At 43.7% G+C, this 132,500-nt stretch overlaps 4 protein-coding genes and 2 long non-coding RNA genes across 15 annotated transcripts; 2 read left to right on the top strand and 4 right to left on the bottom strand.

Moving 5' to 3' along the window:
• Positions 1-48,722: 48,722 nt before the first annotated feature.
• Positions 48,723-49,642, bottom strand: LOC145431216 (uncharacterized). Its single transcript, XR_013911595.1, has 2 exons — positions 49,322-49,642; positions 48,723-49,189 (listed from the first exon to the last, which is right to left on the bottom strand). It is a non-coding gene; the product is annotated as an uncharacterized LOC145431216 (long non-coding RNA).
• Positions 49,643-53,923: 4,281 nt separating this feature from the next.
• zbtb14 (zinc finger and BTB domain containing 14) lies at positions 53,924-68,394 on the bottom strand. Of its 2 annotated transcripts, none has more exons than XM_080306921.1 (10): positions 68,201-68,394; positions 61,626-61,814; positions 56,763-56,933; positions 56,519-56,614; positions 56,307-56,444; positions 55,995-56,239; positions 55,834-55,919; positions 55,614-55,753; positions 55,434-55,529; positions 53,924-54,371 (listed from the first exon to the last, which is right to left on the bottom strand). In XM_080306921.1, the coding sequence occupies exons 2-10, from the start codon at positions 61,812-61,814 to the stop codon at positions 54,231-54,233; spliced, it is 1,302 nt and encodes a 433-aa protein (XP_080163047.1). In that variant the 5' UTR covers positions 68,201-68,394; the 3' UTR covers positions 53,924-54,230. The 2 variants fall into 2 exon arrangements, with proteins under 2 accessions (XP_080163047.1, XP_080163048.1); XM_080306922.1 differs by lacking the exon at positions 68,201-68,394 and adding an exon at positions 67,339-68,006.
• Positions 68,395-68,464: 70 nt separating this feature from the next.
• LOC145431215 (uncharacterized) lies at positions 68,465-73,230 on the top strand. The gene is made up of 2 exons (XR_013911594.1): positions 68,465-70,466; positions 70,667-73,230. It is a non-coding gene; the product is annotated as an uncharacterized LOC145431215 (long non-coding RNA).
• Positions 73,231-74,831: 1,601 nt separating this feature from the next.
• On the bottom strand, positions 74,832-91,539 carry gnal (guanine nucleotide binding protein (G protein), alpha activating activity polypeptide, olfactory type). Of its 2 annotated transcripts, XM_080306923.1 has the most exons (13): positions 90,889-91,539; positions 89,464-89,604; positions 88,959-89,031; positions 85,961-86,015; positions 85,689-85,808; positions 83,842-83,939; positions 83,374-83,428; positions 83,225-83,298; positions 76,629-76,687; positions 76,430-76,550; positions 75,955-76,085; positions 75,392-75,459; positions 74,832-75,315 (listed from the first exon to the last, which is right to left on the bottom strand). In XM_080306923.1, exons 2-13 carry the CDS (start codon positions 89,597-89,599, stop codon positions 75,169-75,171), a joined length of 1,137 nt encoding a protein of 378 aa, XP_080163049.1. In that variant the 5' UTR covers positions 89,600-89,604; positions 90,889-91,539; the 3' UTR covers positions 74,832-75,168. The 2 variants fall into 2 exon arrangements, with proteins under 2 accessions (XP_080163049.1, XP_026036326.1); XM_026180541.2 differs by lacking the exon at positions 90,889-91,539 and having other exon boundaries at positions 89,464-90,076.
• Positions 91,540-92,265: 726 nt separating this feature from the next.
• On the bottom strand, positions 92,266-116,303 carry sycp2l (synaptonemal complex protein 2-like). 7 transcript variants are annotated; one of them, XM_080306916.1, is made up of 25 exons: positions 116,063-116,303; positions 115,511-115,630; positions 114,420-114,533; positions 114,234-114,338; positions 111,943-111,967; positions 111,587-111,666; positions 111,224-111,312; positions 111,088-111,122; positions 110,599-110,741; positions 108,735-108,787; positions 108,604-108,649; positions 108,416-108,508; positions 107,319-107,391; positions 107,072-107,199; positions 103,774-103,894; positions 103,609-103,658; positions 103,477-103,543; positions 97,232-97,365; positions 97,108-97,141; positions 96,217-96,309; positions 95,981-96,153; positions 95,812-95,861; positions 93,242-93,341; positions 92,582-92,628; positions 92,266-92,448 (listed from the first exon to the last, which is right to left on the bottom strand). In XM_080306916.1, exons 1-25 carry the CDS (start codon positions 116,063-116,065, stop codon positions 92,394-92,396), a joined length of 2,031 nt encoding a protein of 676 aa, XP_080163042.1. In that variant the 5' UTR covers positions 116,066-116,303; the 3' UTR covers positions 92,266-92,393. The 7 variants fall into 7 exon arrangements, with proteins under 7 accessions (XP_080163042.1, XP_080163043.1, XP_026036290.1 ...); XM_080306917.1 differs by having other exon boundaries at positions 95,812-95,906; positions 95,981-96,105; positions 116,063-116,296; XM_026180505.2 differs by having other exon boundaries at positions 95,812-95,906; positions 116,063-116,293.
• A 339-nt stretch (positions 116,304-116,642) lies between these two features.
• Positions 116,643-127,454, top strand: gcm2 (glial cells missing transcription factor 2). Of its 2 annotated transcripts, none has more exons than XM_026180523.2 (8): positions 116,643-116,951; positions 121,285-121,348; positions 123,081-123,269; positions 123,359-123,471; positions 124,514-124,639; positions 124,727-124,983; positions 125,097-125,337; positions 125,564-127,454. In XM_026180523.2, the coding sequence occupies exons 1-8, from the start codon at positions 116,859-116,861 to the stop codon at positions 125,876-125,878; spliced, it is 1,398 nt and encodes a 465-aa protein (XP_026036308.1). In that variant the 5' UTR covers positions 116,643-116,858; the 3' UTR covers positions 125,879-127,454. The 2 variants fall into 2 exon arrangements, with proteins under 2 accessions (XP_026036308.1, XP_080163046.1); XM_080306920.1 differs by having other exon boundaries at positions 116,645-119,048.
• Positions 127,455-132,500: the final 5,046 nt, after the last annotated feature.

Genomic DNA, 132,500 nt, shown 5'->3' with positions numbered 1-132,500 from the left:
AGTAAAGACTCAGAGAAGAGAAACACACAGAACTTCTTGCTAGCAAGGGCAGCCTCCACTCTAAGAGACTCCAGTGAGAGAACTGCCCCGGTCTTTATTTTATACTCCATTGAGCGTGTGTGTGTGTGTGTGTGTGTGTGTGTGTGTGTGTGTGTGTGTGTGTGTGTGTGTGTCTCTTTTACACAAAAAATACATGTGAGTGCACTTGCAACAACTTTTAATATGCAATGTACAGGACTTGCTTGCTAGGCGCCATCCTGTGGACCAAACATGCAATTGAAAGATGTTATTTTCGCCGGTATAACACCTTCTGACACTTTGTACCGCATTGAGCCAGCAGAGGGAGCACCTCTTGTTCAATCCCAGTGGCACAGCAGCTGCTCTGCTTCTGTGTGTGTGTGTGTGTGTGTGTGTGTGTGTGTGTGTGTGTGTGTGACAGAGAGACAGACAGAGAGAGAGAGAGAGAGACACTTGCTGTGTATTTAAAAAACAAGCGCTCAAACAAACCAAAGAGAACGACAGAGGCAGAAAGACACTGTTTTTTTTGTGGTAACCCATGAGGTCTTGCTATCGAATTGTACAGTGCATCCTGAAGCAAGGCCGAGCAGATGACATAGTGCTCCACAGGCCTGCTTCTGGTGCCTGCTCCTGTACCAACCTGCTGCACAGGCTTCTGTGAAGGGAAACTGCTACATGTTATGTCACCAATCCCTGCCATGCTGCGTGTCTAACGACCCGGCAGGGCCTGCTGAGTACAGTGGTGGTGGACCCAGGCCCTCTGCACCTTCCTTTCTCCGACTGGGACCCTTTTGTCCCATCCTTTTTGGTCCGATTCGCCATATCTCCAGAACCGAAGAAGCCATCGGCGTGGCTTCTTCGCCACAGCGTCCGGCACCCACCAAAACCCCCACCTAGACACCAACATCAGCCCTCTACACCTCTTACTTTTTCAGTTATTCCACTTTTGTCCCATCCTCTCCTGGCTTTTTCCCCATAACCTATCCTATCATTTAAGCCTCATCATACCTGCCGTGGGCCACTGGAGGGAGACAAATCACCATGCACTAAAATTCAAATTTTGCACTGCAAACCTCACAGTGTCTGTGTCTGTGTGTGTGTGTGTGTGCGTGTGTGTGTGTGCGTGTGTGTGTGTGCGTGTGTGTGTGTGTGTGTGTGACAGAGAGACAGACAGAGAGAGAGAGAGAGAGACACTTGCTGTGTATTTAAGAAACAAACGCTCAAAGAAACCAAACAGAATGACACAGGCAGAAAGACACTGTTTTATTTTGGTAACCAATGATGCATTTCTTCTTCCCTTGTACAGTGCACCCTGAAGCCGTGTGTGGACCAGGAGATCAGTAGAACAGGAACCACAGAGCGTCAGCGGCAGACATCCAAGCTGCACAGGGCACACGCAGCACCAGGCAGAATTAATGACGTCCCTGATCCACAGCTCAAGCCCAGCCACCCGCTGCCTCCTCGCCGCCTCCTCCCGGGACCTTCAAGGACCACCCACCAGCCACTGGTACACATTCCAATCTTACACAATGGCCCCAGCATCACAGGGCATCTCCTGACATTAAAATCTATCCTGATTTCTGTTGTTTTTCCCTCATCTCTGAGCCGCTGAGTGTGAGTGTGAGTGTGTGTGTGTGTGTGTGTGTGTGTGTGTCTCTCTCTCTTTTACACAAAAAACACATGTCAGTTGTTAAGGAAAATGTTATAAAACACTTCTTCAGTAAAGACTCAGAGAAGAGAAACACACAGAACTTCTTGCTAGCAAGGGCAGCCTCCACTCTAAGAGACTCCAGTGAGAGAACTGCCCCGGTCTTTATTTTATACTCCATTGAGCGTGTGTGTGTGTGTGTGTGTGTGTGTGTGTGTGTGTGTGTGTGTGTGTGTGTGTGTGTGTGTGTGTGTGTGTCTCTTTTACACAAAAAATACATGTGAGTGCACTTGCAACAACTTTTAATATGCAATGTACAGGACTTGCTTGCTAGGCGCCATCCTGTGGACCAAACATGCAATTGAAAGATGTTATTTTCGCCGGTATAACACCTTCTGACACTTTGTACCGCATTGAGCCAGCAGAGGGAGCACCTCTTGTTCAATCCCAGTGGCACAGCAGCTGCTCTGCTTCTGTGTGTGTGTGTGTGTGTGTGTGTGTGTGTGTGTGTGTGTGTGACAGAGAGACAGACAGAGAGAGAGAGAGAGAGACACTTGCTGTGTATTTAAAAAACAAGCGCTCAAACAAACCAAAGAGAACGACAGAGGCAGAAAGACACTGTTTTTTTTGTGGTAACCCATGAGGTCTTGCTATCGAATTGTACAGTGCATCCTGAAGCAAGGCCGAGCAGATGACATAGTGCTCCACAGGCCTGCTTCTGGTGCCTGCTCCTGTACCAACCTGCTGCAGAGGCTTCTGTGAAGGGAAACTGCTACATGTTATGTCACCAATCCCTGCCATGCTGCGTGTCTAACGACCCGGCAGGGCCTGCTGAGTACAGTGGTGGTGGACCCAGGCCCTCTGCACCTTCCTTTCTCCGACTGGGACCCTTTTGTCCCATCCTTTTTGGTCCGATTCGCCATATCTCCAGAACCGAAGAAGCCATCGGCGTGGCTTCTTCGCCACAGCGTCCGGCACCCACCAAAACCCCCACCTAGACACCAACATCAGCCCTCTACACCTCTTACTTTTTCAGTTATTCCACTTTTGTCCCATCCTCTCCTGGCTTTTTCCCCATAACCTATCATTTAAGCCTCATCATACCTGCCGTGGGCCACTGGAGGGAGACAAATCACCATGCACTAAAATTCAAATTTTGCACTGCAAACCTCACAGTGTCTGTGTCTGTGTGTGTGTGTGTGTGTGCGTGTGTGTGTGTGCGTGTGTGTGTGTGCGTGTGTGTGTGTGTGTGACAGAGAGACAGACAGAGAGAGAGAGAGAGAGACACTTGCTGTGTATTTAAGAAACAAACGCTCAAAGAAACCAAACAGAATGACACAGGCAGAAAGACACTGTTTTATTTTGGTAACCAATGATGCATTTCTTCTTCCCTTGTACAGTGCACCCTGAAGCCGTGTGTGGACCAGGAGATCAGCAGAACAGGAACCACAGAGCGTCAGCGGCAGACATCCAAGCTGCACAGGGCACACGCAGCACCAGGCAGAATTAATGACGTCCCTGATCCACAGCTCAAGCCCAGCCACCCGCTGCCTCCTCGCCGCCTCCTCCCGGGACCTTCAAGGACCACCCACCAGCCACTGGTACACATTCCAATCTTACACAATGGCCCCAGCATCACAGGGCATCTCCTGACATTAAAATCTATCCTGATTTCTGTTGTTTTTCCCTCATCTCTGAGCCGCTGAGTGTGAGTGTGTGTGTGTGTGTGTGTGTGTGTGTGTGTGTGTGTGTGTGTCTCTCTCTTTTACACAAAAAACACATGTCAGTTGTTAAGGAAAATGTTATAAAACACTTCTTCAGTAAAGACTCAGAGAAGAGAAACACACAGAACTTCTTGCTAGCAAGGGCAGCCTCCACTCTAAGAGACTCCAGTGAGAGAACTGCCCCGGTCTTTATTTTATACTCCATTGAGCGTGTGTGTGTGCGTGTGTGTGTGTGTGTGTGTGTGTGTTGACAGAGAGAGAGAGACAGAGAGAGAGAGAGAGAGAGAGGGAGAGATACAAAGGAATGTAATTCAAATTTTGCACTTCAGACCTTACTGTGTGTGTGTGTGTGTGTGTGTGTGTGTGTGTGTGTGTGTGTCTGTCTTTTACACAAAAAATGCACTTGCAACAACTTTAATATGGAATGTACTGGACTTCCCAGCTAGGCGTCCTCCTGTGGACGACAGGTGCAATCCCAGTTGCACAGCACTTGACCAGCTTCTGTGTGTGTGTGTGTGACAGACAGACAGACAGACAGACAGACAGAGAGGGAGATTCAAAGCATCAGGACCAGGAGATGACACAGTGCTCCAAAGGCCTGGTTCTGCTGCCTCCTCCTCCACCCACCTGCTGCAGACGCTTCTGTGAAGGGAAACTGCTACATGTTATGTCACCGATCCCTGCCATGCTGCGTGTCTAACGACCCGGCAGGGCCTGCTGAGTACAGTGGTGGTGGAATCGGCCCGATCGGACACTCCTATCTGCCACTTTGACCTTTTTATTCCGTCAAATTTGGACCCATTTACACCAAGTCCAGAACCGTTGGTGCTATCGACATGGGGTCTTCACCAGCGCGTGCGGAGCGGCAGAAAATCCCCACGTAGACACCACTTTCATCCCTCTACGACACTTACTTTCCCAGTTATTCCATTTTATTCCGTCAAGCTCTGGCTAAATCCCCTTAACCTAACCAACCCTAATCATACCTGCATTTGTCCACTGGAGGGAGACAAAAACACCAAGCTCTGAGATTCAAATTTTGAACTGCAGACCTCACAGTGTCTGTGTGTGTGTGTGTGTGTGTGCGCTTTGGTGTGTTTGCTTTGGTGTGTGTGTGTGTGTGTGTGTGTGTGTGTGTGTGTGACAGAGAGAGAGAGTGACACTTGCTGTGTATTTAAGAAACAAACGCTCAAAGAAACCAAACAGAATGACACAGGCAGAAAGACACTGTTTTATTTTGGTAACCAATGATGCATTTCTTCTTCCCTTGTACAGTGCACCCTGAAGCCGTGTGTGGACCAGGAGATCAGCAGAACAGGAACCACAGAGCGTCAGCGGCAGACATCCAAGCTGCACAGGGCACACGCAGCACCAGGCAGAATTAATGACGTCCCTGATCCACAGCTCAAGCCCAGCCACCCGCTGCCTCCTCGCCGCCTCCTCCCGGGACCTTCAAGGACCACCCACCAGCCACTGGTACACATTCCAATCTTACACAATGGCCCCAGCATCACAGGGCATCTCCTGACATTAAAATCTATCCTGATTTCTGTTGTTTTTCCCTCATCGCTGAGCCGCTGAGTGTGAGTGTGAGTGTGTGTGTGTGTGTCTCTCTCTCTTTTACACAAAAAACACATGTCAGTTGTTAAGGAAAATGTTATAAAACACTTCTTCAGTAAAGACTCAGAGAAGAGAAACACACAGAACTTCTTGCTAGCAAGGGCAGCCTCCACTCTAAGAGACTCCAGTGAGAGAACTGCCCCGGTCTTTATTTTATACTCCATTGAGCGTGTGTGTGTGTGTGTGTGTGTGTGTGTGTGTGTGTGTGTGTGTCTCTTTTACACAAAAAATACATGTGAGTGCACTTGCAACAACTTTTAATATGCAATGTACAGGACTTGCTTGCTAGGCGCCATCCTGTGGACCAAACATGCAATTGAAAGATGTTATTTTCGCCGGTATAACACCTTCTGACACTTTGTACCGCATTGAGCCAGCAGAGGGAGCACCTCTTGTTCAATCCCAGTGGCACAGCAGCTGCTCTGCTTCTGTGTGTGTGTGTGTGTGTGTGTGTGTGTGTGTGTGTGTGTGTGTGTGACAGAGAGACAGACAGAGAGAGAGAGAGAGAGACACTTGCTGTGTATTTAAAAAACAAGCGCTCAAACAAACCAAAGAGAACGACAGAGGCAGAAAGACACTGTTTTTTTTGTGGTAACCCATGAGGTCTTGCTATCGAATTGTACAGTGCATCCTGAAGCAAGGCCGAGCAGATGACATAGTGCTCCACAGGCCTGCTTCTGGTGCCTGCTCCTGTACCAACCTGCTGCAGAGGCTTCTGTGAAGGGAAACTGCTACATGTTATGTCACCAATCCCTGCCATGCTGCGTGTCTAACGACCCGGCAGGGCCTGCTGAGTACAGTGGTGGTGGACCCAGGCCCTCTGCACCTTCCTTTCTCCGACTGGGACCCTTTTGTCCCATCCTTTTTGGTCCGATTCGCCATATCTCCAGAACCGAAGAAGCCATCGGCGTGGCTTCTTCGCCACAGCGTCCGGCACCCACCAAAACCCCCACCTAGACACCAACATCAGCCCTCTACACCTCTTACTTTTTCAGTTATTCCACTTTTGTCCCATCCTCTCCTGGCTTTTTCCCCATAACCTAACCCTAACCCTAACCCTAACCCTAACCCTAACCCTAACCCTAACCCTAACCCTAACCCTAACCCCCTAACCCTAACCCTAACCCCCCTAACCCTAACCCCCTAACCCTAACCCTAACCCCCTAACCCTAACCCTAACCCTAACCCTAACCCTAACCCCCTAACCCTTTCCCCACACCCTAACCAGCCTGTGCCTCCTGGGATTGGTGGTGCCCCTGCCCATTGCCTCTCTCCCTCATTGTGGGGAGCCCCCCACCCACTACCCTGTCCTTACCCTAACCCCATTGCCCCCCTCCCCCCTCCCCTTCTAGCCCTAACCCTAAGGGACACTTAAAAGCCTAAATAAAGAGAACAAAAGACAAGAAAGTCAGAAAAAACAGTACACAAGGAAAGGATTTACAGGAAGGGGGTGCCATAACAGAAAAATACAGAACACAGGACGGGATGTCTAAAAGGAAGGGGGTGCCATTTAAAGAAGTAAGAATAAAGAAAAGAACATCAGAAAAATAAAGAGAAAGAATAAAGAGCAAGAAAAAGAATAAAGAACAAGAGAAAAACTAAAGAACAACAGAAATACAAAGAGAAAGATAAAGAAAAACAGAAAGAATAAAGAACAAAAGAAAGAATAAAGCACAAACAGAAATACAAAGAGAAAGATAAAGAAAAACAGAAAGAATAAAGAACAAAAGAAAGAATAAAGCACAAACAGAAATACAAAGAGAAAGATAAAGAAAAACAGAAAGAACAAAGAACAGAAAAAGTTTGAAAAAGGGAGAGCTAAAGCAGAAAAAACTGAGAGTAAAGAAAAAACTAAGAAACAGAAAAAGTTAAGAAAAACAGAAAGGAAAAAGAAAAGTATAAAAGGCCAAGAGTGGCGAAACAGAACACAAAAGCGGGTGGGCCAGCCTGAGGAAGGCTCAAGAGAAGCCGAAACGTCGCGAATGGCCCACCACAGTGCACTACACCCGCTTAGGGTAATTTTTTGATCAGGGGGCACCAATACCAGTCCCATGGATGGACCGTGCACCTAGGTTCCGGCATAGCCGGGCCTATTCTTTCCCCACACCCTAACCAGCCTGTGCCTCCTGGGATTGGTGGTGCCCCTGCCCATTGCCTCTCTCCCTCATTGTGGGGAGCCCCCCACCCACTACCCTGTCCTTACCCTAACCCCATTGCCCCCCTCCCCCCTCCCCTTCTAGCCCTAACCCTAAGGGACACTTAAAAGCCTAAATAAAGAGAACAAAAGACAAGAAAGTCAGAAAAAACAGTACACAAGGAAAGGATTTACAGGAAGGGGGTGCCATAACAGAAAAATACAGAACACAGGACGGGATGTCTAAAAGGAAGGGGGTGCCATTTAAAGAAGTAAGAATAAAGAAAAGAACATCAGAAAAATAAAGAGAAAGAATAAAGAGCAAGAAAAAGAATAAAGAACAAGAGAAAAACTAAAGAACAACAGAAATACAAAGAGAAAGATAAAGAAAAACAGAAAGAATAAAGAACAAAAGAAAGAATAAAGCACAAACAGAAATACAAAGAGAAAGATAAAGAAAAACAGAAAGAATAAAGAACAAAAGAAAGAATAAAGCACAAACAGAAATACAAAGAGAAAGATAAAGAAAAACAGAAAGAACAAAGAACAGAAAAAGTTTGAAAAAGGGAGAGCTAAAGCAGAAAAAACTGAGAGTAAAGAAAAAACTAAGAAACAGAAAAAGTTAAGAAAAACAGAAAGGAAAAAGAAAAGTATAAAAGGCCAAGAGTGGCGAAACAGAACACAAAAGCGGGTGGGCCAGCCTGAGGAAGGCTCAAGAGAAGCCGAAACGTCGCGAATGGCCCACCACAGTGCACTACACCCGCTTAGGGTAATTTTTTGATCAGGGGGCACCAATACCAGTCCCATGGATGGACCGTGCACCTAGGTTCCGGCATAGCCGGGCCTATTCTTTCCCCACACCCTAACCAGCCTGTGCCTCCTGGGATTGGTGGTGCCCCTGCCCATTGCCTCTCTCCCTCATTGTGGGGAGCCCCCCACCCACTACCCTGTCCTTACCCTAACCCCATTGCCCCCCTCCCCCCTCCCCTTCTAGCCCTAACCCTAAGGGACACTTAAAAGCCTAAATAAAGAGAACAAAAGACAAGAAAGTCAGAAAAAACAGTACACAAGGAAAGGATTTACAGGAAGGGGGTGCCATAACAGAAAAATACAGAACACAGGACGGGATGTCTAAAAGGAAGGGGGTGCCATTTAAAGAAGTAAGAATAAAGAAAAGAACATCAGAAAAATAAAGAGAAAGAATAAAGAGCAAGAAAAAGAATAAAGAACAAGAGAAAAACTAAAGAACAACAGAAATACAAAGAGAAAGATAAAGAAAAACAGAAAGAATAAAGAACAAAAGAAAGAATAAAGCACAAACAGAAATACAAAGAGAAAGATAAAGAAAAACAGAAAGAATAAAGAACAAAAGAAAGAATAAAGCACAAACAGAAATACAAAGAGAAAGATAAAGAAAAACAGAAAGAACAAAGAACAGAAAAAGTTTGAAAAAGGGAGAGCTAAAGCAGAAAAAACTGAGAGTAAAGAAAAAACTAAGAAACAGAAAAAGTTAAGAAAAACAGAAAGGAAAAAGAAAAGTATAAAAGGCCAAGAGTGGCGAAACAGAACACAAAAGCGGGTGGGCCAGCCTGAGGAAGGCTCAAGAGAAGCCGAAACGTCGCGAATGGCCCACCACAGTGCACTACACCCGCTTAGGGTAATTTTTTGATCAGGGGGCACCAATACCAGTCCCATGGATGGACCGTGCACCTAGGTTCCGGCATAGCCGGGCCTATTCTTTCCCCACACCCTAACCAGCCTGTGCCTCCTGGGATTGGTGGTGCCCCTGCCCATTGCCTCTCTCCCTCATTGTGGGGAGCCCCCCACCCACTACCCTGTCCTTACCCTAACCCCATTGCCCCCCTCCCCCCTCCCCTTCTAGCCCTAACCCTAAGGGACACTTAAAAGCCTAAATAAAGAGAACAAAAGACAAGAAAGTCAGAAAAAACAGTACACAAGGAAAGGATTTACAGGAAGGGGGTGCCATAACAGAAAAATACAGAACACAGGACGGGATGTCTAAAAGGAAGGGGGTGCCATTTAAAGAAGTAAGAATAAAGAAAAGAACATCAGAAAAATAAAGAGAAAGAATAAAGAGCAAGAAAAAGAATAAAGAACAAGAGAAAAACTAAAGAACAACAGAAATACAAAGAGAAAGATAAAGAAAAACAGAAAGAATAAAGAACAAAAGAAAGAATAAAGCACAAACAGAAATACAAAGAGAAAGATAAAGAAAAACAGAAAGAATAAAGAACAAAAGAAAGAATAAAGCACAAACAGAAATACAAAGAGAAAGATAAAGAAAAACAGAAAGAACAAAGAACAGAAAAAGTTTGAAAAAGGGAGAGCTAAAGCAGAAAAAACTGAGAGTAAAGAAAAAACTAAGAAACAGAAAAAGTTAAGAAAAACAGAAAGGAAAAAGAAAAGTATAAAAGGCCAAGAGTGGCGAAACAGAACACAAAAGCGGGTGGGCCAGCCTGAGGAAGGCTCAAGAGAAGCCGAAACGTCGCGAATGGCCCACCACAGTGCACTACACCCGCTTAGGGTAATTTTTTGATCAGGGGGCACCAATACCAGTCCCATGGATGGACCGTGCACCTAGGTTCCGGCATAGCCGGGCCTATTCTTTCCCCACACCCTAACCAGCCTGTGCCTCCTGGGATTGGTGGTGCCCCTGCCCATTGCCTCTCTCCCTCATTGTGGGGAGCCCCCCACCCACTACCCTGTCCTTACCCTAACCCCATTGCCCCCCTCCCCCCTCCCCTTCTAGCCCTAACCCTAAGGGACACTTAAAAGCCTAAATAAAGAGAACAAAAGACAAGAAAGTCAGAAAAAACAGTACACAAGGAAAGGATTTACAGGAAGGGGGTGCCATAACAGAAAAATACAGAACACAGGACGGGATGTCTAAAAGGAAGGGGGTGCCATTTAAAGAAGTAAGAATAAAGAAAAGAACATCAGAAAAATAAAGAGAAAGAATAAAGAGCAAGAAAAAGAATAAAGAACAAGAGAAAAACTAAAGAACAACAGAAATACAAAGAGAAAGATAAAGAAAAACAGAAAGAATAAAGAACAAAAGAAAGAATAAAGCACAAACAGAAATACAAAGAGAAAGATAAAGAAAAACAGAAAGAATAAAGAACAAAAGAAAGAATAAAGCACAAACAGAAATACAAAGAGAAAGATAAAGAAAAACAGAAAGAACAAAGAACAGAAAAAGTTTGAAAAAGGGAGAGCTAAAGCAGAAAAAACTGAGAGTAAAGAAAAAACTAAGAAACAGAAAAAGTTAAGAAAAACAGAAAGGAAAAAGAAAAGTATAAAAGGCCAAGAGTGGCGAAACAGAACACAAAAGCGGGTGGGCCAGCCTGAGGAAGGCTCAAGAGAAGCCGAAACGTCGCGAATGGCCCACCACAGTGCACTACACCCGCTTAGGGTAATTTTTTGATCAGGGGGCACCAATACCAGTCCCATGGATGGACCGTGCACCTAGGTTCCGGCATAGCCGGGCCTATTCTTTCCCCACACCCTAACCAGCCTGTGCCTCCTGGGATTGGTGGTGCCCCTGCCCATTGCCTCTCTCCCTCATTGTGGGGAGCCCCCCACCCACTACCCTGTCCTTACCCTAACCCCATTGCCCCCCTCCCCCCTCCCCTTCTAGCCCTAACCCTAAGGGACACTTAAAAGCCTAAATAAAGAGAACAAAAGACAAGAAAGTCAGAAAAAACAGTACACAAGGAAAGGATTTACAGGAAGGGGGTGCCATAACAGAAAAATACAGAACACAGGACGGGATGTCTAAAAGGAAGGGGGTGCCATTTAAAGAAGTAAGAATAAAGAAAAGAACATCAGAAAAATAAAGAGAAAGAATAAAGAGCAAGAAAAAGAATAAAGAACAAGAGAAAAACTAAAGAACAACAGAAATACAAAGAGAAAGATAAAGAAAAACAGAAAGAATAAAGAACAAAAGAAAGAATAAAGCACAAACAGAAATACAAAGAGAAAGATAAAGAAAAACAGAAAGAATAAAGAACAAAAGAAAGAATAAAGCACAAACAGAAATACAAAGAGAAAGATAAAGAAAAACAGAAAGAACAAAGAACAGAAAAAGTTTGAAAAAGGGAGAGCTAAAGCAGAAAAAACTGAGAGTAAAGAAAAAACTAAGAAACAGAAAAAGTTAAGAAAAACAGAAAGGAAAAAGAAAAGTATAAAAGGCCAAGAGTGGCGAAACAGAACACAAAAGCGGGTGGGCCAGCCTGAGGAAGGCTCAAGAGAAGCCGAAACGTCGCGAATGGCCCACCACAGTGCACTACACCCGCTTAGGGTAATTTTTTGATCAGGGGGCACCAATACCAGTCCCATGGATGGACCGTGCACCTAGGTTCCGGCATAGCCGGGCCTATTCTTTCCCCACACCCTAACCAGCCTGTGCCTCCTGGGATTGGTGGTGCCCCTGCCCATTGCCTCTCTCCCTCATTGTGGGGAGCCCCCCACCCACTACCCTGTCCTTACCCTAACCCCATTGCCCCCCTCCCCCCTCCCCTTCTAGCCCTAACCCTAAGGGACACTTAAAAGCCTAAATAAAGAGAACAAAAGACAAGAAAGTCAGAAAAAACAGTACACAAGGAAAGGATTTACAGGAAGGGGGTGCCATAACAGAAAAATACAGAACACAGGACGGGATGTCTAAAAGGAAGGGGGTGCCATTTAAAGAAGTAAGAATAAAGAAAAGAACATCAGAAAAATAAAGAGAAAGAATAAAGAGCAAGAAAAAGAATAAAGAACAAGAGAAAAACTAAAGAACAACAGAAATACAAAGAGAAAGATAAAGAAAAACAGAAAGAATAAAGAACAAAAGAAAGAATAAAGCACAAACAGAAATACAAAGAGAAAGATAAAGAAAAACAGAAAGAATAAAGAACAAAAGAAAGAATAAAGCACAAACAGAAATACAAAGAGAAAGATAAAGAAAAACAGAAAGAACAAAGAACAGAAAAAGTTTGAAAAAGGGAGAGCTAAAGCAGAAAAAACTGAGAGTAAAGAAAAAACTAAGAAACAGAAAAAGTTAAGAAAAACAGAAAGGAAAAAGAAAAGTATAAAAGGCCAAGAGTGGCGAAACAGAACACAAAAGCGGGTGGGCCAGCCTGAGGAAGGCTCAAGAGAAGCCGAAACGTCGCGAATGGCCCACCACAGTGCACTACACCCGCTTAGGGTAATTTTTTGATCAGGGGGCACCAATACCAGTCCCATGGATGGACCGTGCACCTAGGTTCCGGCATAGCCGGGCCTATTCTTTCCCCACACCCTAACCAGCCTGTGCCTCCTGGGATTGGTGGTGCCCCTGCCCATTGCCTCTCTCCCTCATTGTGGGGAGCCCCCCACCCACTACCCTGTCCTTACCCTAACCCCATTGCCCCCCTCCCCCCTCCCCTTCTAGCCCTAACCCTAAGGGACACTTAAAAGCCTAAATAAAGAGAACAAAAGACAAGAAAGTCAGAAAAAACAGTACACAAGGAAAGGATTTACAGGAAGGGGGTGCCATAACAGAAAAATACAGAACACAGGACGGGATGTCTAAAAGGAAGGGGGTGCCATTTAAAGAAGTAAGAATAAAGAAAAGAACATCAGAAAAATAAAGAGAAAGAATAAAGAGCAAGAAAAAGAATAAAGAACAAGAGAAAAACTAAAGAACAACAGAAATACAAAGAGAAAGATAAAGAAAAACAGAAAGAATAAAGAACAAAAGAAAGAATAAAGCACAAACAGAAATACAAAGAGAAAGATAAAGAAAAACAGAAAGAATAAAGAACAAAAGAAAGAATAAAGCACAAACAGAAATACAAAGAGAAAGATAAAGAAAAACAGAAAGAACAAAGAACAGAAAAAGTTTGAAAAAGGGAGAGCTAAAGCAGAAAAAACTGAGAGTAAAGAAAAAACTAAGAAACAGAAAAAGTTAAGAAAAACAGAAAGGAAAAAGAAAAGTATAAAAGGCCAAGAGTGGCGAAACAGAACACAAAAGCGGGTGGGCCAGCCTGAGGAAGGCTCAAGAGAAGCCGAAACGTCGCGAATGGCCCACCACAGTGCACTACACCCGCTTAGGGTAATTTTTTGATCAGGGGGCACCAATACCAGTCCCATGGATGGACCGTGCACCTAGGTTCCGGCATAGCCGGGCCTATTCTTTCCCCACACCCTAACCAGCCTGTGCCTCCTGGGATTGGTGGTGCCCCTGCCCATTGCCTCTCTCCCTCATTGTGGGGAGCCCCCCACCCACTACCCTGTCCTTACCCTAACCCCATTGCCCCCCTCCCCCCTCCCCTTCTAGCCCTAACCCTAAGGGACACTTAAAAGCCTAAATAAAGAGAACAAAAGACAAGAAAGTCAGAAAAAACAGTACACAAGGAAAGGATTTACAGGAAGGGGGTGCCATAACAGAAAAATACAGAACACAGGACGGGATGTCTAAAAGGAAGGGGGTGCCATTTAAAGAAGTAAGAATAAAGAAAAGAACATCAGAAAAATAAAGAGAAAGAATAAAGAGCAAGAAAAAGAATAAAGAACAAGAGAAAAACTAAAGAACAACAGAAATACAAAGAGAAAGATAAAGAAAAACAGAAAGAATAAAGAACAAAAGAAAGAATAAAGCACAAACAGAAATACAAAGAGAAAGATAAAGAAAAACAGAAAGAATAAAGAACAAAAGAAAGAATAAAGCACAAACAGAAATACAAAGAGAAAGATAAAGAAAAACAGAAAGAACAAAGAACAGAAAAAGTTTGAAAAAGGGAGAGCTAAAGCAGAAAAAACTGAGAGTAAAGAAAAAACTAAGAAACAGAAAAAGTTAAGAAAAACAGAAAGGAAAAAGAAAAGTATAAAAGGCCAAGAGTGGCGAAACAGAACACAAAAGCGGGTGGGCCAGCCTGAGGAAGGCTCAAGAGAAGCCGAAACGTCGCGAATGGCCCACCACAGTGCACTACACCCGCTTAGGGTAATTTTTTGATCAGGGGGCACCAATACCAGTCCCATGGATGGACCGTGCACCTAGGTTCCGGCATAGCCGGGCCTATTCTTTCCCCACACCCTAACCAGCCTGTGCCTCCTGGGATTGGTGGTGCCCCTGCCCATTGCCTCTCTCCCTCATTGTGGGGAGCCCCCCACCCACTACCCTGTCCTTACCCTAACCCCATTGCCCCCCTCCCCCCTCCCCTTCTAGCCCTAACCCTAAGGGACACTTAAAAGCCTAAATAAAGAGAACAAAAGACAAGAAAGTCAGAAAAAACAGTACACAAGGAAAGGATTTACAGGAAGGGGGTGCCATAACAGAAAAATACAGAACACAGGACGGGATGTCTAAAAGGAAGGGGGTGCCATTTAAAGAAGTAAGAATAAAGAAAAGAACATCAGAAAAATAAAGAGAAAGAATAAAGAGCAAGAAAAAGAATAAAGAACAAGAGAAAAACTAAAGAACAACAGAAATACAAAGAGAAAGATAAAGAAAAACAGAAAGAATAAAGAACAAAAGAAAGAATAAAGCACAAACAGAAATACAAAGAGAAAGATAAAGAAAAACAGAAAGAATAAAGAACAAAAGAAAGAATAAAGCACAAACAGAAATACAAAGAGAAAGATAAAGAAAAACAGAAAGAACAAAGAACAGAAAAAGTTTGAAAAAGGGAGAGCTAAAGCAGAAAAAACTGAGAGTAAAGAAAAAACTAAGAAACAGAAAAAGTTAAGAAAAACAGAAAGGAAAAAGAAAAGTATAAAAGGCCAAGAGTGGCGAAACAGAACACAAAAGCGGGTGGGCCAGCCTGAGGAAGGCTCAAGAGAAGCCGAAACGTCGCGAATGGCCCACCACAGTGCACTACACCCGCTTAGGGTAATTTTTTGATCAGGGGGCACCAATACCAGTCCCATGGATGGACCGTGCACCTAGGTTCCGGCATAGCCGGGCCTATTCTTTCCCCACACCCTAACCAGCCTGTGCCTCCTGGGATTGGTGGTGCCCCTGCCCATTGCCTCTCTCCCTCATTGTGGGGAGCCCCCCACCCACTACCCTGTCCTTACCCTAACCCCATTGCCCCCCTCCCCCCTCCCCTTCTAGCCCTAACCCTAAGGGACACTTAAAAGCCTAAATAAAGAGAACAAAAGACAAGAAAGTCAGAAAAAACAGTACACAAGGAAAGGATTTACAGGAAGGGGGTGCCATAACAGAAAAATACAGAACACAGGACGGGATGTCTAAAAGGAAGGGGGTGCCATTTAAAGAAGTAAGAATAAAGAAAAGAACATCAGAAAAATAAAGAGAAAGAATAAAGAGCAAGAAAAAGAATAAAGAACAAGAGAAAAACTAAAGAACAACAGAAATACAAAGAGAAAGATAAAGAAAAACAGAAAGAATAAAGAACAAAAGAAAGAATAAAGCACAAACAGAAATACAAAGAGAAAGATAAAGAAAAACAGAAAGAATAAAGAACAAAAGAAAGAATAAAGCACAAACAGAAATACAAAGAGAAAGATAAAGAAAAACAGAAAGAACAAAGAACAGAAAAAGTTTGAAAAAGGGAGAGCTAAAGCAGAAAAAACTGAGAGTAAAGAAAAAACTAAGAAACAGAAAAAGTTAAGAAAAACAGAAAGGAAAAAGAAAAGTATAAAAGGCCAAGAGTGGCGAAACAGAACACAAAAGCGGGTGGGCCAGCCTGAGGAAGGCTCAAGAGAAGCCGAAACGTCGCGAATGGCCCACCACAGTGCACTACACCCGCTTAGGGTAATTTTTTGATCAGGGGGCACCAATACCAGTCCCATGGATGGACCGTGCACCTAGGTTCCGGCATAGCCGGGCCTATTCTTTCCCCACACCCTAACCAGCCTGTGCCTCCTGGGATTGGTGGTGCCCCTGCCCATTGCCTCTCTCCCTCATTGTGGGGAGCCCCCCACCCACTACCCTGTCCTTACCCTAACCCCATTGCCCCCCTCCCCCCTCCCCTTCTAGCCCTAACCCTAAGGGACACTTAAAAGCCTAAATAAAGAGAACAAAAGACAAGAAAGTCAGAAAAAACAGTACACAAGGAAAGGATTTACAGGAAGGGGGTGCCATAACAGAAAAATACAGAACACAGGACGGGATGTCTAAAAGGAAGGGGGTGCCATTTAAAGAAGTAAGAATAAAGAAAAGAACATCAGAAAAATAAAGAGAAAGAATAAAGAGCAAGAAAAAGAATAAAGAACAAGAGAAAAACTAAAGAACAACAGAAATACAAAGAGAAAGATAAAGAAAAACAGAAAGAATAAAGAACAAAAGAAAGAATAAAGCACAAACAGAAATACAAAGAGAAAGATAAAGAAAAACAGAAAGAATAAAGAACAAAAGAAAGAATAAAGCACAAACAGAAATACAAAGAGAAAGATAAAGAAAAACAGAAAGAACAAAGAACAGAAAAAGTTTGAAAAAGGGAGAGCTAAAGCAGAAAAAACTGAGAGTAAAGAAAAAACTAAGAAACAGAAAAAGTTAAGAAAAACAGAAAGGAAAAAGAAAAGTATAAAAGGCCAAGAGTGGCGAAACAGAACACAAAAGCGGGTGGGCCAGCCTGAGGAAGGCTCAAGAGAAGCCGAAACGTCGCGAATGGCCCACCACAGTGCACTACACCCGCTTAGGGTAATTTTTTGATCAGGGGGCACCAATACCAGTCCCATGGATGGACCGTGCACCTAGGTTCCGGCATAGCCGGGCCTATTCTTTCCCCACACCCTAACCAGCCTGTGCCTCCTGGGATTGGTGGTGCCCCTGCCCATTGCCTCTCTCCCTCATTGTGGGGAGCCCCCCACCCACTACCCTGTCCTTACCCTAACCCCATTGCCCCCCTCCCCCCTCCCCTTCTAGCCCTAACCCTAAGGGACACTTAAAAGCCTAAATAAAGAGAACAAAAGACAAGAAAGTCAGAAAAAACAGTACACAAGGAAAGGATTTACAGGAAGGGGGTGCCATAACAGAAAAATACAGAACACAGGACGGGATGTCTAAAAGGAAGGGGGTGCCATTTAAAGAAGTAAGAATAAAGAAAAGAACATCAGAAAAATAAAGAGAAAGAATAAAGAGCAAGAAAAAGAATAAAGAACAAGAGAAAAACTAAAGAACAACAGAAATACAAAGAGAAAGATAAAGAAAAACAGAAAGAATAAAGAACAAAAGAAAGAATAAAGCACAAACAGAAATACAAAGAGAAAGATAAAGAAAAACAGAAAGAATAAAGAACAAAAGAAAGAATAAAGCACAAACAGAAATACAAAGAGAAAGATAAAGAAAAACAGAAAGAACAAAGAACAGAAAAAGTTTGAAAAAGGGAGAGCTAAAGCAGAAAAAACTGAGAGTAAAGAAAAAACTAAGAAACAGAAAAAGTTAAGAAAAACAGAAAGGAAAAAGAAAAGTATAAAAGGCCAAGAGTGGCGAAACAGAACACAAAAGCGGGTGGGCCAGCCTGAGGAAGGCTCAAGAGAAGCCGAAACGTCGCGAATGGCCCACCACAGTGCACTACACCCGCTTAGGGTAATTTTTTGATCAGGGGGCACCAATACCAGTCCCATGGATGGACCGTGCACCTAGGTTCCGGCATAGCCGGGCCTATTCTTTCCCCACACCCTAACCAGCCTGTGCCTCCTGGGATTGGTGGTGCCCCTGCCCATTGCCTCTCTCCCTCATTGTGGGGAGCCCCCCACCCACTACCCTGTCCTTACCCTAACCCCATTGCCCCCCTCCCCCCTCCCCTTCTAGCCCTAACCCTAAGGGACACTTAAAAGCCTAAATAAAGAGAACAAAAGACAAGAAAGTCAGAAAAAACAGTACACAAGGAAAGGATTTACAGGAAGGGGGTGCCATAACAGAAAAATACAGAACACAGGACGGGATGTCTAAAAGGAAGGGGGTGCCATTTAAAGAAGTAAGAATAAAGAAAAGAACATCAGAAAAATAAAGAGAAAGAATAAAGAGCAAGAAAAAGAATAAAGAACAAGAGAAAAACTAAAGAACAACAGAAATACAAAGAGAAAGATAAAGAAAAACAGAAAGAATAAAGAACAAAAGAAAGAATAAAGCACAAACAGAAATACAAAGAGAAAGATAAAGAAAAACAGAAAGAATAAAGAACAAAAGAAAGAATAAAGCACAAACAGAAATACAAAGAGAAAGATAAAGAAAAACAGAAAGAACAAAGAACAGAAAAAGTTTGAAAAAGGGAGAGCTAAAGCAGAAAAAACTGAGAGTAAAGAAAAAACTAAGAAACAGAAAAAGTTAAGAAAAACAGAAAGGAAAAAGAAAAGTATAAAAGGCCAAGAGTGGCGAAACAGAACACAAAAGCGGGTGGGCCAGCCTGAGGAAGGCTCAAGAGAAGCCGAAACGTCGCGAATGGCCCACCACAGTGCACTACACCCGCTTAGGGTAATTTTTTGATCAGGGGGCACCAATACCAGTCCCATGGATGGACCGTGCACCTAGGTTCCGGCATAGCCGGGCCTATTCTTTCCCCACACCCTAACCAGCCTGTGCCTCCTGGGATTGGTGGTGCCCCTGCCCATTGCCTCTCTCCCTCATTGTGGGGAGCCCCCCACCCACTACCCTGTCCTTACCCTAACCCCATTGCCCCCCTCCCCCCTCCCCTTCTAGCCCTAACCCTAAGGGACACTTAAAAGCCTAAATAAAGAGAACAAAAGACAAGAAAGTCAGAAAAAACAGTACACAAGGAAAGGATTTACAGGAAGGGGGTGCCATAACAGAAAAATACAGAACACAGGACGGGATGTCTAAAAGGAAGGGGGTGCCATTTAAAGAAGTAAGAATAAAGAAAAGAACATCAGAAAAATAAAGAGAAAGAATAAAGAGCAAGAAAAAGAATAAAGAACAAGAGAAAAACTAAAGAACAACAGAAATACAAAGAGAAAGATAAAGAAAAACAGAAAGAATAAAGAACAAAAGAAAGAATAAAGCACAAACAGAAATACAAAGAGAAAGATAAAGAAAAACAGAAAGAATAAAGAACAAAAGAAAGAATAAAGCACAAACAGAAATACAAAGAGAAAGATAAAGAAAAACAGAAAGAACAAAGAACAGAAAAAGTTTGAAAAAGGGAGAGCTAAAGCAGAAAAAACTGAGAGTAAAGAAAAAACTAAGAAACAGAAAAAGTTAAGAAAAACAGAAAGGAAAAAGAAAAGTATAAAAGGCCAAGAGTGGCGAAACAGAACACAAAAGCGGGTGGGCCAGCCTGAGGAAGGCTCAAGAGAAGCCGAAACGTCGCGAATGGCCCACCACAGTGCACTACACCCGCTTAGGGTAATTTTTTGATCAGGGGGCACCAATACCAGTCCCATGGATGGACCGTGCACCTAGGTTCCGGCATAGCCGGGCCTATTCTTTCCCCACACCCTAACCAGCCTGTGCCTCCTGGGATTGGTGGTGCCCCTGCCCATTGCCTCTCTCCCTCATTGTGGGGAGCCCCCCACCCACTACCCTGTCCTTACCCTAACCCCATTGCCCCCCTCCCCCCTCCCCTTCTAGCCCTAACCCTAAGGGACACTTAAAAGCCTAAATAAAGAGAACAAAAGACAAGAAAGTCAGAAAAAACAGTACACAAGGAAAGGATTTACAGGAAGGGGGTGCCATAACAGAAAAATACAGAACACAGGACGGGATGTCTAAAAGGAAGGGGGTGCCATTTAAAGAAGTAAGAATAAAGAAAAGAACATCAGAAAAATAAAGAGAAAGAATAAAGAGCAAGAAAAAGAATAAAGAACAAGAGAAAAACTAAAGAACAACAGAAATACAAAGAGAAAGATAAAGAAAAACAGAAAGAATAAAGAACAAAAGAAAGAATAAAGCACAAACAGAAATACAAAGAGAAAGATAAAGAAAAACAGAAAGAATAAAGAACAAAAGAAAGAATAAAGCACAAACAGAAATACAAAGAGAAAGATAAAGAAAAACAGAAAGAACAAAGAACAGAAAAAGTTTGAAAAAGGGAGAGCTAAAGCAGAAAAAACTGAGAGTAAAGAAAAAACTAAGAAACAGAAAAAGTTAAGAAAAACAGAAAGGAAAAAGAAAAGTATAAAAGGCCAAGAGTGGCGAAACAGAACACAAAAGCGGGTGGGCCAGCCTGAGGAAGGCTCAAGAGAAGCCGAAACGTCGCGAATGGCCCACCACAGTGCACTACACCCGCTTAGGGTAATTTTTTGATCAGGGGGCACCAATACCAGTCCCATGGATGGACCGTGCACCTAGGTTCCGGCATAGCCGGGCCTATTCTTTCCCCACACCCTAACCAGCCTGTGCCTCCTGGGATTGGTGGTGCCCCTGCCCATTGCCTCTCTCCCTCATTGTGGGGAGCCCCCCACCCACTACCCTGTCCTTACCCTAACCCCATTGCCCCCCTCCCCCCTCCCCTTCTAGCCCTAACCCTAAGGGACACTTAAAAGCCTAAATAAAGAGAACAAAAGACAAGAAAGTCAGAAAAAACAGTACACAAGGAAAGGATTTACAGGAAGGGGGTGCCATAACAGAAAAATACAGAACACAGGACGGGATGTCTAAAAGGAAGGGGGTGCCATTTAAAGAAGTAAGAATAAAGAAAAGAACATCAGAAAAATAAAGAGAAAGAATAAAGAGCAAGAAAAAGAATAAAGAACAAGAGAAAAACTAAAGAACAACAGAAATACAAAGAGAAAGATAAAGAAAAACAGAAAGAATAAAGAACAAAAGAAAGAATAAAGCACAAACAGAAATACAAAGAGAAAGATAAAGAAAAACAGAAAGAATAAAGAACAAAAGAAAGAATAAAGCACAAACAGAAATACAAAGAGAAAGATAAAGAAAAACAGAAAGAACAAAGAACAGAAAAAGTTTGAAAAAGGGAGAGCTAAAGCAGAAAAAACTGAGAGTAAAGAAAAAACTAAGAAACAGAAAAAGTTAAGAAAAACAGAAAGGAAAAAGAAAAGTATAAAAGGCCAAGAGTGGCGAAACAGAACACAAAAGCGGGTGGGCCAGCCTGAGGAAGGCTCAAGAGAAGCCGAAACGTCGCGAATGGCCCACCACAGTGCACTACACCCGCTTAGGGTAATTTTTTGATCAGGGGGCACCAATACCAGTCCCATGGATGGACCGTGCACCTAGGTTCCGGCATAGCCGGGCCTATTCTTTCCCCACACCCTAACCAGCCTGTGCCTCCTGGGATTGGTGGTGCCCCTGCCCATTGCCTCTCTCCCTCATTGTGGGGAGCCCCCCACCCACTACCCTGTCCTTACCCTAACCCCATTGCCCCCCTCCCCCCTCCCCTTCTAGCCCTAACCCTAAGGGACACTTAAAAGCCTAAATAAAGAGAACAAAAGACAAGAAAGTCAGAAAAAACAGTACACAAGGAAAGGATTTACAGGAAGGGGGTGCCATAACAGAAAAATACAGAACACAGGACGGGATGTCTAAAAGGAAGGGGGTGCCATTTAAAGAAGTAAGAATAAAGAAAAGAACATCAGAAAAATAAAGAGAAAGAATAAAGAGCAAGAAAAAGAATAAAGAACAAGAGAAAAACTAAAGAACAACAGAAATACAAAGAGAAAGATAAAGAAAAACAGAAAGAATAAAGAACAAAAGAAAGAATAAAGCACAAACAGAAATACAAAGAGAAAGATAAAGAAAAACAGAAAGAATAAAGAACAAAAGAAAGAATAAAGCACAAACAGAAATACAAAGAGAAAGATAAAGAAAAACAGAAAGAACAAAGAACAGAAAAAGTTTGAAAAAGGGAGAGCTAAAGCAGAAAAAACTGAGAGTAAAGAAAAAACTAAGAAACAGAAAAAGTTAAGAAAAACAGAAAGGAAAAAGAAAAGTATAAAAGGCCAAGAGTGGCGAAACAGAACACAAAAGCGGGTGGGCCAGCCTGAGGAAGGCTCAAGAGAAGCCGAAACGTCGCGAATGGCCCACCACAGTGCACTACACCCGCTTAGGGTAATTTTTTGATCAGGGGGCACCAATACCAGTCCCATGGATGGACCGTGCACCTAGGTTCCGGCATAGCCGGGCCTATTCTTTCCCCACACCCTAACCAGCCTGTGCCTCCTGGGATTGGTGGTGCCCCTGCCCATTGCCTCTCTCCCTCATTGTGGGGAGCCCCCCACCCACTACCCTGTCCTTACCCTAACCCCATTGCCCCCCTCCCCCCTCCCCTTCTAGCCCTAACCCTAAGGGACACTTAAAAGCCTAAATAAAGAGAACAAAAGACAAGAAAGTCAGAAAAAACAGTACACAAGGAAAGGATTTACAGGAAGGGGGTGCCATAACAGAAAAATACAGAACACAGGACGGGATGTCTAAAAGGAAGGGGGTGCCATTTAAAGAAGTAAGAATAAAGAAAAGAACATCAGAAAAATAAAGAGAAAGAATAAAGAGCAAGAAAAAGAATAAAGAACAAGAGAAAAACTAAAGAACAACAGAAATACAAAGAGAAAGATAAAGAAAAACAGAAAGAATAAAGAACAAAAGAAAGAATAAAGCACAAACAGAAATACAAAGAGAAAGATAAAGAAAAACAGAAAGAATAAAGAACAAAAGAAAGAATAAAGCACAAACAGAAATACAAAGAGAAAGATAAAGAAAAACAGAAAGAACAAAGAACAGAAAAAGTTTGAAAAAGGGAGAGCTAAAGCAGAAAAAACTGAGAGTAAAGAAAAAACTAAGAAACAGAAAAAGTTAAGAAAAACAGAAAGGAAAAAGAAAAGTATAAAAGGCCAAGAGTGGCGAAACAGAACACAAAAGCGGGTGGGCCAGCCTGAGGAAGGCTCAAGAGAAGCCGAAACGTCGCGAATGGCCCACCACAGTGCACTACACCCGCTTAGGGTAATTTTTTGATCAGGGGGCACCAATACCAGTCCCATGGATGGACCGTGCACCTAGGTTCCGGCATAGCCGGGCCTATTCTTTCCCCACACCCTAACCCCCCTAACCCTAACCCCCTAACCCTAACCCCCTAACCCTAACCCTAACCCCCTGATCTAATCTGGCCCTAAAATCTTTACAATTTTGAATAATCCCATTTCTACTTCATTTTTGGAAATTGAATCTTAAACCTCACCCCAGTACTGGATCTGAAGCCCAAGTAATCCTAATCCCAGCTGAAACCTAAAGCCTAACCCAAAGTCACATCGCCTTTCTAAATTTACTCCCCAAGTCGGGTTGAGTCCTCCCCAAGCAGGGTTGAGAGTTTGTAGTAAAAGCCAAGTCGGCATTAGTAGGAACCCAAAATTCGGAAGAGAAAGAGGACAGATGTAGGCCAAAAGGAAGGGTAAAGGGCAGAGGTCAAGAAAAGGGAAGAAAAGGATGATGAAAAAGGAAAAGTCAAAGGGGAAAGAGGAGAAGACTGGAAAAGAAGAAAGAAAGAAAAAGGGAAAAATGAGAGCCAAAAAGTCTGGCAGAATTGGAAAAAAGCAATGAGCTGAAAAACATACTATAAGAAAGCCACAGAAAGCCAAGGAGGCGGGATCAGAGGGGGAGTATAAATAGGAGGCTCAAACACAGAGCTCTTCAGTATGCCCTCGCCTGAGGAAGAAGCAACACCTTCGAAACGTCGCGACAAGGGCATACTCATTTAATTTTTTCTATTTTACGTTAGTTTGTTGTTTTAGTTTGTTATTTTGGGGGATTTTATTTCATGTTTTAATTTATGTTTTATTGGTTTTCCTTAAAAGCTCAAATCAGAGACACGTTAAAACTAAATTAAAAGACCACACAGAAAACAAATTGGGATTAAAAATTCTTTATTAACACCAAACCAAGTAACGGACACGGTGAATCAGGACCTGCAAAAAAAGAAAATACTTACCTTGAACCTGTAAAAAAGAAAATACTTACCTTTCAAATTTAAAAACAATTATGGAGGTAGAGGGATGTGAGGCTGCGGACCATCGGGGTTGATGGCCCGTGCACGCCCTGTTCCTCCTTCGGGAGGGACAGGTTCTTTTCTTCAATCCTAACCAGCCAGTGCCTCGCTCCGGTTGGTCTTTGGGTCTCACTCCTAGTTAACGCTCAATCCAGCATCTATGCCCTACCCCAGTCATTTATCCTAACCCTAACCAATTTGTTTATCTTAAATTACCCACCCTAAATTTGGATTTTGGCCCTATTTTATATACCCCCTGATCTAATCTGGCCCTAAAATCTTTACAATTTTGAATAATCCCATTTCTACTTCATTTTTGGAAATTGAATCTTAAACCTCACCCCAGTACTGGATCTGAAGCCCAAGTAATCCTAATCCCAGCTGAAACCTAAAGCCTAACCCAAAGTCACATCGCCTTTCTAAATTTACTCCCCAAGTCGGGTTGAGTCCTCCCCAAGCAGGGTTGAGAGTTTGTAGTAAAAGCCAAGTCGGCATTAGTAGGAACCCAAAATTCGGAAGAGAAAGAGGACAGATGTAGGCCAAAAGGAAGGGTAAAGGGCAGAGGTCAAGAAAAGGGAAGAAAAGGATGATGAAAAAGGAAAAGTCAAAGGGGAAAGAGGAGAAGACTGGAAAAGAAGAAAGAAAGAAAAAGGGAAAAATGAGAGCCAAAAAGTCTGGCAGAATTGGAAAAAAGCAATGAGCTGAAAAACATACTATAAGAAAGCCACAGAAAGCCAAGGAGGCGGGATCAGAGGGGGAGTATAAATAGGAGGCTCAAACACAGAGCTCTTCAGTATGCCCTCGCCTGAGGAAGAAGCAACACCTTCGAAACGTCGCGACAAGGGCATACTCATTTAATTTTTTCTATTTTACGTTAGTTTGTTGTTTTAGTTTGTTATTTTGGGGGATTTTATTTCATGTTTTAATTTATGTTTTATTGGTTTTCCTTAAAAGCTCAAATCAGAGACACGTTAAAACTAAATTAAAAGACCACACAGAAAACAAATTGGGATTAAAAATTCTTTATTAACACCAAACCAAGTAACGGACACGGTGAATCAGGACCTGCAAAAAAAGAAAATACTTACCTTGAACCTGTAAAAAAGAAAATACTTACCTTTCAAATTTAAAAACAATTATGGAGGTAGAGGGATGTGAGGCTGCGGACCATCGGGGTTGATGGCCCGTGCACGCCCTGTTCCTCCTTCGGGAGGGACAGGTTCTTTTCTTCAATCCTAACCAGCCAGTGCCTCGCTCCGGTTGGTCTTTGGGTCTCACTCCTAGTTAACGCTCAATCCAGCATCTATGCCCTACCCCAGTCATTTATCCTAACCCTAACCAATTTGTTTATCTTAAATTACCCACCCTAAATTTGGATTTTGGCCCTATTTTATATACCCCCTGATCTAATCTGGCCCTAAAATCTTTACAATTTTGAATAATCCCATTTCTACTTCATTTTTGGAAATTGAATCTTAAACCTCACCCCAGTACTGGATCTGAAGCCCAAGTAATCCTAATCCCAGCTGAAACCTAAAGCCTAACCCAAAGTCACATCGCCTTTCTAAATTTACTCCCCAAGTCGGGTTGAGTCCTCCCCAAGCAGGGTTGAGAGTTTGTAGTAAAAGCCAAGTCGGCATTAGTAGGAACCCAAAATTCGGAAGAGAAAGAGGACAGATGTAGGCCAAAAGGAAGGGTAAAGGGCAGAGGTCAAGAAAAGGGAAGAAAAGGATGATGAAAAAGGAAAAGTCAAAGGGGAAAGAGGAGAAGACTGGAAAAGAAGAAAGAAAGAAAAAGGGAAAAATGAGAGCCAAAAAGTCTGGCAGAATTGGAAAAAAGCAATGAGCTGAAAAACATACTATAAGAAAGCCACAGAAAGCCAAGGAGGCGGGATCAGAGGGGGAGTATAAATAGGAGGCTCAAACACAGAGCTCTTCAGTATGCCCTCGCCTGAGGAAGAAGCAACACCTTCGAAACGTCGCGACAAGGGCATACTCATTTAATTTTTTCTATTTTACGTTAGTTTGTTGTTTTAGTTTGTTATTTTGGGGGATTTTATTTCATGTTTTAATTTATGTTTTATTGGTTTTCCTTAAAAGCTCAAATCAGAGACACGTTAAAACTAAATTAAAAGACCACACAGAAAACAAATTGGGATTAAAAATTCTTTATTAACACCAAACCAAGTAACGGACACGGTGAATCAGGACCTGCAAAAAAAGAAAATACTTACCTTGAACCTGTAAAAAAGAAAATACTTACCTTTCAAATTTAAAAACAATTATGGAGGTAGAGGGATGTGAGGCTGCGGACCATCGGGGTTGATGGCCCGTGCACGCCCTGTTCCTCCTTCGGGAGGGACAGGTTCTTTTCTTCAATCCTAACCAGCCAGTGCCTCGCTCCGGTTGGTCTTTGGGTCTCACTCCTAGTTAACGCTCAATCCAGCATCTATGCCCTACCCCAGTCATTTATCCTAACCCTAACCAATTTGTTTATCTTAAATTACCCACCCTAAATTTGGATTTTGGCCCTATTTTATATACCCCCTGATCTAATCTGGCCCTAAAATCTTTACAATTTTGAATAATCCCATTTCTACTTCATTTTTGGAAATTGAATCTTAAACCTCACCCCAGTACTGGATCTGAAGCCCAAGTAATCCTAATCCCAGCTGAAACCTAAAGCCTAACCCAAAGTCACATCGCCTTTCTAAATTTACTCCCCAAGTCGGGTTGAGTCCTCCCCAAGCAGGGTTGAGAGTTTGTAGTAAAAGCCAAGTCGGCATTAGTAGGAACCCAAAATTCGGAAGAGAAAGAGGACAGATGTAGGCCAAAAGGAAGGGTAAAGGGCAGAGGTCAAGAAAAGGGAAGAAAAGGATGATGAAAAAGGAAAAGTCAAAGGGGAAAGAGGAGAAGACTGGAAAAGAAGAAAGAAAGAAAAAGGGAAAAATGAGAGCCAAAAAGTCTGGCAGAATTGGAAAAAAGCAATGAGCTGAAAAACATACTATAAGAAAGCCACAGAAAGCCAAGGAGGCGGGATCAGAGGGGGAGTATAAATAGGAGGCTCAAACACAGAGCTCTTCAGTATGCCCTCGCCTGAGGAAGAAGCAACACCTTCGAAACGTCGCGACAAGGGCATACTCATTTAATTTTTTCTATTTTACGTTAGTTTGTTGTTTTAGTTTGTTATTTTGGGGGATTTTATTTCATGTTTTAATTTATGTTTTATTGGTTTTCCTTAAAAGCTCAAATCAGAGACACGTTAAAACTAAATTAAAAGACCACACAGAAAACAAATTGGGATTAAAAATTCTTTATTAACACCAAACCAAGTAACGGACACGGTGAATCAGGACCTGCAAAAAAAGAAAATACTTACCTTGAACCTGTAAAAAAGAAAATACTTACCTTTCAAATTTAAAAACAATTATGGAGGTAGAGGGATGTGAGGCTGCGGACCATCGGGGTTGATGGCCCGTGCACGCCCTGTTCCTCCTTCGGGAGGGACAGGTTCTTTTCTTCAATCCTAACCAGCCAGTGCCTCGCTCCGGTTGGTCTTTGGGTCTCACTCCTAGTTAACGCTCAATCCAGCATCTATGCCCTACCCCAGTCATTTATCCTAACCCTAACCAATTTGTTTATCTTAAATTACCCACCCTAAATTTGGATTTTGGCCCTATTTTATATACCCCCTGATCTAATCTGGCCCTAAAATCTTTACAATTTTGAATAATCCCATTTCTACTTCATTTTTGGGAATTGAATCTTAAACCTCACCCCAGTACTGGATCTGAAGCCCAAGTAATCCTAATCCCAGCTGAAACCTAAAGCCTAACCCAAAGTCACATCGCCTTTCTAAATTTACTCCCCAAGTCGGGTTGAGTCCTCCCCAAGCAGGGTTGAGAGTTTGTAGTAAAAGCCAAGTCGGCATTAGTAGGAACCCAAAATTCGGAAGAGAAAGAGGACAGATGTAGGCCAAAAGGAAGGGTAAAGGGCAGAGGTCAAGAAAAGGGAAGAAAAGGATGATGAAAAAGGAAAAGTCAAAGGGGAAAGAGGAGAAGACTGGAAAAGAAGAAAGAAAGAAAAAGGGAAAAATGAGAGCCAAAAAGTCTGGCAGAATTGGAAAAAAGCAATGAGCTGAAAAACATACTATAAGAAAGCCACAGAAAGCCAAGGAGGCGGGATCAGAGGGGGAGTATAAATAGGAGGCTCAAACACAGAGCTCTTCAGTATGCCCTCGCCTGAGGAAGAAGCAACACCTTCGAAACGTCGCGACAAGGGCATACTCATTTAATTTTTTCTATTTTACGTTAGTTTGTTGTTTTAGTTTGTTATTTTGGGGGATTTTATTTCATGTTTTAATTTATGTTTTATTGGTTTTCCTTAAAAGCTCAAATCAGAGACACGTTAAAACTAAATTAAAAGACCACACAGAAAACAAATTGGGATTAAAAATTCTTTATTAACACCAAACCAAGTAACGGACACGGTGAATCAGGACCTGCAAAAAAAGAAAATACTTACCTTGAACCTGTAAAAAAGAAAATACTTACCTTTCAAATTTAAAAACAATTATGGAGGTAGAGGGATGTGAGGCTGCGGACCATCGGGGTTGATGGCCCGTGCACGCCCTGTTCCTCCTTCGGGAGGGACAGGTTCTTTTCTTCAATCCTAACCCTAACCCCCTAACCCTAACCCTAACCCTTTGAACAAAAAACCTAAAAAGAGGAAAGAAAAAAACCTAAAAAAAGAAGGGAGAAGAAATAATAAAGTAAAAAAATACTTACCTGTCGCAGAACCTAAAAAGAGAAGAAAAAGTAAAGTTAAAATATACTTACCTGAAAAAACCTAAATAAAAGGAAGAGAAAGAACCTAAATAAAAAGAGTCATTATTACCGGGCCAGTCTGAAGAAGGCACAACTCAGCCGAAACGTCGCGACGGCCCCAAGACAGTTAACCCAAGATATGGGCAATTTTTGGAACACCCGGGCAGGGTCTCCACCTCCCGGCAAGAACCCTCGGCCCCCACGATGGTCAGTGCCTGCCAGGCCCTTGGTGGCCTGTTTTCACCTAACCCCTAACTTTGCCCGTGCCTCGTGGGGGTGGGAGATGCCCCTGCCTGTCCCAAACCCTTACCCTAACCAGGGGGGGGTTTGAAATTCAACTTTGAACAAAAAACCTAAAAAGAGGAAAGAAAAAAACCTAAAAAAAGAAGGGAGAAGAAATAATAAAGTAAAAAAATACTTACCTGTCGCAGAACCTAAAAAGAGAAGAAAAAGTAAAGTTAAAATATACTTACCTGAAAAAACCTAAATAAAAGGAAGAGAAAGAACCTAAATAAAAAGAGTCATTATTACCGGGCCAGTCTGAAGAAGGCACAACTCAGCCGAAACGTCGCGACGGCCCCAAGACAGTTAACCCAAGATATGGGCAATTTTTGGAACACCCGGGCAGGGTCTCCACCTCCCGGCAAGAACCCTCGGCCCCCACGATGGTCAGTGCCTGCCAGGCCCTTGGTGGCCTGTTTTCACCTAACCCCTAACTTTGCCCGTGCCTCGTGGGGGTGGGAGATGCCCCTGCCTGTCCCAAACCCTTACCCTAACCAGGGGGGGGTTTGAAATTCAACTTTGAACAAAAAACCTAAAAAGAGGAAAGAAAAAAACCTAAAAAAAGAAGGGAGAAGAAATAATAAAGTAAAAAAATACTTACCTGTCGCAGAACCTAAAAAGAGAAGAAAAAGTAAAGTTAAAATATACTTACCTGAAAAAACCTAAATAAAAGGAAGAGAAAGAACCTAAATAAAAAGAGTCATTATTACCGGGCCAGTCTGAAGAAGGCACAACTCAGCCGAAACGTCGCGACGGCCCCAAGACAGTTAACCCAAGATATGGGCAATTTTTGGAACACCCGGGCAGGGTCTCCACCTCCCGGCAAGAACCCTCGGCCCCCACGATGGTCAGTGCCTGCCAGGCCCTTGGTGGCCTGTTTTCACCTAACCCCTAACTTTGCCCGTGCCTCGTGGGGGTGGGAGATGCCCCTGCCTGTCCCAAACCCTTACCCTAACCAGGGGGGGGTTTGAAATTCAACTTTGAACAAAAAACCTAAAAAGAGGAAAGAAAAAAACCTAAAAAAAGAAGGGAGAAGAAATAATAAAGTAAAAAAATACTTACCTGTCGCAGAACCTAAAAAGAGAAGAAAAAGTAAAGTTAAAATATACTTACCTGAAAAAACCTAAATAAAAGGAAGAGAAAGAACCTAAATAAAAAGAGTCATTATTACCGGGCCAGTCTGAAGAAGGCACAACTCAGCCGAAACGTCGCGACGGCCCCAAGACAGTTAACCCAAGATATGGGCAATTTTTGGAACACCCGGGCAGGGTCTCCACCTCCCGGCAAGAACCCTCGGCCCCCACGATGGTCAGTGCCTGCCAGGCCCTTGGTGGCCTGTTTTCACCTAACCCCTAACTTTGCCCGTGCCTCGTGGGGGTGGGAGATGCCCCTGCCTGTCCCAAACCCTTACCCTAACCAGGGGGGGGTTTGAAATTCAACTTTGAACAAAAAACCTAAAAAGAGGAAAGAAAAAAACCTAAAAAAAGAAGGGAGAAGAAATAATAAAGTAAAAAAATACTTACCTGTCGCAGAACCTAAAAAGAGAAGAAAAAGTAAAGTTAAAATATACTTACCTGAAAAAACCTAAATAAAAGGAAGAGAAAGAACCTAAATAAAAAGAGTCATTATTACCGGGCCAGTCTGAAGAAGGCACAACTCAGCCGAAACGTCGCGACGGCCCCAAGACAGTTAACCCAAGATATGGGCAATTTTTGGAACACCCGGGCAGGGTCTCCACCTCCCGGCAAGAACCCTCGGCCCCCACGATGGTCAGTGCCTGCCAGGCCCTTGGTGGCCTGTTTTCACCTAACCCCTAACTTTGCCCGTGCCTCGTGGGGGTGGGAGATGCCCCTGCCTGTCCCAAACCCTTACCCTAACCAGGGGGGGGTTTGAAATTCAACTTTGAACAAAAAACCTAAAAAGAGGAAAGAAAAAAACCTAAAAAAAGAAGGGAGAAGAAATAATAAAGTAAAAAAATACTTACCTGTCGCAGAACCTAAAAAGAGAAGAAAAAGTAAAGTTAAAATATACTTACCTGAAAAAACCTAAATAAAAGGAAGAGAAAGAACCTAAATAAAAAGAGTCATTATTACCGGGCCAGTCTGAAGAAGGCACAACTCAGCCGAAACGTCGCGACGGCCCCAAGACAGTTAACCCAAGATATGGGCAATTTTTGGAACACCCGGGCAGGGTCTCCACCTCCCGGCAAGAACCCTCGGCCCCCACGATGGTCAGTGCCTGCCAGGCCCTTGGTGGCCTGTTTTCACCTAACCCCTAACTTTGCCCGTGCCTCGTGGGGGTGGGAGATGCCCCTGCCTGTCCCAAACCCTTACCCTAACCAGGGGGGGGTTTGAAATTCAACTTTGAACAAAAAACCTAAAAAGAGGAAAGAAAAAAACCTAAAAAAAGAAGGGAGAAGAAATAATAAAGTAAAAAAATACTTACCTGTCGCAGAACCTAAAAAGAGAAGAAAAAGTAAAGTTAAAATATACTTACCTGAAAAAACCTAAATAAAAGGAAGAGAAAGAACCTAAATAAAAAGAGTCATTATTACCGGGCCAGTCTGAAGAAGGCACAACTCAGCCGAAACGTCGCGACGGCCCCAAGACAGTTAACCCAAGATATGGGCAATTTTTGGAACACCCGGGCAGGGTCTCCACCTCCCGGCAAGAACCCTCGGCCCCCACGATGGTCAGTGCCTGCCAGGCCCTTGGTGGCCTGTTTTCACCTAACCCCTAACTTTGCCCGTGCCTCGTGGGGGTGGGAGATGCCCCTGCCTGTCCCAAACCCTTACCCTAACCAGGGGGGGGTTTGAAATTCAACTTTGAACAAAAAACCTAAAAAGAGGAAAGAAAAAAACCTAAAAAAAGAAGGGAGAAGAAATAATAAAGTAAAAAAATACTTACCTGTCGCAGAACCTAAAAAGAGAAGAAAAAGTAAAGTTAAAATATACTTACCTGAAAAAACCTAAATAAAAGGAAGAGAAAGAACCTAAATAAAAAGAGTCATTATTACCGGGCCAGTCTGAAGAAGGCACAACTCAGCCGAAACGTCGCGACGGCCCCAAGACAGTTAACCCAAGATATGGGCAATTTTTGGAACACCCGGGCAGGGTCTCCACCTCCCGGCAAGAACCCTCGGCCCCCACGATGGTCAGTGCCTGCCAGGCCCTTGGTGGCCTGTTTTCACCTAACCCCTAACTTTGCCCGTGCCTCGTGGGGGTGGGAGATGCCCCTGCCTGTCCCAAACCCTTACCCTAACCAGGGGGGGGTTTGAAATTCAACTTTGAACAAAAAACCTAAAAAGAGGAAAGAAAAAAACCTAAAAAAAGAAGGGAGAAGAAATAATAAAGTAAAAAAATACTTACCTGTCGCAGAACCTAAAAAGAGAAGAAAAAGTAAAGTTAAAATATACTTACCTGAAAAAACCTAAATAAAAGGAAGAGAAAGAACCTAAATAAAAAGAGTCATTATTACCGGGCCAGTCTGAAGAAGGCACAACTCAGCCGAAACGTCGCGACGGCCCCAAGACAGTTAACCCAAGATATGGGCAATTTTTGGAACACCCGGGCAGGGTCTCCACCTCCCGGCAAGAACCCTCGGCCCCCACGATGGTCAGTGCCTGCCAGGCCCTTGGTGGCCTGTTTTCACCTAACCCCTAACTTTGCCCGTGCCTCGTGGGGGTGGGAGATGCCCCTGCCTGTCCCAAACCCTTACCCTAACCAGGGGGGGGTTTGAAATTCAACTTTGAACAAAAAACCTAAAAAGAGGAAAGAAAAAAACCTAAAAAAAGAAGGGAGAAGAAATAATAAAGTAAAAAAATACTTACCTGTCGCAGAACCTAAAAAGAGAAGAAAAAGTAAAGTTAAAATATACTTACCTGAAAAAACCTAAATAAAAGGAAGAGAAAGAACCTAAATAAAAAGAGTCATTATTACCGGGCCAGTCTGAAGAAGGCACAACTCAGCCGAAACGTCGCGACGGCCCCAAGACAGTTAACCCAAGATATGGGCAATTTTTGGAACACCCGGGCAGGGTCTCCACCTCCCGGCAAGAACCCTCGGCCCCCACGATGGTCAGTGCCTGCCAGGCCCTTGGTGGCCTGTTTTCACCTAACCCCTAACTTTGCCCGTGCCTCGTGGGGGTGGGAGATGCCCCTGCCTGTCCCAAACCCTTACCCTAACCAGGGGGGGGTTTGAAATTCAACTTTGAACAAAAAACCTAAAAAGAGGAAAGAAAAAAACCTAAAAAAAGAAGGGAGAAGAAATAATAAAGTAAAAAAATACTTACCTGTCGCAGAACCTAAAAAGAGAAGAAAAAGTAAAGTTAAAATATACTTACCTGAAAAAACCTAAATAAAAGGAAGAGAAAGAACCTAAATAAAAAGAGTCATTATTACCGGGCCAGTCTGAAGAAGGCACAACTCAGCCGAAACGTCGCGACGGCCCCAAGACAGTTAACCCAAGATATGGGCAATTTTTGGAACACCCGGGCAGGGTCTCCACCTCCCGGCAAGAACCCTCGGCCCCCACGATGGTCAGTGCCTGCCAGGCCCTTGGTGGCCTGTTTTCACCTAACCCCTAACTTTGCCCGTGCCTCGTGGGGGTGGGAGATGCCCCTGCCTGTCCCAAACCCTTACCCTAACCAGGGGGGGGTTTGAAATTCAACTTTGAACAAAAAACCTAAAAAGAGGAAAGAAAAAAACCTAAAAAAAGAAGGGAGAAGAAATAATAAAGTAAAAAAATACTTACCTGTCGCAGAACCTAAAAAGAGAAGAAAAAGTAAAGTTAAAATATACTTACCTGAAAAAACCTAAATAAAAGGAAGAGAAAGAACCTAAATAAAAAGAGTCATTATTACCGGGCCAGTCTGAAGAAGGCACAACTCAGCCGAAACGTCGCGACGGCCCCAAGACAGTTAACCCAAGATATGGGCAATTTTTGGAACACCCGGGCAGGGTCTCCACCTCCCGGCAAGAACCCTCGGCCCCCACGATGGTCAGTGCCTGCCAGGCCCTTGGTGGCCTGTTTTCACCTAACCCCTAACTTTGCCCGTGCCTCGTGGGGGTGGGAGATGCCCCTGCCTGTCCCAAACCCTTACCCTAACCAGGGGGGGGTTTGAAATTCAACTTTGAACAAAAAACCTAAAAAGAGGAAAGAAAAAAACCTAAAAAAAGAAGGGAGAAGAAATAATAAAGTAAAAAAATACTTACCTGTCGCAGAACCTAAAAAGAGAAGAAAAAGTAAAGTTAAAATATACTTACCTGAAAAAACCTAAATAAAAGGAAGAGAAAGAACCTAAATAAAAAGAGTCATTATTACCGGGCCAGTCTGAAGAAGGCACAACTCAGCCGAAACGTCGCGACGGCCCCAAGACAGTTAACCCAAGATATGGGCAATTTTTGGAACACCCGGGCAGGGTCTCCACCTCCCGGCAAGAACCCTCGGCCCCCACGATGGTCAGTGCCTGCCAGGCCCTTGGTGGCCTGTTTTCACCTAACCCCTAACTTTGCCCGTGCCTCGTGGGGGTGGGAGATGCCCCTGCCTGTCCCAAACCCTTACCCTAACCAGGGGGGGGTTTGAAATTCAACTTTGAACAAAAAACCTAAAAAGAGGAAAGAAAAAAACCTAAAAAAAGAAGGGAGAAGAAATAATAAAGTAAAAAAATACTTACCTGTCGCAGAACCTAAAAAGAGAAGAAAAAGTAAAGTTAAAATATACTTACCTGAAAAAACCTAAATAAAAGGAAGAGAAAGAACCTAAATAAAAAGAGTCATTATTACCGGGCCAGTCTGAAGAAGGCACAACTCAGCCGAAACGTCGCGACGGCCCCAAGACAGTTAACCCAAGATATGGGCAATTTTTGGAACACCCGGGCAGGGTCTCCACCTCCCGGCAAGAACCCTCGGCCCCCACGATGGTCAGTGCCTGCCAGGCCCTTGGTGGCCTGTTTTCACCTAACCCCTAACTTTGCCCGTGCCTCGTGGGGGTGGGAGATGCCCCTGCCTGTCCCAAACCCTTACCCTAACCAGGGGGGGGTTTGAAATTCAACTTTGAACAAAAAACCTAAAAAGAGGAAAGAAAAAAACCTAAAAAAAGAAGGGAGAAGAAATAATAAAGTAAAAAAATACTTACCTGTCGCAGAACCTAAAAAGAGAAGAAAAAGTAAAGTTAAAATATACTTACCTGAAAAAACCTAAATAAAAGGAAGAGAAAGAACCTAAATAAAAAGAGTCATTATTACCGGGCCAGTCTGAAGAAGGCACAACTCAGCCGAAACGTCGCGACGGCCCCAAGACAGTTAACCCAAGATATGGGCAATTTTTGGAACACCCGGGCAGGGTCTCCACCTCCCGGCAAGAACCCTCGGCCCCCACGATGGTCAGTGCCTGCCAGGCCCTTGGTGGCCTGTTTTCACCTAACCCCTAACTTTGCCCGTGCCTCGTGGGGGTGGGAGATGCCCCTGCCTGTCCCAAACCCTTACCCTAACCAGGGGGGGGTTTGAAATTCAACTTTGAACAAAAAACCTAAAAAGAGGAAAGAAAAAAACCTAAAAAAAGAAGGGAGAAGAAATAATAAAGTAAAAAAATACTTACCTGTCGCAGAACCTAAAAAGAGAAGAAAAAGTAAAGTTAAAATATACTTACCTGAAAAAACCTAAATAAAAGGAAGAGAAAGAACCTAAATAAAAAGAGTCATTATTACCGGGCCAGTCTGAAGAAGGCACAACTCAGCCGAAACGTCGCGACGGCCCCAAGACAGTTAACCCAAGATATGGGCAATTTTTGGAACACCCGGGCAGGGTCTCCACCTCCCGGCAAGAACCCTCGGCCCCCACGATGGTCAGTGCCTGCCAGGCCCTTGGTGGCCTGTTTTCACCTAACCCCTAACTTTGCCCGTGCCTCGTGGGGGTGGGAGATGCCCCTGCCTGTCCCAAACCCTTACCCTAACCAGGGGGGGGTTTGAAATTCAACTTTGAACAAAAAACCTAAAAAGAGGAAAGAAAAAAACCTAAAAAAAGAAGGGAGAAGAAATAATAAAGTAAAAAAATACTTACCTGTCGCAGAACCTAAAAAGAGAAGAAAAAGTAAAGTTAAAATATACTTACCTGAAAAAACCTAAATAAAAGGAAGAGAAAGAACCTAAATAAAAAGAGTCATTATTACCGGGCCAGTCTGAAGAAGGCACAACTCAGCCGAAACGTCGCGACGGCCCCAAGACAGTTAACCCAAGATATGGGCAATTTTTGGAACACCCGGGCAGGGTCTCCACCTCCCGGCAAGAACCCTCGGCCCCCACGATGGTCAGTGCCTGCCAGGCCCTTGGTGGCCTGTTTTCACCTAACCCCTAACTTTGCCCGTGCCTCGTGGGGGTGGGAGATGCCCCTGCCTGTCCCAAACCCTTACCCTAACCAGGGGGGGGTTTGAAATTCAACTTTGAACAAAAAACCTAAAAAGAGGAAAGAAAAAAACCTAAAAAAAGAAGGGAGAAGAAATAATAAAGTAAAAAAATACTTACCTGTCGCAGAACCTAAAAAGAGAAGAAAAAGTAAAGTTAAAATATACTTACCTGAAAAAACCTAAATAAAAGGAAGAGAAAGAACCTAAATAAAAAGAGTCATTATTACCGGGCCAGTCTGAAGAAGGCACAACTCAGCCGAAACGTCGCGACGGCCCCAAGACAGTTAACCCAAGATATGGGCAATTTTTGGAACACCCGGGCAGGGTCTCCACCTCCCGGCAAGAACCCTCGGCCCCCACGATGGTCAGTGCCTGCCAGGCCCTTGGTGGCCTGTTTTCACCTAACCCCTAACTTTGCCCGTGCCTCGTGGGGGTGGGAGATGCCCCTGCCTGTCCCAAACCCTTACCCTAACCAGGGGGGGGTTTGAAATTCAACTTTGAACAAAAAACCTAAAAAGAGGAAAGAAAAAAACCTAAAAAAAGAAGGGAGAAGAAATAATAAAGTAAAAAAATACTTACCTGTCGCAGAACCTAAAAAGAGAAGAAAAAGTAAAGTTAAAATATACTTACCTGAAAAAACCTAAATAAAAGGAAGAGAAAGAACCTAAATAAAAAGAGTCATTATTACCGGGCCAGTCTGAAGAAGGCACAACTCAGCCGAAACGTCGCGACGGCCCCAAGACAGTTAACCCAAGATATGGGCAATTTTTGGAACACCCGGGCAGGGTCTCCACCTCCCGGCAAGAACCCTCGGCCCCCACGATGGTCAGTGCCTGCCAGGCCCTTGGTGGCCTGTTTTCACCTAACCCCTAACTTTGCCCGTGCCTCGTGGGGGTGGGAGATGCCCCTGCCTGTCCCAAACCCTTACCCTAACCAGGGGGGGGTTTGAAATTCAACTTTGAACAAAAAACCTAAAAAGAGGAAAGAAAAAAACCTAAAAAAAGAAGGGAGAAGAAATAATAAAGTAAAAAAATACTTACCTGTCGCAGAACCTAAAAAGAGAAGAAAAAGTAAAGTTAAAATATACTTACCTGAAAAAACCTAAATAAAAGGAAGAGAAAGAACCTAAATAAAAAGAGTCATTATTACCGGGCCAGTCTGAAGAAGGCACAACTCAGCCGAAACGTCGCGACGGCCCCAAGACAGTTAACCCAAGATATGGGCAATTTTTGGAACACCCGGGCAGGGTCTCCACCTCCCGGCAAGAACCCTCGGCCCCCACGATGGTCAGTGCCTGCCAGGCCCTTGGTGGCCTGTTTTCACCTAACCCCTAACTTTGCCCGTGCCTCGTGGGGGTGGGAGATGCCCCTGCCTGTCCCAAACCCTTACCCTAACCAGGGGGGGGTTTGAAATTCAACTTTGAACAAAAAACCTAAAAAGAGGAAAGAAAAAAACCTAAAAAAAGAAGGGAGAAGAAATAATAAAGTAAAAAAATACTTACCTGTCGCAGAACCTAAAAAGAGAAGAAAAAGTAAAGTTAAAATATACTTACCTGAAAAAACCTAAATAAAAGGAAGAGAAAGAACCTAAATAAAAAGAGTCATTATTACCGGGCCAGTCTGAAGAAGGCACAACTCAGCCGAAACGTCGCGACGGCCCCAAGACAGTTAACCCAAGATATGGGCAATTTTTGGAACACCCGGGCAGGGTCTCCACCTCCCGGCAAGAACCCTCGGCCCCCACGATGGTCAGTGCCTGCCAGGCCCTTGGTGGCCTGTTTTCACCTAACCCCTAACTTTGCCCGTGCCTCGTGGGGGTGGGAGATGCCCCTGCCTGTCCCAAACCCTTACCCTAACCAGGGGGGGGTTTGAAATTCAACTTTGAACAAAAAACCTAAAAAGAGGAAAGAAAAAAACCTAAAAAAAGAAGGGAGAAGAAATAATAAAGTAAAAAAATACTTACCTGTCGCAGAACCTAAAAAGAGAAGAAAAAGTAAAGTTAAAATATACTTACCTGAAAAAACCTAAATAAAAGGAAGAGAAAGAACCTAAATAAAAAGAGTCATTATTACCGGGCCAGTCTGAAGAAGGCACAACTCAGCCGAAACGTCGCGACGGCCCCAAGACAGTTAACCCAAGATATGGGCAATTTTTGGAACACCCGGGCAGGGTCTCCACCTCCCGGCAAGAACCCTCGGCCCCCACGATGGTCAGTGCCTGCCAGGCCCTTGGTGGCCTGTTTTCACCTAACCCCTAACTTTGCCCGTGCCTCGTGGGGGTGGGAGATGCCCCTGCCTGTCCCAAACCCTTACCCTAACCAGGGGGGGGTTTGAAATTCAACTTTGAACAAAAAACCTAAAAAGAGGAAAGAAAAAAACCTAAAAAAAGAAGGGAGAAGAAATAATAAAGTAAAAAAATACTTACCTGTCGCAGAACCTAAAAAGAGAAGAAAAAGTAAAGTTAAAATATACTTACCTGAAAAAACCTAAATAAAAGGAAGAGAAAGAACCTAAATAAAAAGAGTCATTATTACCGGGCCAGTCTGAAGAAGGCACAACTCAGCCGAAACGTCGCGACGGCCCCAAGACAGTTAACCCAAGATATGGGCAATTTTTGGAACACCCGGGCAGGGTCTCCACCTCCCGGCAAGAACCCTCGGCCCCCACGATGGTCAGTGCCTGCCAGGCCCTTGGTGGCCTGTTTTCACCTAACCCCTAACTTTGCCCGTGCCTCGTGGGGGTGGGAGATGCCCCTGCCTGTCCCAAACCCTTACCCTAACCAGGGGGGGGTTTGAAATTCAACTTTGAACAAAAAACCTAAAAAGAGGAAAGAAAAAAACCTAAAAAAAGAAGGGAGAAGAAATAATAAAGTAAAAAAATACTTACCTGTCGCAGAACCTAAAAAGAGAAGAAAAAGTAAAGTTAAAATATACTTACCTGAAAAAACCTAAATAAAAGGAAGAGAAAGAACCTAAATAAAAAGAGTCATTATTACCGGGCCAGTCTGAAGAAGGCACAACTCAGCCGAAACGTCGCGACGGCCCCAAGACAGTTAACCCAAGATATGGGCAATTTTTGGAACACCCGGGCAGGGTCTCCACCTCCCGGCAAGAACCCTCGGCCCCCACGATGGTCAGTGCCTGCCAGGCCCTTGGTGGCCTGTTTTCACCTAACCCCTAACTTTGCCCGTGCCTCGTGGGGGTGGGAGATGCCCCTGCCTGTCCCAAACCCTTACCCTAACCAGGGGGGGGTTTGAAATTCAACTTTGAACAAAAAACCTAAAAAGAGGAAAGAAAAAAACCTAAAAAAAGAAGGGAGAAGAAATAATAAAGTAAAAAAATACTTACCTGTCGCAGAACCTAAAAAGAGAAGAAAAAGTAAAGTTAAAATATACTTACCTGAAAAAACCTAAATAAAAGGAAGAGAAAGAACCTAAATAAAAAGAGTCATTATTACCGGGCCAGTCTGAAGAAGGCACAACTCAGCCGAAACGTCGCGACGGCCCCAAGACAGTTAACCCAAGATATGGGCAATTTTTGGAACACCCGGGCAGGGTCTCCACCTCCCGGCAAGAACCCTCGGCCCCCACGATGGTCAGTGCCTGCCAGGCCCTTGGTGGCCTGTTTTCACCTAACCCCTAACTTTGCCCGTGCCTCGTGGGGGTGGGAGATGCCCCTGCCTGTCCCAAACCCTTACCCTAACCAGGGGGGGGTTTGAAATTCAACTTTGAACAAAAAACCTAAAAAGAGGAAAGAAAAAAACCTAAAAAAAGAAGGGAGAAGAAATAATAAAGTAAAAAAATACTTACCTGTCGCAGAACCTAAAAAGAGAAGAAAAAGTAAAGTTAAAATATACTTACCTGAAAAAACCTAAATAAAAGGAAGAGAAAGAACCTAAATAAAAAGAGTCATTATTACCGGGCCAGTCTGAAGAAGGCACAACTCAGCCGAAACGTCGCGACGGCCCCAAGACAGTTAACCCAAGATATGGGCAATTTTTGGAACACCCGGGCAGGGTCTCCACCTCCCGGCAAGAACCCTCGGCCCCCACGATGGTCAGTGCCTGCCAGGCCCTTGGTGGCCTGTTTTCACCTAACCCCTAACTTTGCCCGTGCCTCGTGGGGGTGGGAGATGCCCCTGCCTGTCCCAAACCCTTACCCTAACCAGGGGGGGGTTTGAAATTCAACTTTGAACAAAAAACCTAAAAAGAGGAAAGAAAAAAACCTAAAAAAAGAAGGGAGAAGAAATAATAAAGTAAAAAAATACTTACCTGTCGCAGAACCTAAAAAGAGAAGAAAAAGTAAAGTTAAAATATACTTACCTGAAAAAACCTAAATAAAAGGAAGAGAAAGAACCTAAATAAAAAGAGTCATTATTACCGGGCCAGTCTGAAGAAGGCACAACTCAGCCGAAACGTCGCGACGGCCCCAAGACAGTTAACCCAAGATATGGGCAATTTTTGGAACACCCGGGCAGGGTCTCCACCTCCCGGCAAGAACCCTCGGCCCCCACGATGGTCAGTGCCTGCCAGGCCCTTGGTGGCCTGTTTTCACCTAACCCCTAACTTTGCCCGTGCCTCGTGGGGGTGGGAGATGCCCCTGCCTGTCCCAAACCCTTACCCTAACCAGGGGGGGGTTTGAAATTCAACTTTGAACAAAAAACCTAAAAAGAGGAAAGAAAAAAACCTAAAAAAAGAAGGGAGAAGAAATAATAAAGTAAAAAAATACTTACCTGTCGCAGAACCTAAAAAGAGAAGAAAAAGTAAAGTTAAAATATACTTACCTGAAAAAACCTAAATAAAAGGAAGAGAAAGAACCTAAATAAAAAGAGTCATTATTACCGGGCCAGTCTGAAGAAGGCACAACTCAGCCGAAACGTCGCGACGGCCCCAAGACAGTTAACCCAAGATATGGGCAATTTTTGGAACACCCGGGCAGGGTCTCCACCTCCCGGCAAGAACCCTCGGCCCCCACGATGGTCAGTGCCTGCCAGGCCCTTGGTGGCCTGTTTTCACCTAACCCCTAACTTTGCCCGTGCCTCGTGGGGGTGGGAGATGCCCCTGCCTGTCCCAAACCCTTACCCTAACCAGGGGGGGGTTTGAAATTCAACTTTGAACAAAAAACCTAAAAAGAGGAAAGAAAAAAACCTAAAAAAAGAAGGGAGAAGAAATAATAAAGTAAAAAAATACTTACCTGTCGCAGAACCTAAAAAGAGAAGAAAAAGTAAAGTTAAAATATACTTACCTGAAAAAACCTAAATAAAAGGAAGAGAAAGAACCTAAATAAAAAGAGTCATTATTACCGGGCCAGTCTGAAGAAGGCACAACTCAGCCGAAACGTCGCGACGGCCCCAAGACAGTTAACCCAAGATATGGGCAATTTTTGGAACACCCGGGCAGGGTCTCCACCTCCCGGCAAGAACCCTCGGCCCCCACGATGGTCAGTGCCTGCCAGGCCCTTGGTGGCCTGTTTTCACCTAACCCCTAACTTTGCCCGTGCCTCGTGGGGGTGGGAGATGCCCCTGCCTGTCCCAAACCCTTACCCTAACCAGGGGGGGGTTTGAAATTCAACTTTGAACAAAAAACCTAAAAAGAGGAAAGAAAAAAACCTAAAAAAAGAAGGGAGAAGAAATAATAAAGTAAAAAAATACTTACCTGTCGCAGAACCTAAAAAGAGAAGAAAAAGTAAAGTTAAAATATACTTACCTGAAAAAACCTAAATAAAAGGAAGAGAAAGAACCTAAATAAAAAGAGTCATTATTACCGGGCCAGTCTGAAGAAGGCACAACTCAGCCGAAACGTCGCGACGGCCCCAAGACAGTTAACCCAAGATATGGGCAATTTTTGGAACACCCGGGCAGGGTCTCCACCTCCCGGCAAGAACCCTCGGCCCCCACGATGGTCAGTGCCTGCCAGGCCCTTGGTGGCCTGTTTTCACCTAACCCCTAACTTTGCCCGTGCCTCGTGGGGGTGGGAGATGCCCCTGCCTGTCCCAAACCCTTACCCTAACCAGGGGGGGGTTTGAAATTCAACTTTGAACAAAAAACCTAAAAAGAGGAAAGAAAAAAACCTAAAAAAAGAAGGGAGAAGAAATAATAAAGTAAAAAAATACTTACCTGTCGCAGAACCTAAAAAGAGAAGAAAAAGTAAAGTTAAAATATACTTACCTGAAAAAACCTAAATAAAAGGAAGAGAAAGAACCTAAATAAAAAGAGTCATTATTACCGGGCCAGTCTGAAGAAGGCACAACTCAGCCGAAACGTCGCGACGGCCCCAAGACAGTTAACCCAAGATATGGGCAATTTTTGGAACACCCGGGCAGGGTCTCCACCTCCCGGCAAGAACCCTCGGCCCCCACGATGGTCAGTGCCTGCCAGGCCCTTGGTGGCCTGTTTTCACCTAACCCCTAACTTTGCCCGTGCCTCGTGGGGGTGGGAGATGCCCCTGCCTGTCCCAAACCCTTACCCTAACCAGGGGGGGGTTTGAAATTCAACTTTGAACAAAAAACCTAAAAAGAGGAAAGAAAAAAACCTAAAAAAAAGAAGGGAGAAGAAATAATAAAGTAAAAAAATACTTACCTGTCGCAGAACCTAAAAAGAGAAGAAAAAGTAAAGTTAAAATATACTTACCTGAAAAAACCTAAATAAAAGGAAGAGAAAGAACCTAAATAAAAAGAGTCATTATTACCGGGCCAGTCTGAAGAAGGCACAACTCAGCCGAAACGTCGCGACGGCCCCAAGACAGTTAACCCAAGATATGGGCAATTTTTGGAACACCCGGGCAGGGTCTCCACCTCCCGGCAAGAACCCTCGGCCCCCACGATGGTCAGTGCCTGCCAGGCCCTTGGTGGCCTGTTTTCACCTAACCCCTAACTTTGCCCGTGCCTCGTGGGGGTGGGAGATGCCCCTGCCTGTCCCAAACCCTTACCCTAACCAGGGGGGGGTTTGAAATTCAACTTTGAACAAAAAACCTAAAAAGAGGAAAGAAAAAAACCTAAAAAAAGAAGGGAGAAGAAATAATAAAGTAAAAAAATACTTACCTGTCGCAGAACCTAAAAAGAGAAGAAAAAGTAAAGTTAAAATATACTTACCTGAAAAAACCTAAATAAAAGGAAGAGAAAGAACCTAAATAAAAAGAGTCATTATTACCGGGCCAGTCTGAAGAAGGCACAACTCAGCCGAAACGTCGCGACGGCCCCAAGACAGTTAACCCAAGATATGGGCAATTTTTGGAACACCCGGGCAGGGTCTCCACCTCCCGGCAAGAACCCTCGGCCCCCACGATGGTCAGTGCCTGCCAGGCCCTTGGTGGCCTGTTTTCACCTAACCCCTAACCCTCTCTGTGCATTCCCAGCTTATTCATTGTGCCCCAGCCTGAGGAAGACCTATCTTGGGTCGAAACGTCGCGGCAGTGGGCACGTTAATTCATTGGTTTTCACTTATTAAAAATTAAACAATTTTATTGATTTCATCTATTTTTGTTTAAAAACAAATTTCATTTACTTTTTTTTACTTTTTCTTTTTTTCTCGCCTTGTTTGTGATTGTAAATTCATATACACATAATTTACATATCTAACTGGAATAAATAGCACATTAAAACAATTATTAAATAAAGATAACAAAGGCGACATCAAGAGATACAAAAAACATCCATGGGGTCCCGGATGGACTCAGAAGGCTGGACGGTGGTGCGTCACGGGAGAGGGCGGCTGCCTTCCCGTAGACGTGTCCAGCGGGGGACAGGTGGCAGGGGTGGAGGGATGGACCGAGCACCGTCTGGACCCTTTCGGGACCAGACTCAATTCCACATCCCTAACCCCCCTTCGGGGACCGTGCTCCCAACTTTGATTTCCCCCAACCCGATTCACAAGCCCTAACCCTAACCATGGGGGTCTTTACTGTTCATTTCCCAACCCCCACTCACATGGGGAACCCTCATGTTTGTTATGTTACTAACATTATTAAGACCACACGCAAAACTATTTAAAAACACAAAGGAATACACAAAAACACATCACATATCTTTAAAAACATCAAAAATCTTGATTTCAATTTTTTCACATTAGTTAAAATTTCTTTTCAATGTTTCATACGGTTGTAAATAGTTAAAAATAATTTTTCCTGTTTGAAGCATTGTTTATCTTCAAAACGTGCAAACTTCATATCTACAAATGTAAATAAAAGCACCAAAAATGAATAAGCAACAAAAAAATTAAAAAACCATTAAAAAACAACAAAAAAATGTTTAAAATCATTTCATAAAATACTAAAAACAATTTAAAACACAGTTTTATCTACAACATTTAGTGTGGTTAAAAAGGATTAATAAATACGTTAAAAACAATTTTGTCATGTTTACAAATGTAAATAAAAGCACCAAAAATGAATAAGCAACAAAAAAATTAAAAAACCATTAAAAAACACCAAAAATATATTTAAAATCATTTCATAAAATACTAAAAACGATTTAAAACACTATTTTATCTACAACATTTAGTGTGGTTAAAAAGGATTAAAAAATACGTTAAAACCAATTTTGTATTATTTGACTATGTACGTATTTTCCATTTTCTGTGTTTTTTCATTATTATAGGCAAGGCTGCATAACTTTAAAACATCAGTGCATTGAAAACTGCATTTTTAGTTTAGTTCGTCAGAGGCTATATAAGGAGAGGAGTGCTGAACACCCTCATTCTAGCCCTGACAGCCAAAGGAGCAACATCTCCAGATTATTCACAGCAGCCACTTTTTCTGTTTGTACCGCGTGTGCCCTGGCCTGAAGAAGACCCTGTGGGGTCGAAACGTTGCACCGGGCACACTACCATTTGGCCTATTTTGAATTTATTAAAAATTAATCAGTTTTTCTTTATTTTTATTTTTTTAAAAACAAACGCTTTTTTTTCTCTCATTATTATTTTTTTGCACTATAAATTAGATACATTATCATTCATACCTACATTCATAAATAACAAACAAACAAAATTTATTAAATTATAATACCAAAGGCTGCATCATCCACACAAAACTTTATTATTAGATAACAAAGGCTTCATCACAGACAAGACAATAATGGTCTACCTGGATGAGGACCAGGATTGGATCCCTGTACGGTACCGGGGACGGCGTCTTGTGCCTGGTGGCCGTAACAGGCAGTGGAGTAGCGGGAGGGCCCAAGGGAAGGACCGTGCACCTCCGCGTCCCTTCGGGGGCCGGAACACTTTTCCTCTCCCTAACCCCTAACCCCCCCCAAATACGGTTAAAAGCATTAAATATTTAAAACAAGGGATTCCATAATATTCAAATTCATATATACACTCGAATCTTAAAAATGGTTTATATACACAGGATAATATGGGCTTCAATACAACACAATTGGAAAGATTTGGTTAAAAAACTAAAAAAACACACACAGAGGGGAGGGTATAAAGGGAGGTGGAGTCAGCTTGGAGCTCATTTCGACTCTGGACTCTGAGGAGTGAAAATCAATAGCCACAGCCTTGTGCATTGCAGCCTCATTTCTGTAGCTTTTTGTGTGCCAAGCGCCTGAGGAAGACCCTTACAGGGTCGAAACGTTGCGCGTACGGCACACTGTTTTTTGTAATTAATTAAATAGAACTTTTGTTTTAATTTTTCTTTTTTTTCTTTTTTTCTTTTTATTTTGACATTTGTATCTCGCCACATAAAAGCTCAAATAAGAGTTATAATTATTTAGATAACAAAGGCGAACCCACATTACAAGGACTACAATAATACACAAAATAGAAAACACAACAACACAAACACAACACTTTGCCAAAGACTGAGGACCGGATGGCCTCAGCAGGTTGGACCACCGTCCGATACGGGAAAAGGCGGAGGCTTTCCCGTAATCGTGACAACCAGCAGGGTGGGTTTCCTTCGGGAGGGATGGCCCGTGCATTTCCTGCCTCACAGAGGTGGCAGGCTCAGTCCCCTTCCCCTAACCCTAATTTAACCCCTATGCCAATTCGGCCCTAATTAAACTATCCCCACCCCAGGATCCTATCCTAACCCTAACCAGCCACAATCCTGGCCCTAATCCTAGCCCCATCCATGGTGAAGCCCTAACCTCAACCCCAGTGAAAGGAACCCCAAGTTAACGGCCAAAGACACAAAGAAATAAACAAAAATGAAGGCCAGGTGTATAATTAGGAAAGGAGGGTATGTAAGCCAAAGGAAAGGAAGCAGGAATTAGGAGCAAAAGGAAACAGAAGGCAAAGCAAGGGTAGGAAAGGAGAAAGGAAAGGAAAAGGATAGGGTTAAGCCAAAGAAAGTAGAGTAAAAAAACTAAAAAGAAAACCCAAAAAGGAAAAACACAAAGCACCGTAGGGAGGAGTCAAAAAAGCCTATAAAAGGAGGGGCAGAGAGGAGTCTCCTTTATTTGAATTTGGCCACCGATGCATGAGCATAGCCTGAAGAAGGCACAATATCGCCGAAAGCTAGCGCAAGCCATGCATCACTAAAAATGTTTTGTTTGTTGTTTTAGTTTGTTATTTTTGGGGGAGGTTTATTTAAATTTTATTCATTTTCATGTTTCTTAACGGCCTAAAAACTAATTTAAAACCTAAGATTGGGAATTCATAAAAACAACACGGAGACAAAAATCATTGGGAAAATACAAAATTTATTACAAACACCGTAAAAACAATTAAAAACAATTGACAACCTAAAAGAAAAAGGAAAAATTAGAACAATTTGGTTAATAAAACAATTAAAATGTGGTACTTACCTGAGAAGCCTAATTAAGGAAGGTACTTACCTGAATTTGGACCTGGAGAGTGACGGACACGGAAGACGGGGTGGCGATAACGTGGTGGGCCGCGGGAAGGGTCACGGTATGGCCCGTGCACCACTCCTGCCCTCCTCGTGCAGGGAGGAGTTTCATTCCCCTTCCCTAACACATCCAGGAATTTTTCACGTTCTCGCCTTGATGCGTACTTCGAATTGGAACAGTACTTGGTCTCTGACTGATGACGTATTCCCAGTACATGAGAACGCAAGTACGCATATTGAGACAGGCCCCTTGTCTCTTTAGTTTTCTATTTTTCACATGTGCTCTGAATAAAGGATTTGATTGGCATCATATGAGATCACTTACAAAACATGTCACTGGTCTGTGTTTCTGTAGCAGATTTCAAACGGTTGACTGCGTTGTGACGACAGACACAGACTGGCTGGAAACTGGATTTATTTATGTATTGTATATATTTTTTTTTATTTATTAAAAAAAACTATATACAATACAGTTTTGAGAATGTTCACACTCAGTATATTATATCTCAGCTACATTTCCAGTATCCACTGACTGCTGTAAAGACAAAGGGAAAGGCTGTGCTGATGAAAACAGCCTGACTGTAAATATGAGAAAGGTTGTGCAGAGTAAAACAGAAATAGTCTTTGGAATTGCAGTAAAACATCTGGGTCCATAAAAAATGGCATCTGGTTGTGGAAGTTATAAGTTATCCAACAGGGTGAATAAACTGACCTATTGGCTGCCTAGGGTTGGGTTTCTCCACTTCAACATTCAGGGTTCTAGAGCAAGCAGTTGTTCTGCAGTATGTGGGAGAAACTACAAGCGTGATTTGTAACTGTATTCTCACAGATGGTGTCCTGCAGGTTTCACACCTGAATCAGATGATTAGTTCATTACCAGGCCTCTGGAGAACTTTCATTTATCCATTTAAATCAGCTGTGTTGGATCAAGGGCACAGGCCCCAGCAGGACACCGGCCCTCCAGGCCTGCAGTTCCCACCCTTGCTCTATACAGACAAAAACAACATTTGTGATAGAGCTTAACTTTGTGGCCTCAGAGCCTCCTCTTCTTCTTCGTCTTCAGAGAAGTGAGAGAGATAATAGTGGGAACACTGATGTAAAATAAACATCAGGGGAGCAGTTTTATTTTGATCTGACTCCAATATTTTAACTTATGTAACAACTGATAGAGCATTGACCAGTCAAGGCTGATTCACTATTCTTTGGTTTAATCCCTTTTTTCTCTGCTCAGTCACAGAATCTGAACGTGTGTGAAAACAAGAAACACTTCCTGTCTCAATTTTAATCCGGTCATTTCCGTGGGAACTGATGTTCTCTATCATTGAAAATAATTGACTCTGTAAATCTGGCAAAATAAACAGAAACATTCCTGCACAAACACACTTCCTGTTGCTGTTCTTTTATTAAGCCACTCAAATGGGACAAACAGTCCAATCCAACAAGGAGCAGCCCTCGAAGAAAAGACAGGGCACATCAGATACGTTCTTCTGAAAGAAGCCAACTGCCACATTCATTATAATTACCAGTGCTTCCATGAGGAGAAACTGCTCACACTGTAATAAACAAAACCTGCAAACTTCAGTATAAAAATGCGATTGATTTCAGAGACTGATCAAAGTTTATTATTGATATTTAAAACTTCATCATAGGTTTAAAGTGGCAAGGAAGATGAGAGCAGCTTCAGAACAGTCAGCTTGATGAAGATGAGGGTCTGGTAATAATGATGAAGATGAGGGTCAGGTCCTGGGACTGCGCTGCACCCTTTGGCGGTACTCTGGTAGGTGACGGAGGATCCACGCCGCAGGAGCTAGCATGGCCGCTGCAAACACCGACATGACGAAGAAACTTTGCTGTCAGAAAAAAAACAAGTGTCACTATTTTATGATTACTGGATGGTTATTGGCTGATATTGATCTGTTAGTGTTTAATGATAAGTTAGTGGCCTTTGACTAGTTAGTGAGTAATTCGATACAGAGACTTACCGCAGCTCCAATCCTGTTTCGAGGAGGTTTACTGTAGATTGCCCTTTTCATCTCCTTCACTACATGATTTTGACGAGTCAGAGCTGAAGAATTTCCCGTCATCCTAAACGCACGGCTCACCGTCATCACGGTAACAACACCTGACCACCAAGTGGCATGTGAAGCTGTGCAATTGGTTGTTGTTCAGCTCCCGTTCAGTCACTCGACGTGCTCGGTGAAAGACGCTCATCGAGACTGAGGCTGAAATTTTCAGGAGAAAGCAGAGGAGGAAGAGGAGGAGCAGAGGGGAGGTCTGCCTGATGGAGCTGCAGATTAGATTTCCTGCGAAGAAAAAGAAGAGGAGTGATGAAGGATAAAAGGTAGATGTTTGGTTTGATGTGCAGAAACAGACCTGCAGGCTTGAACCTGCTCAGCATCAATTAAGTTTTGTCTCACTAAGAAGCTGGAGCAGCTCGATTCACTTTGTCACAATACTGTTTTTTAATCCTTTCTTTTATTGAATTTCACGTTACAGATTACTTTACCTGTTGTAGTTTGTTACTCTTTACAGTAGTCAGATTACAGACTGTATAAAACATAACAACTAGTTTGTTTTGTCTCATTAAAGCTTTCCTTCACTCCCAATACAAACAAAGAGATTTGATTTGAAATAACATCTGCAGTCCATCACTAACGTCTCTGTCAGTAATCAAACTCTGCTGCTTCTCTTTCCTACTACTTTAGAGTTACACAGTGTGTTCTGCTGCTCAGCTCGTATCAGGACACAATTTCAATTCCTTCAGGTTAAATATTTTATTTGCTCCACAGATAAACTCAGAAAACATCTGAATGTTATTAATGATCATTTTACCAGAACAAGTTTACTTTCCTCCAGGTTTTCATTGATCTTTCTTTTGTAGTTTGACTGTTTTTCATTAATTTTCTTCACTTTTATTTTCTGCATCTTCAGAAACATGTTCCAGTTCACTCTCTGCATCTGCAGATGTTTTATTTGGATCTCCATAAGCTGAATCTTTTCATGTCCTCTTGTCTCTGGGTTCAGGTTACCAGCCCGGACTTTTGGAAAAGGACAGAGTTTACAGATCAGCTTAAAGCAGTGTTTATTGTGCTGTTTGTAAACTTCTGTTTATTAACATTTGGCTGACCTGCTCAAGTGGCAGAGCAGGTCAGCCACTAATCAGAAGGTCGGTGGTTCAATCCCAGGCTGCCTCCTGGCTGCATGCCAAATATCCTTGGGCAAGATACTAACCCCATGTTTGCCTACTGGTGGTGGTCAGAGGGCCCGGTGGCGCCTGTGTCCGGCAGCCTCGCCTCTGTCAGTGCGCCCCAGGGCAGCCGTGGCTACAATGTAGCCGCCATCACCAGTGTGTGAATGTGTGTGTGAATGGGTGGATGACTGAATGTAGTGTGAAGCGCTTTGGGGTCCTTAGGGACTATAAAAGCGCTATACAAATGCAGGCCATTTACCTGAAAGTTTTGGACAGCTTATTTAAAGGACTCTTTATATCCTGGTCACTAAAGCGGACACATGACAGTTTATGTGTTTAATGTCCTGAATTAAAAAAGATGGAAGTGAAAGATTTTTGTTTTTTATGAAATGCTGATCATAAATTCATGGATAAATCACATTTTTAAAGATATATTAAAGATAAAATCAGTTCTCTCAATCAGACGTTAGAAAGGTAATAATGAATTAATGGGTTACTAATTTGTTTTCTCTGGTCCCAGTCGCACCAGGAGTGACATGTTTACTTACATGCTCTCCATAATTCGCTGTCTGTCTGAGTGGTGTCCAAAAAATGATGTGGTCCTTAATTCGGAAATTTGGATAATTCAGAAACCTTCTGTGGAAACACTGGTCTTCTTGGGAGAGAAAAGACTGTGTTTCCTTCCAAAGCACCAAAATAAAAGACAATGAGAAGCTCACAAGGCCACATTGTTGCTCCTGTGGAGGAGCAGCAGTAGTAATCTTCCATTCCACCTCATTACTCTACACTCGTTGTTATCCATCAATCACCTTACTCAATTTCATTATCTAGATCATAGGTGTCAAACTCTGGCCCGCGGGCCAAATTTGGCCCGCAGCCTAATTACATTTGGCCCGCGAAGCCATACCAAATATTATATTATACAGCTAATGTATATATTGTTTAGTATTAAGCTTTGCTTGTTCCATATTCAGTTTTTCAGCAAAACGTGTTTGAGTCCATACGAAAAGATTCATTCTTATATCTGGAGGAATAAATATATTTCAATAAATATTAACGTTAGCCCGCGACTTTGTTCCAGTTTTGAATTTTGGCCCACTGTGTATACCCCTGATCTAGATACTTAAATGATTAGTCTCAAAGCTGACTTTTCTCTGAAAATGTAAAAGCCACCACTTTCATCACAGTCTGGATCTTGTTCTGACGTACAGCATAGAAACTGAACATTTATTCAAGTTCCCTGCATACCCTCGTCGATCTGCACGGCCCACGACCCCTGTACAGGAAGTCTGTCCTGCCTCTCTGATTGAAAGTCCTAACCTCCGGTCCCATGACATCTGCCCAGAGTTCAGATGGAACCAGTGTGGGTGAGCATCCTACCTCCAAATGGTCCAGCTGTTTTCTTCACTAACACTGAGACAATAAGCAGACCTGAGTAGCCTTGAAGGTCAAACCCTATCAGTCCCACCTGTTGATGGTAGATCAGTCCCTCTAGAGTCTCTGTTGTAAAATTAAGTTCAATTCGCTTCAGTTTTATTTATACAGCGCCAAATCACAACAATAGTGGCAACAATCATATGCCCTATGAGCAAAACCCTCCGGCAGAGTCAGGCTCAGGGAGGGGCGGTTGAGCTAGTTTCAGTACATGATGTGATACATCAAATATGATGCTGTATAAAGCATATGTTTGGAGTCCTGTTGGGACCCCGAAAAACAGAACCACAGGCCTACATCTACGTACAAACGCATATTAAAATATTAATTCAAAAATTAAAACGTGTGATCAGTCTTGACATGGTTAATGGTCAATATTCACATGAAGTTAGAGTGTTGTCATGGCAGCCGGTTACATTCAGACGTTCTCACAGATGCTGAAAGTGCTGCTGCACCAGCATCGGTTCATCTTTGATCAGAGATGGTCAACATCACACATTTACGTGTTAATGTATGAAACTCGTTATTAAAAACTTATTCGTGCCCCATCTTTACATCACGTCGGCCACATGACAAAACTCCTTTTTCACTGACATTTGTTTTCTTGCTAGCTGATCTCAGAACAATGAAAGCAGTTGAGAGCAGCAGCGCTCTCTCATCAGTTTACCGTCAGACCAGAGGTTTGTCCAGAATGTGCATGAGCAAAACACTGAGCATACCAGGATACAGCCAATGTTAACGGAAGACAGACATGCCCTCGACAAAGAGACAAAGCTGCAAAAGTTCCTCCGGTCTCCTGATCCTGCATCATCGAGATCAAGGAAAAGTGGGTAGGAGAAGGTCTTAGGAAAAGAGAAAAGCCCTTACCTTTGTGGCATCCAGTGCCATGCTGGATGTCTGCCATGTTGAAACCAGTTGATGGACTACAAAGCACACATCTGATTTCGCTAGGTGTTCTGACCCCATTGTTTTATGGTGGTCATAGAAACAAGATCAGTCTCCTTCTTTACAAAGGTCAGATTTACTGATGTCTGCAGCAGCTGAAAGCATTTCTCCATCATCAGTTATCCCAGCAGATTTGTACTGAAGGGAAAAACTAATTCTAAAGACTGCAATACCGCAAAAGGCATTACTATTCACTGAGCCTTAATGTGGAGCTCATGCAGCAACCGTTCAACAGGAAGTAGCAGTCCAGCTGTGAGTTTAACCGGCCGTTTTTGACTACTTTTGATTTTACTTCTATATTTCAACTTTAAAAACGGTTTATCTTGCCTTGTTTAGTATCATTATTTTCAGCACAACCTCAAATATCTGAAATTGGAGTTATTTTTTCATTTTGACATACTGTATTTGCACAATTAATCTAAATTCAGACAAAAAATGTAAAATCCGAGTAGAAAAAAGTTATGTTTTACTGTAAAAACCTCAAACATGTTTAATGAATCATTTTCATAACTTGAAATGCAATTATAAATTGTATATTTCTAAAAAAGTATGTACAAGATTTGCAAACTACAAAGTTATATGGTACTATTCACCAAAAAATGCAGCCAAGGCTTCAGGCGTGTTTTATATAACCATTTAAATCTATTTACAGAACAAGTTGATTGGTTGACATGGAAAACTTTAACAAAAATTAGGGGTGTTTTTTCTTTTTCTTTTTTCAATTGCAAACGGAGAGTGTTTGCTAGCGTTGTCCTTAGAAAACGCCGTTTCTTCCCGCTGTAAACACCGCTCTTTTGTTCAGAAAAACCATTGCGTGTATTTTTTAATCATAACTCTGGTTTTGTGGCCCATCGACACAATTTAAAAACTGGTATATAGTTTGAAGTCTGCACTTTCGACCTGTGGAAATGGAGACTCTGGGTCGCTGCATCTTGTTGTTGTGTTGTCTTAAATTGGTCATGTGACCAATGATGAACAACCTTTTTGGGCTAATAACCTTAGGAGAACATGTCGATAAGGTTGAATCTTTATTGAAACTGTTCTCTCTGTCATTGCTCATGAAACTGAGCAGAAGTGTTTATAATTTACACAGTTTATAAATTTATGCTTCAAACTGAAAAGACAAACACGCCAGGTTACAAATCACACATGTAGCCAGAGGGAGGTCACATGACAACATGTGAATCACATGACCGCTCGGTTTATCTTACACTTGGGTTCACGTGCATCAACTCGATGCAGGAAAAAAGGCTCCTAGCAAACACAGCCAAAGTCAGTTCAAAGTTTGTGAGAAAACAAAAGGTTAATGGGCTGTCCAGATGTTAGGAGCAGCTGATGGAGTCCAGATGTTGCTCCTCAGCAGCCATGGCAGCAGCCTGCAGTGTCTCAGTGTCACTCTGCAAAGGATTCAGCTGCTTCCTCTCACTGTGCATGTTGTTCTCATGACGCTTCAGATCTGACGCCTGAAATGACAGAAGGACAGTGAACGCACCACAACACAAACGTACCGGCACTACGGACACTGTGTAATACTACAGCATAATATTACACATACTTAGTGCAGTACTGTATATACTCTGTTATAGTACTTGTGTTGACATGCAGATGTTGATGTAATGATAAGGCTGACCAGCAGGGGGCACTGCATTTAAGAAAGCTGATGAATGGCAACAGTGGGGCACCTAAAAGAAGACTGGTCTGTGGTGTTGCATAATAATGTTTGGCGAGGAAGCTCACAATGCAAAAGAGGATGCTGTGTTATTTTTAACTAGGAAGACCACACAGTACTGTGTATATACTGATTGCAGTACTGTATATATGGTATAATATGTACTAGAGATGGACCGATCTGATATTACGTATCGGTATCGGTGAGAAATAAAAAATGTAATCCGATCCATTAAATATCAAAAAAGCACCTCACAAAACTTGCGACACGGCGTAACTCGGCTCATAACGTCGCAGCAGTGTGGTCACCTGATAGAGCGGCTGTGTGTATTTGTAGCCTCGCTACCAAACCAGCATTTCATCTCCGAGGAAGTGATCCCAGAGAGAAGTAAAACAAGTGTGTAAGTTCATCTCTGAGTGTTTGTAAAGCATTCCAGCGTTACGCTTAACAACCGATATATGTTTTAGAGCCCTATTAGTTTGGTTGCTTACTCTTTAAAATACCAGAATAGGAGGATGGAGCAGGTTTAAGTTTATTAGATTGATCAGTGTTGCTGAACTATGAAATATTTTGGGTGCAGTGTATTTTTTACATACAGGTATAACAGAATAGCTTTAGTGTTGTTGTTTATTTAAACTTGAGTATGAACTTATACAAAAAGCAGCAAGATATTAAAAAAAGAGTTTTATTGATTAAAAAACACTATATTGGATTCATATCGGTATCGGCCGATATCCAAATTTATGATATCGGTGTCGGACATTAAAAGTGGTATCGTGCCATCTCTAGTCTATATACTGTGTGTAGTACTGTCTATATATACCATATGTAGTACTCAGTACACTGAGTGCAGTACCTTGGCGAAGGCCTTGGTGCAGGACGGACAGACGAACGGTTTCTCTCCTCTGTGTCTCCTCTCGTGATCCTTCAGGTGAGACTTGTGTTTAAAAGCCTGCAGGCACACAGGTGAGAGCCAGACTGGTTACAATGGTGACAGGAAAGATGGGCGCACAGGTGAGAGGACAGGTGAGTTCACCTTTTCGCACATCTGGCAGGCGAAGGGCCGCTCGTTGCTGTGAACTCGTTCGTGTTTCTTCAGGTCCGGAGCGCGAATGAACGATTTCCCACACACGTCACACCTGTAGGGTTTGAAACCTGCATGGATCTTCAGGTGTTCTGAACAGACAGGTGAGGGTTAGGGTGACCTCAGGGAGCATAGAAGTAAGAAGCAAGTAAACGTACGTGGGTGTGGTTACCTTTCAGGTGAGCGTGGGTAGTGAAAGCTTTGGTGCAAATGTCACAGGCGAACGGACGCTCGGCCGAGTGAAGCTTCTCGTGCTTCCTGAGCAGAGACAGACAGATGTGTCCTTCGCCTGTGGCTTCAAGATCCATTTTCATCATTGAGGTGTGTACTTACCTGAGTCTGCTCTCATCCAAGAAAGTCTTCCCACACACCTGGCAGGCGAGCTGCTCGCGGTGTCCGTACAGCAGGTATTCGAACTTCATGTCGGCAGTCGCCGTTGACCAGCCTGGCGGCTGCTCGTCCTTCACTTCCCCTATGCTGTCCGCGAAGGTCAGCGTCTGTGTGGCGTGATGCTCCGCTCCAAGCTCTTTAGGCTCCGCCTCCATCTCCGTCACCACATCCTGGTTGTAGCAGGTTACCTGGATGGACGATGTGTCAGTGACAGTCGTCGTGGATACAGGAATACTCAGGTGTAAGTATGCGTACCTTGTGCACATCCTCATTGGTCAGTTCCTTTAGGATCGCCTCTTGCACATGCAGCGCTGTACTGGGAGACTTCTCCAGCTCCGGATTGGCCGAGGGCTCCACAAGGTCATCTGTGGCGGACGTGTCATCGTCAAGCACCTACACACAACAGTAATCAGATTACAAAGTACAGGCTTTGACAGTTAACTGGTAAACAATGGGTTAATCCGTACCTCCGAGTCGGCGGCCAGCTGAGCCTCAGGCGGCAGCGCCATCTTTACGATGTCATAGGGAAACTTCTCCTTGTCCTCCGAAGACACATCTCGCTTCTGAGGACACACCCACCAACACCTGTTACCTGTGTGTGTCACCAGCTTGTGTGTTACATGCATTTTATGCTACCTGCATGTGCATTACCTGTGTACACGCTTCACTTGTATGTGGATTACCTGTCTGTGTGTCGCCCGTGTGTGTTACCTGAGAGCAGAGTTTGTCAAGGAAGCGGATGCCGAGGATCTGGCCTGATGACATCATCAGGTTGACGTCCTTCTTCTTCACAGAGATCTTTGCCGTGTACATGTAGTTCAGGACTTCCTCAAAGATGTCAGAGCGGATGAAGTCAATCTCAATCACTGATGAGTTGTCCACCTGAGAAGACACACACGTACAGGTGAGACATCTCACCAGAACACACTCGGGAACCCCTGGAGGCCATGAAGTGAACTGCAGTCACCATACATATACACATACATGTATGATGTATGTGTATACAGGGAGTGCAGAATTATTAGGCAAGTTGTATTTTTGAGCAATAATTTTATTATTGAACAACAACCATGTTCTCAATGAACCCAAAAAACTCATTAATATCAAAGCTGAATGTTTTTGGAAGTAGTTTTTAGTTTGTTTTTAGTTTTAGCTATTTTAGGGGGATATCTGTGTGTGCAGGTGACTATTACTGTGCATAATTATAAGGCAACTTAACAAAAAACAAATATATACCCATTTCAATTATTTATTTTTACCAGTGACACCAATGTAACATCTCCACATTCACAAATATACATTTCTGACATTCAAAACAAAACAAAAACAAATCAGCGACCAATAAAGCCACCTTTCTTTGCAAGGACACTCAAAAGCCTGCCATCCATGGATTCTGTCAGTGTTTTGATCTGTTCACCATCAACATTGCGTGCAGCAGCAACCACAGCCTCCCAGACACTGTTCAGAGAGGTGTACTGTTTTCCCTCCTTTAAATCTCACATTTGATGATGGACCACAGGTTCTCAATGGGGTTCAGATCAGGTGAACAAGGTGGCCATGTCATTAGTTTTTCTTCTTTTATACCCTTTCTTGCAGCCACGCTGTGGAGTACTTGGGCGCGTGTGATGGAGCATTGTCCTGCATGAAAATCACGTTTTTCTTGAAGGATGCAGACTTCTTCCTGTACCACTGCTTGAAGAAGGTGTCTTCCAGAAACTGGCAGTAGGACTGGGAGTTGAGCTTGACTCCATCCTCAACCCGAAAAGGCCCCACAAGCTCATCTTTGATGATACCAGCCCAAACCAGTACTCCACCTCCACCTTGCTGGCGTCTGAGTCGGACTGGAGCTCTCTGCCCTTTACCAATCCAGCCACGGGCCCATCAAGACTCACTCTCATTTCATCAGTCCATAAAACCTTAGAAAAACCAGTCTTGAGATATTTCTTGGCCCAGTCTTGACGTTTCAGCTTGTGTGTCTTGTTCAGTGGTGGTCGTCTTTCAGCCTTTCTTACCTTGGCCATGTCTCTGAGTATTGCACACCTTGTGCTCTTGGGCACTCCAGTGAGGTTGCAGCTCTGAAATATGGCCAAACTGGTGGCAAGTGGCATCTTGGCAGCTGCACGCTTGACTTTTCTCAGTTCATGGGCAGTTATTTTGCGCCTTGGTTTTTCCACACGCTTCTTGCGACCCTGTTGACTATTTTGAATGAAACGCTTGATTGTTCGATGATCACGCTTCAGAAGCTTTGCAATTTTGAGACTGCTGCATCCCTCTGCAAGATATCTCACTATTTTTGACTTTTCTGAGCCTGTCAAGTCCTTCTTTTGACCCATTTTGCCAAAGGAAAGGACGTTGCCTAATAATTATGCACACCTGATATAGGGTGTTGATGTCATTAGACCACACCCCTTCTCATTACAGAGTTGCACATCACCTAATATGCTTAATTGGTAGTAGGCTTTCGAGCCTATACAGCTTGGAGTAAGACAACATGCATGAAGAGGATGATGTGGACAAAATACTCATTTGCCTAATAATTCTGCACTCCCTGTATGTGGGGGCGATCGTGGCTCAAGAGTTGGGAGTTCGCCTTGTAATCGGAAGGTTGCCGGTTCGAGCCCCGGCTTGGACAGTCTCGGGCAGTCCTTGGGCAGTCCTTGGGCAAGACACTTCACCTGTTGCCTACTCGTGGTCAGAGGTGGCGCCAGTGTCCGGCAGCCTCGCCTCTGTCAGTGCGCCCCAGGGTGGCTGTGGCTACAATGTAGCTGCCATCACCAGTGTGTGAATGTGTGTGTGAATGGGTGGATGACTGGATATGTAAAGCGCTTTGGGGTCCTTAGGGACTAGTAAAGCGCTATATAAATACAGGCCATTTACCATATATATACACATATCATATATAGGAGGAGATATATATATATCTTTAAGAAGGGAGACCGGAGGGTGTGTTCCAACTACAGGGGATCACACTCCTCAGCCTCCCTGGGAAAGTCTATGCCAGGGTGCTGGAAAGGAGAGTTCGTCCGCTAGTCGAACCTCGGATACAGGAGGAACAATGCAGTTTTCGTCCTGGTCGCGGAACACTGGACCAGCTCTTTATCCGCTCGAGGATACTTGAGGGTGCATGGGAGTTTGCCCAACCAGTCTACATGTGTTTTGTGGACTTGGAGAAGGCATTCGACCGTGTCCCTCGGGGTGTCCTGAGGGAGGTGTTGCGGGAGTATGGGGTGTCTGGCCCATTGCTACGGGCCATTCGATCCCTATACAACCGTTGCAAGAGCTTGGTTCACATTGCCGGCAATAAGTCGGACTCGTTCCCGGTGGGTGATGGGCTCTGCCAGGGCTGCCCTTTGTCTCCGGTTCTGTTCATAATTTTTATGGACAGGATTTCTAGGCGCAGCCAAGTGGCGGAGGGCTTTCGCTTTGGTGGCCTCAGAATCTCATCTCTGATTTTTGCGGATGATGTGGTTCTGTTGGCTTCATCGGGTGAGGGCCTCCAGCTCGCACTGGAACGGTTCGCAGCCGAGTGTGAAGCAGCGGGAATGAGGATCAGCACCTCCAAATCTGAGGCCATGGTTCCCAGCCGGACAAGGGTGGAGTGCCCACTCCGGGTCGGGGATGAGTTCCTGCCCCAAGTGGAGGAGTTCAAGTATCTCGGGGTCTTGTTCGTGAGTGATGGGAGAAGGGAGCCGGAGATCGACAGACGGATTGGGGCTGCAGTAATGCAGACGCTGCACCGGTCCGTCGTGGTGAAGAGGGAGCTGAGTGTAAAAGCGAAGCTCTCAAAGGCGCTATTTAAATAAAATGTATTATTATTATTATTAATTTACCGGTCGATCTACGTCCCTACCCTCACCTATGGCAATGAGCTGTGGGTAGTTACCGAAAGAACGAGATCGCGGATACAAGCGGCAGAAATGAGCTTCCTCCGAAGGGTGGCTGGCCTCTCCCTTAGAGATAGGGTGAGAAGTTCGGCCATCTGGGAGGGGCTCAGAGTAGAGCAGCTGCTGCTCCACATCGAAAGGAGCCAGCTGAGGTGGTTCGGGCATCTGACAAGGATGCCCCCTGGGCACCTCCTGGGTGAGGTGTTCCAGGCATGTCCCACCGGGAGGAGGCCCCGGGGCAGACCCAGGACACGCTGGAGAGATTATATCTCTCGGCTGGCCTGGGAACGCCTTGGTATTCCCCCGGATAAGCTGGAGGAGGTGGCTGGGGAGAGGGAGGTCTGGGCCTCTTTGCTTAGGCTGCTGCCCCCGCGACCCGGCCTCAGATAAAGCGGATGAAGATGGATGGATGGATGGATATATATATATATACTGTGTTACTGTGTGTTTGTGTGTGCGTAACCATTATACCCTGAACTGGGACACAGCACACAGCTGTTAAGCTGTGAAGAGGACTCTCCATTTACATGAACAAACTGGAGTCTATTAGATAGATATGATACAAACCACTGCAGCACAGTACCTGTAATACCTACAGCATGTTCTAATCGCTCTAATAGGATATTATGGTCGACAGTATCGAACGCTGCACTGAGGTCTAGCAGGACAAGCACAGAGATGAGTCCACTGTCAGAGGCCATAAGAAGATCATTTGTAACCTTCACTAAAGCTGTTTCTGTGCTGTGATGAGCTCTGAAACCTGACTGAAACTCTTCAAATAAGCCTCTGCAGATGATCTGTTAGCTGTTTGACAACTACTCTTTCAAGGATGTTTGATATGAAAGGAAGGTTGGAGATTGGCCTATAATTAGCTACGACTGCCGGGTCTAGAGATGCTTTTTGAGTAAAGGTTTAACTACAGCCAGCTTGAAGGCCTGTGGTACATAGCCGATCATTAGAGATAGGTTGATCATATTTAAGATCGAAGAATTAATTAATGGCAGGACTTCTTTGAGCAGTTTTGTAGGAATGGGGTCTAAAAGACACGTTGATGGTTTGGAGGAAGTAATTATTGAAGTTAACTCAGAAAGATCAACTGGAGAAAAAGAGTCTAACTTAACATCAATACTAAGCATTAGTACTAAGAGCAGCTGTAGATAATATTACATCTGTGGGATGATTATTGGTCTTTTTTTCTCTAATGTATAAATTTTATTTGTGAAGAAGTTCATGAAGTCATTACTAGTTAACGTTAAAGGGATGGTTGGCTCAACAGAGCTCTGACTGTTTGTCAGCCTGGCTACAGTGCTGAAGAGAAACCTGGGGTTGTTCTTATTTTCTTCAATCAGTGACGAATAGTAAGATGTTCTGGCTTCGCGGAGGGCTTTCTTATAAAGCAGCAAACTATTTCTCCAGGCTAAATGATGATCCTCTAAAATGAAATGATGAAATTAAATGTGTTGTAGATTTAAATGTTAATAAGATGTTGCTGGCGGGGACCTTGGTGTCACCTTGCACAGTCGGTCTTCACCAGGTAAACTGTATTTGTTGTATTATTGTACTCTTTACCTTACTATCTAAATTGCCTGAGGCAACTGTTGTTGGCACTATACTAATAAAACTGAAAAAATCTGCACAATACTTTGTGTTCGAAGTACTCATTAAGTACACAGATGTATTTTTGAGGTACCTCGTGTTTTTTGAAGAGCTTTTTAAAGTAGTTGGAGCAGGCGGCGAGGACGCAGCGGTGAGCACGGAACTTGACGTCTTCGACGACCACGGCAATGTCGCAGTGCTCGCCCTCCAGCCGCTGCTCGTTCAGCAGCTTCAAGAAGATGCTCTTATGTTCGTCGTCCACGTACTTCACCATTTCCGCCATCTGAGAACAGGTACAGATCACGTGATCAGGTTCAAAGCACCCTGGTCTGGGGGTAATGATACTTACAGCTAGTATTATCCCCCAGGACTGAAACCACCTGACCAATCAAAATGTGTGACATCATCAACACCCGTTTTTACATTACAATCATGTGAGGTTCTCCTCGTGTCTCTGATCTATACCTTCCCCATCCTAAGGCCTCAGGCATGAATGATCAGCGTTCTATGTCAGAGGTCCAGGACACCATTTCTCCCTTCAGCTATGACCGAGGCGATGCCCCGGCTCCAGCAACAACCAGGTGTTGATGGTTAGCTAACGACACTAGCCAGGAAGAACATCTGTAGCTGTTTGCATGAGGTCACAGCTGATCACGTGATACGTCACATGATACTGAACACAGATGACATCAGCTCTAACATTACAACAGCGTAAATGGAGTTGCAGTACACAGCTGGATGGTGTCTGTTACCATAGCAACCTGGTCACCTGTTACTGCATCATGCTGTTTGTGGTAAATGGACTGGTTCTTATGTAGCACTTCTCTTTGAGCGCTATATACAACGCGCCTCTGTCTCCCAATCACACTCATTCACACTCTAATGGAGAAACAAGGGTACACAGACTGCAGCGGCCAGAGATCGGACCGCCGACCTTCCAATCAGCAGACCTGACCTGCTCCAACCCTTATACATAAACTTCCTGTATTATTTCAAATTAAAAGCCTTTCACTGCAAACGTGTGAGCAGGCTTTTATTGTCAGGTCATGTGATCCATGTGTCACATGTTCACAGGCCTCCTCCGACTCACGGTGCGGTTTTAAAGATTTCCCTTCAGAGTGTTTGGATTCTTAAAAACAGTCGATGTTTGAGATCGCACCATCAGCGTAATGATGATTCATCTTTGAACTTTCTGTCACATCAACCACCACTAACTGTTAATGATGTCACTTCCTGTCAGCTCACTGAACCCACTGAGTCCATTTTGCTAGTGAAAGTTCTTCACTGAGAGACGTGACCCGAAAGTATCTGTGTGGCGGCCATAATCAGAGCTGTCCCACATACTAAGGAAAGGAGCTTCAGTGCGTCCTTAAGCAGAGGAGACGCCGGAGCATCCTTTAGATAGCTGTCCACAGTCCTAATCTTTCATGAAAACATCGACGTAATATCATGTGTTCGTCATAACTGCATTTTCTATTTCATCGGTAACCTGCTGACATATTTACAGTTTTTATCAGCAGCTGTTAAACTCACAACTGAACATCACACAGCTAGAATAAAACTACTTCCCGTTGAGTCGTCGCTGTGTGAAGAACGCTGTATGAGCACAACACTAGGGCAGGGCGATATGGCCAAAAATATATATCACGATATATATTTGAAAATTTGCGATAACGATATAACTGACGATAACCATGTATAATATCCACTGAAGTTAAAAAGAGGTGCTTTGCAACATTAAACTGCAGTGTGCCAAATAAAAAAGTCAAATATGTATTTTTCGGACCATAAGGTGCACAGGATTATAAGGCACATCAAGCGAAACAAAGCAGTCAGATAAATCAAACTTTATTGAACTCATTCTTCTTGCTTCCTCCACTTCTGTACCATTGATTCATTAATGTTGTATTCTCTGGCAGCAGCTCTATTCCCATGTTGTTGCAGTATATTAATGACTAACCTCGTATTGTGGATGGATTATCTCAGTTGTTCTCCTGACTGAAGTTTGGTCCGTTTACAGCATCCTGCCATGCGATTGCATTTGTCTCTAACTATCAGGAACCTTAACGTTAACTTTTATAAGTGGAAAAGTGTTAGTGTTCGTCCTCCAGCTTCACTGTTTATGTTATGCTAACATAGCTGTGTCGCTAGCGATCACGTAGCACAGCATTAAACACCAGCTAGCCCAACTTCAGTAACGCTACAAACGTCATTGTCTTCATTTATATTGGAAGTGATAGCAGAGCTGTACGTTTGATTTTTTTTTTCAGAAATCTCTCAGTCAGAACATGCTATATCATGCTTAGGTAACTAGCGAAACTAGCGAGCTAACTTCCGCTAACTTCTAACTCTGTTAAATGTAATGAATTCTGTTTTCATGGATGCCTGGATGTTAAACATCATAGTTATACCTGGTAAAGCAGCAACACTGGTCATTTTATTAAAGATGGAAGAATTTAGACAGTTTTTAACTCTCAGTGATGTTTGTTTGACTTCGGGACCTTAAAGGACGGCGTTTAGGACCCAGATTACTCCCAGATTAACGAGCACCTTAGGCCAACAAATACGGCAATAACGATGGCCACTTGCATGTTCTACAAAAAAAAAGTGCTTTGTTGTGTATCTGATGGACAAACACCAAACCAGTTAAGTTGCACCATTTTTACAAACTAATTCTGGTTCATCCGTTTCACTCAATCTGCTTTCCCCATTCTCATTCTCCGTTACCGCCGCGCTTTTTCGGCACTGCGCTTGCGCGTTTTACCCATATTCTATCGCAGTATTTCATTTTCTTATCGTTGCCTAGCATTGTACCAGTATTACCGTGAACGGTATAATATGCCCCAGCCCTACTCAACACTGTGATCTACATGAACTGACCAGCGTGTGCTTAGAGGACTTAACAGTCTTCAGGACTCATGCTTCATGTCAGCTGGGATCAGTGATGATGGAGGACTGTTACTGCAAATCCCAAACAGGGTGGAGGAAAGGAGTTCCACAGCAGGAAAATATAAAAATGTGAGATTTCATCTTGTGCTATGTAAGGTAACTTATTCTAATCTCCTAACAGTCACTTCCTTACAAAGAAAAAGCAGCCAGCTATGTTTTTAGCAGAGCAAATTAGTGGCTCAATATTTCCGGCAGTTCAGACACATGAGCTGAGGCTCAGTGTGCTTTGGATATATGAGAGAGCTCTGAGGGTCAGGACGCAGTCGTTCCACCTGTGTGAACAGCTGATGTACACCATCCCTGTACAATGCTGGGTTTACACTGTGCGATTTTTGGCCCATTTTGAGCCGATTTTTGAGTCGTGCGAACGTTTTGTTGATCGGCCCGATTTTGGCCTTCATCGTGTGTCGTGTAAATGGTAAATGGCCTGTATTTATATAGCGCTTTACTAGTCCCTAAGGACCCCAAAGCGCTTTACATATCCAGTCATCCACCCATTCACACACTGGTGATGGCAAGCGATTAACACCTCACGACCAGCTCCCGGTTTGAAATCCACATGACCATCGTGAGTGCCACCGCAGCCACTCACACTGCGCACACGCAAACACATAAATGTTGGTGAAAAAGACGGAGCAGCAGTGCAGCGTGTGATCTGGAAACAAGCGATGGAGGCACTTGTAGAACTTTGGAAAGCTCATCCGAGCCTTTTCGATGTGGCCTCACAAAATTATCACGACCACAACAACCATGAAAATAGTTGGATTTACATTGCTGCTCAATAACAGCTGCCTGATTTTTCATTAGCAATTTAGCAAAGTTGATGGTGGTGTGTGTCTGTGTGAGTGAAAGACAGAGGGAGCGAGCGACAGAATTTCTGTTATAACCTTCATGCTATGGACGCACAGTGTGAGCACTCGGGGCGCATCAGAGCATCGGGCCGTATAGTGTGAGACCCTGCATTGTGACCTACGACCTTCTAACCCCTGCGAGTCAATCGTACAGTTTGAGCAGAAGCTGAATAACGTGACTGAAAAAAAAAATCGCAGTGTCTGCCCAGCTTTAGTCATCCTCTTAACACACTGTATACTGCAACAGCTACACCCTTTTTGCACATGCTCTTCTTTCTTATTCAGACATTTATCAATAAGTGACTTCTACACAGACACACACACACACACATATATATATATATATATATATATATATATATATATATATATATATATATATATATATATATATATATATATATATATATATATATATATATAGTGTAGTATATAGTAGGGCTGGGCCATATTGTACCGTTCATATATTGTACCGGTATAATGTTAGGCAAAGATAGGAAAATGAAATATCGCGATAGAATATGAGTAAAACGCGCATGCAGTGCCTTTGTTTTCATACGCACATGGCCGATTGCTGAGTGAAATAGATGAACCAGAATTGGTTTGTAAAAATGGTGCAACTTCAGTGATGTGGAACTGGTTTGGTGTTTGTCCGTCAGATACACGACAAAGCACAATTTTTTGCAGAACATGCAAGCGGCCGTCGTTATTGTCGTATTTGTCAGACTAAGATGCTCTTAAATCTGGGAGTAATCTGTGTCCTAAACTCTGTATGCTTCAGTTCAAACGAACACTGCAGCATCACTGATAGTTAAAAACTGTCTCAATTCTTTCATCTTTAATAAAATGACCAGTGTTGCTGCTTTACCAGGTGTAACTATGAAGTTTAACTTCCAGGCATCCATGAAAACAAAATTTATTACATTTAACGGAGTTAGAAGTTAGCAGGAAGCTAGCGGAAGTTTGCTCGCTAGTTTCGCTAGTTACCTAAGCATGATATAGCATGTTCTGACTGAGAGATTTCTGAAAAAATTCAAACGTACAGCTCTGCTATCACGTCCAACATAAATGAAGACAGGAAACTAAACAGTAGTGACGTTTGTAGAGTTACTGAAGTTGGGCTAGCTGGTATATAATGATGTGCTACGTGATCGCTAGCGACACAGCTATGTTAGCATAACATAAACAGTGAAGCTGGAGGACGAACACTAACACTTTTCCACTTATAAAAGTTAACGTTAAGGTTCCTGATAGTTAGAGACAAATGCAATCGCATGGCAGGATGCTGTAAACGGACCAAACTTCAGTCAGGAGAACAACTGAGATAATCCATCCACAATACAAGGTTAGTCATTAATATACTGCAACAACATGGGTATAGAGCAGCTGCCAGAGAATTCAACATTAATGAATCAATGGTACAGAAGTGGAGGAAGCAAGAAGAATGAGTTTAATAAAGTTTGATTTATCTGACTGCTTTGTTTCGCTTAATGTGCCTTATAATCCTGTGCACCTTATGGTCCAAAAAATACGTACTGCACACTGCAGTTTAATGTTGCAAAGCACCTCTTTTTAACTTCAGTGGATATTATACATGGTTATGCTCAGGATATGTCAGCCCATTTCTACTGGAAATGCCTTTTGGTTATACTTTAAGCAAGGCATTTACATTTGCACTGTTACATTTTTATAAAGCTTTAATTTACATAAAAACCAGCTTCTTGTTTAAGTGAAAATAAATGGGAGGTTGTCTTTTTGCGCTAGTAATGTTGTGGAGTTGTATTTTGTCTCGCATCAATTATATCGTCAGTTATATCGTTATCGCAAATTTTCAAATATATATCGTGATAAATATTTTTGGCCATATCGCCCTGCTCTAGTATATAGTATATTGTGTCTATTAGTTACTTCTTGTAATGTCTGTCTTTGTTACTGTTTGTACTGGAGCACTGTAATCAAAATAATTTCTCCAGGGATTAATAAAGTATTCTGATATCTGATTCTGACCTACTGACGAACAGTCTGAGGACGGAGGTTTTTCTTGGGACGATTCCACACTTGCTCTAAGGAAAGGAAACAAGGCTAGGACATAGGAAGTGGTAAGGCTGAGGTCAAAGGTGAAACACTTTTCAACAGCTTTATTTCCAACTGCTGTAATCCAGGAACTCTGAGCAGAACTGCAGCCAATTGGCTTAACAAACAACACGTGATCAATGTTCAATCAGCAGATCAATTCGCTGATAATCATCAATGCTGTCGTTGATCCAGCTGTCACGTGCTGCTGTAATACCAGACTCGGGTACACGCGCGCGCAGTACATGCAGCTTCTATACAGCGGACACGCGCATGGAACGCGTGCACGCTGCGAGTCGAGCTGAGGAGACGAGAGCAGGCTAGCTGTTAGCATGTAGCCGTTAATATCGATCGTTGATCGGAGCGTTCCGGTACAGCCCGGCCCGGGATAGCCTGTCCCGGTACCGGTCCAACCCGGGATAAAGCCAGCCAATTCCGGTCTGAACGGCGCTTGGTGAGGATCGGGGAAAGTCGCGTTGCCGTTAGTCGGATCACCGGTACTTCCGCCATCTGTACTTGGTACCGGTGCGTGAGCGGGCCCCGGTCAGTGCGCGTGAAATGGCGGGCAGGACGGAGAGAAGATGGAGTTTCTCGCTAACCCGCGCGCTCACCGGCTCGCGGGCCACCGCTCCGCCGTCCCCGGGACGGACACGCAGGCACGCGAGCAGCCACGGCGCCGCGGCCTCGGCCACACGGAGCTCGAGCGGCCATGAACGGCTCGAGAGCGCGCAGCATCCCCGCGGAAACGGCGACCGCGGCGGGACCAGGGGCGCGCGGGTCCGCGAGCGAGTCTTACCGTGACACGAGACCGGGGGCGTCCGTCGGGGGAGGGGGTCGGTTCCGGCGGGGAGGGGGGGGAGGTCGCGACACTTTGTCCTCCTGTTGTTGTTGTTGTGACGGTGACGAGCTTTGCGCCAGCACGCTCACTATGCGGAGGCACGCAGGCAGCGCGCCAAACCCCTGTGGGAGACGCGCATGCGCAGTGCAGTTGTTGTGGACAGGGCTCCGAACGCGCCCGTTTGGTCCCCCCGAATGTGTTTGCGCGCGTTGGAAGCAGTGCAGTCACGTGACCACAGCAGAGCCTCTGAACGGCTCGTGCTGACGGAGCAATGTTGCGTTTACATGAAGGGGGGCTCTGCCCAGTGTTGCCAACTCCTCAGTAAGGAAAATCGCTACTGGCTGCCCTAAAAGTCGCTAGAAGTCGCTAAATGACGTAATTGCCTAATTTGCATAATTGGTCATGCTAATGTAATTGTAACCCACGTTGTTGGAGAGAGAAATAACATCGTTGAAGAGACATAAAGTGATTAGAAAACGTTGTAAATGCATTTAGAATTTATTTAGAACTAAAAATTACATTTCTTTTAGCAATTATTGTTTTTTTAAATGTCACAATTCCAACCCTGATCCTTTATCCGGTCCTGGACCGGCAACAGTGACCCGAAATTAGCACCCTGGTGGAGTTACTCTGTGTGAGTGTGTGTTTATAACAGGGGCGGAGCGTGGGGGTGGCTTACTGGGCTTCAGCCCGGGTTGTTTTGTCAGAAGCCCGGGGTCTTTTGGAGTGTAATTTTTTCATAGTTAGATGCCTGGCTGACAACTGTATAAAACAAAAAGTACACACAATATTCGAAGCACATAGTGCACACTGTGGGAATTTACGACTGTGCGTGAATCCCCCCTGATATAGAGATTGACAGACCACGTGACTTTCGCTCATTGCATGCTGTGAACTCGTGGCAAAACAATCCAAGTACCGCATCAAATGCAAGCATTTGCAGCACCGCAAAACGTTCATTCTTAGGTTCCAATAAAGTCTTGCTTTTTCTTTGCCCCCCAAAAAGGTTCTGTACAAAACGAAGGAGAACAATGCCGGTCTGTACAAAGACAGACTTGATGAAAAGTCAAAGAAAAGATACGAGGAAAAAAATCAAACCAGTGAAAGTGTTAGATCCTTACAGCACACAGAGGGACAAAATACGTTAGTGTGCTGCCCAACTTTCACCACGCTCATATTTATAATTATACGGTTCTTGGAGTGAGTGCATACACTTGTGAAGTTTAGTAACTTCCGGTCACTGCAACAAGCCCAGGTACAGTTTACCGACGGATGGGTGCAGGACCTTGAAATGCACTGTGTAGAAAGTAAAGACCATCGTACGTATCATAAGTTTACCAGTCTCACAAATCGTCTTCATAAATACACATTCGTTAACCGTTTATTAATAGGACCTTTGAGCTCAATGGTAATTAATTAGTAGTGGAAATAATTTCTGGTAGCATCACAGAAATGTAGCAGTGACAATAATATTGTATGCTGTAATCGCACTGGGCAATTAGTGATACAAAACAACTGTTTTATCCTGTGAATAAAAGTATATGTTTTTGTCAATGTACCATGGTAATAACAGAAGCGAAACACAATATTGTGTCAGGACAATTCACTATTTATGCACAATAAATAAAGGAGCATAGCGCGACAATTTCTGTTCAGCGCCAGACTTGCTTGTAACCTATATCACTAATTATGTTAAGAAAAATGACGTATTAACTACAACAGAAGACTGACCTTTGTGGAAATGCTTGGAGCAGACTAACCTGTGAGCTGGAGTGTTCTGGGACGTTATATTTGCTCTTTGAATGGCTGCAATCCAGGCCACCCGTTGCCTCTTCGTTACTTCGGAAACACGGCTCGAACTATTTCTCTTCAACAACGTAATCCGATAACAACCGATCTCTTTACCCGTCGGCTTTCCGTGGCTGTCATGTGACCGGCTATTGCAGTTAATAATACAACAGCTTCTTGCCATTTTTTGTGTTTCTTTTTATCGCTGTATAACTGATTTCAATTGAAAGCCTGCGTGCGCTAGTACCTCTTGCCACGAGTTCCCAGAATTCTTTGCGGTTTTACCCCTGAGTGACGTCACATTTTCAATCTCTATTGGTATGATCCGAGCTCAGGCACTAAGCGACTGAGCGAGAGGGCGGGGCAGCTGCTGCCTGTGAGTGCGCTGTTGGAGAAACGGAGTCAGCCATACTAAGGAGACCTTAAGATTGACCAGGTACCAAAGCAAATCATTCGTACCATACAAATAATGTAAATATAACGGTGTATCATGAAAGATTGATATCAAACTGATCACTTGACCAATATTACGTTACTTGCTCTTCAAGTGAATCAACAAATGGCGAAATGAAAAGCCGAACAAATGCTATTTTTTTAGAGAGTCTTAGCTTACGTGTGTTTATTTCATATTTTCAGTTCTTACCCTCCCCGACTAAATCGGTTTCAGTAATGTACTGAAATATAAGAATGGACATTAGAGGGTTCTTTCAAAGAAAAAACTCAGGTAAATGTTATTTTATATATTATGCTTTGTATGTTGTTCAGTATATTTCTATGCAAAACAAGAGGAATTTCAGTACACAGCAGGATATTCACATTTGTAACCAGATATTTACATACTCTTTAGGGAGAAAACATAAAACATTTTTACTGTACAACATCAATTTAGAGTAAACTTTTGTTTTAGATAAATATTGAAATATATTTTGAATTAGTTAAATGTCAGAATAAAGAGAGACAGAGCTTCTATTTTTATCACTTTCATCAAATGTAGGAGTACATATACACTAAGTTTATTGTTAATTAATATGAAAACTCCAGACGATTCCATTCTGAGCTGAAGAAGCTTCTGATAGGTTAGTAGAGTCCATGTGAGTAAATTGGTGGCACAGCTGTGGATGCATATAAGGCAAAACACAGAGCCTGTTTCTTTAACATGGGAAAATCAAGAGATGTCAACCAAAACACCAGGAAAAGAATTGTGGAGCTCCATAAGTGTGGCTCAATTTTGAATACAATTTGGGTGTCATTTGCAATTAAGAAATACAGATAGTTTCTCTCTTTACTCTTAAATTTAACAAATATAAATTAAACATTTAGTCTAATTTGAGGTTTTACCTTAAATAAGTGTTTGTGTTTTTATCTGAAGAGCATGTAAATATCTGGTTTCAACTGTATATTTGATGATTGTCAGCACAAAGAGGGAGAGAGGAACAGAGAGGGAGATGGAGAATGAGGACAGAACAGAGATGAACAAGAGCAGGTGAGACAGACATGTTAGTCAAATGGTTGTTTACCCAAAGTATCACCGTATCATAGGTACTCATGTATCTCGTACCTAGTGTTTCTTTTTAGGTTTGTTATTTTTCAAATTCTGTATTTATTAAGTTATGCAGGCTTGTTTGCACAACAAGGCTAAATAATTATATAAACTTTTCTCAATCTAAATAGTGGACTTTGGTAGAATTAAAAAAAAAATAAGTGTAGTGCAGGTCTATCATCTAGTTCTGATTGTGGTTCTGTCTTGGTTAAGTCCTCAGTAGTCCTGATTTTGAACTGTTGTAGTCCTGTTTTAATTCCGGATCAGTTCTGGGTCTGGTTGAATTGGGGTTTAGTCCTCGTGTCTTGATACAGCCCCGACTTTGTTCTGCCTTGCTGCTTAATTAAAAAACTAGTTTAAGGTGTCCTGCATATGTGATATATATTTTTCCCCATATGAAGTCACTTTTTTGAACAAAACTCAAAACAGAGCCAATTAATCTTTCAGTCATTTCTAAACCCCCCCCCCCAAAAAAAAAAAAATTAATTAATTAAATAAAATCCCACATGCATACTACCCTTTAGGGCTAAGCCCCGGGTGTTTCAAATGTCTGGCTCCGCCTCTGGTTTATAAGTAGTTTTAAACCTTGTGATCCATAAAACAGCATAAGAGTAAAAGAATTGACTGCGTTACAGTCAGTGCAGGAGCAGCGGCTTCGCTCATGCGCAATTCATTTGCAGTTTGGACGCATAGGTGTGAACATCTTCTGCCCTGATAGCAGCTGGGGGAGGACTACCTCCGCCCGTGAGCGCTTTGGAACGGGCGAGGTGCCCACGGCAGCACCGCTGCTTATTGAGACTAAGAGCGATACGCACTTTCACGTCAAAAAGTCGTCATAAATAAGTCTCCAATAATACCAGAAAAAGCCGCTAGATTTATCGCTAGTCGCTTTTTAGAAAAAAAGTCGCTAAGGGGGTCTGAAAACTCGCTAAATATAGCGACAAACTTGCTTAGTTGGCAACACTGCCTCCACCAGGCGCGCAGGAGAGCGCCCTCTAACATCAGAGACTGGAGGTGAAAGCCAGTGTTGGAAAAACACAGACAGGCTGCAAACGTTAAACTTTTTTTTTTATGTCCCATTCTCGTGAACGCCACTATCGTTCTATTTCCACCCTTTTATCAGACACAGATTTTATTTGTCACATACACAGTACAACATATAGTGAACATGTGGTGAAATGCTTGTGTCCTGAACTGCGGACAGGCTGCAGACATAGCCGCGTCACTCCAGGGCTGGTTTTTAGAATGAGGGATCTAGCCCGAACCCTTACTGGATACTGGGTGGGAACTGAATTTGTGACCTGCACTCCAGAGGTGTGTAGTTTTACCACTACACTATCCAGCTGCAACTAGTCCAAATTCAGCAGGCGCACCATCCGAGCGACATGCAGTCAGGATCTCAGAGAACTGCATGGATCTCTGTGACCAGAACAGTGGACGGACAGAGGAGTGGTTCCAGAAAAGCAGTTTTTACACAGAGAGCTTTGAACACACCGTGAGGTCACCTGCAGTTAATAATAACAGAGAAGAAGAAATCTTGACAGATGTGCTCACCTGTTACTGGAGTTGGTGAAGGAGGCACAGAGCCCGAATGTCCCACCTGTCTGTACCTGTCTGACTTTACAGGCGAAATAAAAATGTAATACTCTTCAGAATAAAAGCTTTTTCTTTTCTTTTTAAACATCACTGGCATCACATACAGGTCATGAGTCATTCTCTGACTCACTGGAAGACAGAGTGACAGATCATGTCGGTCTGTCCACTTACTTTTGACTAGTTCAGAAGATCTGGTGCACCTGTAGAAAATGTGGCCACAGACCCTTCTGACCTGCCGACCATGTTAGAAACATCTGTACAGGAAGTGGATTATTTCAAGTCGATTGAACATTAGTACATGATGAGCAGTAACCATGGTAACAGCTGTTACAGGTACTCCGATACTTAAAAATATTCAGTCCACAACACAGCATAAAAACCAACTGTTTACATGAAGATTACTCAGATTACTGAGAATACTCCAATTACAGTCTTAGGGTGTTTTCACACCTATGGTGTTTAGCCCATTTAAGTCAGACTCGCATTTGTTTTCCCATCACTGCATTCATTTATGGCGTTCACATGATCTGACCTTATCCTATGTGAAACTTTACAAAGCCATCAGCTGACTCGGACCACAGGAAATGTTTAATGTGAGAATGTTTAATCAGAGAATTTAAGCGAAGCTTCACCATCAGGGGGCAGTGTTGCGTGCTTAGTTGTGCAGGTATAAACCAGCTGATAAAGTACCTGTCCTAAGTTCAAGTGGCGCTGTTACAGGAAGAAGGTTCAAAGATATCTCTGTTCTCCCACAGCCCAAACTATGGGATAGTAAAGGTGTGCCTGGTGATGAGCAGGTGACACACTCAGGTACACATGCCTCTCACCTGGTGGCAGTCAGAATCCAGACACACGTACATGATTCTGCAGCATAGCTCAGTTATCTCATCCTCTCACAGTTTATTATTTTTAGTAAAGACTGAGGATAAACGAGATCACTTTAGTGCTTCGTACCTGCTCTGGTGATCAGAGTCCTCAAGCCGGCAGAGTCATCTGCACCTGCTCACCTGGCTAGTTTGTGGCATTAAAGCCAGCAGGTATAATACTGCCAGCCTGAGGTTAGTTACCATCAGCTCATTTTCATCTACATGTTGGCAGTAAGCTACATTACTCTCTCCTAACTCTTTTAATGACAGAGTAGTAGTTCTGTGTCTCTGTGCCCTTTATTTAGATGCACTGTCATCTGAAGATCAGCAACAAAAATAAAAAATAAAAATTTTATTTGTATGTTTCATTTGGATCAAACCATAAAGATATGTTATAGTTGTTCAGGAGCAGAAAGCTGAACAATCTGGTCTCACTTCAAAGTCCCCAGTTTCTCTGTGTGCTGTTGCTTCTCAAAGAGTGAAAACATCGTCACAGCTTGTGTTTCTGAGAAAGTGTTCAAAATCAACAACGTGAAGCTCTTAAAATGTGAAGAGGTTTTTTTGTTTTTTTGTTTTTTTTTAAAGGGAAAGATCCCTGAATTTTAATTTGGAAATTAATTGGAAAGAGTCTTCAGATTAGAAGACAGAGTCGTTTCCTGTCACGTTATATTCTATCTGCTGTGGACATGAATCTTGAGTTTATAGGTTACCGTGGCGTAGCAGAGCCAGGACACACCTGGCAACCTGCAGGTAAACACTTAGCTCTCTGAATAACAAATAAAAACATTTGAACAGCTTCTGAATAAAGACTGACCTTTGACCCCAAGTTCACAGGTAAACAAAGGTGTTTAATTATTCAAATGGATCAGCCAATCAGAGCAAAGATAACACAAATAACATGTAAAAATAGATTTCCAGACTCCACCTCCTCCCACATGACACATTGCTGCTATGCCAATAATTCTGACCACAATGCCCTGCAGGACATAAAGAACATGGAACACACAGCTAATAAGAGTCTGTCCTAATCTATAATCACTAATAAATATCACAAACGCTATGAGCATTGATCGGCTATCTGCTTCCATTACTTATCGGCTTCTTCAGAGTGGCCGGGGCCAGGCGGCGCCCAGCAGTCAGAGCAGTTCATACTGCCGCAGGTGCATCCGCTGGATGATGTCACGGCAGTCGTTGAAGACACGGCGGATGTTCTCGGTGTCAACAGCACAGGTGAAGTGAGGGTAGCAGTAATGTTTGCCGTCACCACTCGCTGTACTGATCCTCTGAAACGGGAGTCGCATGTTAGTCTGAACACGCCATCGTGTGATAGCGTGATGTCAAGGCGGGAAGCGATTTTACCAGAAACTCATCTCTGATGAAGAACTTGGCCCTCATCACTTTGGGGTCTTCATCAGTGTCTGGAACAGCTGAAACAAGTGTGCATGGTCAAGAGGTGTGTTCACATGCTCGAGGCGCACTCACGTGTTGGTGGGACAGATTTCAATTTGTGTTTATTCAACCAGGAAAAAATAAAAAGTCTCAAGATTAAAAGTCCCAACCAAGAATGACAGCATTACAGGCGTAAGCTACACATATATATACACACAAGTCATACAGCAGTCAATCACACAAAGAGGGGGGGGGGGGGGGGGGGGAGAAAAATCACGTACAGACTTCAGTCACAATAAGCCTTCAGAAGCAACGCTCCAAGGCCAGAAACAAAGCTAATAATATTCAGGAAAAACCATTTGCATCCTGAATTAACTGCATTCAGCTCATTTAAAATGGCCTTAAACTCAGTCAAACCTTAAGTCTCCTGCACATTCTGCAGCCTATTCCAGGAGGAAGGAGCAGCAAGTTTGAAATTCAGTGCAAACCTTTGAGACAAGGACATTAACTTTCCACACTCTTTGGATATTTACCATCAGCAGGAAGCTGGTAGTTGTTATATTCTGGGAAATAATCCTCCAGCTTCGACTTTCCAGCCAGAATCTTCTCAGCAAGAACATCCTGTTTGTTCAGGAAGAGGATCACTGAAATAGTCTTCAGGAACCTACGGCCAATCAGAGAACAGGACAGTCAACTACATGTACTCAGTTGGTAGGAAGTGTTTAGAAGAAAGAAGAAGAAGAAAGTGTACTTTATTGGTCCCCGTGGGGAAAATCCCTCTCTGCATTTAACCCATTCACTCAGTGAAGCAGTGGGCAGCCATTGGGCGCCCAGGGAGCAGTGTGTAGGGACGGTACCTTGCTCAGGGGTACCTCAGGGTAGCTGTTCAGGGGAATCGAACCCCCGACCTCCCGATCATGGGGCCACCACTCTACCTACTGAGCTATCCCTGCCCTGTTTAAGGCAGCCAATCAGAGTGTAATTGGCAACTTCAGTCAGTCAGAGAACCTGTTGGTCCAGATGGATCTGAAGAGGTCCAGAGATTCTCGCAGCCGATTGGTGGAGTTGTCCTCACGGATCACCATGTTGTAGCTGCTGCTCGCTGCCACGAAGATGATGGCGGTCACATCTGGACGCAAGTGCACACACACATCAAACTCCCTGCTGCTTTCAGGCTCGATCGATAAAGAATCTGTTTTTTCCTCACCGTTGAAGCACTGAATCCACTTCCTGCGTTCGTCCCGCTGTCCTCCTACATCAAACATACTGACACACACAAACACGGTTAGAGCTGTCTGTCAGCATCAGTGATGGGAAGGTTACTTTAAAAATGTATTCCACTACCGACTACATGCCCCAAAATGTAGTTTGTAATTTATTCTGTTACGTTACTCAATGAGAGTAACGTGTTTTGAATAGTACATGAATGTCCAATTGCTGTGTGATTTATTACTATTACTGAAGGTTACTCTCCATACCAACACCAGCTAGATGTTTAAATCTTAATATAAATGAGTAACAGTAGGTGGACATTAGGTAAGGCTGCACTTTTTGCAGCAATCTCGTATAGAAAACTGTTTGGCACGTATATAAAACAGGTCCGCGGCTCCGAACCATAGTAAAGGGACCTCTGGCTAATACGTCGGGTTCGTGTTGGGCTTGTAGCTGAAAACTAGCTTTACTTTGTTGTCTGGGTCGACTTTGCGAGAGACACAGAGAGGCATTGAAAGGCTGCTCCAACTGAACTTATTGTTTGGGAGGAAAACACGAACACAGTGTACAGTCGAGTCTTACCAGTCGATTATTGTCAAGGTGATGAGTAGTCGAGCAGAGCCTGGAAAGCTCTGCCTATTTCCCCTCATTAAAATTTTTTTTTTGAATAATGATTTTTAAAATTTTTAAGATTAGGCTTAAAACTTTCCTTTTTGCTAAAGCATATAGTTAGGGCTGGACCAGGTGACCCTGAATCCTCCCTTAGTTATGCTGCAATAGACGTAGGCTGCCGGGGCTTCCCATGATGCATTGGGTGTTTCCTTTCCAGTCACCTTTCTCACTCACTATGTACAGTGGGGCAAAAAAGTATTTAGTCAGCCACCGATTGTGCAAGTTCCCCCACTTAAAATGATGACAGAGGTCAGTAATTTGCACCAGAGGTACACTTCAACTGTGAGAGACAGAATGTGAAAAAAAAAAATCCATGAATCCACATGGTAGGATTTGTAAAGAATTTATTCGTAAATTAGGGTGGAAAATAAGTATTTGGTCACCTCAAACAAGGAAAATCTCTGGCTCTCACAGACCTGTAACGTCTTCTGTAAGAAGCTTTTCTGTCCCCCACTCGTTACCTGTATGAATGGCACCTGTTTGAAGAATGATTCAGGACAGACAATTAGTTATGTTAAACTTTCCTCCCTTCTGCCGTATTTTGCGGCAAAATTATCCACACCCACCGCTGCGCTATGAATTGTGGGATATATGGCATGCACTGGACCACGCCGGCGCATTTGGAGTATGCATTTGAAGTACACTTCGAATTGGGACGGTGGCGGTGACGTAATCGCACTCAAAATGCGTACTTCAAGCGTGCAGACCCTGAATTGGGACACAGCCTCAGAGATCTCAGGTGAGATTCTGAGTCATGTGACCATTTCCTTCCTGTCACTTCCTCTGGCTCCGTTTCAAACTTTATTCAGGTGTTTATAACAAAACAAGGTCAGTGGGTGACAGAAACTGTGGACAGTAGAGGTGAAACACTCTGCCTTCAGGACAGAGTCAGGGGACAAAGTTCGCTTCTTCATGTTTCGTCAGCACATTTCTGTTTACATAAATACTCTTCACAGTAAAAGTACCTGTGACTGAACCGCAAGTACACATACAGTGGGGCAAAAAAGTATTTAGTCAGCCACCGATTGTGCAAGTTCCCCCACCTAAAATGATGACAGAGGTCAGTAATTTGCACCAGAGGTACACTTCAACTGTGAGAGACAGAATGTGAAAAAAAAAATCCATGAATCCACATGGTAGGATTTGTAAAGAATTTATTCGTAAATCAGGGTGGAAAATAAGTATTTGGTCAATAACAAAAATACAACTCAATACTTTGTAACATAACCTTTGTTGGCAATAACAGAGGTCAAACGTTTACTATAGGTCTTTACCAGGTTTGCACACACAGTAGCTGGTATTTTGGCCCATTCCTCCATGCAGATCTTCTCGAGAGCAGTGATGTTTTGGGGCTGTCGCCGAGCAACACGGACTTTCAACTCCCGCCACAGATTTTCTATGGGGTTGAGGTCTGGAGACTGGCTAGGCCACTCCAGGACTTTCAAATGATTCTTACGGAGCCACTCCTTTGTTGCCCGGGCGGTGTGTTTTGGATCATTGTCATGTTGGAAGACCCAGCCTCGTTTCATCTTCAAAGTTCTCACTGATGGAAGGAGGTTTTGGCTCAAAATCTCACGATACATGGCCCCATTCATTCTGTCCTTAACACGGATCAGTCGTCCTGTCCCCTTGGCAGAAAAACAGCCCCATAGCATGATGTTTCCACCCCCATGCTTCACAGTAGGTATGGTGTTCTTGGGATGCAACTCAGTATTCTTCTTCCTCCAAACACGACGAGTTGAGTTTATACCAAAAAGTTCTACTTTAGTTTCATCTGACCACATGACATTCTCCCAATCCTCTGCTGTATCATCCATGTGCTCTCTGGCAAACTTCAGACGGGCCTGGACATGCACTGGCTTCAGCAGCGGAACACGTCTGACAGTGCGGGATTTGATTCCCTGCCGTTGTAGTGTGTTACTGATGGTGACCTTTGTTACTTTGGTCCCAGCTCTCTGCAGGTCATTCACCAGGTCCCCCCGTGTGGTTCTGGGATCTTTGCTCACCGTTCTCATGATCATTTTGACCCCACGGGATGAGATCTTGCGTGGAGCCCCAGATCGAGGGAGATTATCAGTGGTCTTGTATGTCTTCCATTTTCTGATGATTGCTCCCACAGTTGATTTTTTCACACCAAGCTGCTTGCCTATTGTAGATTCACTCTTCCCAGTCTGGTGCAGGTCTACAATACTTTTCCTGGTGTCCTTCGAAAGCTCTTTGGTCTTGGCCATGGCGGAGTTTGGAGTCTGACTGTTTGAGGCTGTGGACAGGTGTCTTTTATACAGATGATGAGTTCAAACAGGTGCCATTCATACAGGTAACGAGTGGGGGACAGAAAAGCTTCTTACAGAAGACGTTACAGGTCTGTGAGAGCCAGAGATTTTCCTTGTTTGAGGTGACCAAATACTTATTTTCCACCCTAATTTACGAATAAATTCTTTACAAATCCTACCATGTGAATTCATGGATTTTTTTTTTCACATTCTGTCTCTCACAGTTGAAGTGTACCTCTGGTGCAAATTACTGACCTCTGTCATCATTTTAAGTGGGGGAACTTGCACAATCGGTGGCTGACTAAATACTTTTTTGCCCCACTGTATTAATAGACCTCTCTGCACTGAATCATACTTGTTATTAATCTCTGTCTCTCTTCCACAGATTGTCTTCATCCTGTTTTCCTTCTCTCACCCCAACTAATCACAGCAGATGGCCCCACCCCTCCCTGATCCCGGTTCTGCCGGAGGTTTCTTCCTGTTAAAAGGGAGTTTTTCCTTCCCACTGTCGCCAAAGTGCTTGCTCATAGGGGGTCATATGATTGTTGGGTTTTTTCTCTGTATTTTCTCTGTATTATTTTAGGCTCTACCTTACAATATAAAGCGCCTTGAGGCGACTGTTGTGATTTGGCGCTATATAAATAAAATTGAATTGAAAAATATTTCTTCACATCATTATCTGGGCCGCAAGTAGAGGTGACATGGGCCGCGAGATTGAGACACGGGCATTAGAGCCTCTTAATGCGTGTTTTGTTTGGGTTTCCACTGTGTGTGGAATTACCAAAAATAGAGAGGCCATAGCCTAATATATGACACAGGGAAATACCGCTGTGTAATCCATTTCTTTCAACAAAGTAACTGTATTCTGATTACCACCTTTTAAAGGGTAACTGTAATGGAATACAGTTACTCATATTTTGCATTTTAATACGTAACACCGGTACATCTATTCCATTACTCCCCAACACTTGTCAGCAGTGCATTGTGGTTATTCATCAGTGATCTACAATCAGGTTCTCTGATGGGGCTTATGGTTTTCTTTAGGAACAAGAAGTAATTAAGTAAGTAACAAAGCAAACAAAGCCAATCTGAGCCAAGAGCTTCCCAAATACAAGCAGTATATTAAATGCCCGACCAGAGAGGAGAGGACCTTGGACCACTGTTACAGCACGATCAGCGGGGTCTATCGCGTGGTTCACTCGGACTTTCTGACCACGTCATGATCCACCTAATCCCCGCGTACAGACAGAGGCTGAAGCTCTCCAAACCTGTCGTGAGGGCTAAAAAAAAAAAACAAAAAAAAACTGGAGCAACGAGGCTGTGGAGGAGCTTCGCACGTGTTTGGAGTCTACAGACTGGGACACAATGAAGGCTGCTTCTAACAGCTTGGACGAGTTTACGGACACTGTCACCTCCTATATCCACTTCTGTGAGGTCAGCATTGTGCCATCACGCACCAGGGTGAGTTATAACAATGACAAACCCTGGTTTACTCCTACACTCAAAAAGCTGTAGCTGGAAAAGAGAAAGGCGTTCAGAAGCGGAGACAGGGACTGCTACAGAGAGGCCAAGTACAGGTTCACTAAAGAAGTGGACATTGCTAAACATCAGCACTCTGAGAAGATGCAGCAGCAGATCTCAGAGAATGACTCGGCCTCTGTGTGGAAAGGTTTTAGGAATATCACCAACTACAAGCCTAAAACCCCCCATCCACCGATGACTTGCTCTTGGCCAACACCCTTAACGACTTTTACTGCCGTTTTGACGAGCTATCAGGCAGCCTTCACACCTCCAACGGCCCCAACAATAGAGACACTTTGGACACTAATTCCCCCACCTCTCCCCCCTCCATAGAGCCATCACCACCTTCAAACACTTCACCTACAACACCCCCCTCCTCACCCCACAAAAAAGAGGATTTCACACCACCTCCTCCCACCACAACTCTTCATATTCAAACAGATGTGAGGAAGCAGTTTAAGAGTCTGAATGCTCGGAAAGCTCCTGGCCCAGACGGTGTGTCTCCTGCCACCCTCAGACACTGTGCAAACGAGCTGGCCTCAGTGTTTTCTGGCATTTTCAACTCGTCACTGCAGGCATGTCATGTGTCTGCCTGCTTCAAGTCCTCTACCATAATCCCTGTCCCCAAGAAACCTAGGATCACTGGACTAAATGACTACAGACCTGTGGCTCTGACATCTGTGGTCATGAAGTCATTTGAGCGCCTGGTTCTCTCCTACCTCAAGACCCTACGGCCCCCCTCCTGGACCCCCTGCAGTTTGCATACAGAGCCAACAGGTCTGTAGATGACGCCATCAACATGGCCCTACACTTCATCCTGCAGCATCTGGACTCCCCAGGAACCTACGCCAGGATCCTGTTTGTGGACTTCAGCTCTGCCTTCAACACCATCCTTCCAGACCATCTCCAAGGCAAGCTTTCCCAGATGAATGTGCCTGATCCCATCTGCCGGTGGATCACTGACTTCCTGACGGACAGGAAGCAGCATGTGAGGCTGGGAAAGAATGTCTCGGACTCCCGGACCATCAGCACCGGCTCCCCTCAGGGCTGTGTTCTTTCTCCTCTGCTCTTCTCCCTGTACACCAACTGCTGCACCTCCACCCACCAGTCTGTCAAGCTAATCAAGTTTGCAGATGACACCACCGTTATTGGACTCATCTCGGACGGGGATGAGTCTGCCTACAGGAGGGAGGTTGAACGTCTGGTGCCCTGGTGCAGCCACAACAACCTGGTGCTGAACGCCCAGAAGACAGTGGAGATTATTGTGGACTTCAGGAAGCACACAGCCCCCCCCCCCAATCATCCTGACTGACACCCCCATCACCACTGTGGACTCATTCCACTTCCTGGGTACCACCATCACCCAGGACCTGAAGTGGGAGCCCACCATCACCTCCGTCATAAAGAAAGCCCAGCAGAGATGTACTTCCTGAGGCAGCTGAAGAAATTCAACCTGCCAACACGGACGATGACGCAATTCTACACTGCAATCATCGAGTCCATCCTCACCTCCTCCATCACCGTGTGGTACGCTGGAGCCACTATCAGGGACAAACAGAGACTGCAGCGTGTTGTGCGCTCTGCTGAGAAGGTGATTGGCTGCAGACTCCCATCTCTGCAGGACCTGTACGCCTCCAGGACACTGGGGCGTACAGCTCAGCTCACAGCTGACCGTTCTCACCCTGGACACAGTCTGTTTGACCTGCTCCCCTCAGGCAGGAGGCTCCGGTCCATTCGCACCAGAACCTCTCGCCATGAGAACAGTTTCTTCCCCTCTGCTGTTGGACTCATGAACAATAACCACATGACTGTTGGCACCACTAACATATGACCCTATGCTGTGTTCACTGCATCATTCCATGTTTGCACTGATCACCACCTGCACTCATGTATATAAATCTATCTACTTAGCACTTATTTTTATTTTTGTTTATTTCAGCGTTGTCTGACAGTATGTTTGCACTAAGTACCACAGCAATTTCCTAATGTTGTAAACCTGCTCAACATTGGCCTGGTAAATGGCCTGTATTTGTATAGCGCTTTTACTAGTCCCCTAGTAAAACCCTTTCTGATTCCGATTCTAATTTCCTGTCCGTGAAACTGTTCTGCTGGTCGTTCCACTTACTGGAAGTTGACTTTGTCCACCTGAAAACTGGTTTCAAAAATCCCTGAAGTCAGAACTCTGCAGCGCAGCAGGTCCTGCAGGAGGAGAACAGCGAGTCAGCAATAGGTGAGTCATGCTGGGTGCTGCTGTTTGATTGGCTGGTTCGTTACCTGGTCGGTGGGTGAGTAATCGGGCCTCCGAACTGATTCCAGCCGATTCAGGAAGCTGAAACACAGGATGAGATAATGATGAGAAGCTGTACAGGAGTGTTGTGATTGGTCCACTGAGATTGCAGAGTGTGTGATGGTTTGTATATCTTTATGAGGACACAGTTCTCTTTGCAGTGACAGTGCAGTAGCATTCAGGTGGGGCCTATGTTTGATTGTGAACTGACTACACCTGCCAATGGGATGCCTGAGAATCTTTGGGTTACCAAATGATACAGCTAACTTCTTTTGTAATTTAAAGTCAAACCCATGCTTCTTCAAGCTCTGGTCTCAGTCTCCACATTTATGCTTTTGAACCAAGTTGTAACATGAGTGAGGGTCAGAAGCGGTATCTGTGCTGAGGTGTGCCAGTGCCCTGGGTGTAATGAAGGCCCTCACAAAGACTGGAACATGTGAATGTGAGTGTCTTACTACTGAGCGCAGTCAATCAGCTGATATTCATTGGCACGCTCAAAGCACGCCTTCACACCGTCGTCCTCCCACAGCTTCTGAGCATGCTCAAAGAACTCCTGAAAGATCAAAAGTTTAGCTTTGACGTTTCCTGTCGAAGCATGATTGTGAATCCATCAGCATATCTGCAGGGGGAAAAGGGCGTAGACAACGAGGAAGAGACGGCACACTTTTTGGAGATGTGTTTTCCCTTACATCATCTGACTGACTGGACGACTTCATATCAGAAGTGAGGAAAAGCAAAGTCAAATGTGATGAGACCGTAACATGGAGATTTTTTTCCCTGTGGACATGCTGATGGATGTTAGCATGATTGTGTTTCAGTAGGAAATATTTTGTGCTGTGTGATAACCTGTGATGCTGTAAACTGTTTGGTTGTGTTGGCTAAGAGACTCATTTATAGCATAAAGTAGCACTGATAGCTGATCATCTGCTTTGCCCAGCTGATTGGCTCGATACACCCGGTGTTGCAGGGAAAAACTGGAGTGTCGGACTCCAGCCGTCGGTCTGGGGACTCAAACAGGCTCTCCACCTCCACACTCCTCGTACACAAACACCAACCTCACAGCTAACAGCTGTTTCAGTGCAGCACTTCCTGCTACAGACAGTAAAGTGGACAGTCTTTCCTGGTTTAACATGAACTCACTGCTGCAGCACTAAAGTGATCCCGTCACACTGAAACCTTGATCCAGTTCGGGACACAAAGGTAGTTTATTTCATTCATTTTCACGTGTTTGCCGTTCAAACCCAGGCTTCCTGTCTACGCAGTAGAATGTCACAGCTCTGTAACCCTCCGGCCACACTGGTATGTCAGTGGGCAGATGTTGTTAAACATGAACTCACAGGTAGTTGATTTTATCATTTATAAATCATGTGGTGCTGACTGAAGGCTGGATGAACAGAGCTCATGTTGCTGGTTATTACAGTAGCGTCCACACCTAATCTACTGAGGAGGAGCTGTGATTTCCACAGTTTAATATTTTTAGGGCGGCTGACACGTTGGCAGGGCGATGTCGGCTGACTGGACAGCAGTGACTGCGCCGTGAAGCGTGTGAGAGTGAAGCAACGCAGGAAGACATTTGTTTTGAGTCTGAGTCTTCAGAGACTCCACTGTTTGGATAATGAGGCCTCAGGTGATTCCCTGAGGCAGGTGTGTGTGCGGCTGAGGTGAAGCCGTTACATCATGTCATTAACATCATTAAAACAAACAAGATTTAAAGCAGGTCTCCTGGTGCTGCTTTAAAGGTGCAGCTCACCTGTAATCAGGTAAGTCTTCTCTTAGCTGCTGACGACTGCAGACAGCTTCAGCCGAGCTGCCTGTATGTGTCACACCTTGGTCTCACCTGTCCTGCAGGAAGTCCTGACCATTGGTCACGAGGTGACAATACGGAGATGTTGGATTAACTTCATCGCTTTCAGTGATTATTTATATTTCTGTGATGGCTGGAAACTTAAACACAAACTGATCTTTACACAGAGTGGTGAAGAAAATCCTTTTGACAATTCACACAACAATCACACCCCAGTGATGTCACCCACTTCAAATCCACCAGCGTCAACCTTTAAAACAGAAACACCTTTAACAACTTCTTTCTTCCAGCCAGTCAAACGTTCACACGCCACACGACCTCCGACCGTCATGTGACGTGTCTGATTTCCTGCAGGACTGAAAGAAACTCGCCTGCTTATGCTCGCTGCGCCAGCTTTACAGGTAAGCAGCCTCACCTGTGTGTGTGTGTGTGTGTGTGTGTGTGTGTGTGTGTGTGTGTGTGTGTGTGTGTGTGTGTGTGTGTGTGTGTGTTAGTTACCTCGGTGTATTCAAAGTCAGACAGAGGACCGATGCTCTTGATGTAGTCCGCTCTGAACTGGTTACCAGGGTTACCCAGGGGAATGGGCGGAGCCAGAATAGTCATAGCTGACACAATTGTCTAAAACAAACACACACACACACACACACACACACACACGCACACTTGCTCCAGCTGTCCGTCACCACCTGTGATTAACCTCCAACTGGAAATTGTTTTTCAAATGTTTGAACCAATTACTGAGGTTCTGTGTTCGCCATCATGTCACTCACCACGATGGCGTCCTTCACGTTCTTCCTGATGTCCTGAACCTTTTGCTGCTTCTCCCTGAAAGACCAACATGAAAACTGGCTCAGGTAAAACATCCTGATGCCTCAAGAGTCTGAACATGTTCAGCTGCAGTTTGTTTAGTCCTCAGTCTCCATCTACACCCAACGTCTTGTCATTCAAGCTACACTCCACAAGATAAAACTTTATTCCAATTCAAGTCACAAACAGAGACACATCTGGGCGTCTCCACCTGTGATGATGTCATTATTAGAAATATTGATCCAAAAAACACTTATTATAATAATAAACACTTTGACATTAATGAGGGATTAAATATAGTGACTCCAGCATCTACCGAGGCCATTCATAAACATTTTTAAGGATTTTTCACAAGCGGAAGACAGCTGACAGTTTTTGTTTTATACTTTGTGAAGCACTTTGTGATCTTTCTATCTAGAAACGTGCTATATAAATAACATTTTACTTACTGACAATTTTCCTAGGAATGGACATCCCAGCAAATTCACCCCAAAGACTGAACAGGTATGGACAGTTTGCAAAGCTGCATCGTATTAAACCAGAACACTTACACTTTTATACAATACCAAAGTCAAGATATTTGTTTTTTTATAATGCGCATGTTTGGAGAAAACCATGGTTCTGTCTAAGACCTATACATCATGCCTATTGGCCAGGGTTATGTATTTAACCAACCGCACTGCAGTCAGCTGATGCTTTAAAGCAAGTGGATCGGCTTTGTGCAGTTTCAAACTTTTCTTTTAGATGTGTTGGTTTAGCAGAAGCATAACTATATTTAAGGATGCATGAAAGTTTTCACAGCCAACCTTCATGTGCTTTGTGGTGTGGAAACAGGGTGTCCTGTGTCCTGCTGAGGGTGCATCAGTAGTGTAGGGTTAACTATCCAGTCCCTGTACCATATACAGTGGGGCAAAAAAGTATTTAGTCAGCCACCGATTGTGCAAGTTCCCCCACTTAAAATGATGACAGAGGTCAGTAATTTGCACCAGAGGTACACTTCAACTGTGAGAGACAGAATGTGAAAAAAAAAAAATCCATGAATTCACATGGTAGGATTTGTAAAGAATTTATTCGTAAATCAGGGTGGAAAATAAGTATTTGGTCACCTCAAACAAGGAAAATCTCTGGCTCTCACAGACCTGTGACGTCTTCTGTAAGAAGCTTTTCTGTCCCCCACTCGTTACCTGTATGAATGGCACCTGTTTGAACTCATCATCTGTATAAAAGACACCTGTCCACAGTCTCAAACAGTCAGACTCCAAACTCCGCCATGGCCAAGACCAAAGAGCTTTCGAAGGACACCAGGAAAAGTATTGTAGACCTGCACCAGACTGGGAAGAGTGAATCTACAATAGGCAAGCAGCTTGGTGTGAAAACATCAACTGTGGGAGCAATCATCAGAAAATGGAAGACATACAAGACCACTGATAATCTCCCTCGATCTGGGGCTCCACGCAAGATCTCATCCCGTGGGGTCAAAATGATCATGAGAACGGTGAGCAAAGATCCCAGAACCACACGGGGGGACCTGGTGAATGACCTGCAGAGAGCTGGGACCAAAGTAACAAAGGTCACCATCAGTAACACACTACAATGGCAGGGAATCAAATCCCGCAGTGCCAGACGTGTTCCGCTGCTGAAGCCAGTGCATGTCCAGGCCCGTCTGAAGTTTGCCAGAGAGCACATGGATGATACAGCAGAGGATTGGGAGAATGTCATGTGGTCAGATGAAACCAAAGTAGAACTTTTTGGTATAAACTCAACTCGTCGTGTTTGGAGGAAGAAGAATACTGAGTTGCATCCCAAGAACACCATACCTACTGTGAAGCATGGGGGTGGAAACATCATGCTATGGGGCTGTTTTTCTGCCAAGGGGACAGGACGACTGATCCGTGTTAAGGACAGAATGAATGGGGCCATGTATCGTGAGATTTTGAGCCAAAACCTCCTTCCATCAGTGAGAACTTTGAAGATGAAACGAGGCTGGGTCTTCCAACATGACAATGATCCAAAACACACCGCCCGGGCAACAAAGGAGTGGCTCCGTAAGAATCATTTGAAAGTCCTGGAGTGGCCTAGCCAGTCTCCAGACCTCAACCCCATAGAAAATCTGTGGCGGGAGTTGAAAGTCCGTGTTGCTCGGCGACAGCCCCAAAACATCACTGCTCTCGAGAAGATCTGCATGGAGGAATGGGCCAAAATACCAGCTACTGTGTGTGCAAACCTGGTAAAGACCTATAGTAAACGTTTGACCTCTGTTATTGCCAACAAAGGTTATGTTACAAAGTATTGAGTTGTATTTTTGTTATTGACCAAATACTTATTTTCCACCCTGATTTACAAATAAATTCTTTACAAATCCTACCATGTGGATTCATGGATTTTTTTTCACATTCTGTCTCTCACAGTTGAAGTGTACCTCTGGTGCAAATTACTGACCTCTGTCATCATTTTAAGTGGGGGAACTTGCACAATCAGTGGCTGACTAAATACTTTTTTGCCCCACTGTATGTTTACCTTACTAGCTGTGTTCTGCATCCTATTCATTCTTGGTGGGCTCTGCCAGACTCGCCTTTTGTCAGTCTGTTCATAGAACTTCATGGCGTATCCAAGTGATGGAGGGATCTGCTTTGATCTCTCTGCACTTTGTGGATTATGTGATTCTTTTAGCACCGGGTGCATTGGTAAAGCAGTGGGAATGAGAAGTCCAACTTCTGATTCTCAGATAGAAAAGGGTGCAGTGTCTACTGCACATGAGGGGCAGAGTGCCTAAGTCCCAGACGCACTGCTCACTCAATAACAGCAGAGTTTCAACCTAGCCTGGGATTAACATCAGCACAAAGACTGAGCCAGAAGCTTCATGACGTAGGTTTCCATGAGCCAACACCTACTGGTTATGTACACTGTGATGTATGCATGCGTGTACGAATGTGTATGTGCTAATGGCTTTAATAAACTCACTCAGCATTAAAGCCGTCCACATGAAGAATCCTCATCTGTTTGACAATGGTGCTTTTACCCGATTCTCCTGCACCTACAGTTACAGAGAGATGGATGGACAGATGCGATCCTTACAGTCAACATGGTCTTCCTCACACATAATATTCAGAAAGCTGAGCCAGGTTTTAGTGGATAAAATGAGTGGCTGCTTTTTTCTTCTTATATCACCTACTGGTGTAAACACATGGAGTCTCATAGCTTTCATGGGTGACGAGCTCAAGAGCTAAAGTCTGATTAGAGATGTCAAGTATTGTCATAATTTATTGTTGGGTAACTAAATGTTTGGCTAAAGTTCAAAATATTATATAAGCTTTGTCAGAGGACCCAAAATCTGGTGACATGACGGTGCTACTGTGACAGAAAGCCTAACATAGCCTTATTGTGCCCCATATTTGGAACTACTTTTTAAAGTTAATTCTGAAATTGCTCAAACAAAAATAGATTGAAAGAGACGGCGGCATCTCACCAAGCAGTAAGAGTCTGTGTGTAGCTTTGTACGTCTGTCGTTCCCTCTGCAGCTGCTTCTCAATCTTCTTATTTGCTTCTCTCTTTGCCTTTTCATCCAGTCGTTCTTCATCTGTTTTGCCGCCCAGACAGCCCATCTCAACTGGAACCATAGAAACCAGTAAGAACCGGACAAAGACCCACCACACAGCGCATCTTTGTTTTTTTTTTAATGTGTGTAAATTCTTGAGCCATCCCTCAGGTTGTTTTTATAGCTCAACTTCCTGGTGACTTTTAAAGTGGTCTTGAGCAGTTGTTGTTCAGGCTTTGAGGAAGCTCCTTTAAACTTCTTCTTTGGCTGCTTTTTCATTCATGTTTTTGACTGTTGGCTGACAGCTTGGCACATCGTAGCAGGGACGGCATAAGGGGGAGAAAAGTCCACTTTAAGGATCGTTGACAGAAATAACATTTGTTTACCAACATTAGTTTTGTTTTCTTTTTGGCAAGGAGGAATAAATCCAGTTAGCTTCTGGCCCCGCCTCACCCCACCTCATTTCATGATTTGGTCCAGGAGCACGCCCCCCAGCTGATGCCGAGCAGTAAGACGGTTGGATGGCTCCATTAAAACGTGAAGCCTGGGATAGACAGACTAATGAAACTCGTAGTGTAGGAAGCTCAAGCAGTTTCTTCAGTGTTAGCTAGCTAGCTTCATTCCTAAAAGGAATGTTTTTGGTGTGTATGGGTCTGCATGTATTTTGCCGCTGCTCAAGTGCTTTACTTAAGTACACTTGTACTAAAAAAGCAGATCTCCAATACTGAAAACCAAGATCTAGCGTAGCATAGATCTTGGTTTTCAGTATTGGAGTTTTTTTAAAATAGAAATCTGATATCAGTAGATGAAAGTGTTACTGTGAAGAGCATTTGAAGAATGTGTATAATTGTTCCGAGTACTTTTACTTTAAATGCTACAGGTAGTTTATTTTTTAATTGAAATGCTGAGTTTAAATTGTAGAAGTTGTTTAACACAAACCAGATTTAAAATCCTTGCAGTCGTGTGGGGACACGGAGCCAAACAACGTTTCCTACACTGGATTTGCTTTTTCCTCCTGGAAACATCCTACATGGTGGATCACAGACAGCAAAGGATTTGTGTATTTGTGCTTTTACCCTTCTTCACAAATACTTTCTGGTCTTCACAGCCTGGTTCATGCCTGACAGGTCTCTCTGTCACACTCACGTAGATTTATAACAAGCAATAACAAAAACAAACCATAGAGGAAAAATGGAAATGGGTTTGAATGGAAAACGAAATCTTAAAAATGTAAATAAACAGTTTTCACTCTTATAATAAACTGATTGCTCTGAGATAAACTACATTCTAAACTGTAAATGAGCTGGGTACAGGACCCTAGCACTGATCCAGTTTAAAAGTCTGAAAGGTACCGACCCGTGATGTCTCAGCAGCTCAGGATCAGTCCGGCCATCAAAGTCCACGAAGAAGAAGAATACAGAGTTGTTGGCCCAGGTCCAGTTTCAGTCCAGTTCAGGCAGACGGAGCAGATTGCTGCTGCTCGGGTGTGCTCTTCTCTGAGTAGTGACACACCTGAGCAGCTCTCTCCCACCTGCCTCCCCTCTAAGGTCTCTAACGGTGCCTCATTAGGCATCTCCCCATCTCCTTTCCTTTGGGGGATCTTTGCTGTTTTTCCTCTTGTGTCAGTTTGTTGCCTGACGACTAGTGGCACAGACACAAAAACAAACTGGTTTCAGGCAGGACTCTGTTGGACCAGAACAGACTCCAGTCCAGATAAAAGGTCGAAACTGATGTTTGGGAGGAAACGGGTGCAGGAATAAAACTCGGAAAGACAAATCTGAGATATTTCAACATGCGATGCGTTTCCTTTGTAACCTTACTGAAATAAATGAAGCTTTGGGAGATAACGTGACTGCAGTTTTTTCAGCAGCTCCTCGTACAAACACCTGAACTCCTTTTATTTCTTCAGCCATGCAGCGACATTAACATGTGGCTCACATGCAGTCAGTGTAATCTGAATCATAAATAAAGGTTTTTGTCCACAACCAACTGCAGCTGTTTTAAACACCAAACTGCAGAAAGCTCTGAATCTCTGGCTGATTACTCTGAGCTGCATGCGTGTGATACAGACCATAAACTGTTTAAGCAGCAGGGGCGCTGCTGCACAGGGACCGGTACACTCAGCGTTTCACCACCTGTGCAGGCTCAAGGAGCGCTTCTTTTTTTTTTTTTTTTTTTTTTTTTAAAACTGTGGGCATTATTCCCCTCATATTTATTGTGATTATTAAAATATTTTGTTTGCGTTTGTTCTTTGGAACAGACATCATTTCTCAAGTGCTCCACCAAGTTTGTCTCCACCTGGTGGATTGGTCAAGTCACTGCAGCCTTTCAAACTTTAACCATGGCAATGAGCTGTTACCACTAAAGACAATAAGAAATAAAATATAAACAAATAAATGTCAGCACGTATCGATTATTGTAACGCTCTCCTTTCTAGGCTACCAAAGAAAAGTTTTAGAGGTTTACAGATGGTGCAAGGCAGGCATGCTCTGTGGGGGTTTTTAAAGCTAAGTTGAAGACTCACTTGTTCATCCGATCCTACATGTCTTAATTTGCTGCCTTTTAAAAAAAAAAAAAAAAAAGAAGTTATTTTTAACTTGTGTTTTTAAACGTGTATTGCTGTGCATCACTTTTATTTATCTCTTTATTTTCAAAGAGGTGTACTTTGTCTGAAAGCACTTTATAAATAAAATCATCATCACTACTACAACAAATAAAAATGAACTCACTGACTTCTGCTCTTTGTTTTTATTTGTTGTCTTCAAATATATTTTGTCCGTATTCTGAGGAGAAACTTAAATACTAAACTTTGTGTTCTAACAAAAGAAACTGAAATGTGTCTCTCAAAGACATATGCTTCTTTACTGGCTGGCTGGATGCTCCACCCCCGCCTCGCCACCCTCCGAAGACTTCAACCTGAGGTGACAAAAAATGAATCCTGAAGATTTAAAGTCTGACAAGTTAAAACTAGTCTGGATCAGTTAAGTGTAAGATTTAAAACAAAACTCAAACTCGATCTTTCCGTGTGAACAGGTGGAATCAGACTGACCTCTGCTGTTGTTCAGCGCAGAAGGAGCTGAGTCGCTGCATCTCAGACTGGAAAAAACAATTTTTGGATCAGGTCTTAAAAATTCAACCTTTGGTTTGGAAGAAGCCACAACTTTTCATCAGCTTATGTTTTTCTTGGTTGTTCAGTGCATGTACTACAGACTCATATATTCCTCAAATACACCTCACTGTCATTAGTAGTAGAAGTAGAGATAAGTTTCTCGGGCCCTGCCCTGTTCCCCACCACCAGTCCTCATTTGGGCCACGGTCACTTTAAGTTGCAGTGAGTTGTCACCACATCACCATGAAATGCTTCCAAAGTGGACGTAGCTTTAGGCCTGCTTTGACAATCTCAATGAAGAGAGCACTACAGATGTGAAAGCAGATGATAGAGTGTCAAGAGAGCAACTTTCAGGAGTGGCAGAGAAATGTGTTTAGAGATAAAGTTAAAGAGGCGAGGCAGAGATGGTTTGGAGATGTGCAGAGGAAATATCTTAACTTTGGGGGTTAAGCTGAGGAGAAATGGAAGCTTATGCATAAATGCTAAACATTTTAAAATAAATTTTCAAACTACAACTTTGCAAATCAGAGGCCGTGATTTAGCACTCAAGTGTTTGAGCATGTACACAGACTGTAGTATTACTGCAGTCTGTTGTAGTACCTGGATCTGAGTGGTTAAGGAGTTCAGGTTTGTTGAGTTTTCTTCAAATTGCTTCACCTGATCAGACACACCCTTTTCCAGCCTTTGTAGCAGCAATAACCTGCAAACACACAAACACACAGCGCTGTTTAGTCTGCTGTAGCTGTTGTTCTTTCAGTCTGTATTATTCTGTTTTTCAATTCAACTTTATTTATACAGCGCCAAATGAGAACAGTTGCCTCAAGGTGCTTTATATTGTAAGGTAGACCCCACAATAATCCATACAGGGCAAAACCCAACAATCATATGAACCCCTATGAGCACTTTGGCAACAGTCGGAAGGAAAAACTCCCTTTTAACAGGAAGAAACATCCGGCAGAACCAGGCTCAGGGAGGGACGGGGCCATCTGCTATGATTGGTTAGGGTGAGAGAAGAAAAACAGGATAAAGACACGATGTGGAAGAGAGAGAGATTAATAACAAGTGTGATTCACCAGAGAGTCCTATTAACCCACGTCGAGTGAGTGAAAGGTGACTCGAAAGGAAAAACTCAATGCATTATGGAAATCCCCCAGAGGGGCCTGAAAACTGAAGGCTCTGCCTCCCATTCTACTTTTAAATACTCTAGGAACAACAAGTAGGCCTGCAGAGCGAGAGCGAAGTGCTCTAATAGGGTGATATGGTACTACAAGGTCATTAAGATGAGATGGGGCCTGATTATTTAAGACCTTGTATGTGAGGAGCAGGATTTTGAATTCTGGATTTAACAGGAAGCCAATGAAGGAAAGACAAAACAGGAGAAATATCATATCTCACAGTACAATAATATTGAACGGGTTGCATTGTTGTACATGTCATGTCATGTTTCTCAGGTCTTTGTCTGAATTTCTTATGAACATTACTTGTCATGTTCTCATGTTGTTGCTAAGGATTGTCTTATTGCACTGGAGTCACACTGGGTTAAATATTTACACTTGGGTTTTAAGGGGTATTTATTATTTTCTTCACTATTTTATTTACGGGTTGTACGGAAGCCCCAAACGCAATTTCATTGTTCTCTGACAATGACAATAAATAAATAAAATACTAAAATACTAAATATGCTCTCTCTTTCTAGTCCCTGTCAGGACTCTTGCTGCAGCATTTTGGAATAACTGAAGGCTTTTCAGCAAGTTTTTAGGACTTCCTGATAATAATGAATTATAGTCGTCCAGCCTGGAAGTAATAAATGCATGAACTAGTTTTTCAGCGTCACTCTGAGACAGGATATTTCTTACTTCAGAGATGTTGCACAAATGGAAGAAAGCAGTCTTACATATTTGTTTAATATGTGCGTTGAAGGACATGTCCTGGTCAAAAATGACTCCAAGGTTCCTCACAGCGTTACTGGAGGCCAAGGTAATGCCATCCAGATTAAGAAACCATATTTCTAAGATTTTGAGGGCGGAGTACAATAACCTCAGTTTGATCTGAATTAAGAAGCAGAAAGTTAGCGGCCATCCAGGTCTTTATGTCTTTAAGACATTCCTGCAGTTTAACTCATTGGTGTGTGTTATCTGGCTTCATGGACAGATAGAGCTGGGTGTCATCTGCATAGCAGTGTAAATGTATGCTATGTCTTCTAATGATGCTGCCTAAGGGAAGCATGTATAATGTAAACAGAATTGGTCCTAGCACTGAACCCTGTGGAACTCCATAATTAACCTCAGTGTGTGTGAAGAGGACTCTCCATTTACATGTGCAAATTCGAGTCTATTAGATAGATATAAACCACTGCAGTGCAGTACCTGTAATACCTTCTGTCATTATTCAATGTTATGAGTGTTTGTTCTTTATGTGTGACTCCTCCCACCAGACAATGGCTGTGGGTTTTTCCTTTTCTCTGTCTCTTAGAGATGGACACCTGGGTGTGCCTGCTGAGTTGTTTGGTGGAGTTGGTTCCTGTCCTGGGATTGGATAATTGGTTGATCACCCCCAGTACTTAACCTCCAGCTGAACATCTGTAGGACCAAGGAGCTGGTGGTGGACTTAAGGAGTCAGCACAGAGACTACAAGCCTATTATCATCAATGGAGGTCCAGTGGAGAGTGTGCAGTCCTTCAAGTACATCGGTGACCACATCTCCTCAGACTTGACATGGTCTGCCCACATTCAGGTCCAGACCAAAACAAAAAAACAAAAAACTAGGCAGCACATGTATCATCTCCGACAACTGAGGAAGTTCAGTTTCTCTCCAGGGATCCTCAGGACTTCCTAAACAATTAAATTGGCTACAGAAAAACACCATTGTGTGTTGTAACAGGAACAGAAAGTGATATTCTACCATAGAGGGAGTGAACACCCGGTGACAGCCTGCCTAAGCTTGTTCAGATTTTTATAATATTATAGTTTTAGTTGTAAAATCAGTTGCTCTGCTAGCAGTACAGCTGTGCATGTTTATGAACATGCTCATAGCTCGATAGATGAACCCCTGAGTTGTCTAATCAAGTAGAAAACTAACTTCTTGTGAGTGATGATGTAAAAATAAGAAGTCAAAAGAGATCCTGGGTATGGAGAAGTGGATTCTGGGGAAAGGGATGGTGTATGCTGTACCTGTGTTGATGTAGAGCCATGAGCAGGGCGGACACATGTTGTTGTTGCTCCTTTAGCGAAAGAAGAATTTCAGTTTCAACTTTCTGCCAGTGGCCCTGAAATTTGAGTTACTGATTATCTAATCACAGCCAATAATAAAACCAATAATCAATAAGATGTGGTTACTGACAGTGAAGTGTTCCTCCAGCTGTGCTCTGAAGGTTTTGATGGAAGCTGTGATACCATACATCAGGTCTGACTCTGTCACTGCTCTCAGCTCACAAGTCTCACTGTCCACAGGTGGTCCCGCCTCCTCTGTTAACAGCCCCAGCTCTTCAGGTGAGCGGTCTATAACCAGGTGAGCTGGAGCAAGATTATCAATCATTTTAACTTCAGGCAAACTGTGTGAAAAGTATAAGAATTTACCTGTCGACAGTGGTTTAGATCCTTCTCCCTCTTGTTGAAACGCTGCCCTTCTCTTGTGGACCAACTCACCCTCAGTTTGATCTGACAGGTAACCTAAATACAGGAACAGGTAACAGGTAACCTAAATAGATAAATGTATAAAACCCTTTATACACTGAACAAAAATATAAACGCAACACTTTTGTTTTTGCTCCCATTCCCCATGGGATGGACGTAGAGACCTAAAATTCATTCCAGATACACAATATAACCATCCCTCCCAAACAGTGGTCACAAATCAGTCCAAATGTGTGGTAGTGGGCACATCTGCTATATTGAGATAATCCATCCCACCTCACAGGTGTGCCACATCAGGATGCTGATCTGACATCATGAGTAGTGCACAGGTGTACCTCAGACTGCCCACAACAAAAGGCCACCCTGGAATGTGCAGGTCTGTGCACTACTCATGATGTCAGATCAGCATCCTGATGTGGCACACCTGTGAAGTAGGATGGATTATCTCAATATAGCAGATGTGCCCACTACCACACATTTGGACTGATTTGTGACCACTGTTTGGGAGGGATGGTTATATTGTGTATCTGGAATGAATTTTAGGTCTCTACGTCCATCCCATGGGGAATGGGAGCAAAAACAAAAGTGTTGCGTTTATATTTTTGTTCAGTGTATAAAAAGAGTCTTCAGGTTGTGAGTAAAAAAAAAAAGAAAGAAAAAAAAAAAGAAATTATCAGCTAAAATGAGTCATGTGGGTTTGGTCATTCTTTTTGCTGTCAGTGTTTTTCTGTTACATTTCCCACAGGTCTGCAAAAACAAATGATTAAAAAGGTGTTTCAGATGTCATGAAAGTCAGTTTGGAAGTGACAAATGTGGAGGCTGAGAAGAGCACACCTGAGTCTGGAGCTTTTCTTTTCCTGAACACTTCCTGCAGGAAGAAACAGGAAACTGATAAAAACAAAACAAAAAAAACAAGAAGGAACAATGGATCTGAAAAGAACTATCAAAGGACATGAACCTGCTCCAAAGGGAAGCTGCTTTCTTCAAAGTCCTGGGAGACCTGTAGCTCCACCCCTTTAGGGTCATCTGACACCGGTTCTATTGCATCTGGCAGGTGAGTTTCAACAGTGACGTCGCTGACAGTATGAAAACCTGAAATAGAAAACAAAAAACAGACCTGTAGAGGACAGGAGATCATTACAGTTCTTCCTGTTCAGAGAGGTTCATTTATTTTCCTATAGATGGGACTGGCCTTTAGCAAAGCACAATATTATCCACAGTTAAGCCTATTCAAATGGCAGCCCACGGGCCACATGCAGCCCAGAAGCAACCTGTGAGTGGCCCCGTCTGTGGTCGTGGAAGAAACGCAAAAAAAAAATTTAAAAAAATTAAAAATTGAAATTCCTACAGCATAGTGTAGACTGAATGAAACACTCCTAGTAGCCTAGCAATATTTAACCCACAATGCACTGTGACGTAAACATATTAAATAATCATCGTAATATAGGATGCGACAACAGCATGTCTTTCTCAGTCCAAACGCGTAAAATTGACAATGAAAACCTTTCGGTTTAACCCTGCCTGGACTGACAAGTACTTAATCATTTTACCGCCAAATCCAAACACCAAACCTATGTGTTTAATTTGCCGTGAGTGTGTGAAGGCAACACAATGATAAACACCAGACTTCCTATACAAACTTTCCAGAGCGATCGAAGGAGAGGGCTGCAAAAGCACAGTTTAATTGCGAGTTTAACTGCATCTTACAACCGGAGTTGCACTACGATGATGAGGGTCCTGCACAGCCCAAGAGACATGCAGCAGCTTCCCTTCATGTTTGCTGGATCTTGGTGAAAAAGAAAAGGCCTTTCACAGATTCTGAAACAGTGAAATACTGCATGCTGGCCGTGGTGGATGTGGTGATAAATGATGAAAAAATTAAAGTGAGTGTGACATCTGCTATTAAAAACCTGTCACACAGTTCAAATATTCATAGAGTTGAAGTTCTGGCATCAGACGAGTTCGAAGTGCTGTTAGATGACCTGAAGAAAACTGATGCCTATAGCAGGAGATGGGTTCACAGACAGAACTGATAATGCACAGTTGTGCATATATGTCCGTTTTTTTGATGGCAAATTGCTAGGCTTACTACCACTAAAGGGACACACAGCTGGCGAAACAATGCTTGAGAAGATTTCAGCTTTTTTTGAGGAAAGTGGTCTGGATTTGAAACTTGTCTGTATACTTGTGACGGAGGAGGCTCCATCCATGGCAGGAGAAGTGAGTGCTTTGGCAGCACGGTGGTTGGCTGTTGAACAAGATGGCGCGGCCACGTCCAGACGCCTTCCTGACCGCTCCGCTCTGACTATCCACTTTTCTTGTTTTTTACCTATTTTTTGCTCTGGTTTACATCCCAAAATCCTCTAGTCTTATAGTATACGACAGCGGATCACTTGTAAACATCGGTGCCAAGGTTGCACATCTAATCTTGGCCACTTTTAAACCTGACCCTTCCTGGCCGCCAGAGATTCTACGCGGCGCGGAGAACAACAAAGGACGGGCCGCTCATCCGAGGCACAGAACAAAGAAGCGCCGGGGAAAACGCGCTGGTATTAGGAACAGACTGAGACAGCAGGCGCATCGCGCACCACTGCCCAGTATCCTACTGGCCAATGTACAATCCATGGAGAACAAGCTCGATGACCTAAGAGCATGGGTCACCTTCCAACGTGACATGAGGGACTGCAACATTCTGTGCTTCACGGAGACATGGCTGACCCCCACCATGCCGGACCAGGCCGTAACTCCGTTGGATTCATTCTTTGTGCTCCGCGTGGACAGAACGGCAGAGTCGAACAAAACCAAAGGTGGGGGAGTGTGTTTCATGATAAACAGAAAGTGGTGTGATGCCATGAGCATTTCTACTCTCTCCAGCGGCTGCTCGCCACATCTGGAGTTCCTGAGCATTAAGTGCTGCCCTTTCTATCTGCCCCGTGAGTTCACCTCAGTCATCGCCACGGCGGTCTACATCCCACCCCAAGCGGACACAGGTATGGCTTTGTCCGAATTACATGATGTGCTGAGCTCGCTTCAAAACAAGGACCCGGGCGCAGCAGGAGACTTTAACAAAGCGAACCTCAGACAAGTCATGCCAAACTTTTACCAGCATGTCTCGTGTCCAACGAGAGGGGATCGGATTTTGGATCACTGCTACACGCCATACAAGCAGGGCTACAAAGCTGTCTCACACCCGGCTTTTGGGAAGTCTGACCACAACGCCATCTTCCTCATTCCCCAGTATAAACAAAGCATACAGAGGGAAGACGTGACCAAGAGGGAGGTAAAACGGTGGACTGCCCAATCAGAAGCTACGCTACAGGACGCACTCAACGACGTCGACTGGGACATGTTCAGAGCATGCGCAGTCAACATCATCGAGTTTACGGAAGTAGCAGTATGCTTCGTCAATATGCTAGCGGAGGAGATTATCCCCACTGCCAGAGTCACCACATTCCCAAACCAGAAACCGTGGATGGACAGATCGATCCGCACTGCAGTAAACGCCAGGACCGCCTCCTACAACGCGGGTCTCGCCACTGGCGATATGAGCGCCTACAAAGCGGCCTCATACGGCGTGCGGCGCGCGGTGAGAGATGCCAAACGCCGGTACCGGGAACGTGTGGAGTCCCGCTTCCACCAGGGCGACACACGGAGTATGTGGCACGGACTACGCACCATTACGGACTACAAAGCCAGGGACACTGCGCCGATCAACGCCGACTTCTGCATTCACCAACGAGCTGAATCGGTTCTACGCCCGTTTCGAGGTTAGCCAGGCGGCTAATGCTATCTACCGCCTGACTACCGAGGACAGTGACGTCATCAGCGAGAGACCGGTGACCAGCATCACAGAGCATGACGTCCGAGCGGCACTGAGGAGAGTGAACACAAGGAAAGCGGCGGGGCCAGACGGCATCACCGGCTGTCTGCTGTGCTGCTGTGCTGACCAGCTAGCAGGTGTGTTCACTTACATCTTCAACGAGTCCCTGGCGAAGTCTGTGGTTCCCACATGTTTCAAAAGATCCACCATCATCCCCGTGCCCAAGAACAGCAAACCCTCATCCCTGAACGATTACCGGCCAGTTGCACTGACCTCTGTAGTAATGAAGGTGTTTGAGAGGCTGCTGAAGAACATCATCTCCTCCTCCATCCCAGACACCACAGATCCGCTGCAGTTCGCCTACAGATCCAACAGATCCACAGAGGATGCCATCGCCCACGTCCTACACACCACTCTCAGCCACGTGGACAAGAAACAGGGTAACTATGTGCGAATGCTGTTTGTTGATTACAGTTCAGCGTTTAACACAATAGTGCCCTGCAGACTGTTCACAAAGCTGAGGGATCTGGGACTTAACAGCCGTCTGTGTGCATGGGTGTTGGACTTCCTCACTGGCAGAACTCAGGTGGTGAGGGTGGGCAGGTGCTTCTCCAACAGCATCACCATCAACACAGGAGCACCTCAGGGATGTGTCCTCTCGCCACTGCTCTACTCCCTCTACACTTCAGACTGTGTGGCCACCCATGGCTCCAACACCATTGTGAAGTTTGCTGACGACACAGTGGTGTTGGGTGCCATCTCCAACAACGATGAGGCGGCCTACATGGATGAAGTGAAGAATCTGGCATCGTGGTGCCAGGACAACCACCTCCAGCTGAACGTCAGCAAGACCAAGGAGCTGGTGGTGGACTTCAGAAGGGGTCAGCACAGAGACTACAAGCCCATCATCATCAATGGAGCTCCAGTGGAGAGGGTGCAGTCCTTCAAGTATCTTGGTGTCCACATCTCCTCAGACCTGACATGGGCTGCCCACATTCAGGTCCAGACCAAAAAGGCTAGGCAGCGCCTGTATCACCTACGACAACTGAGGAAGTTCAGGGTCTCTCCAAAGATCCTCAGGATTTTCTATACAGGCGCTGTGGAGAGCATCCTCACACAGAACATGACATCGTGGTTTGGGAACAGCTGTGTGAAGGACCAAAAAGCTCTCCAGAGAGTGATCCGTACAGCAGAACGCTGCTGCAGGATTGCTCTCCCCCCGCTTCAGGACACCTACACCAGGAGATGCCAGACTAGAGCAGCGCAGATACTGAAGGACCCGTCCCATCCTGGCAACAAACTGTTCCAACTTCTGCAATCTGGTAGAAGGTTCCGCATCATCCGGGCAAGGACAGAGAGACTCAAGAGGAGCTTCTATCCCCAAACCATCCGTGCCCTAAACACACACACCCGCCCTCTCACATCATCTATAACTGACTGAATCAGGACTCTTCCAGACACTAAACCAAGGCACAATGTACATTTCAATTCCTTTAACTTTAATATGTTTATATTGTCTATCCTGTAAAATAGTCAGATGTCTATTCATATTAATGTACAGAATTCACCTGCTTGCTGCTACTGCACATTCACCCAGTGTATATACTATATACACACACTATATATATTCAAATCAAATCAAATCACTTTTATTGTCACATCACATGTGCAGGTACATTGGTACAGCACATGTGAGTGAAATTCTTGTGTGTGAGCTTCACAAGCAACAGAGTTGTGCAAAATACAATAATGTAAACAAGCAAAATACAAGAATGGCTACATCTGAAACTAATAAATATATGTACAATATATAATAGTATATGCATTTCTGGATGTGTATACTAAATATTTTGTGTGTGTGTGTGTGTGTGTGTGTGTGTGTGTGTGTGTGTGTGTGTGTGTGTGTGTGTGTACACACATATTTTACAAATTAAATAGAGTAAACAATAAATAAAATATATAAAATAAAATATACAGAGTGTAGACATGTGCAAAACAGTGGCGTTACTGTACAGTATGGAGTGCATAATGTTAAAGTTCTAGTAGTGAAGCTGAGGTGTCTATGAAGTGTTCAGCAGTCTGATGGCCTGATGGAAGAAGCTGTCTCTCAGTCTGCTGGTACAGGACCGGATGCTGCAGAACCTCCTTCCTGATGGAAGTAGTCTGAACAGTTTATGGCTGGGGTGACTGGAGTCCTTGATGATCCTCCCCGCTTTCCTCAGGCACCGCTTCCTGTAGATGTCTTGGAGAGAGGGAAGCTCACCTCCAATTATCTGTTCAGAGCACCGCACTACTCGCTGGAGAGCTTTGCGGTTGTAGGCGGTGCTGTTGCCATACCAGGTGGTGATGCATCCAGTGAGGATGCTCTCAATGGCACAGTGATAGAAAGTCCTGAGGATGCGGGGGTTCATGCCGAATCTTTTCAGTCTCCTGAGAAAGAAGAGGCGCTGCTGCGCCTTCTTCACTGTTTTGTTTGTGTGTACTGACCACGTAAGATCCTCAGCCAGATGTACACCAAGGAACCGGAAGCTGCTCACTCTCTCCACAGCAGCGCCGTTGATGGTGATGGGGGTGTGTACTTCTCTGCACCTCCGGAAGTCCACTATCAACTCCTTTTTTGCACATGTCGAGGAGCGTGTCAGGCTACATTTCACTGTGTGTTATACTTGTATAACTATGCATGTGACAAATAAAGAACCTTGAACCTTGCACTGCATTGTTCATCAGACTGTGTTGTACACAAAACTAAGTGCGGAGCTCAAAACCACAATGGACAGCGTCATGGCTGCAGTTTATTTTATTCGCTCAACATCAAGCCTCCAGCACTGCTTATTCCGCATGCTGCTCGCAGAAAAGTCTGCTGAGCACCATAACCTGCTGTTGCACAACGATGCCAGGTGGCTGTCCAAAGCCAGGGCACTGGAGCATTTCTGTGATGTCAAAGAGGAGATCACAGCAGGCAAAAAAAAGCAGAAACTGCAGATGTGACCATTGTCCTTTAAAATGTGTCTGTTTCAGCAAAATATTTATTTTGAAAGGGAATTTTCAAAATGTTTTGTTTTTTTATTTCAAATGTGCAAAGAGTTTAGTTAGAGCTCCCCTTTTTAATGGCCCTTTTTTGTGAGCGGTCACCAGATTCACAGGGAAAAAAAAAAGAATAAACATTACTTGTTTTTCACTTGTGTGGGTTTGAAATGGATCATGATCTGCTGCTTACTGACTGCAACAAAAGATCAGTTCCTCGGTTTCAAAATCTTTCCCAACGATTGAGTTGAATAGCCGTGATTCACAGTGATAAACCACTGAGACGTTCATTTGTTTAGATCTTTACAGTAACTCTAAACTTCGAAATAACCCGGGGCTTAAAGAAGAAGCTAACTTACTGTGACATCCAGACGTCGTGTGTCTGATTTGATCAAACAGGACCTCCGCTGCACTTCTGGCTGCAGGCTAAAAGCAGAACCCTGAAGGTTAGACATCAGAAACAAACTTTATTTGTTGGCGATTGTTGTTACCTTGGATACAGTGGAGTCGTCTTCACTGCTCGGAGACGACAGAGGTAAAACTATGGAAGGAGAAAGGTTAGTTAATTTGTAACGATAACACAATGAAAGCCATCTCCCTCTGATGATGGTGCGGTGATAACAATTATGTACAAGTTCAATGAAGATGTGACTCACTCTTAAGCTGGCTCTTACTTGGCGCCTTCTTATGGCCATACGCTCGTCTGCCATGTTTGTTTGTAGTCGAGGCCTGGGCTGTACCGCCTGGATCTTTGACATGTGGGGTATTCTGCACTTTCTGTCAGAGTGGGACATCATCAACATGAAATAGACAGACTAATATTAATTCCACACAGGAAATTTACTTGTTACATCAAGAGACCGGAAGACAAAATAATAATAATAATAATAATAATAATAATAGATTGGGTGCCTTGAAAAGCGCTATATAAATCCAAAGCGCTTTACAATACCACTATTCATTCACTCTCACATTCATACACTGGTGGAGGCAAGCTACAGTTGTAGCCACAGCTGCCCTGGGGCAGACTGACAGAAGCCAGGCTGCCATATCGCGCCATCGGCCCCTCTGGCCAACACCAGTAGGCAGTAGGGTAAAGTGTCTTGCCCAAGGACACAACGACCAGGACCTCACTAGAGCCCAGGGATCGAACCGGTGACCTTCCGGTTACAGATGCGATTCCCAACCCCCTGAGCCATGGTCGCCCCCGAAAATAAATTCGTGATTACTAGAAAAACTTAATAGAACAAACAGTGTGCAATAAAGCTAAACACTATAATACTTACAAATGGATGCTATTTACAGTAAATAAAGTCTGAATATTTTTGCAGACAGCTATCACAGCTGTGTACTGCAGTCTGCTGTGGGGATGAAGGGCCTACGACCCTGCTCCTACACCGTGACTAACAGCCCACTGCTGAAGGAGCTGTTCAGGGCCTCCACAGTCTCATGCAGGGGGTGACCAGTGTTGTCCATAATGAACAAGGCCCAGCATCTCTATGGGGTCTGGAGGACTGTCCAGGATAGAGCTTGCCTTCTTCACCTATTAATCTGTTGCTCTCCATCTCTCCCTTGCCTCCCCAGCAGACAACTGCATAAAAGATAGCTGAAGCCATCACAGCGTAATAAACACTCTTCACTAATATCCTGCACATGCCTGTCTAGCACATGGAGCCCACTTTAAAACAGCTTGTACAGTGCGTGAGCGTTGTGTGTCCAGTTTATTGTTAAGGTGAAGTACCCAGGGATCTTTACCTGTCCCAACCCTGATGTCCAAACAGGTTTGAACAGACACTCCACTCCCCCAGCCCAATCATCTCTTTTGCAAACCCCCGCGTCTTCGACAAATGTCAGCTTTTGTTCCCATGATTTCACACCTCTCAGCCCTCACCCACTCTTCTGCTACACAAGACTCCATCTCACAGCTCCCCTCCTCCACCACCATCCTGTCCCTGTCAGTACTTCAGGCGAGGAATGGCTCAAGGTCAAGGTGAGAAAGGCTGCAGGTCTGGATGGCATCAGCTCCAGGCTCCTGAGGAGCTGTGCAGACCAATTGTGTGGCATCCTGGCATACATGTTCAGCACGAGCAGGGGAAGCTCCACAGCTGTGGAGTGGTACTAGTACTGAAGACCACACATCCTGGATGGACCTCAACAGCTGATGAAGACCCTTGAGAGGTTGGTACTCAGACATCTTCGCCCTCTGACGTCTTAATTGGATCTGCTGCAGTTGGCCTACGACCCTAGCACTGGGCTAGATGATGCCAACATCTACCTCCTGCACCAAGCTCTGACTCACTGGAGTCTGCAAGCAGTATGGGGATCATTTTCTTTAATTTCTCAAGTTCTTTTGGGGGGGGGGGTGTTTTTGTTTTGTTTTATTATTCATCTTCTCTAGTGGTTGTTATGCTGGATGCTGGTTATGCAGGTTAGATTGGTAAAACAAAAGGAATGCAGAGAAATAGAAATAAAAGAAAAGGGTGAAGTAAACAGAGTTCTCTAACAAAGCTCACTCATATGATACACAGCACCTAAAGACAAAACAGAGGGGGCACACAAACAAATATACAGCTTGTGTGTGTGTGTGTGTGTGTGTGTGTGTGTGTGTGTGTGTGTGTGTTCAGTGATTTAAAAATCATTGTGAGGCTGCAATCAAGAAACCCTTCTGAGACCCAGCAACCAGACCAATCCTCTACCCTTAATAACAAAGGGATGTAGATGCAGCGAGCCCTAGATCCAGGCCTGTCCACCTACACCTTCTGAAGCGTGGATGGGCAGGTGGCCCCGTGCTCTGCAGTGATCCCGGGTGCAGTGTACTCGCCCCCACAAAGATGTTGGGGACTCCCTGGAAAGAGAGAGGTTCAGTAAGCACCGCCAGTTCTCACACCCTGCCACAGGGCAAGAAAGAACGGACCAGTGTTGAGTGCAGCACCAAACTGGAGGCCAGCACCCTTCCTCCCCACCACAGCGAGTACTCCAGCTCAACCTCTCAAAGCACCAGCACATCACTCAACCGACAGTGAAGACAGAAGAACAAGACAAACTAGCCTGAATTGGAGACAAGCCACAGCACCAGCTCCCCCAAGCCATCTAAACTGCTCCCTCTCCTGAACATGTGAGGACGACAACAGACCCCCCACACTGACACCAGTGAACATTCAGGGAACGGACCTGTACCTGGGTGTTCACCTGAACAATAAACTGGACTGGAGTCCCAACACTGACGTTATTTACAGTATGGGTCAGAGCAGACTCCACCTGCTGAGGACAACAAGATCTTTTCAGGAGCATACCCTGCACTCCAAGACCTCTGTTGTGGCCTCGGCCATCATCTATGGTGTTGTCTGTTGGAACAGCAGCTTCTCTACAGCTGAGAGGAAGCAGTTGGATAAGCTCCATACGAGGCCAGCTCTGTCCAAGGATGCCCCCAGTGCAGGTAGTAGGAGACAGAAGAACTCCAATGTCTCCCAACCCGTGCATGAAGCTGTTGCAGAACTGGAGAGCCCCTTCAGTGACAGACTGCCGCATCCACAGTACACAAAGAAGCGTTATGGCAGGTCCTTCCTCCCAGCAGCTGTTAGACTTTTATAACCATTGATGCAGCTTCTCATAACACCGAGAAATCAAACAAAAAATAAAACCATGGCTCAGGTACAAATTCAAGTCTGAAGAGAGACCGGTTATCAGAAGAGAAGCACTGACAGATTTAAACTACCTGTGTCACCTGTCTAAGACACGCAGACTGCAGATCTGATGATACAATTACAAATATTGATCCTTGACCAGCAGTCATCAAAACCTTTTTGTTCAAACATGGTAGGGGTTTTTGTTTTGTTTGTTTTTTTACAGGAAAAACTGATTAGAAGTCCAATAACAGAACAGTCATCACTGTCTTTGCGAGTTGGCGAGACAGAGCGGCAGGCTGACAGGACAGGTGGTGAGACAAACCATTACCATGAACACTCTCCCAGCTGCCTCTTCCAGTTCTTTGTGGTGTTTGGAGTTGAAGGTCAGCTCCACTGTCTGGCCTCTGACATTGTGGTGCATGATGGGATTGTTCAGCCAGAAACTGAGGACCGTCTCTTCCCCAGGGCATCATGGGAAAAACAGAATTGTCCAATTCATGCTCTGGTCCTACTTATACATGATCTAACATACCTGAATGCTTCAACATGCTGGATTTTAGGGTTAAAGTTCTGACCATTCTGTTTGACCTGCAGACTGTAATGATCCACCTCCTCCTTCGGCACATGAATGGATCCCCACAGGAAACCCTGAACAAAAACATAACCAGAACACAGCAGGAGAAAAATGTGAATATGCAGCCAAACTCAGTGTCCAACTAAAACTTCAAGGCAGTTGTTCCCTTTGGTGCTTTTAAACAAAACCTTATTGCATTATTTGACACAACATTTTATTTGAGGGTGCCTTTCAGAAACCCAAGGTCACCTTACAAAGCAAAAAATGAAAGGGGCAATAATTATAAAACAAGTTATCCATCCATCCACTTCTCTTTTTCAGAGTTGTGGGGGGCGCTGGAGCCTATCCCAGCTGTCATAGGGCAATAGGCGGGGTACACCCTGGACAGGTCGCCAGTCTGTCGCAGGGCTAACACACACAGACATCCATTCACACTCACATTCACTCCCACATTCATACCTATGGACAATTTAGTTTAATCAATTAACCTATCCCCACAAACTGCATGTCTTTGGACGGTGGAAGGAAGCCGGAGTACCTGGGAGAACATGCAAACTACACACAGAAAGACCCCGGCCTGATGGTGAAATTGAACTCAGGACCTTCTTGGTGTGCAGCAACAGTGCTAACCAGTGTGCTGCCCATAAAATAAGTTAAAATTGCAAAACAGAACTTGACAACAGATAAAAATCAGCAAAAAAGTGAATAAGCCAGTTTGAACAGATGGGTTTTGAACTGTGACTTAAATATAGGAAGAGAGTCTACATTTCTTATGGCTGGAGGAACAGAGATCCAGAACCGAGGAGCAGAGCAACTGAAGGCTCCCCATAGTGGTAAGACGAGGAGAAGGAACAACTTGAATGGCAGACGAGGATCTGAGAGGCGGGAAACAGTGTTGGTATGAAGCAGATCACAGAGATAAGGAGCAGATTTATGGATACACTTCCAAGTGAGAAGTAAGATTTTAGAGTTTATCCTGGCTTCTATTGGCAACCAGTGAAGCTGCCGAAGAATTGAATACAGCTTATCAAGCAAGCCCCCCAAAACAACCTAAAGTCTGTCAGTTCTACAGTAAAACTTCATAGTATGGAGTACTACCTGAGGCTCATCAATGAAGAAGCTGACACATCCTGAGCCCGTGTTAAAGTCTATCCAGAACTCATCTAGTTTCTCATCTTTTGGACGAAAGAGCTGCACAAGAAAACATACAGAGTCTGAATACAAATGCCAAAAAAAATTACGTCCTTTTTAAAAAAAATTTATTTTTCAAAGGGTGAAAAATGTACCTGAGTGGAACTGAGAAAGGCACGGAGGCAGGGAATAGTGTAGACGCTGAGAGACAGAACACAGGTAACTACTGTGATCAGAGTTCTCCGATTTACTTTATATTAATAAATATTTAAATATGGTTCATCACCTCCCCTGGTTTCCATGGTAGCAGTTGACAAAATTCAAGAATCGTCTGCAGTCCTGCACAGTGAGACAGATGGCTGACTTACTTCATAAAAAAATTAAAAACCTGTATAAAGACAGTTAAGCCAGTTTCCCAGATATGCGGTTCAGTTGGCGTCATCGATCCACGACGTGATGAGACCCTGTTGGTTTATCCCAACCTCACCTGTGGTCACAAGCCGTGGCATGGACTAAAAGACACAGAAAATAGCTTCCTCTGGCTCTTCCTTGAGATGGGGTGAGGACTTTGGTCATTTAGGAGGGGTAGAACTGCTGCTGCTCCACATCAAAAGTGACATCTCCTCGGTGAGGTATTGCAGGAATGGAGGTCCAGGCTAGACCCAGGACATGCTGGTTAGATTAGAGCAATTGGCTGTCTGGTTGGGTTTTTATTGAAATTATTTTCTAGACTCCACCTCTCTGGGAACATCTTAGGCTCTCCGAGGAATGGAGGCCCATCTCACCTCACCACACTCCCTGCCAGTGGCTGATGCCCTCAGACGTTGGTGTGTTTGTGGTTCTTGGTGTCTGGGGCCGAGAGCTCATGTATGTACCGATTCATGGCCGATTGGCGGGCCCTGGCGCCTGTGGCCCAGGTGGGCCTCTTCCGGGGGATAGGGTGCCCTCAGGCCTGTGGGCATGGGGCTCGGTCCTCTCTGGCACAGCTGGCTGCCGGCAAAGCATGCGGGCACGTCACAGCAACCCCCTCTGGCCTTTGCTCCGTGGCTGCTGGGTGACCTCTTGTTTGGGGCTCTCCTCAGCTCTTCCCAGGAGGGTGGCACGGTTGCCCCCCCCTGGTGGTCCTCCTTGGGTTCTTGTACTCTGGGACCTGGATCTCCTCCATACTTGCTATATGCCCTGGGGGACGGGGCTATGGCTCCCCACACTCCCTAGCAGACCATTACATGGAGAAACCTTTTGAATACAAGTGTGCTGAGCCACACAGGTGTGCACACAGACACAAACTACACCTTTCTTGGCTGCTGCCTCAAAGCACATTGTGCACTGTTGAGCTTGCGTACTGCACAATAACATGTAATATTTAGTATCTACTGTTAGCTAGTTTATTGTGATGGTGCTGTATTTATTATGTTGCTCTTTTTTGTTTGTTTTTTAATTATAATAAAAGGTTTACCAATTGGACCAATATGGCAAGGCCATGATGATCCAATTGGTAAACTAAATCCGCTTGGCATCTTTTTTGGCCTTCAGACATCAATTCTGACGCCTAAGATCCAAACGGGACAGGCAAAAAAGACAAACAAACAAAAAAACAAAACAGAAAATAAATTATTTTCTACTGTGGCCAAAATGACCTTGGTTCACTTTAGTCAGTTCAGTTTTATTTGTATAGGACCAAATAACAACAGTTGCCTTAAGGTGTTTTATCAAATGACTCTTGCACAAATAATGTTTATGTGAAACACGGAAAACAGTGATGCCAGAATGATAGCTGGCTAATAAGCTGTTACATTAATGCTGCATGTTTAGCCTAAAAGCTTCAAGTTATATTAGAGAAGATTGTTGTTTGTTTGTTTTTTTAATATACAAATTGTCAGAAAAAAAAAAACATTTTTTTCCCTTCAAGATCACATTAATGAAATACTAATAATGCTTTGTGGATGTACTTGTTTTTAGGGTATGAATCCAGTCCAATCTTGTGGCTGACCCGAGGTAGACTTGGAGAAAATTTAAAGATTCACTTTGATTACTCAGAAGGTTCAATACAGGCTTAACAACCTGAACTGTGTGTGTTGTGTTCATCACACTGTGGAATTTAAACAGAAAGCTTGGAAATGACATACAGAGTGAGACAGCTGAGAACTCACCGACTCAAAATCAGCATCTCTGATGTCACAGAAAGCCATGCTGATGTCAGGGATGGAGAACCACTGACTGGCTTTCTGCATGCGGTCTCTGCGTGGAGTCATGCGACACAGAGCTTCTGACAGGCTGACCTGCAGCTCATAGTCTGAAACGGAGAACTACAAACGTGGCTGTCTGTAATAACACTTTTATTCTAGGCCCTTTCCTGTTTACGGGCTTCCTGTCTAACATAGAGGTGACAAACATGACGCTTCTATATATTCACTGCTAACAGCACTGAGGGGACGGTGTGCTCAGGTGTTCCAAGTGCAGAGTCAAGACTCGGCTCTAAACTCTTCTGTTCACACTCATGAGACTTCCTCAGGACATCGTTTAACCACAGCGATTCTAAATATCCGTAAAGCATTATGACAGGTGAAGAGAAAACAATCCCAATAAAGAAAACAAGAATCGCTCATGTTGAATATTCGGTGCGATTTGCTGTAACTCACCTCCAACTGTCAGAACTGCTGCAGCCACCTGGGGTCTGTCAGACAGGCAATCAAGCAGATAGTACTGAATTTAGATGGGTATACATGTGCTGGTTAGAAACATTTCAATGTAAAAATCTCAGTGTGCACTACAGACAGCATTTGGTTTTGATTCTGGTCATTCTGGATCAGTCGCCTCTGTTCTCGGCTCAGAGACTCCAGCACGCTGTTGAAAGTCCTGATGGCCTGAAACAAGAGAAATTACACTGAGGTCAGTCATCCAGATCACGGTGATCTAAGGAGCGTGGAAAGAAAAGCCACTGGAGTTCTTTGAGTTTCTTTGAGAAACTTAACTGCTCCTTTGGTTCATCCGCTTCTCTTTCCACGCTCCTTAGATTGCCTCTGTATTGTCCAAATACTATGTGACCCAGCTGTTCTTTAGAGTCAGAGCAAAGCTGTGTACAAAAACACATCACAGCCCAGCACAGACAATGAAAAGCACACTGTGTCCGTGCATTACCTCCAGTCTCAATGGGAAGTGAACTTCTGTTTCCAGAGTCAGATGAACCAACTGCAGAAGAACTACTGACAGCTGACTCACTGAGAAACGGACAGGTAGTAGATGACAGGACGGACAGGTGAGACTCATGCTTCGGTGGGAAATCTACATCATAACTTACACTGCCACCAGAAACTCATTTGATCCCTACACTGTAACCTTCCAAGAAATGTACCTACATGTCACTGAACTACCTGGAAGGTTGTGGTTTAGGGATGAAAGGAGCTGCCAGTTAACGAAGCTAGGACATCATCATTTCCAGCAGAAGTCTAAATGAAGCCTAACACATGAAGATCAAAGCAAAGACAGAAACCAACCTGGAAGAGAAGCTTGGCCAAGCAGCTGAAACGAGACGATAGAGAGTGTATTTAATGAGCCTGGTTCATCTCCCAGCAAACAGCAACTCTTACATCCTATGTTACACTGAATTAATGTGGAAAAGATTTTAATGACGGTTTCACTCCATCAGCAAAGTGTTTAGCATTGACCCAGTTATAAAATCGATCAAATTAACTGCATTAATCAGACATCTGCAGCCAGAGCCTGTAGCGAGCACAAAGTTGTACAAAACAAATGTTTGGGGTTTTTCTGCTTCAGGGTTCTGCGGTAGGACCAGTTCTGTTTACGTTATGAACTCTCTTTGTTAGAGTTAGCAGGAGCTGCATGTACTGAGAGGAAACTTAAAGCTCGCAGAAACTGTCTACAGTGTTGGCCTCTTATTGGTGGATGACTGGATATGTAAAGCGCTTTGGGGTCCTTAAGGACTAGTAAAGCGCTATATAAATACAGGCCATTTATTGTGAGTTTTAGCTCCAGGCTCACCATGAATCCCAGACTGTTCAGAAACACAAGCTGGATGCAGCTTTGGCCAACCTCCAGGAGAACATCTCTCATCACAACAAAGTGAAGGAGCTCTTCTGTCATAGTGGTCATCACTGTGTCGGTTACCTGTAATGCTAAAATAAAGCTGTAGCAGAGAGAGCTTGAAGGCCACCACATCTGGTGCTGCCAGAGTCCAAGACCAGAGCAGAATCTTTACAGTGACCCCAGTACAGGACTTTGGATCCAAACCAATGGCAGAAATGATTTGACTTGGACCGGGAGGTGACATGGATGAATGAAGTACAGCTAGATCCTAATCACCCAGACACATTAGGGAATCATTTCCAGGTCCATCACTATATGTGTTCAACAGGACGTTAGATTTGATCTCACATACTTAACGGTACGAAACAGTAAATGAAGTGTGATGTATTCATTTGGGGCACAGAGTGGAAAAAGGTGTGTCTGAGCATGTCCAGTGGTGCTTTTTATTTCTAAAGTAACAGTTACACATATGAAAGTTTAAACTGGACCCATGGAAACATGAAAGCATCCTGTTCCACAGCCTGATGAATGAATGCGATTGGTTGGACAGGTGTTCTTTGTGTGCGTTCTGCTTGTCCAGAGACTTGGCACGTGAACACATGGACAGTCCGTCTGAGCTGGGCTTCATTCAGCGGTATCGAACAGCGCTTTAAATTTACACAGATCCATTTGAAGGTTTTACAGCTCTAACGTATAACCTGTGAAATAATCAGCAGTACTGCATTTTACCACCAAATCACCAGAACCCATTTCTGTAATCCCAGGAGTTTGATTCTGTTCATCTGGACATTTTTAGTGGGACAAACGTTTCATCGTCAGGTGACTTCTTCAGTGTCAGCTGACTGCAGGTTTCCCCAACCTTAGACACAATCTGAAATCTGTGAGGTCAGTTTCTTCTTTCACCATCTTACAGTGCTGTAATCACAGCCATTCCCCAACTCTCTGTGAACTGTACTATGTCCAGAATCAGCCTTTTGGGATTTCCTTACCTGGATGATTGAGCATGCATCAAGACCTTTCTGCAACATTCTGCTACCTTTTACAACACTGTAGCATTTTATTCATGTTGTTTATAGATTTTTAATCACCAGTGGATAGAAATAATTTCCTGTGCAAGACAATGAGCTACATCAAGTCATATAAGCTGTTCCTTTCAGATTGATAGAATGCTACCAACACCACCTTTAATGTCAGCATGCAGGGTGTGAACACAGCGAGTTGATAACCAGCTTAACAGTTTATGGTGACTGCTAACATCAGGGTAAGTGGATTCAGATAAAAAACCCTGGGTATGTCTGTGAAGGTTCTCAGACATCCACGTCATCGTAGTCTAAGGAGCTTGGAAAGAAAAGCGTCTGGACTTCTTTAAGTTACTTGAAGACGTTTCACCTCTCATCCGAGAAGCTTCTTCAGTTCTAAGGTCAAATGGTGGAGAGTCCCAGAATTAAACCCAGTGGAAGTATCCCACTGGGTTACTCCTTCGTACCTCTTTGGGGGGGATACTTTGGGGTGAAACATCTTCAAGCAACTTAAAGAAGTCCAGACGCTTTTCTTTCCAAGCTCCTTAGACAACCCTGGGTATGTTAAACTCACTTTATAGAATAAGTCCCAGGTGAGATGTTTAGCATCTGTTACCATGGCGATTCAACAAGTAAAACAATATTGGCCTTATCGACACAGCTAGCTAACACATGGATGTGGCTCCACAGTTATAGCCCTCTGGGTAGAGAAATGTTCTCACCAGGAAGAAGTCAAAGAACTCCTCAGTGAGATTCAGCAGGGGGGTGGAGATTCTCTGAAGGTCAGAAGTCAGCCGTTCACAGACCGCTTCAAACCACATCAATGCCTAAAAGGCAAACAACAACATGAAGGTAATGTGACGCATGACATCTGACCCGATTTATTCTGACAAATTTAGACAGATTACTTTAGCAGTCAGTCCATGACCGATGAGCATCTGCAGGTCTTCTTTGTTCTCTGCCAGAATCCCCAAAGACTTCAAGACAAGCATAGCTCTGCTGAAACCAGAATCACGCAGCTCCTAACAACCAAGCAAGCAAACAGGTGTGTGGTAAGACTCAGTCATGCTCACATCACTCTGATGCTTTATTGATCCTGCAGTGGAAACGGACGTTACACAAACAGGAGCATAAAGAACACAAACCTACTACAAACCAAGTAAAACGTACCACAGAGGCACGCTGAGGCCTTTTAACGTCAGGCAGGCCAGACGTTTCACGTACAACAGCGTGACTCAAACACCTCCACATGGAATACTTTGTTTGACATGAAACTTTGATTATGAACATGTCGGGTCTTTATGGCTGCTTGGAACCTTCCAGAGCGCTTGCTTTAACATGGACAAAACTAAATGTAATCAGTGGACTTTCCACATCAGCTGGTATGAAATATGAACTTATCGTGCAGATTTTTAGTCCCAAACCCAGGCACTCTCAGAGGCATCAACACAAAAGCCCATTTCATTTAGCAGACAGACTGAGGAGCATGCTCAGTCTGACTTCATTCTGGCCAATGATTTTCAGCCAATCACAGAAAACATCCTGAGGTCATGTGACTTGTTAAAGGTAAATGACATCATTTACCTTTCTGTTCATCATTTAAACTTCATTGTTTTCTAAAAGCTGTAACAGGAGGATAAGATGATGCCTGAGCTCTACAGCATCTTTATGTTAACTTTGATCTAACCTGTCACCAGGTGAGAGGCAGGTGCACCTGAATGGCAATGTGGTGGTCAGCTTGGCCCAGACAGGACGTTTAATCTTCCGTCTGTAACAGCACCAACTGTTGCACCACCCTGACCTCAGGACAGGCACTGCATCAGGTGGTTTCTAATGGCACAGGTCAACAAACCAACACAGTGTGGGCAGACACTGCCCCTTGGTGGTGAAGGTTTTTGTTAAATGCATAAACTTTTAAAGCTTAAGTGAACATTTGTGGTGAACATGGAGAACTCCTGTCTGATAGTCATGCATAGAGAACAAACAGTTACCCCCTTACCTTGGTAACCAGCTGGTCCAGCCGGGTGAGGGTGCTGCTGGTCAGTCCTTCATAGTAGAGCAGAGAAGCCAGATGGGACGTGTCTCCATGGAGCATACAGTCCTCCACCTGAACCTCGAACTGAGCGACAGGGAGATGCAGGTGTGTAAAACCATCAGACATAAAGTGTGCTCCCTGCACCAGACCCCACTGACATTCACTCTGATTTAAGAATCAGACGTTTGTTTGCTCCCAGTTTAAATGCAAAAGGATCACTTCCGGTGACGGACAGCAGGGGGCAGTACAGGCTGGACTGTGTGGCACAGGGGTGGACAAAATAACAGAAACACCCGCAGAAGCTGCTGTTAAACACGTTTTTAAAGTTAAAAACGATTTTGAATCGATATAGAAGCGTTATTGATTCCTAGTATGTGATGTCATCACCCTGATCTATGACGCACTGCAGTTTTCGGAGTTTCATAAATCGAGCAGGGAAACAACCAAAGTTCATAAATATACTTCCAATCGATACTTGACTTAATGATCAGTGATCATATCAAACTGTGAGTTTACCATCGCGTCTCCTCGTCCTCCCTCAGCTTCTGATGTGACGGGGGCGCGCACAGCTGGAGGTCATTAACTCATCACAGAGAAAGTAGTTCCGACACGCGAAGGAATATCGGCTTCTTTTTTGTGTACTTTGAGATTCTCACAAAAAATTGTAAATAAAATTAATGAAAATCTTAAAAATCAACTTTCATTTAAAAAAAAACTGTTTTAATGAGAAACACCAAAAGTCTCTCTCACACACACACGGAGGCGGGCGCGCAGGTGAGCAGGTCATCAGGTGTGTCCTCTAATAGATGACTAATGAATTTGTTTGTTTTGGGAGAAACACTGACGTGTTTACACAACACACACGGACAGATTTTTTCAAAATCAGCTTATTTATTTAGAAGAAAAAAAATTAATAAGAATAATAAACAGCTGTTGTTATTAATGTGGCTGTTGTTCAGAGCATTGATTGATTATTGGCGATCGTCACGAGGCTGCACACTTGTTTTTGTCTCGTTTGTATTTTTAGTTTTTCTTCCTCTCTCACCTGTACACACCCCCTCCCGCTCCCTCTTCCCTCCGCAGGCTCGCGACTCTCTCACCTGTCCTCTCACTTCTACCTGAGTCCTCTACAGAGCTGCACGCGCTGTCCGGAGTCACGCGGATCATTTTGAATGTTTTATTTCACCTGCGGACTTCCGGTTTGAAAAGAGGTTTGAAAACTTTTAATTTGGCTCAGATTCTAATTCTTTGATTTCGAAAGAACCATCGGAGAGCCGAAGAGGACAGGGTCAGGCCCGCCAGCGGCAGGAGGATGTCCCGTGCCGAGGAGCGCGAGGAGGCGGACTGCGTGTGTTCCGTCGGGATGAAGTTAACGTGGGACATCAATGACCCCAAGCTGCCCCAGGTACCACGTGATCCCAGTCATCCTTTATTGATTTTAAATGTAATCAATAAAAAAAGATTGAGAGGAAATAAGAAGGAAGCTTAAATTAGGCAGACAATGAACGGAGTCTGGAGAAGCAGGGAGTCAGGGCCGGAGACGTTTGTTCATCAGTGATCACAGTTTGATCCGCTCCGAGCACAAACGCGGCAAGAAGAAACAAACAGAAAAAGCAAAACACGAAAATAAAATTAAAGTCAGATGTTTTTAATTTGCATAGAAATAATCCGAGTTTGTTTTAGAATTACAGGCCACCTCTGGAGAATTGTCGTCACATCTGGAGCTCAAATTAAATAAAAAAAAAAGTGTTTGAATTTAGTTAGATTTTTTGCTTTCGAGAAAATGAAACGAAAAAAAAAGAAATAAATAAAATAAAAATGTGAAAGAGCAGCAGGTCTGAGAGTGTGAGCGAACACACAGTGACAAACCCAAATATCCACGTTTAAAAATAAGCTTTTGAAAACTAAACAAATATCTGAAAAATAACTCGTTCATGCAGAATATTTACACACATATAAGTGTCACAATAAAAAGGAATTCGTTCATTAATAAGAGCGTACACACTGCTTATTATATTATAACATTATTTGAATTTATAAGTCTACAGAAATCAAAGTGAGCAACTCAATAAATGTTTCTTATTTTATTTATTTTGATTTTGTGAGATGGTCTAAAGAAAACGGTCCAGTGTGTGATTTACATGGAAGCTTTGACACATCCCAGCGCGAAACCACGTCCATTCCTGATGCACGTAATTATCGATAATTAACTAAAAATCTATAATGAATATATGATGCAGTAACTGACATTACAAACACTCAGTCGTGCATGAGGAATTAGAGGAGGGCAGAGGTCGAAGTTTAAAAGGGTTACAAAATTCAATTCAATTAAATTTTATTTATATAGCGCCAAATCACAACAAAAGTCGCCTCAAGGCGCTTCAAAATAAAAACACAATATTGAAATCAGCTGTTCTGCATCGAGAAAATGTTTGTTTGTAGTTTCTGGATTTTTCTGCCTTGTATGGAACACATGAACGTGTTTGATCAATAATCAAACCATCGACCTGTTTTTATTTACATTCACAGGTCGAGTCTTTGAAAGTTTGATTGGATTATTGATCAGTTATCGATAATCGGTCACTTTCACATCATTAAACACGTTCTCCAGTATCTTATTCTACAAAACTTTATTTAAACAAACTGTTCAGAGGATTTAATAAAAAATAAAGACATTTATTTGTAGTGTGTGTGTGTGTGTGTGTGTGTGAGAGAGAGAGCGGACTGAAAAACCCCACATTTAAGAACAAGCAGAACAAATTATATTTCAGTTCTTTTTAATGTAATGACTGTGAAAAATGTCCGTTGAATAAAATCATGTTTCTCCTGCAGGCGTTTTTTCAGACACGTTTTTATTTATTTATTTTTTTTCATGACATGCGCAGATCCAAACAGAGGAGCCTTCACAAACACGTTTTCATTAATTTGGTAATAATAATCAATAATTATTATTGATAATAAATAATATTTGTATTATTACTTCAGTTCAGTGGTTTGAATCAGGAGAATGTGTCACGCGTGAAAGTTTCACACATTCCCACAGACCGGTGCAGAGTCAGAGGTTTTGTGGAGGTTGTTTGAAGGTTACGTGAAGCCGCCGTGTGACCCGCGCTGACTCGGCTCTTTGACTCTGTTTTTCTGGAGGTTGTTTGAAGGTTATGTGAAGGTTCGTGTGACCCGTGCTGACTCGGCTCTCCGCTCTGTTGTTGCTCAAACAGAAAAAACTGGTTTGTATATTTTTGTTTCCAGTGAAACCAAACACACATCTCCCATCGCACACAGCTCCCACGCTGATCGATATCTGTGATCGATCCGGGACACAGCTTTTACACTCAGAGCTGATTTTTCAGATCGAATTCAAATGATGGAGCTGATGCAGGATAAATAGTGTGGTTCAGAGGCCGCTGAGGGCCACGGCCTGGACTAGACTTTATCTGGCTTCACAGCCTGACTCCCAGCCGACTGTCCACGCTCCGTGTCATGATCCTGGACGTGGACATGGGTAAGAATGTTTGCCGAATGGTTTCGGGTCACGTGGAAACGGGGTTTGGTTGTTTGTTAATTCACTGCCTGACAAGAAATTCAAAATTTGCTCCAGAAATATTTACGCCCAAATAATTTTAAGTAATGAGATTACATTTCACGAATCGGGTCAAATGATTTTTTTTGTTTGTACGAATCAGAATCAAGAGTTTTATTGCCAAACGTTGAGCAGATTTGCAACATTAGGAAATTGTTGCGGTGCTTTGTGTGAGACATTAATAGATATAAATAGACATAAATAATCAGTAATTATTTCAATAAACAAACCGTTGACTAGTCATCTACATTTAACTCAAAGTGATTCAAAGAATCGCTTTTTGGAGAGCTGCGTGAAAATATGTGCAGAGGATTTTCCACGATCGCACTGAACCAGCCGTTTTTAATCTGGGCTCCTCCGCTTAAAGTGCCGTGGGCTGGTTCATGTACCGGGCTCTTGTCTCTGGTCTCCTGGGTTTGGCCCACTATGATCCTCTGATGTCTCTGACTGGACGTCCTAAGACTGGATTCTGGAGATATAAACCGGCCGCTGTTTCAAACTAAACACGAGTGCAACTCCGTGGAACGGGCCGTGGTGTGAAGTCGCTGCTACCTGAAGACTTTGTTGAAGAAACCCTCCCAGTGAGGACAATAATAAGCAGCAAGTTGGTGCTGGTCAGACTGGAGCTGGCTTCTGTCCTGTGATGCGAGGTCTACTCTATTAGCCGCGTAGGTACCGACGTGTTCCCACCACGGCGATGAGCCGAGACGTGTCTCCAGTGTAACGTGGAAATAAAACGAGTTTAAAATGTGCGGTTCCTTGTTTGAGTGAAATGATGTAACTGAATGTTTGTATGAATTTAAGGTCGTTTTCAGTGTTTTTTCTGTTTCCTGACTGTGAGTCTGGCGTTTTTCTTTGTTAAAGATAAACTTTTCACACTTTACTGATAACGCTCACACATCTATTCACAGAATCAGACAAAGATTTACCAACATCAGTAAGCACGTGTGTTTTCTCGGGGCCACCGTACATTTCACACAGCGTTCAGGGCTGTATCCGATCAGGATGTGTTACATCATATTCTATAAGGATGTTATGTGTTTGTAGACTTTCTGCCCAGTTTGACCCATTTAGCAGAAGTCAGCCTGTTTAAGGCTCTGATATCTATTCTGTGTGACTTACAGCAGTTATGACATGGTCTGATTTTCTCACCCAATAAAGGAATATTTCATATATCAGTCTACTCTTCATTCTATCAGACACAGTTACCACAGCTCGTACATTTTCTTTTTACACATATTTGTAAGCATTGAGCCAAATTTAGTAATGCCAACATATTAAACGAACAATATTTGTCTCTCATATATGATACATCTGTATACACACTGTCACAGATACTTGAGTGTCTTTGAGTGAAGATTTAAGGTGATAGGAAACATAAATGACTTCAACTTGAATCTTTACTGAAGCTCAGTGTTTGACACAGAGTTCACTCACATGTGCTGTACCAGTGTACCTGCACATGTGATGTGACAATAGAAGTGATTTGATTTGAGAGTTCAAACTCACTGCTGTAATAACTAATAATGATTAATATAATAACTATAATATTGGCCATATTATATTTACACTGACTTTAGTCTCATGAACAACATTAACTAATTGTTATTTACTAACTAATCTTATATGACTGTTCAGTACAGATATGAAGCCCAACAATCATGTTTTACAGTCCTGTGGTCTCAGCCTCAGATACTTATTAAATCACACAAAGCTCGTGTAGAAACAAACAAACAAATGAACAAAATATGTTCTCCTTCATTTCTGTCAACTACACGTTTCCAGCTATCATGGTTGCTAGGCAACCTGGGCAGCGCGATGGAGGCTAGACCGCCCATTTCACAAGCCTCGCACTTCCGGCCTTAGCGGTCTTTGAGTACGCGGCCCTTGAGGACCGTTGAGGCTGCGTACTTTTAGACCCTGAATTGGGGTACAGCCCAGGTCTGTTTCAGTGTGAGGGCATCGGTGCGTCACACCGTCATCAGCTGATCGATCACTGCAGCAATCTATTCCTGTGTAGCGGCCTTTGACTCATAATTTCGCCTTTATTTTCATTATTATATCATATTATATTATTATGTCAGCAACAATAAATACATAAAGCGCATTGAGTCAGAGCTTCAAAGTCTTACCCGTGTGTGTGTTCGTCTGTCTGCAGGACACGAAGCAGTTTGACCCGTTCCAGGAGTGGACAGACGGTTACGTTCGGTACATTTACAGCGGTGAGAAACTTTTTCGTGTTGCTAAGATTTTTTTAAATTTTTGTTTATTTAAATTCTGTCCAAACATAAAAGACATGATGTGAAGATTTATGAGCCTGTAGGTTGATTCCCACTCAGCTTTAATCATTTTTAAACTTTATTTGACCTTCTCAGTCATTTTCTTTTAGGGAGCATGATTACATGTCAAAATATATATGTACAAGTTATTATTGTGAAATTGTTTTAAAATGTCATAAACATGCTGCAGTGTTTGGGTAATTACTCAAAACATAATAAAAGGAGTTTGTTCAGTCAGCTGAGTTAAGTGCATGTCTGACCAGAGAAAGAAAGTCACGACTTACCATGGCAACAAGTAAATAAAAAGCATTTTAGTTCAGTTTAGTTAATTTTTTTACCAATATAGTCCCAAATTCATGAGTTTTATGTTGTAGAGTAGAGACCCACAGCAGGGTGTCCAACTGTCCTGCAGGTTTTAGATGTGTCCTTGATCCAACACAGCCGATTTAAATGGCTAGATGACCTCCTCAACATGTCTCGAAGTTCTCCAGAGGCCTAATCATGTGATTCAGGTGTGTTGACCCAGGGTGAGATCTGAAACCTGCCCTCGAGGCCTGGAGTTGGACACCGCATGCACTTTGGCGACAATGGGAAGGAAAAACTCCCTTTTAACAGGATGTTAAAAATGTGAGGATTTAACGGGGAGTCAATGAAGGGAAGCCAAAACAGGAGAAATCTGCTCTCTCTTTCTAGTCCCTGTCAGGACTCTTGCTGCAGCATTTTGGATTAGCTGAAGGCTTTTTAGGGAGTTTTTTGGACATCCTGATAATAATGAATTACAGTCATCCAGCCTGGAAGTAATAAATGCATGAACTAGTTTTTCAGCGTCACTCTGAGACAGGATATTTCTAACTTTAGAGATGTTGCACAAATGGAAGAACGCAGTCTTACATATTTGTTTAATATGTGCATTGAAGGACGTGTCCTGGTCAAAAATGACTCCAAGGTTCCTCACAGTGTTACTGGAGGCCAAGGTAATGCCATCCAGAGTAAGAATCTGCTTAGATACCATATTTCTAAGATTTTGAGGGCGGAGTACAATAACCTCAGTTTTATCTGAATTAAGAAGCAGAAAGTTAGCGGCCATCCAGGTCTTTATGTCTTTAAGACATTCCTGCAGTTTAACTAATTGGTGTGTGTTATCTGGCTTCATGGACAGATAGAGCTGGGTGTCATCTGCATAGCAGTGTAAATGTATGCTATGTCTTCTAATGATGCTGCCTAAGGGAAGCATGTATAATGTAAACAGAATTGGTCCTAGCACTGAACCCTGTGGAACTCCATAATTAACCTCAGTGTGTGTGAAGAGGACTCTCTATTTACATGCACAAACTGGAGTCTATTAGATAGATATGATACAAACCACTGCAGCACAGTACCTGTAATACCTACAGCATGTTCTAATCGCTCTAATAGGATATTATGGTCGACAGTATCGAACGCTGCACTGAGGTCTAGCAGGACAAGCACAGAGATGAGTCCACTGTCAGAGGCCATAAGAAGATCATTTGTAACCTTCACTAAAGCTGTTTCTGTCTTGATTGGCTGTGGCTAACCAATGAGATGTTGGAGTTGGTTGAATACATTTTAAAATATACACCATGAAATGATTTAATTAGGAAATATAATTGCTCAGTGGTCTAAAAGTCACTGTTTGGTGGATTTTGTTTTGCAGCTGAAGATAAGAATGCTCAGAGACATCTGTCTGGCTGGGCAATGAGAAACACCAACAACCACAACTGTCAGATCTTGAAGAAATCGTGTTTAGGTGTGGTGGTTTGTTCTCGAGGCTGCACACTGCCTGATGGATCCAGACTTCAGCTTCGACCTGCCATCTGTGACAAAGCCCGGCAGAAGCAGCAGAGTAAGAAGAGCCTGGACCAAAGACTTCTCAGGACTTCCTCACCTGTGTTCACGTTCACCTGACCAGTTTATTTTTCTTGTGTGTTTCAGAGAAGCTTTGTCCCAATTGTAATGCTGCTCTGGAGCTGCTCCCATGCCGTGGTCACAGTGGTTACCCTGTCACCAACTTCTGGAGAGTCGATGGAAAGGCCATCTTCTTCCAGGTTGACTAATAATAATGGATTGCATTTATATAACACTTTTCTAGGCACCCAAAGCGCTTACAATTCCACTATTCATTCACTCTCACATTCACACACTGGTGGAGGCAGCTACAGTTGTAGCCACAGCTGTCCTGGGGCAGACTGACAGAAGCGAGGCTGCCATATCGCACCATCGGCCCCTCTGACAATCACCAGTAGGTGAAGTGTCTTGCCCAGGGACACAACGACCAAGACTGTCCAAGCCGGGGCTCGAACCGGCAACCTTCCAATTGCAAGACAAACTGCCAACTCTTGAGCCACGATCGCCCCAATTTGATTATCAGCACAACTGGTTTTCTAGCTGTAACACTGTCAGTGAAAAAAAATTGTATTTAAAATATTTAAACATGAATAAATATTTAAATGATAGCTAATAAGAAATATTTGCTCATTTTGTGTTTGGTTTAAAACTAACTGCAACACATTTGAATAAAGCAGTTATCAAAGGGCATCATCGGGTCTTCGTCAACCCTCTGAACACTGCAGCCTTTTCGTGTCTACAAGTTTTTTCAGATTCTCCAAAATCTTTTGTCAAATGATGAAACACTGATGATAGAATCACAACGTTAATTGTGTTTATCTGCATTTTCAGTGAGAGAAATGTTTAATGTTTTCTGGGATTTCCTTACCTGGATGATTGAGAAGGATAAAAATCAATCTTTGGATTAAGGCTCGGATCACGCTAACGCTAACAATGTTCGGTTTGAACTGTTGAATTATCTATAGTTGCTGGTCCATCAGGTGTTTATTGCACAACCTTTACTGCAACTTTATTGAAATGTATTGCTGCATCTTTAAAAAGATTTAAGTTTTGATGTGTTGATTTTGTTCTGTTTATCATGAAACAATGATTTCCATCATATTTTATTCGGTACAGTTTTAAACAGGTTTAAACTACAACTGTCAAAATTAGGGTACAAATCAAATTCAGTGTTTTTATTTATGTATCTATTTATCTAAATGACATTTTTGTGAATTTGATGTTACTATTATTGTCCTCCAGGCAAAAGGCGTTCATGATCATCCCAGACCAGAGTCCAAATCAGAGACTGAAGCCAGAAGGAGTTCAGTAAAGAGACGAGTCAACTCACCTCCATTCACACCAAAGAGACGACTCATTGAAACACAGGTTGCTACCAATAAGCCACAAACAATAACCACTGTTTGTTCACATCTCTGCTGTTTACTTACTGTTTCCCTGTAATTTTCCCTTTAGGCTCTTGGCCCTGCGCTCCTCTCCTGCGTTGAACCAACGGATAGGATTTCCTTCATTGAACCAAACTTCCCTCAGCACTACCCAGCATTCCAAAGCCCAGAAACCTACTACAACCCCCACAATGCACTGGGAGAGAGCACACCAACACTTCAGAAACCAGCCAATCCCAGGCTTTATATGAGCAGGCCCGGATATGACTTCCAAGGATACCTGACCTCACCTTCATATCCTGTGACCTCTGACCTTTGCGACCCTAGGTTAGCTTCAGATATTCCTCAAAACAGTTTCTGGTAGTGTAAAAATAATAAAATGCACCATAAATGACATGTAAAGTTTCACAGGTTTAAACCAGATTCTGGTTTCTGTGCAGAGTGGCCCCGGTCCTGGGTTCCTCGTCGTCCTCGTCTCCATCGTCAGCTCCTCTCTCCTCCTCCTCTACCTCCTTTGACCCCCAGACAAAGACCCCTTCTGGATGGAAAGAACTGCTGAAGAACTCTGCCCCCTACAGTGACAACCACCATTACTACAGCACAGAGTACCCTTGCCGTTATGCCAGCAACAACCCGGGTTCACCAGCAGCACTGCAGACCATCATCACAACGACAACCAAGGTGAGTAACCCTCAAAACCTGAGGTTTGTCTCAACTTGTAGAGCCTGCAGGAGACATGCGTAAGAGTCAGGTATGAGATACGTGTTTTGTAGTTGGACTTGCACATGGTTGACCTTGTGTATTTCACTGTAAACTGAAAACAATTGGCTGACATAGAAGCTTGAATATCTGTTTCACCTGTAAATAATGTCGTTGTCACATTATCACCTCCTGTGTTCCTCCTCAGGTCTCCTATCAACCGTGTCCGAAGCCTCCTGCTGCCCTCCCTCCTTACCAGTCGTGTCCCAAACCCTCTGTCGGCCTGCCCTCTTACCAGCCCTGCACTCCCTCCAAACCTGCTGGCCTTCCTGGCTGCTCCTCCTTACTAGACGACCCCTCCTCATCCTCATACTCCACCGAGGTGAAGGTGACAGAGGATTCGGGTGGAGTCATCAAGTCTCTATCTTTCCAGCCTGAGCCTCTTCAGACCAAAACCGAACGGGCTGACGGCTACGACTACCGCTACTCGTACCCCAACACGTACCGCTACGACGACTACTGAGGGAGCAATACATCCATCACTGTTACCACTGCCGCAAACTTCCTATGGCTGCTAGTATCACTGGACCATTCAGGTACCAAGAGGATCAGTCTGAATCCAGGTTTTGGTCCCTGAGAGACTTTCTGGAAAAATTCACTTATCAAACGATGATCTTTTTCACGTCGGACGTCAGAGAATCACCTCTGGAGACGTTCAGGGGAGGAACTCAGGCAAATGGGAATATTTGCAACCAGTATCCTGTTACTGGGCTGGTGTTTCTGGAGCTCACCCTTTAGGTGCTTCTCACAAAAGAAAAACAGCATAAATCATTAAAATACTGTGTATATTATTTATTATCTTTCAACTTTCTGATATTTCCTGAAACAGGCTGACACGCTGATTCGTGGTAATCTCCAAAATCTAGTCAAGACACAACAAACTGTACAGCATATTTGAGCAGAAGGTTTTATGTTTTCACCACAAAACACAAATTTGTATTTCGATGGATAGTCTTCATATCAACTTTGGCCAAAGTTTCAAATAACAGAGCCTAACAGTCTAAAGCTAAGCTCACTGCTCTGAACACTTGGTTTCCTGCTGGGTTTTTTAATAATAATAATAATAATAATAATAATACATTTTATTTAAATAGCGCCTTTCAAAGCACCCAAGGACACTGTACAACAGATAAAAACTGGAAATATACACAATGGTAAAAATAGAAGATAAAAGTTAAAACATACAGAAATTTAAGAATAGGCAATTTTAAACAGATGAGTTTTGAGGGTGGACTTAAAAAGAGAGAATGAACTAATATTTCTGAGGTCCGGGGGTAGGGAATTCCAAAGTCGAGGGGCAGAGCAGCTAAAGGCCCTCCCTCCCATTGTGATCAGACGAGCAGAGGGAACAGAGAGAGAAAGAGACTACACTCTGTATCTGTAATTATCATTAAATATCATATGACATCACATTGATGTCACAGAGATAGTCATAGATTGTATAACCTATATAGATCCCATCTCATCTACGTAAGATATAGAGTCACAGAATTAAACTGGCAGTGAGCACAGGAAGTCATCATGTCAGAATGAGAACATTTGGCTCCATCAGCAGACTGAGATTCATTACTGAATAACCAGCACACACGTCGCACTGTTTGTTGGACTGGATTTCCTTTATTTCAAAACCCATTTAATCATGTTTCATATTTTTAAGAACATTTTATTAGTTTCACTGGAACAAATTTCTGTGAGCATCTGAAAACAGAGGGCTGCAACAAAGGGGCGATGTCAAAGATCAAAACTGAACTATAAGTGTCTCTGTGTGCCGAGGAAGACCCTGAGATGTGACTGAAAGCTGGATCCAAACATATATATATATCCATAAATAAAGTAGAACTAAAACGTCTGAAAAGACTTTCACGTGAGAGACTTTTAAACACTCTGCAATCAGAAATCATAATGACCTGTATGCACTTGGAGTATTTATTCTATCTGTTAAAGCCACTGCCTTTTCCTGAACCTGGAAGAACAAACAACGTTTGACTGAGGAGATCTGAACCTGTTGAAGTGACACATTAAAGCAGCTGATCTTCACACTCTGCTGTTTCTCGATTCTTTCTGAAATCAAACCCACACTCATGTCTTTAACAGTATGAAACAAACTGGTGGAATGGCCCTTTAAGATCTGACAGGGGTTAAATGAGCAGGCTCTCAATCAGCAACACACAATATCGACTATAAGTACACATCATCAGTTATAATTTTATCATTATGATAAAAACAGATAAAAATGGTTCCTATAGCTTTAGTGTGAGACTGTGCTAACTATAAAATGAAACAGATTGTGAATTTAATAAAGCAACGAGCTGATTCGGGGCAGAGTGAATCAGCTGTGGTGTTGCAGGGACTTTACAGGGCAGCAGAAACCTTCAGAAGGACTGTTGTGCAGAATTAAAACCGTATAAATAAAACTGTGTTTTCAAATGGATGCTGAGAAAGTGTAAAGCAGTGAGTGGACAACAGACCAAACGTGAGTAACCTTCATCAACAACAGACAAAATAACCCAGACAAGGATACTGTTGACTGACATGAGTGTGTAGTTAATACGTTGAATGGTTACCTAGGCAACCAGGGGTCTACCTGTACCAGAGTCGGTTCAAGGTTACACAGTTTTGTCACAATGACCTTGGAAAGGAGACAACACCATGAAGTTATCAGCGTCTGTCACACAGCGACTCACACCTGGCTCGTCCTCAGTACAGTTCACGCTAATTCAGGCACGCAGATGTTTTCAGGAATATTAATATTGAATGTTAGTGGGACTTTCTTTCTTTGAGTTTGCTGATCTCAGAGCTTATTTAGAGAAAAGTTTAACAGGATGACGAATTAACATCTAAAACTGCCACAGGTGTTTCCGAGTCACAGGTAAGCCTAGTGCACAGGTGAAGGCGGCCTTTAGTGAGTCCAGCTTCATTCAGCAACATGGATGTGAAGTCATCACTGAGACCACTGTCAGAAGGACCCCTTGTGGGCTCCGAGCCTCATAGTGAGCACCCTGCAGCACAGGATCAAAGCGCTGCTGTTTGGACATCTGCGGGTTTCGGTCTGAGTAATAAATGTTGTTTTGACAAGAGCATGTCGGGACAGGACTCACTGAGCTGTCCTCAGGGTGAACCTTTATGTCCTCGCAGACGCTCTTCGACCGCCTCATCTTCCTCTCTTTCACTACGATCCATTACGATCGCTCACTCCTCAGCTCACTTGTTACCTGCCTTCAGTGTACGCTAACATCCATCAGTGGATGATTATGTTCAGAGGCTGGCAGGCGGCGGAGCCACCCAGTCTGATCCTCGCACACACACTCACAGTAAAGTGTGCGTGTTAGTCCCCATAGGGAAATAGTTCCTCTGCATTTAACCCATTCACCCAGTGAAGCAGTGGGCAGCCACCAGTGCAGCGCCCAGGGAGCAGTGTGTAGGGACGGTACCTTGCTCAGGGGTACCTCAGGGTAGCCGTTCAGTGGAGTCGAACCCCCGACCTTCCGATCATGGGGCCACCACTCTACCTACTGAGCTATCCCTGCCCACCTACTGAGCTATCCCTGCCCTACAATCCTGCAGATTACTCCATAACAAATCTGAAACTGAGATATCAAAACTCTGCTTCTGTCCAACAGCCTAAAAGAAAACACGCTCACATCATAATGCTGTACACAGCGAGGTTAGAGTTAAAACTATTCTCCAGTAGGATGACGACGATGATGATGATTTTCATATCAAAGAGATTTGAACGGTAAAATGTAAAGATATAAGATATAAATATAAGAGGATTTTCTGCACCTTAAGTACCAGGTGAGCAAACAATGTTTCCACAGGCGGGATCTTCTTCAAGCAGACACTAGGCCACGATCTTCATCTTCATCATCCTCACATGTGATAAATTTATGTGAAGGTGACGAGTCTGACAATACTCATCCAAATGCTCACGTTACACACACACACACTCTCGGTGATACTTCTCCTCTCTGCCCCTTACCCTGAATAAACCAAATATCTGCACCCGCCAGCAGCCATGTTTGCTCTGTCACTGTCATCAGTTGGACCGGGATGCTGAAAAGGAACATCTTTTCAGACTTTATTGCTCAATAATCAGATGATGATTGATGGAGACAGGCAGGAAACATGAAGTTTTTCCTCCTGTATGGTGCCAAAAAACCTTTGAAATCAGGAGGTTTGGCGCTTTCAGGTAGTTCAATGATGTTCTAATCAATACTTGTTATTGATAAGTTACAGTAACCTGTGCTGAACGTATCCCTGCTGAGGAACACCGCATAGTTGAATTCCTGCACAAGAGGTTTCTGTCTCCTGACTCACCTGGTGCCTCACCTGTCTCTCACCTGTAAACCAGGTGAGGCTGAGTGCAGATAATCCCAGACTGTGTAATTCTATCCTTTCCCCAACAATCACCTCATCCTGTCTCCTTATCTCCTTATCTTCTTCTTTTTCTTCTTCCTCTCCGCTGATTTCCATCGCCGCTCTTTCACACGCAAATAATTTCATCCCTCCTCTTCTTCTTCTTCTTCTTCTTCTACTTCTTCTCTGCTAAATAAATCATCGTCTGCTGACATGAGATACCTTTCCAAACAACGGCACATGTGCCCTCCACCCCTCCATCCACCGATCCCTCCACTCTGATGTGGCTTCACGCTAATGGATGTTTTCAATTTGATGCTACATGGTTGTGATTCCCGACAGAGAGACAGACAGATGGAGCGAGACAGAGGCAGGATGAGGAAAGACGTGTTAACGAGAAGAATAACCTTATTGTACAATAACGTCCAACGACCGTCTTAGAGCCAGGGAAACCTGTCCAGACTTTAAAGTACATTAGAGGGTTGCTGTGGTTCACCTGCTCCATTTTAACTTTGTGTTCCCATTAAATCGACACCGTCCTCTGAGAGATTCAAGGAAACAACAAGTCTGGCTGAACAGGACCAGGTGTAGGATTAACTGCTTCTCTGGTCTCGTGTCGCTCACTTTAATTTTAAACTGTGTAATTTTAAAACTGTATATACTGTATATTCTTTGTATTTGTTATCTCACTCTTATTGCCTGTTCTTATTGTCAACGTTATGCTGCTTTGTTGTAAGTTAATTGCCCCTTGGGGATAAATAAAGTCTTTCTGATTCTGATTCTGTGTCATTCTTTCAACTCCAATAGCACGATGAGTGCAGCTGTTCTCCCAGGAGTCACAAAAAAGTTTAATGTGCAGGCTTCCCGATGCATCCATGTTCTGACTGGGATTTCTACACTGGAACGTCCAGCTCTGGATGTAAATGAACACATAGCAATGACATCTGTGAAGTCGGGCTAGTTCACTTATAATGATGTGATGATGGTGACACAGAACAGCTATGCTGCACGCTTATCTCTCACATCTCAAAGCTCGCTATGAATATCACTGTGCTTGCATTTGGCGTCACACACACACAACTTTCCTCTTTTACTAAGCAACCAAAGGCCAGGTGTTGCCATATCATTTTTTGGTTTGCTGCATTTTTCAGCCAATAGGAAGAGTGTGTCATGTTTTTTGCTCGGAAGCATCTTCTCTTTGAAAAGTCTTGTTTTTTCAACCTTTCCTTCCTGTAGCAAACATGGCAACAGTACTGAGGGAAACTCTGGTTTTACTTGGTCTATCAACACAATTTAAAAACTGGTGCATAATTTGAAGTCCATTCAAGTTGAAACAGATACTCGGTGAGGGTGTGTCTTGCTGCTTCGTCATTTAAAACCGATCCTGTGATTTGGACGCTCTGGCGCTTCTCTGGCTTCCTGAGGATTTGATTGTCCTGAAAAAAACTTGAGGGTCTTCAGAGGGCAGAGACAAACACCATCATATGACATGAAGAAGGTATGCCAAGAGATGGTCCATCCACACCAGAAGGTCAGTTATTAACATGAAGAACAAGTTCCTGTCTCAGGTAAACCAGGGCCATCACAGATGACCCCTTACCCCCCTCCCCACCACCCCGTCCCACACCTCCAGACTCACAACCTCTTCCCCTGGGGCATACTACGCCCCCTCACCAATCTGAGCCGTGGTCTGACTAACCCTCATCACTCAGTACACTCACACATGGACTCTATACGCAGACAAAGTCCCTTTGCACTGCTTCCAAGCACTTTTCTCTCCAATCGCTCTAGACTGTGTATTCCCCTCTGTTTGCTATTATATAATGTAATACATATATATTTTCTTTACTTTGTGTGGAGCTCGCCAACTGTTTTGTTTTACATGTTCTATTCTATTCTATAACGTCTGCATCACCTCTGTTGCCTAACTGTGGATCCACCCCTGCTGCTGTGTGGGTTTAACATTAAAATGCCTCATTTCGCCGTCCAGTCTTTTCCCATCATTGGACCGTCTGCCTTCTGCATCAGCTTTCCTGTCTGTGTTAGTTACTGTTCTGATTTAGTGATGCTGTGGCGTCCATCTCTTTAGTTTGGCATGTGCATCAGCATTATATTAAACACTCTGTGTAGGTAATAATGGGAGAGGGCCACCAACACAGCCTTTAGCTGTAACAACAGTATGCAGATGACAAACAGAATATGAGCCTATTGATTTTAACGGTCGATGATGGTGATGGAGCGATCACCGAGTGTGAAGATTTGTTCTTGAAAATCCCAAGAAAGGACAGAAAATAAGAGTCTTTTCTGTCACAGAGGCAGATACAACCAGAAACAGGTCAAAGACGGAGAAGCAGAGCTGAGGAGAGAAATCCATCTGAATCCAAACCAACGTACAGTTTCAAGGATTACTGTGATGGAGCTGGAAAAGAAGAAGATGGAGGTGTAGCTGATGATGGTGGAACGACGGAGGGTGATGATGGAGGTGGCCCCTATAAACAGTCGTCTGCTGCAGAAAGAAGTGAAAATCGTATCAGCTTCAAAGGCAAAAAAGCAAAAAACAAAGATGAAAGATAAAAACTATCAAAGCAGACGAATGCAGTGCTCCTCGTTTACAGTTTACAGCACACATGTGGGCTGTTGCCATGTTTCCTGTGTTGCCTGTAGTGTTGCCATGTGCCTGTGGTGGAACTGTTGCCTACGGTTTCTTGGCTGTTGTTGGTGCCGTGAGA

This window comes from Astatotilapia calliptera, chromosome 9 (assembly GCF_964374335.1).
Source record: "Astatotilapia calliptera chromosome 9, fAstCal68.1, whole genome shotgun sequence".
NCBI lineage: Eukaryota > Metazoa > Chordata > Actinopteri > Cichliformes > Cichlidae > Astatotilapia > Astatotilapia calliptera.
This window is presented reverse-complemented; position numbering and strand designations above follow the sequence as displayed.

Excerpts from the sequence above, each read along its gene's own strand:
- zbtb14 (XM_080306921.1), bottom strand. The coding sequence starts at position 61,814 with ATGGCGGAAATGGTGAAGTACGTGGACGACGAACATAAGAGCATCTTC. Across the intron at positions 55,754-55,833 it reads TACCCACGCTCACCTGAAAG|AACACCTGAAGATCCATGCA; the intron begins GTAACCACACCC and ends CTGTCTGTTCAG. Across the intron at positions 54,372-55,433 it reads GCACCAAGGCCTTCGCCAAG|GCGTCAGATCTGAAGCGTCA; the intron begins GTACTGCACTCA and ends CTGTCATTTCAG.
- gnal (XM_026180541.2), bottom strand. The coding sequence starts at position 89,614 with ATGGTTCCAGTTGAGATGGGCTGTCTGGGCGGCAAAACAGATGAAGAA. Across the intron at positions 83,299-83,373 it reads ATTACTCACCCACCGACCAG|GACCTGCTGCGCTGCAGAGT; the intron begins GTAACGAACCAG and ends CTCCTCCTGCAG. Across the intron at positions 75,460-75,954 it reads CTACCAGCTTCCTGCTGATG|CTGTTCCAGACACTGATGAA; the intron begins GTAAATATCCAA and ends CACTTGTTTCAG.
- sycp2l (XM_026180505.2), bottom strand. Across the intron at positions 111,313-111,586 it reads ACTTCCCATTGAGACTGGAG|GCCATCAGGACTTTCAACAG; the intron begins GTAATGCACGGA and ends CTCTTGTTTCAG. Across the intron at positions 97,142-97,231 it reads GCAGCTTCCCTTTGGAGCAG|GAAGTGTTCAGGAAAAGAAA; the intron begins GTTCATGTCCTT and ends TTCTTCCTGCAG.
- gcm2 (XM_026180523.2), top strand. The coding sequence starts at position 116,859 with ATGTCCCGTGCCGAGGAGCGCGAGGAGGCGGACTGCGTGTGTTCCGTC. Across the intron at positions 121,349-123,080 it reads CGTTCGGTACATTTACAGCG|CTGAAGATAAGAATGCTCAG; the intron begins GTGAGAAACTTT and ends TTTGTTTTGCAG. Across the intron at positions 123,472-124,513 it reads GAAAGGCCATCTTCTTCCAG|GCAAAAGGCGTTCATGATCA; the intron begins GTTGACTAATAA and ends ATTGTCCTCCAG.